At 44.1% G+C, this 144,179-nt stretch overlaps 1 protein-coding gene across 1 annotated transcript; it reads left to right on the forward strand.

Annotated features, from left to right (window-relative positions):
- Window positions 1-30,942: 30,942 nt before the first annotated feature.
- GPR132 (G protein-coupled receptor 132) lies at window positions 30,943-119,006 on the forward strand. The gene is made up of 2 exons (XM_082275279.1): window positions 30,943-31,040; window positions 117,711-119,006. Exon 2 carries the CDS (start codon window positions 117,720-117,722, stop codon window positions 118,827-118,829), a length of 1,110 nt encoding a protein of 369 aa, XP_082131405.1. The 5' UTR covers window positions 30,943-31,040; window positions 117,711-117,719; the 3' UTR covers window positions 118,830-119,006.
- Window positions 119,007-144,179: the final 25,173 nt, after the last annotated feature.

A 144,179-nucleotide genomic window follows, 5' to 3' on the forward strand; every position in this document is an offset into this window, starting at 1 on the left:
ACGGCCTTCTTTTAAATGTTATTACTTTTTGGCACGCCCACATTGCTACATAAAGCCATGCTTGCATCCCATGTGGTTGGCTTGACAAAAGAGCGCGAATGCCGCTACATCTGCAGCGCACATGCTCAGAAACGTGTTGCACCTTGTCTAGTGACATTACCACACCTCACACCGGGCTCCATGAGCTCCTCAGCCCTCGTTCTGGGATCTTCTCCACAGTTTGGTTGGCTTCCTGAAATTGAGAGATGGTCTGTATTGGCTCTAGATGGCGTTCGATGACTGCTGGCAGCCTCCCCATGATACCTTTCAGACATGCCTTCTTTATACTAGCAAAATGTGAGTTGCCAACTATTTGACTTAATACATTTATTTGAATGTCTGCACTTAGAGGCGCCTCCCTTTTCTCCTCTCCATAGGTCATATTGCAACCCACTTCAGGTCCCACACCGAGGCTGCCACTCCTGAAAGACTTTCTTCATGCCTTGGAAAGACTTTTTGTTTTGTATATTCCACAGCTAATTGCTTGTTTCTTTTATGAACTTTTATGAACTTTGCATACATATTTTTGAGCGTTTGCTCTCCACTATAGTCTCTAAATAACATTTGACTATTCAGGTGTTTGCTTATAGATCACTAGCTCTGCACTTTTTCCTTTGTTAGCAAAAGAATAGAAACACTTAACAATATGTTCATATTACAGCTGATCTCCAAACTCCCTTGCCCCAAAATAACCGCTGGCATTACAAAAAATTCTAATATTTACCCAGAGATGAGCTTAAAGATTTAATAAAGAACTAGGGCCACCATTTGACTTAAGAACAGTTTCAGTCATACTTAAACTTAAAATTTTTATATGAATGTAGGAGTTGATAGCTACAGCTGCAGAATATTCTTAAATATGGCTTTTTAGCCAATTTTTTTGTCTTGGCTATATTGATAGAAAGAATTTCTCAAGTAACACCTAGACGATACGTAACATGTGCACATACTCCTATTAATTCTCGAATGACAACTAGACATGACCTTACGCATGCGCATTAGTGTAAGCGTATGTGAATACTGGGCACTCACTTGCCTATTTAAAGTGGCTCCAGAGTCCAGAGGATTGCTGAGCTGTCATCATCTTCTATCATTTGTGACCTGATCCTGTACTTTTCGGCTTGTCTTGACCCTGCTTGTTCCTGATACCCCGTTGCTGATTGTGGCTTGGGACCTGACCCTGCCTTCTGCCTGCTGTCTTGGTACCTGCTCTGCTTGCCCAACATTAATCGTGGCCTGGCTCTGACTCTGCTTTGGTTCCTGTTTGTGCACCTATGCTGCCCGGCTGATACTGACTCTTGCCTGCCTGACCACTTAAAATCCTGCACCTGCCTGCTTGCTTCCTGCTGTTCTGTATTTGCTACAGTGCCTCAGCATCTGCCAGAGTATCCTACGTTGGCCTGCTGGCAAGCCTGCTTGCTGCCCGCGGTTGTGCACCTGCTGCTGTGTCTTTGCATGGACCAGCTAATCAATTCGCCTGCTGCTCAGCACCTGCTTCAAGGTTCTTCCAGCCAGGATCTCCTACAAGACACCTGTACCACTCCATTCCCTGTTTTATCCTGTCATCACCTCCTGGAGAAACAGGACAGAAGGTGTAAGAGAAAGCCCTCTTGTCAGCTCATCCTCGACCAGGTACATGACAGATGTCCTCTATTTCCAGTTGAGTCTACAGGATAGGAAGAAAAGAAGACATTTCCCTAATGAGACGCAAATATGAAAGAAAAAACTGACAGTGGGTCTAACCCTCCCTGACTCTTTCCAAAATGAAAAAAAAAAAGTTTTGGCTTTAGGCATACTGTAACAGATACAGAGGGTAATGCATTCAGAGTTTTACTTTAATCAGAGATGTATAGTAACTAAGTAGAACTACTTCACTACTGTACTTAAGTACCGAAAGGCGGTATCTGTACTTTCCTGGAGTAGAATTTTTTTCTCCTACTTCCACTTTTACTTCACTACATTTTTTCGATGATTTCAATACTTCTACTCCGATATTTTTTTTTGTGCTGCATAGTTACTCGTTACAATTATAAAATTTACCACTGCCAGAACAGTAGATGGCAGGTTTCATGAAGCTCAAAAAAAATGTGTATATGTCATGTGTAAATCAGCACATACAAAAATAAATGCTACTGTATGTATAAATAAAAGCTGCTATGCCAAATCTTTCCACTAAAAAGAAAATATGAAACAAACAAATTGTGATTGTCCTTTAGGTTACTCATTTGAAATAATAAAAAACAATATGATGTTAAAACTTTTGACTTAACTTTTGACTTTATAACTACATAACACAGTACTTGTACTTTTACTTTCAGTACTTGAGTAGCATTTTTTCTTTTAAAAACTACTGGTACTTTTACTTTAAGTACTTGAATAGCAAAATTTAAAAATAAACTACTTGCAATACTTAAGTACAAAAAATGTTGAATACTTTAGTACTTCTACTCAAGTCACTTTTTGATAGAGCACTTCCACTTCTACTCAAGTCCCTTTTTGATCGAGCACGTGTACTTTTACTCAAGTATGGGTTTCGAGTACTTTATACAACTCTGACTTTAATATATAAAACAAACTACCATTTATTTTGTCAAGTATCAAGATAAAAGTAGTACTAATGATAAACATAATCACGTCTAGTGGATATAAGTTCAGATCCCTCCACCTCACCCTACAGCTTAAAGCAGAGTTCCACCCTGGGACATTTTTTTTTTATAAAAATACCCCCGGAACAGTCAGGGCTAGTGCATTCCACAATGGCTAGCCTCTGATCTGTCCTGGGTTTCACTTACCTGCAAGAAGAAATACTTACCTTGAAAATGTATTGTCCAGCGCTGCCATCTCAGGTGTGGGCAGCTTGAAGCCAGCGCGATCCTCTTCTGTGTCCTCTTCCGTCTTCTTCGGTCCCACGATGCACTGCACCGGCCCCGCCGTCACTTCCAGTGCGGCAGCGTCATCCCTGCACAGCTTCTGGGCATGCCCAGAAGCTGTTTAGCAAGGTATGACGGCGCCTGCACCGGAACTGACGTCGGGGCCTGTGCAGGCGAATTGATTCCTGGGAGCGATGACGTTCAGCTCCCAGGAATCATTGCAAAGCCAGGAAGCGACAAATCGCCGTGGCCGCCGAGGGGAGGAAGAGGAAGTAAGGTAAGTATATTTTCTTCTAAACGAGGTAAGTAAAAAAATAAAAAAAAAATTGCGATTATCCATTTGTTTTTCAGGTGACCCGGAGCGAGAAGATGGAGGTAAGTTTAATTTTAGGGCGGAACTCCGCTTTAATATGCTAAAATAAGTCCTGACTCCTGAAATACCTTCCCTAAACAAACCCGTACGCTGCAATCCCATAGCTTCTGGTCTACTGAAGAGGTGAATCACATTCCAGATTAGTCTATGCTTTAATTGCTTGCTTTATTCCCTTAGCAGTTGATCATATGAATGGCCACTGTAGAATCAAGGGGCAATGGTTTTATCGAATACAGGCATTTCAGGGTTATTTCATGGTATTTGTTTCTGATATTTAATTTACTAGCCAGGTTTAAGGAAAGACAGAGAATTCCATTAAGTTCAACCACAAAAATGAATAAAGTAGAAAGCCACCATGTACAGAACTCTATACCTACAGTTGATCCAGAGCAAGGAGAAAAAACAAAACCTATAAAGCACAGTCTAATTTGCTACAGCGGAGGAAAAAAATTCCTTCCTAGTCCCCTGAAAGCAATTGGATATTCTCTGGATCGACAATCTCTGGTGTTCTTACTTATATATGTTAATATTTAGTTATATTTTGTACATTTAGGAATGCATGCAGCTCTTTAACACAATTAACTGAGCTGGCCAATAGTTCCTGAGTTAGTCTACTTCACATGTTCACAGCTCTTTGTGAAATATCTGGAAGTTAAACTTTTTTCCTCCAGACATAAATATTACCTTTGCACCATGTTGACTATATGGATTACAACATATTTTAAGACAATGGAAATTTGCCATAACTATAACTAAAGGTGTAAGTTTTGAAATTTGTCATAATTGCAAATTCTCACTTGCTTGAAGGAAATAAACATACAATGTGTGAAGGGTACAAGTGTGATTTAAACAGGAAAAAGAAACCTCAGACTTCAAACATTTAGCATTTTTCCCTTATGTGTGGTAAAAGGTGGGGTATGGCAGACTGGTAAGATTGCATCTGTGAGATAGCATCATCTTTTCACTTTTAAGCTGATTCTGCCTACCAACGTCATTATCTTTTTTTCAGATAGCTTATTGCATTGTCCAGGATGCCTTTCCGGAAACCAATGAACTCTCTGCACTATAAAAGGTTTTCATTTGACAGATGACACAACATGTGACCATAAATTTCCCAATTTTCCACTCTCGCTACTCTTACACAATTTCACAGAAAATATGGTCTTCTCATGTAGCCATAGTTGGTTGCACTGCCTTACTCTCAGGTACTTTTTATTAAAAGGACAAAAGCAGAGGCGTAACTAGAACCTTCAGGGCCTCAAGAAACCATTAACCCCTTGGAGCCTAAGCCTTTTTCTGACATATGTTGCTTAAAAGTTAAAATCAGTATTTTTTCCTGGAAAATTACTTAGAACCCCCAAACATTATATCTATAAATATATATATATTTATTATTTAGCAGCGACCCTAGAGAATAAAATGGCGATCATTGCAATATTTTATGTCACACGGTATTTGTGCAGTGGTCTTTCAAATGCAATAAATACGCTTTCATGAATTAAAATGAAACAACACAGTAAGGTTAGCCCAATTTATTTGTATATTGTGAAAGATGATGTTACGCTGAGTAAATAGACACCTAACATGTCATGCTTTAAAATTGGGCACACTCGTGGAATGGCAACAAACTTCGGTACTTAAAAATCTCCATAGGCGATGCTTTAAAAAATTTTAACAGTTACCTGTTTAGAGTTAAAGGGGGGTATTGTGCTAGAATTATTACTCTCACTCTAATGATTGCGGCGATACCTCACATGTGTGATTTGAACACCATTTACATATGCAGGCGTGACTTGCGTAAGCGCTCGCTTCTGCAGAAGGAACGGAGCGCTTTAAATGGTTTTTTTCATAATTCTTTTATTGAATTTTTTTTTTTATTTTTTTTACACTATCCATTTAAAAAAAAAAAAAAACAATCCCTTGTGACAGTTATAGGCAGTGACAGGTACTGTTTATTGAGGATCTCCAAATCCCTCCTTTGCACTTAAAAGCATTCAAAAGTTTGGCTGTTTTGAATGCTTTACTTTTTTTTAAATCTGGCGCCTTTAAGGCTTCAGTACCCTGAAGTGATGTCATGACATTTTACATCAGAGACCCGATCAAAGTCGAATCCGACTTTGTTCAGGTCATTGGTGGGACGGGAGACCCGGGCAAGCCACGGAAGGCAGCGGGAGGGGGGTTGTCCCCTCCCGCTCCTTGTAATGGCAGCCGAGCAGCTGCTCAGCCACATTGGTTGTCAATACAAGAAAGCCAACCTTCGGCTCTAAGCAATGGTACCAGGGTGATGCCTCTAGCTGCAAGCATCACCCCGCTACAACCCCCTAAAGCCGAGGCCGCATATTTGTGTTCCGTCAGCGTGAAGGGGTTAAGGCCCCCCTGACCCCAGACTGGGCCCTACCCTCTGATACTGGGGCTCTTTACTGGCTCATGGGACCCTGTATTGCAGTCCCATAGCGGGCCACCTTCCTGCCATCTTGGGATCCCCCCACAGAATACCAGAGCCCAGTCGCAAGTGTGACCTTTGAAACCCTGGTAGTTCTGTCACTGGTGTCAGTAGTTTTTTATTTTTGTTGTTTTATTTTTTAATTTTCTTTTTACCATTTTATTTTTTATTCTTTTTTTTATATATATTTTTTAGGACCCCCGTTGGGGTCTTTGTGGAAATATCAGGGTCTGAACAGAGCCCTGATATCTCACTTTTGAGACAGGGAAAGGGACTGAGGACAGATTCATCAGTCCCTTTCTCTGCAGCCTCAGCTGCACAGAATGAATGAACGGTAATAGCTCTGTACAGAGCTTCCTGTTCATTCAAAAACTGAGGCATAGTAAACACATTTACCGGCTCCTTCCCCGCTCTCCATCCTGACAGATCCCCCGCAGCAGCCGACGGGAGGAGGGAGGGGGAAACCTGGCAGCACTGTGGGTGTTCGAGGAGGGGCCAGGGAAGCAGAGGGAGCAGCATGTAGAGGAACCAATGTCCTTAATTTCCCTCCTGCAGCAGCTGAATGTCTGCAGAAGGGAGAGAAGGAGAAACCGGCATTCAGAGGCTAAATGGAGAGATTGGTTCCTCTACATGCCACCACCCACCCTCCTATGCAGGCGTACAGAGGGGCTGGGTAACAATGGCCACCCCTGTGATCCATGTATGTACGCCCTGGACAAAAGAGTAAAATGTAAACCCAGCTCCACGGGCTGAACAAGGAAAACCACTTGATTCTCCCAGCCACATTATGATGGATGGGGGTAGGGAAGTCAAGAGCCCATGCGACTGAATAAGATAAACAGAGTAGGTGGAGGAATCTCTCCTATTGGCTGTTGTATTTAGACAGCTGGTAACTGCCACTCTCTGAATACCCCAACATTAACTGCATCTTATTAAATTTCACTGTTGAGCCAACAATTTTCCACCTGGCTTCTTCAATTTTGTAATCATAGTTTGTTGAGCCACATGATGCCAACAGGACAACCTACAGCTCAAATTCCAGCTCCTTCAGCAAGAAATGGCCAACATTTGAGCCATGTATGGTTAGTTTGGTTAACAATAGTGTTAAGTAAGCAGTTACTGTAAGTCAGCATTAAGTCTAACCTTAAATTATGAATTTAAGATTAGGGTTAAGTTTTAGGAGGCTGATGTTTAGGTTTTATGGTGTTAAGTCCTAGGTTTATTAATGTTTATGCTCCACCGACTCCTGGTTTCCCAAATCTGAATGTCCATGTAGGTGTGGCACATCAAGCTCTTAAAAAAGATGACCCAATTGAATTGAATAACTATAAAGAGCTGCATTTCTACTGCTGAGGGCCATACTTGAACAAAACCACATATACTCTCAAATGCCAGGAGTATCAAAAAGGGCCATGGGAGCAGGTGAACAGGGCGCTATCTAAATGCCGGATCAGTTTCGCTGGGTAAACCGGCTGCTTCAGAGGCTATTGCCTTTTTTGATACTACTGGCATATGAGAAACATTGGAAAATTGGATGGCAATCGCTGAAGCAATGACCACAAGCGGCGACACCGAGAAGATAAGTACCAGATGATTTGATGGAGTTTTGCCAACACATTAATGCTTGTCAGAAGTAGAGGAAATGTTTTTTTCATGAAAAGAGGACTGGTATGTGGATTGAGACTGTACATATCCCAGTCTAAAGCTGTTTATTAGCCCATGAAAGGCCAGAGGAGTATGAGAAGCATATGAAATTGCTGACCAGTGTTCCTATGTAAAGGGTGTCTCCATTTCCCTATAAGGGCACATTCCTATACACACAGGGGTGATTTCTTTGCAGACTAAGGATATCTTTATATGAATGGGACTGTTCAATGTACATCCGTGTGAGGGGGGTGAAGGGTTTGACTACCATCAATTTGGAGAGGACATGTGTCATGTTATGAGTAAACCTCCTCTAGACCACGAATGTTAATACATTTAATACGGTGCTATATAGCCTGCTTTCTCTGGATTTAAAGAGACAAAGTCATAAATTCTGTTGAAAACATCATGGTCTTCCCAAAAACTTCCTCACTCCTTTCAATAAATGACTGGGAAGTTCAATTTGTGAATTCACTGTATGAATATCAATTCCTAAATTAGTAAGAGGATCTGTATATATATACACATTAGGAATGGACTTGTAAGAAAGTACACAGATCCATTGAGGACCTGTTATAAATCTCATTAAGCGCTATATGGGTGTTTGCCCATTCACTACATGTTATAAACACCTATTGGGTTAGACATGTGGTTGGGGCATACTACACATATGTAACAGAAGTATATATTTTGAGCATCCTTCATATATATATATATACAGTGTATATATATTATATATATATATATATATATATATATATATATATATACATATATATACACACACACATATACACACTAAGTATATAAACAACTTTTTTTTTTTTTTAGGCAATTCTTTTATTATAAATAATAATATCAAGATTGTCAAATTCATATCCTTTTCCTGGATGCTAGGTGGGTGCAAAATTGTTTGAAATTATAAATTTAAGCCTTTCGATTAAACCAAATGCCCAACCTGTAGTTCTGTTTCAGAGTATTTTAACATTTCTGCAGTTTAATAGCAATTGGGGTCCCACAATTCAAGCTGCGACAGCTACTATTACCTTTCCAATCAGAGTATCTAGCTGTAGAAATAAAGACCCTATTAATAAGCGCCAGGTATACTTCTCTAAGTATATAAAACACACAGGGCGCACCGACCTAGTGCATTATCCCGAGACAAATAATTTATTAGATAAAAGAACAGTAAGTAATGTATTCACAAAGACAGCAAGAAATTGCGCATCACAGATCACTGTACATTCCATCCAATGTATCAATATATATGGGTGTAACAGTCACTGGAGACCCCAAGGGCTGACGTATTTCGAGGAATTCCTCTTCTTCAGAGCCACGCGTCAGCCCACGGGGTCTTCAGTGACTGTTACACCCATACGTATTGATACATTGGATGGAATGTACAGTGATCTGTGATGCGCAATTTCTTGCTGGCTTTGTGAGTATATTACTTACAGTGCACTGGGTCGGTGCGCCCTCTGTGTGTTTTATATAGTTATAGTGTTAGACTCCCCCAAGTCTTTGAGGGCAGCAAGACCGTGGTTACCCATTTTCTTCATTACTCTTAGAAAATAAATAAAAATATAAAAAGTCTTCTTTAGGTCTTTTTCGGCCAGATGGCTTTTTCCCAAGTTCCAACATTCCATGGACTACGTTCCAAGTGAACTGAGAAACCACTCTTTTCAGAAGATTAAAGAGAGAGAATATGAAAAGGAATTCAATCTGATTCTTCCCCTTCGGCCTACTTAGGATCAGTTTGGTCTTTTCAAGGGGAATGACCACTTGGTGTCCCAAGTGGGTTTAGGGGGAGTTTCATGGCATTGGCAGGGGTTAGTCCTTCCAACAGTCAAGATGGTTCAGTTTGACTAGCTCCCTGCGGCTTCCTCTGTCTTCAGAATTTACGGCACATTGCACAAAACTAGGGCAGTCCCTTAAGCATATAGGCCAGGGGGTTGGCAGAAGTAGAGTGTAAGCATTGGGCTATGCTGGTAAACACTTTCATTCACCACTAAAGAATGGGCCTGACCTTGCTGCCTTCTGAGGAATATCTTCATATGATTTTCTGCGGCTGTCTCGCGTGTAAATACGTTAAGACAGCAGATTGAGTTATTTTGTAGTCTTTATTCCCTCCCTTCCTGAAATATTGCTTGGTACGTCCCATAGTAGGCTGACATGAGGAGGTCCAGGAATAAGAAACATTGTTTTCATACTTACTGTAATTTTCCTTTCCTGGATCCTCCTCATGTCAGCCAAGGATTTCCCACCCAGGTCTCCGTCGCCAGGCTTGTAAGGGAACAGTTTCCTAGGGGAGACAGCCGCACTTTAAAGGCTAGTTAGAGGTTGTCCTAAAGGGGTCAGAGGGGTAGAGCTGACCCATAGTAGGCTGACATGAGGAGGATCTAGGAAAGAAAAATTACAGTAAGTATGAAAACAATTTTCCTTATTTCTGCAGAGCAACAAAAGGTAGGACTCTGCAACAAAGATTGTTAAAATCGTTGCAATGTACCTACAGCATATCACCCAGAAATAATTGTTTTTTTTTTTTTTTCTTAACAAAAGTTGAGTTACTCTTTAGGGCTAATTATTAAATCGTATTTGCCTCAAATAGGACGTTTTTTCCCTAATTAGCAATAATAATATTTAACTTTAAGCTTTTCCAAGACAACTTAGTTTTCCCTGCATTACATTGTAATCAAATCCATATAGTCTATTGGACTATATGGTCTATAGGAGTCTATAGGAGGGCAAACCTGGTCTTGACCAGCAGTGGAGTGATGCAAATCTATTTATACAGTAGCAGATGGCACCTAAAAAACCAGAAGGAGAGAATGGTTATTCTTACTACTCCTACAAGGTGTCCTCTTAAGCTGGCCATACACTGATCTAAATTCGGTCAGTTTATAAGTCATTGGCTAATGGCTAGCTTGTTCCAAAAAAAAGGAATGTAAAATGTGTTGCACTACTTTATGTTAATAAATAGTATAGCTAAAGTATTTGTAAACCCCCTAGATCCAACTGTTGGATACAGTATACCTATTGTAGCTGTGCATGGTTGCCGTGTTTCTTTTTTAATTTTTTTGTTTTAATTTCAGCTGCTGTGTCTGATAACCTCTAATTCATGAACTCACAGTGATGTGTGTTCTTTTTCAAATGCCGCTTTATGCATTGGCATACCTCCATAGACCCTGTCTTTCCAGACAATATAGTCACCTGGTGACTTGGCACTATCCACAGACAGCTTACCTCCTCAATAAGTTCAGTTTAACACAATTTTGCTCAAAAGTCCTTTGTGAGATCACTGTGTAGCTCACTATATTTAGATATGATCAATGAAGGTGACTTTGTAGGATGGATGTAGAGTCTTGTTTAATGGGGCTAGATGTAAGGGCAACGTGTGCCTGTCATCACATTCCAAGCACATATCTGTAGCCTTGCAGTCTCTAGCAAAATGCTCAGTAGGAGCACAGCATTTGAAGCAGATGTCATGGTTCCTTAGAAACTCCTTGCATTCTTTAAGGAGCTTTCCCTTGAAAGCATTACACTTTCTGAAAGGATGTGGTTTGTCTTAAATGAAACAGTAGGAGTTTGGGTTATTTTGTTTTTATTTGCTGCTGGCACTGAAAGTATCAGCTGGCTTTCTAACAGATACAATGTTTCTAGAATTATTGTACTTAATAAGAAAGGAAACTTAGGCCCCGTTCACACTGGGGCGACGCTACTTCCTGGGGCGACCCTGGGAGCGGTCGGCACGGACTTCATAACATTGAAGTCTATGCAGGTCGCCCCAAAGAAGCTCCGGACCCTTTTTCCAAGTCGGAGCGACTTGTGTCGCTCCTATTAGAATGGGTCCACAGCTTCTCTATGCCAGGCGACCTACGGCGACCTGTCAGGCGACCAGGTCGCCTGATAGGTCACCCCAGTGTGAACGGGGGCTCAGTAGAAAGGAAACTTGATGTTCGGTCTTCTATTGGCACTTTTCCACTGCAAGTACCGGCTCAGGGTCTACTCGGCCCTGCTTGGCCCTGCTTGGCCCTATTTGGTTTTCCACTGCATGGTACCGCATGGTACGGTGTTGGAACGGTTCGGTGCGGTACCGGCAGTGGAATACTCCATCCATTGGGCAATGCATGTTTTTGCTTATATGTTTTTTACTCATTAAAATCTACTTTTATGCATCAGCGACTCATGCATCCACTTCATTTAAAGTCCCATCTGGGCCATTTTTCTCTTTCTTTGCTTGATTTAGGGATGGAAGTGGATGTAATAGACAACATCAGACAATTTCCCAGTTTCTACATATGTATAGGGTGGAAGACACCCACAAAAAGTGCCCATTTATGGTCTAATGCTGCCTGAGTCCTACCAATGCACTACAATATCGTTGGTTTAATTAGTCTTACAAGACAATATACAAATTATTTATTTATATCCAATTTTGTCAACATTTGTGCTTTTGCAATTCACTGCTGGAATTGCTCCCTCTGGTGGTGGTGCATTGCCTACACCGGGAGCTGCGATATATTATGGGGAAGGTTTTCTTCCCCTGCTGTCCCTACCCTCCCTCCCTAGGGTGGGGCCACCTATATATCGACGCCATGTTCCTGCTATTTATGTGCACTCACCACACCTGTGGCGTCCACATTTATATGCAGAGATTACTATCCTTGGTTGTGATTGCTGGCTAAATCCTGGCTGCTTCCACTGGATGTGCACATGCTGTCGGCGTGTGCTTGCCCAAACCATTACATGGCGTTAGGAACAAGGACCCACATGCAGTGGATGCGGGTTCCCAGGTGAGGAATGGCTTGGACACAATACATTCATATTTCAGCATAGCACTCACTCCTTAATGCCACTTTTGGGCTTCATTTTATCACACAGTCTGCCAATAGTTTACTTATTGATCACTACATTTTGTTCATTCATTAATCTGAGACCTCAGACACCTCTTTCCTTTTCCTTTTTCTCCCCCTCCTTTTCTCATGGTCACAACACCCCAATCCTGGGATTTCCCACCATTCATTTAATTTTCTGGGTTCTCATACTTGCACCACCTGGACATACTTTGATACACATTATCCTCTGATTATGTCATTACTCTTGCTACTAGCACATACAATTTTATACTCTGACATATTGGTTATATAGTTCTTAGTTGCAATGGTAGAACCCAGTGAAATACATTTCCTTCCCCTACCTTTTCATCTTCCATACATTGTTGTTGCCCCTCTTTCATTATTCCATCCCATTAAGACAAGCACATTTTGTCACCTTTTTTCTAGGTTTGGACTGGCTATTACTAATTGATACATTGTATCCCCCACACTCTGATACTCGTTTACCTTTCTATTTTCCACACTTTGCTGTCATCCCTCTTAAATCACTCTGATCACATTCAGTTAAGCGCACTCTGCGATTTTAGTTTACATTTTTTTTTTCTTTTTTTGGGTTTGGCTTGGTCTTTATACTAACCTTGTGCTATACATTCATATCTTCTCTGTTTACTAGCCTTGTGCTATACATTCATATCCTAAGTGATACATTGTACTTCTTATACTCTGATACAAAATATCTACATCTTTCTATTCAGTGCTGCGTTATCCTACATGCTCAGACATTGTTTACCACAAGTGTCCTCCCCTGGCTTCCCGTCTCGCTGCCATGGACTCATGTTGCTTCAGCTCCCGGGTCAGACAATTTGCGCTTCCACCATATGGCAATGTCGCTTTCACCAGTGAAATATGGCTCCATGTAAGTATGGTTTCCCCACTTGGGTCAGACAATTGTTGAAAATCCATACTTGCTGATATCTCCAACATCTATTGGTTTTTGACATTACATACAAGTCTTTCATTCCTTTGACAGGTTTACCTGTACATACTCCTGATGAGTGGGCTAAAGACCCACGAAACGCGTCGAGTTTTCTACTATGTTGTACATTATATTTAAGACAATTTTGTGTGTATCCTGCTCACTCCATGTTATATGATTTTTTATATCAATATTGCTGTTGACATCTTGCCATGCCATATTTTGTACTCCATCCATTGGGCAATGCATGTTTTTGCTTATATGTTTTTTACTCATTAAAATCTACTTTTATGCATCAGCGACTCATGCATCCACTTCATTTAAAGTCCCATCTGGGCCATTTTTCTCTTTCTTTACCAGCAGTGGAAAAGCCCCGTAAGTTGAACCCATTATTGCCCATTTTTTTGGATAATATAAGTTAATTTTGCTATACATGGGTTAACATCCAACGCAGTGTTTACAAAGTTAAGATCTGGTAGATTTGGGTCTTCCTGGCAATTTTCAGCTCAAGAAGAAGATCACTCAGTTCCTGAATCATCTGGTTGCCTGTGTTTAACAATCTAGGAAAATCCTGTAATTTTTTTAATAAGGCTCGTTATTTTATAATAGGGCTGCTTTAAGTCAGCCCCAATCCTGTTCATGATTAAGGCCTTTGTCTGGTTCATGGACATGAACGGTTTTACGTCTCTTAACATGATGGCTGAAGATCTAACCATCTGATCAGCAGGTTAAGCTCTTGTATAGGTGGAATGCTGAGGCCCCAGACTACTGAATTGAATGCGGACCTTCAACTCCTCAAGTTCTTCGGCGATCGTCAAACTTCATGAGACCAGTGTTAATTAGTTGTCTGTGAGTTATATATCTTGCAAGGTCTGGTGTATCTGTTCTTATAGGGCTTTTTCTTGACAAGTGCTCCTTCACCATTGCTGGAGGTTTTGGTATCTGATACCTGATATGAAGGTGTAGGGGGAAGGGAATGAAGTAGCAGATTCAGGTTCAGCCCAGATAATGGTTTTTCATCTGAGGTCTCATGGTGTGAGTCTCGAGAACTGTTTAACCAGTCTCAGAAGGATTTGAGGGCATTTGGTGAGCTGAACTTGAGAGGGTCTACAATGGTACATGAATCACCACAGGGGATGTTAGTAACTTAGTAGACAGAGAAGTGTCCAACGTGTCAGGGTGACCTGTGTGGTTATCTGATGCAGCTTCTTCTGCTGGCAAATGCAATTATGGCTGGTGTACTGGATTTAAAGCATCCTGTGCAACTGTGAGGACATTGTTCTGGTTTGGGACAAATTGCAAGATTCCTCTTGCAGGGTCAAAGATTGTTAAAACGGAACGGTGGACTTCTTCTTCCTCCAGAGCTTGTTTCAAAATTCTGAGCTTAGCCAGGACTTTGACTTTTAGTTGTCCTTTTACCTGCACTTGTGCCTGAGTGTCATGCTCTTCTGCCTGGACAGCTTGTGCCTTTGCCTGCACAGTGCCTTGGCAGCTTGCACCTCTGCCTCCTCCTGTGCCTGGGCAGATTGAGCCCCTGCCTGCACAGTCCTGGACAACTTGCACCTCTGCCTCCTCCTGTGCCTGGGCAGCTTGAGTCCCTGCCTGTTCAAGTGTCTGAGCAGCATGCTTCTCTGTCTGCACACAAACCTTGGGAGCTTGAGTCTCTGACTGTGCAAGTGTTCTGGAAGCTTGTGCTTCAGCTTGAGAAGCTTGTGTTTCAATGTCAGCTTGCCTCTCAATGCAATAAACGTTTGCCCTTGTTGCTTCTGCTTTAGAGCAGGCTGCTATGAGTTGACTACTTAAGCAGACCATAGATGATTCAAACATTGGCCAGCTTAGCAGGAACCAGTGGAAAATCTAACCATCTATGACCAGGGGGAATGTACCCTAATCGATCCATCGATCAACTTAGGTACAACCAGTATGCAGGATTTTCAGCATGTGACTATTGCCAGTGGCTATAGCTGCTAGCAATAATTACTGTGTGCTCCCAGCAGGGATGGCTCCCTGCCCCCCCCCCCTTCCCACCAAGAGAACTCAATACAGCTCTGTGGAAGGGATTCCCCCATAAACACAGTCAGTGTTGATGGGGGAATGGAGTGATTTTCTTTTATCTATGGGTTGTAGGAAAGAAAAGGCCACCATCTATGACCTGCCTTAGTGATGACCATTAGGAGTAAGATCTGGTGTGATCATCACTGTGAGTGAGGCCTCATACATATACATGTACAAGGTTACATATACAGTATCTGCTTCAAAATGATGCTTGCCCCTTCCTCCTACCCTGCTGTATATTGCTGCTAAAAAAAAATAAAAAAACAAAAAGATGTGTGCAAATACATGTTCCAGTGTGGTCATGTGATGCAGAAGCTCAGACTCCCCTGTGTCATGTCATTCAACAACAAGGCTGAATTGCTAGAGCAGTGACATCACCAGCCAGCCTTCATTACCCATCTATATTCTGCGCTCCCTCCTCTTCCCTGCAGCAGCTTTTCCATGGCACAGGGGAAATGGAGGTTTTACAGCACAGGAGGACACTAGAGTGAGTTTTAAAAAGGTATTCACACGTGTTTTTTTTTTTACAAGCAGATTACGGCATAGGTAAGAGGAAAGGGAAGCCGTGTTATGTAAGCAGACATAATTGTCGTCTTTACTTCCACTTTAATTGCTTTACATCATTGCATGTTCCATCAGCAACAGTTATGCATTGCACAGTCCTATTGCACTAACCACACAGATTTTCAGACATTTGTTTCCTAATTCTCTTTAAGCTTCAAGGAAGGCTTAACTGTATGTTTGGTTCTAACAGAAATCTATCTCTATGTGTGTGCAGTCACTAATTATGCAGAAAGCAGGTTTTGTGCAGAGCAGAAAATGAAATATAGTCTAGCATAGCACAGCACAGCAATTCCAGAAGAGATCATTCTCGAAACAGTTCTTCTATTTCCACAAGTTCAATGCACAGAAAATTCTAATGCACATGTCTCCACCGCATTTCCAACTTGGTGGCATAACTAGTTGCAAACTTTGGGTGTGTTGCAAACATCCAAAAAAGCTTTATCATTGTACACAGGACATGTGTAGTACATCCAGTCTGCCCTGCTTCTGGACCCCCCTCCAACTATACGGTAATTGTCGAACTTGATTCATCAAATTTGGCATTACTGTATACTCAGGGAAGGTGTCGGCAGGAGCAGCTGTCAAAAAAAGCAGTCCAAATCAGTGTCTATAAACAACACTGCTCCAGAGTGATTGTACAAAGATACAAAGTAACATATTGTTACATTTAAATCATTGTGTTCATTCATCTGCAGATCAAAAGGGATTATTATTATTATTCAGGATTTATATTGCACCAACAGTTTGCAATGAATTTAGATCTGCAAATTATGTCAGCTAAAGCAACCTGGGAAGTAAAAAAATTCATGCCCTGAGTTAATCAGCCCTGATTAACTCCTTATTCTCCTTCTCTCTAACTATTATTTTCCTGCAGATTTTTAGTTTTTTTTTCTATTCTATTAACTATTATTTAAACTTTTTTTTGTTTTGTTTGTTAATATTTTTACACATTTAACATATATTTACACATTTCTCATTTACCCGCTCCCGGACTAACCGCAGTACATTTACCACGTGGGTAGGCTGGATCACATACAGTACATGTCTGTGATGTTCTGGGTTAGGGGCATGCTGCACGCCGCTCCTGGGACTGCTGTATCCACCGGACACAGAGGATCACAATTGCAGATAACTGTGTACCAGGTATCATGTGATCGCTATGATTGGTCACAGCGATCACATGATAACAATGTAAACAAACTGTCATGAATAAATTTACATTCATTAACAGCTTGCTCACAGTTGTGATCTGTGATTAGCCCACTGCAATCACATGGTACCTGGCTACCTGTCCCATGTGATTAGCTGTAGCCAATCACAGATCACAAGCATAAGCAAGCTGTTGATGAAAGGTAACCCATTTATGACAGCTAAAACCATTGCTTACATCTGATCATCAATGTATAAGCAATAACAGAGTAACCCCCCCCCAGGAGTACCAGACTACTCTGATGATGGGATGCACAAAAAAAATAGTGAAAAAATAAAACAAATTTATAGAAAGAAAAAAAAAATTTTAAAACATTAAATACAAAATTATTAATATTTCTTTTTTTAATTATCTTTTATCTTTTTTTTCAGAATTTTCAATCTTTTTTTCATTTATATAATAAAAAATAAAATACCTCCAAATGAAAGCTCTATTTGTGTGAAAAAATGATATAAATTTAATGTGTATACTGTGTAATTTCCAGTTAAAGAAGCACAGTGCCAAATAGCAAAAAATGACTTGGTCACGAAGGTGGTAAAGCCTTCCGGAGGTCAAGTGGTTAAAAAAGCCCAAAATTAAAACGAAAAAACACCTTATTTCATTTGTAAATCACTTTTCAATGCTTTTTATCATAATCATAATTTTAGTTTCATTTTAAACAGAACAAATTACAGAAAAAAATATGCTAATTTTATGTGCGGTAACTATTTATTCCTAAAGTCATTTTTGATTTTTTTTTTTTATAAAGATAACAAACATGTTATACTTACCTGCTCTGTGCAGTTGGTTTTGAACAGAGCAGCCCAGATTTTCCTATTTTCGGGTCCCTCTTTGGCACTCCTGGCCCCTCCCTCTTGTTGAGTGCCCCCACAGCAAGCTGCTTGCAATGGGGGTACCTGAGCCAAGCTGCAGCTCCCTGTTTCCATTCAGGCCCAGCCCCCTCTCTTCTCAGTGGCTCACTGATTTGATTAACAGTAGCGGGAGCCAATGGTGCTTCGCTGCTGTCTCAGCCAATGAGGAGGGAGAGTCCCAGACAGCCGAGTCTCTTGTGCACAAAGCTGGATCTAGATGGGGCTCGGGTAATTATTAGGGGTGCTGAGGGGGGCTGCTGCACACAAAAGGTTTTTTTATCTTAATGCAAAGAATGCATTAAGATAAAAGAAAACCTTCTGCCTTTACAACCACTTTAAAGCGGAGTTCCACTCAAAAGTGAAACTTCCGCTTTAAGGCCTCCTGACCCCCTGACATGCCACATTTTTTGGGGAGCGGGTACCTAGATTTGATTTTTCCTCCCCCTCCCTTTCTGAAATCTTCTCGGACACGTCAGAGGTCCCAGAATATTGGCAAGCCATTTACGACACGCAGAGCGACTCTTGAAGGTGCAGTGCGCACCCGGCTGTGAAGCTGCAAGCTGTCACAGCCGGGTGCCCACACTAGTGATGCCAGTGCTGCAGAGAGGAGGGGGAGAGAAACGAGGCTTCAGGCGGCCGCATCAGTGGATTGTGGGACAGGGGAGTTTGCATTTTTTAACCACTTAAGCCCCGGAAGATTTTACCCCTTTCCTGATCAGGCCCTATTTTGCAATTCGGCACTGCGTGAATTTAACGGACAATTGCGCGGTCGTGCAACGCTGTACCTAAACGAAATTGACATCCTTTTTTTTCCCACAAACAGAGCTTTCTTTTGGTGGTATTTGATCACATGTGCGATTTTTTACTTTTTGCGCTATAAACAAAAAAAGAGCGTAATTTTTGCAAAAATAACAATATTTTTCACATTTTTTTTATATGAAATTCCCCCAAAAAATGTAAAAATCAAAATTTCCTGTCTGTCTCCATGGCAGCCTACGTGTGGGGTTAACCCCGCCTCCACTCCAAGGGTATAGGACCCCCCTCCCATAAATTTCAGCTCTCAGGTACAGCAGGTGTTCATTTTTTGTCCTCCTCCAAGGACCTACACTTCTGATGTCTTACTACGTCCAGCTTACCTTAGGATACTTTGGATGGTGTCTGCATGTCCAGAGCCCAGCCACGGGCGGGTGAGTGACATTTAAAATCCCCTGCTCTCTGCGGTTGACTGAAGCTTGATTGGCTCTCAACTATTCAAAGGGCAGTACTGCCGGGAGATTGGCTCGCCTCGATAGATTTAAAGGATGCGTATTTTCATGTACCTGTGGCAACCGACTTCCACAAATATCTTCGCTTCTGTGTTCGGAATCAGCATCTGCAATTCATTTGCCTACCCTTCGGCCTGTCTACCTCACCCAGAGTATTCACCAAAGTTCTTCTAGCAGTGGTAGCCTTCATAAGATTGTAAGGTATACGTCTACATCATTACTTAGACGATCTTCTGCTTCTGTCTCAAGAAAAGGATCAGTTATTGGCACACAGAGATCAGGTCATATCGACCCTCAAAGAGTTTGGCTGGCTGCTAAACCTACAAAAGAGTCAGCTGGAGCCTACTCAGCGCCTAGTCTATCTTGGGGCGCAATTCGACACCGTCGAGAATTCAATCTCTCTCCCATTAGAGAAGATACCGGTAGTGAGGGAGAGAATCCTTCCGGCTCTTTCCTCTCCTCGGCTGAAAGCCTCTCAGTGCCTCAAAATCATTGGCACCATGGTGTCCACGGCTCCAATGGTCAAATGGGCTCTCTGGCATATGAGGCCCTTCCAAAAAGGGTTCCTACAACAATGGAACACAGAAGAGAAAGATCAGTACATTCATATCTCCTCCAGCATGAGATACAGTCTTCTTTGGTGGCTGCAACGCAGGAATCTGCTCAACTGTCATTCTCTGGTTCCAGTCTCATGGACTATAATCACAACAGACGCCAGCAACTCAGGTTGGGGGGCTCATTGTCTGACAGAGATGACACAGGGGAGATGGTCTTTTCAGAGACACACTCCAGTCTCCAATATACTGGAACTCCGAGCAGCCTACCAGGGTCTTCGATCTTTCCAACACCTGCTAGAGGGGAAATCTGTAATGATTCGGATGGACAACACCACGGCAGTGTCTTATGTGAAGAGACAAGGTGGGACACGGAGTCTCTCTCTGCTACGAGAATTAGACCCGATCATGTCCTGGGCCCAGACTCACCTAGTAAACATCTCGGCAGTTTACATCCCAGGTTCACAGAATGTTCAAGCGGATTTTCTGTCCAGGGTCCAGTTGAACCACAACGAATGGTCGCTCCATGTGGAGTCGTTCAAATGGATTCTGTCGTTGGGAGTATCTCCCGAAGTCGATCTGTTCGCCTCCCCTTGCAACCACAAGTTGGAGAAGTATGTCACGAGGGGCAAGTGTCCTCAAGCTTACGGGACAGATGCACTAACCGACAGGTGGGAGTTCAGCAGGGCTTATGCCTTCCCTCCAGTACCCATCATTCTCAAATTCCTGCAAAGACTTCAAGCGGAAGGTGTGGAGATAGTGATGGTGGCGCCTTTCTGGCCGAACAGGCCATGGTTTCCGCTACTCCTACAACTGAGCTACCGGGACCCGGTCCCTCTTCCCCTCAGACCAGACTTGCTTCTTCAGGGAACATCAGTGCACCCCTGTCCTGCAATTCTCCGGTTGACGGTCTGGTTCTTGCCCATCTACAGCCATTTCCACCTTGATGAATGCTAGACGACCAAGTACTAATAAAGTATACTGTAGAATCTGGGCAAGATTCATGGAGTCTGCATATCCTGAAGGTATGTCTTCCTCAGTCCCTGGGATTCAAGAAATACTAAGTTTTCTTCAGGCTGGTCTGGATATGCCCCTTTCAGTGGCAACTCTTAGAGTTCAAGTTTCGGCCTTATCGGCCTTCTCCGGGGTCATGTGGGCCCAACACCCACTAATCCAACAATTTTTCAAAGGAGCAATCAGGCTCAATCCTCAGAGAAGACCTAGGTTCCCGAAATGGGATCTACCTCTTGTCCTAAATGCCCTCTCCAAATCGGGCATAGATTCCTCTTCTTCTATCAAGGACCTGACCATCCGAACTGTCTTCCTGGTAGCCATTACTTCGGCTAAAAGGGTCTCTGAATTAAGTTCTCTCGGATGTAAAGAACCATTCTTGACTTTTTTTCCGGATCGGGTAGTACTGATACCCAGGCTGAATTCAAATCCGAAAGTCACCTCAGTGTTTCACCAGAATCAGGAGATTGTCCTGCCTACTTTCCGTTCATCTAATGAGTCCAATCCTCATCCGTTGGATGTAGGAGAATCCTTAAAAGCCTATCTTCAAGCAACTGCACCATTCAGGCAGTCTGACAACCTCTTTGTCCTGTTCTGGGGAAAGAACAGAGGTAAACCTGCTTCATCTAGGACTATCGCTTCATGGATAGTGGCAGCTATCCAACAGGCCTATAGAGCTGAGGGGCTGGCTCCTCCGGAGGCGGTGACGGCGCACTCTACAAGGAGTATCTCTACTTCCTGGGCGGCTTCGCGGCACGTGGCTCCAGATGTGATTTGCAGAGCGGCTTCGTGGTCATCAGTCAATACTTTTATGACCCACTATTGTGTAGAGCCTGCTTCTCTGTCCTCAGTTAATTTTGGTTTGACTGTTTTGTCTGCAAATAGCATGAATTAAAATTTTCTTTGCTAAAGCATTCCCACCCGTGTGGAGTGAGCTAGTTATTTCCCACACGTAGGCTGCCATGGAGACAGACAGGAAAACGGAAAATTCCTATCATACTTACCGTAATTTTCCTTTCCTGATAGTCTCCATGGCAGCCGGAGTACCCACCCTCTCGTCTTGGATTCGGCTAAGATATGGAACACCTGCTGTACCTGAGAGCTGAAATTTATGGGAGGGGGGTCCTATACCCTTGGAGTGGAGGCGGGGTTAACCCCACACGTAGGCTGCCATGGAGACTATCAGGAAAGGAAAATTACGGTAAGTATGATAGGAATTTTCCGTTATTTTAACATTTTAGGCCAATTTGTTTTCTGCTACATATGTTTGGTAAAAAAAAAAAAATCGCAAAAAGCGTATTTTGATTGGTTTGCGCAAAAGTTATTGCGTTTACTAACTAAGGGAAAGACTTTTGTCATTTTTGTTGTTTTTTTTTTTTTTAACTAGTAATGGCGGCGATCTGCAATTTTTTTTGCAGGACTGCGACATTGCGGCGGACAGATTGGACCCTTGACTGACATTTTTGACACTTTTGGGGTTACCAGTGACATTACTACAGTAATCAGTGCTATACATATGCACTGTTACTGTAAAAATGGCACTGGCAGGGAAGGGGTTAACTTTATTGGAGAAGGAGGGGTTAAGTGTGTCCCTAGGGGCGTGCTTCTAACTGTGAAGGGATGTGGCTTGTTATGTAACAACAGAGATATACGATCCTACATAGCAGGACCGTATGATCTCTGTTCTTACACAGGGGAGAATGACAGGCGGACACTAGCGCGGGGGGGGTCCGTGAACGAGCAGGGGCGGGAGCGCACCTCCGGTGGCACGCGCTCGCCCCCTAGAGCCTCACAGGCTAGCGACGTAGCCCTACAGTAAATATACTGTGGGCAGTCGGCAAGTGGTTAAAAGACAGCAGCTACACTTTTTGTAGCTGCTGTCTTTTAATAAACACAAAAATGGCTGGAACTCCGCTTTAACCAACACTGTAACAAAAAAAAAAAAAAAAAAAAGCGTGTTTGTCATCACAAGAAAGCCGACTGTCTGCTCTAAAAAACGGTACCGGGGTGATGCTTGCAGCTGCAGGCATCACCCCGATACAACCCCTTGAAGCCGAAGGAGACAAATTTGCGTTATGTCGGCATTAACCACTTGCCGTCTGCTCACTAGAGCTCTACTGCGGTAAAGTGGTTTGTTATCGTCTGGCGACGTAGACCTACGCCGCCAGACACTCCCCTTTCTCGGCGGCGCACACGCCGCCGGAGGCTCGCTCCCGCTGTATTCAGTCACAGCGGGAGTTGGGCCAGGGGAGGAGCAGCGCCGATCGCTGCTGCTCTTGCCCGATCGTCGGGGAATCGAGTCTGGAGATCCGCCCGCTTGTGTAAACAGAGGGTCAGGTTGCAGGGTTCAGCATAGCTGAACCTGCGATCTGTCCTTGTGTCACATAGTCACCTCCCCCACACACGTCAGTAAGCACCAGGCATACATTAACCCCTCCCTCTCCAATAAAATTAACCCCTTCCCTGCCAGTGTCATTTTTACAGTAACAGTGCATATGTATAGCACTGATTACTGTAGTAATGTCACTGGTACCCCCAAAAGTGTCAAAAATGTCAGTCAATGGTCCGATCTGTCCGCCGCAATGTCGCAGTCCCGCAAAAAAAAAAAAAAAAAAAAAAAAAAAAACGCAGATCGCCGCCATTACTTGTTAAAAAAAAAAAAACACTAAAAATGACAGAAATCTTTACCTTAGTTAGTAAACGCAATAACTTTTGCGCAAACCAATCAAAATACGCTTATTGTGATTTTTTTTACCAAACATAGGTAGTAGAAAACAAATTGGCCAAAAATTTTAAAAAATTTAGATTTTTACATTTTTTTTTGGGGGGGGGGGAATTTCATTGTTATTTTTTCAAAATTTACGCTCTTTTTTTGTTTACAGCGCAAAAAGTAAAAATCGCACAGGTGATCAAATACCACCAAAAGAAAGCTCTGTTTGTGGGAAAAAAAGGACGTAAATTTCGTTTGGGTATGGCGTTGCATGACCGCGCAATTGTCAGGTAAAGTCACACAGTTCCGAATCGCAAAAAGTGGCCCAGACGTAAAACAGCAAAATCCTCCAGAGGTAAAGGGGTTAAGGGGTTAAAGCAGAACTATAGGCAAACTTTCCTGGTGCCTCCATGGCAGCATACTAGTGATAGAGCTCCGCCTCGACTCCACCTTCAGGATCAGTAAATAGCATAAATTAAAAGGTATAGCCCCCCCCCCCCCCCCATCATTCTCCTTTTTTTCCCTCATACCTCTTGAACAGTGAAGATGCAGCAGTATGTCCCTACCTCTGCCTGTGAAAATGGGCAGCTTCCATCGGGTTCAGCCTCTCCCGTGTGCAGTCCCTGTTCTTGGGCCGCTAAACGCGCTAATAAGACTTGGAACCCCTTCTGTGGATCTTCTGGGGTCTGTGAGTAACGGCGTTTCCTAATGTGGAACAAATCTGCCTTTTGTTTGTTTATATATATATATATATATATATATATATATATACAGTCAGATCCATAAATATTGGGACATCAACACAAATCTAATCTTTTTGGCTCTATACACCACCACAATGGATTTGAAATGAAACAAACAAGATGTGCTCTAACTGCAGACTTTCAGCTTTAATTTGAGGGCATTTATATCCATATCAGGTGAATGGTGTAGGAATTACAACAGTTTGTATATGTGCCTCCCACTTTTTAAGGGACCATAAGTAATGGGACAATTGGCTGCTCAAGCTGTCCCATGGCCAGCTGTGTGTTATTCCCTCATTATCCCATTTACAAGGAGCAGATAAAGGTCCAGAGTTCATTTCAAGTGTGCTATTTGAGATAGCAAAAACATTAGGTGTGGCCAAATCAACTGTTTGGAACATCCTTAAAAAGAAAGAACGCACCGGTGAGCTTAGCAACACCAAAAGACCCAGAAGACCATGGAAAACAACTGTGGTGGGTGACCGAAGAATTCTTTCCCTGATGAAGAAAACACCCTTCACAACAGTTGGCCAGATGAAGAACACTCTCCAGGAGGTAGGTGTATGTGTGTCAAAGTCAACAATCAAGAGAAGACTTCACCAGAGTGAATACAGAGGGTTCACCACAAGATGTAAACCATTGGTGAGCCTCAAAAACAGGATGGCCAGATTAGAGTTTGCCAAACATCATCTAAAAAAGCCTTCACAGTTCTGGAACAACATCCTATGGACAAATGCGACCAATATCAACTTGTACCAGAGTGATGGGAAGAGAGGAGTATGGAGAAGGAAAGGAACTGCTCATGATCCAAAGCATACCACCTCATCAGTGAAGCATGGTGGTGGTAGTGTCATGGCGTGGGCATGTATGGCTGCCAATGGAACTGGTTCTCTTGTATTTATTGATGATGTGACTGCTGACAAAAGCAGCAGGATGAATTCTGAAGTCTTTTGGGCAATATTATCTGCTCATATTCAGCCAAATGCTTCAGAACTCATTGGACGGCGCTTCACGGTGCAGAAGGACAATCAGACTTGTATAAAGTACTCGAAATTTCTACTTGAGTAAAAGTACAAGTGCTCGATCAAAAAGTGACTTGAGTAGAAGTGGAAGTGCTCGCAGAAAAAGTTATTTAAGTAGAAGTACTAAAGTATTCAACATTTTTTTTACTTAAGTATTGCAAGTAGTTTTTTCAAAAAAATTGCTACTTAAGTACTAAAAGTAAAAAGTACCAGTGGTTTTGAAAAAAAAATTCTACTCAAGTACTGAAAGTAGAAGTAGAAGTACTGTGTTATGTAGTTATTAAAGAAAGAAGTCAAAAGTTTGAACATCATATTGTTTTTTATTATTTCAAATGATTTATTCAAATGATTAACCTGTGTTTGTTAGTAGTTTCTTGATGCACTTTAAGCACTGTAGCACCATTTATTTGTTTGTTTCATATTTTCTTTTTATTGGAAAGATTTGGTATAGCAGCTTTTATTATACACAGCCTTTATTTTCGTATGCGCTGATTTACAAATGACATTATACACATTTTTTTTAGCTTTATGCAACCTGCCATCTACTGTTCTGGCAGTGGTAATTTTTTTAAAAGTAACGAGTAACTATGCAGCACAAAAAAAAAATACTTGAGTAGAAGTATCGAAATCATCGAAAAAATGTAGTGAAGTAAAAGTAGAAGTAGGAGAAAAAAATTCTACTCTAGGAAAGTACAGATACCGCATTTCGGTACTTAAGTACAGTACTTAAGTAGTTCTACTTCGTTACTATACATCTCTGAGGACAATGACCCGAAGCATACTGCGAAAGCAACCAAAGAGTTTAAGGGAAAGAAGTGGAATGTTATGCAATGGCCAAGTCAATCACCTGACCTGAATCCGATTGAGCATGCATTTCACTTGCTGAAGACAAAACTGAAGGGAAAATGCCCCAAGAACAAGCAGGAACTGAAGACAGTTGCAGTAGAGGCCTGGCAAAGCATCACCAGGGATGAAACCCAGCATCTGGTGATGTCTATGCGTTCCAGACTTCAGACTGTAATTGACTGCAAAGGATTTGCAACCAAGTATTAAAAAGTGAAAGTTTGATTTATGATTCTTAATCTGTCCCATTACTTTTGGTCCCTTAAAAAGTGAGAGGCACATATACAGTGTTGTAATTCCTACACCATTCACCTAATTTGGATATAAATACCCTCAAATTAAAACTCAAAGTCTGCAGTTGAGGAATATCTTGTTTGTTTCATTTCAAATCCATTGTGGAGGTGTATAGAACCAAAAAGATTAGAATTGCGTCGATGTCCCAATATTTATGGACCTGACTGTATATAAATAAATATGTGAATGAATATACTGTATACATTGTACTGTGGGGATTAATGGCTGCAGGGGGATCAGCATTCTTTATATTGACTTTCTGTTTTCTCCTCAAAATATCATGTATTCTTGGTACTGCCTTTATTTTTTAACATTCCGGTTTTTTGTCTTTCCCCTATTGTTGGTCTTTAATCATTACGGGGTACCTGTTGTTGGCAGCTATGCTACAGCATTCAGCGAGATGCTCCCGCAGGTTCCCGGTGGGCGTGGCGTGCTCGTTTTCCCCTAGTAGCGTCGGGTCGCTCAGTGATGACGTGGACTCCAAACAAAAAAAAAAAAAAAAAGAATACATCCCTGTAAATTCTCTGCCCAGTGGCATATCATCCATGGGTGCAGGGTGCTCACTGCACACAGGCCCCGAGGGGGGGCCCACTGTGACCCACACTGCACCCGTGGATGATCCATCCTTGGCTGACAGTTGGGGATGATTGGTATGGCGGTGGGGGTAATTACAAGCACCGATTTCCCTGTATAGCTTTCAATGAAGCTGCTGCAGCCACTTCTCCTCCTCTCCCTCCTGCAGCTGTCAGTTGCTAAATTGAAAGCCATACTGGGAGATCGGTGCTTGTAACTGCTCTCACCGCCTTACCAATCATCTCTGACTGTCCCCCGTGTGCTCTTCTAGCCCCCCTTTATCCTCCCCTGGCCCTCCCCTGTCCACCTTCGGCCCTCTTGTGTCCTCCTTCGGCCCTCCCCTGGCCCCCCTGTGTCCTCTTCTGGCCCCCATGTGTTCTCTTTTTGCCCCCCAATGTCCTCTCCTGGCCCTCCTGTGTCCTCCTCTGGCCTCCCAGTGTCCTCCTCCCGCCCCCCCCCCCCCCCAGAGCTGCTGGCTTCCCCCCTCTCCTCTCCCACTGGCTGTCTGTTTAGACCCCTAATATTTCACCAAAGTCCCCAAGAGGGCTGAAAAAAAAATTGCATTGTGGAAAAAAAATTGTAAAAAAAGAAATTGTAAAAAATTATAAAAAATTAAAAAAAAGTTATATAAAAATAGAAAACTACTGACACAATCCTGCACATGCTATAGACCGCCGTATACTCTGCACTTCTCACCTGCACATACTACCCACCGTCATACACTTCACATATACTACCCACCACTGGACACTCTGCACTCCGCTCCTGTGCACACTGCCCACCGCCATACTCTCTGCACTCCCCTCCTGTACATACTACCTGCCGCCATACACTCCACACTCCTCTCCTGCACTTACTACCCGCTGTCGTAGACTCCGCACTCCTCAACTGCACATACTACCCACCGCCGTACACTTCACACTCCTCTCCTGCACATACTACCCACCGCCATACACTCTGCACTTCTCTCCCTGCACATACTACCTGCTGCCATACACTGCGCACTCCTCTCCTGCACATACTACCCACCGCCATACACTCTGCACTGCTCTCCCTGCATATACTACCTGCTGCCCTACACTCTGCACTCCTCACCTGCACATACTAACCGCCGTCATACGCTCCACACTTCTCTCCTGAACATACTACCCTCCGTCATACACTCCACACCCTTCTCCCTGCACATGCTCCCTACTGCCATACACTTCGCACCCCTTTCATGCACATACTATCCACTGTCATACAATCTGCACTCCTCTCCCTGCACATAATACCCACCGCCATACACTCCATACCCATCTCCTGCACATACTACCCACCGCAGTAAACTTTGCACTGTACTTTCCCTATTAAACAATACCATATTCTGCACTATGTAAGTCATCTCAGACTCTAACCACGCCCCCTTTAAGCCACACCCAATATTTTAAGCAATTTAAACCACATCTACTTTGGGGTTTATCGATGCTTAGGGCCCACATTTGATCTTGCGCCCACTGATTTCATAATATGGCCCTGATTCAGATAAAGTGTAGCATGGGAAATGTTCTTCCTCCCAGTCTCCTCCTCCTGTTCTGTCATGAAGCACGTCAGAACATAGGAGGAACTTAGGGGAAGCTCTGAAGTCTGTGACAGGAAGCCATCTAGAGAGATTCCAGCTGCTGCAGTGGCGGGGGATCAAGATGTGGGGAACATACCCTGGATGCTCATTGCCCAGGGCTTAAAAAGATTCTCACTTCATTGGAAAATGTAAAACCAAAAACAAAAAGTCTAGCGCTTTATGGACCAAGACCAACAATCCATCCATGATGAGAAGCAGGGTCAAGTCGGTGACCATAAAGCAGCTGTGTGGAAAAACTGCACCAGAAGCAGTGCTGAAAAGTCAACGAAAACACCAAAAATCCCACAAAAAAGCGTTAAATGGACCCACTGCTGTAAAATATGAGAGGCAGCTCTATGCAGAGTAATCAGTATGTATGACACCAGCGTGAATGATAAAACAAGGAAAGGTTTATTGGGAGCAACCCATGAGTAAACAATTATCTGTATTTAAAAATGTAGAGCTCCCCCTCAACCACACTGCTAAACCAAAATAAGTCAAGGACTCGCAGGATGGATATCTCTGGCTTGCTGTCTGTAACGCTCCTGCGTTTCATGTATGGTGTGGATTTTCAGCTGCAGAAATATTCCACTTCAGTAGTCATGTAAGAGAGATGCTGAGATACCATTCCCAACCTCAATGACTCATCATGTGTGGAAGGTCTTAATTCAGCTAGTAGATACACACACTCAACAAGCTGGTTCCTAGAGTGGCTTTATGTATGTAGTAACACAGTGATGAAGATTTAAGAGACAGGTTGAGTGGAGGTGGTAGGTGACAGACACTTGAAGGTAAGACAGTAGCAGATGGATGCAGGTAGGTTTATCAATCATGTATGGTAGCAGATGACAGAGTAGCAGGTGGACATACAAGAGAGATCAACCCAGTGCAGGAATAAGTAGCAGTAGTCTTAAGAGCTAGCAATCTAGATATGCAGATGTGATAAATAGTCTTTACTATGCAGAGCTAGATAGTGTAAGCTTAGTATAAGTTTATAGAGGGTTCCCCTGCGGGTTACTTAGCACTAATAGCAATACAGCCGAAGGTTGGTTCAGGAGGAGCGGATGATCCGGAAGCGGGATACAGGGATCAGCGCAGCGAGGTTCCGTCAGCGAGGTATGCTTGCAAGCATGAAAGCTTCAAGCCAAGTTAGCATCCAGGTAAGGGTGTTTGAACGAACACATGTGAGTGAGAACCGGCGATTTAAATAGCCATCTAGTCCGGCGCTGAGTGATGACAGCTTCAGTCTTAAGGTGTATGCGCACCTTTCCAAAAGAGAATGGTGGGGCGCATACACTTGTAAAAAGAGTAATTTAGGGTACCAAAGGTACCGGAACATTACACTGTCATCTGTAACTAAACCAACCAGGACAGTGCTGTGGTGAAGACTGTTGTTGTAATCTTCAGCATGTAGTGATGGCTAGAGGGAGAGAGCCCCGATGGATCAGAAGGGGAGAGAGCCACCATTCACTGGAAACCACATCCACTTCCTGGATAGAGTGACAATGTGGACCAAACTCTTTCCTTACATAGTGGTGGCTGTTTCTTCTGCTTTCCCATCCAGGACTCCCCTGTGATACAGCACGTGATAAATAAGATATGATAAGATAAGACAAGATTTATTGCCATTGCAAAAAATAAATTTACATTCAAATTTCCAAAGTAACTCCTCACAAGGACACAAACAATGCTTAACGCTCAACTCCATAGAACATTGTAAAAGGTAGATAAACTTCACTAAAATATCAAAACACTAACCTAATTTCCTATCTTAACTAATTTCACACTTGCAGCCTTCTATAGTATGTCAGCGCCTCGTGAGAATCTTGTGCCTAAAAATAGACATAGGCTTCTCAAAAATGGCAACTGGGAGCCCACTAAAGAGGACAAGTCAGCCCTTTCCAGGCTTGCCTTTAGTGCACAGAGCACCACAGCAATTATGTCATTGTGTGTGCTAAGAGTGCTTCTTGGGACACAGTCCCATGCCACCTCCCTTGGCAGAGATGGGCTGTGGTGGGAAGTGCCACAACCAACGCTCCCCACAAATACCGTTACAGGTAAAAAAAAAAAATCATTAAAAAAAAATACTTTTTTCTTTTTCAATGATAATGAGAGTTTAGAGAGTTAGGGACTTTCACTTACACCACACTAAAATATTTTTCCATTTTTTTACATCTATGAAAAATTCCTTTAGTCAAACCAAGAACACAAGTTTCCTACACATTTCAATTTGAAAAAAAAAAAAAAGAAAATTCAAGTTGGCAGCAAATCTGCCTTGGGTTTGCTTTCAGTGTTACAACTTCAAGACAAATACACAGAGCGGTGGAAAGTTAACTAGTAGAGTTCAGAGAAAATCAGACTTAAGAGTTCCACAGATGACAAAGTGGAAAGTACTATTCATCCTCTTTTTGTAGTGTGATCCTCACTTCAGTTCAATACGTCTGGTTCATTCTGAAACTTCCTGTTATGTTAACGGATTCGAGAAGAGTAAGAGCAGTTCTGAAGAACTCTGCTTAAAGAATTTAGAAAGAAAGAAGGCTGGAAATGCTCCATGCTCCAAAATAGGTACGTCTCCTACAAAACATTCATTTTTATTTCATATAGTCGCTATTGATGGATGTAGAATGCATTTCATCCGCAGCTCTTTTATTACTCTTTGATGTGCACTTGACGCCCCAGAGAACTCTATACACAGACCACATGGGATTCAACATACACTGCCTAATAATGTGCTGCCCAGTATACAGGAGTACAGCTGTGTACAAACACATTTATGTAACAATGATTTATTTCAATAATTGACTGAATTAAATGATTTAACTATTGATAATGTGTAAAGTACAGCAAGCTACAATAAACAGATTTTATATTCAATCTGTTTAGAGCAGATAAAAGATGATATCCGATTGGTTGCTTTTACGGTTTTAACTTTACATTGCACAGGTTTATATTAATTATACTAAAATATATTTGTGCATTTGTATTCGCATATTTTTTTTTTCTAAAAGCAGCAAAAAGAGCGCTGACAGTACCACAACTTGTATCAACCAATTCGATTTTAGTTTACTCTACTCGGAGCAGTGAAACGTTAACCCTTACTGGCTGTTGTGGGCACTTTATGGTTCTTTGAAATATTAGATATTTTTTCACCTGCACCACAATGTCTTACTTTATTCTTTTGCATATAATTCAGAAATGTTATTAGTTTACAATATTATTCGTATTAAAATAGTAAAAATAGCAGCAGAAATAATGCTGATTGCAACGATTGTTATATTTGTACTGTGTTAGTAGTATTATGATTGCTGTTTTTGTTAATAACACAATTGATATTATTACTACAAAAAAAAAAAAAAAAACATTAGCAGGCTAACAGTTGCAAAAGTGGTGCAATAATGCTGATTGCTACTATTGTTATATTTGTACTGTGTAGTAGTACTATGATTGCTGTTTTTATTAACCACTTAAGCCCCGGAAGATTTTACCCCCTTCCTGACCAGGGGGTTTTTTGCGATTTTTTACTGCGTGAATTTAACGGACAATTGCGCGGTCGTGCAACGCTGTACCTAAACAAATTTGACGTCCTTTTTTCCCCACAAACAGAGCTTTCTTTTGGTGGTATTTGATCACCTGTGCGATTTTTTGATCATGCGCTATAAACAAAAAAAGAGTGTAAATTTTGCAAAAATAACAATATTTCACATTTTTTTTATATGAAATTCCCAAAAAAAAAATGCAAAAATCTAAATTTTTTAACATTTTCGGCCAATTTGTTTTATGCTACATATGTTTAGTAAAAAAAAAAAAAAAAAAAAAGCGTATTTTGATTGGTTTGCGCAAAAGTTATCGCGTTTACTAACAAAGGGAAAGATTTTTGTCATTTTTGGTGTTTTTTTTTTTTTAACGAGTAATGGCGGCGATCTGCGATTGTTTTTGCGGGACTGCGACATTGCGGCGGACAGATCGGACCCTTGACTGACATTTTTTATACTTTTGGGGTTACCAGTGACATTACTGCAGTAATCAGTGCTATACATATGCACTGTTACTGTAAAAATGACACTGGCAGGGAAGGGGTTAACTGTATTGCAGAGGGAGGGGTTAAGTGTGTCCTAGGGGCGTGTTTCTAACTGTGATGGGACATGTCTACTATTGTAAAAACAGAGATCAACGGTTCTACATAGAACCGTCTGATCTCCATTTTTACACAGGGGAGAATGACAGGCGGCTTGTTTACATTAGCCGCCTGCCTTTCTCCCGCTCTACCGACGATCGGCGAGTGACCGGCGGACATCGGGTCCGCCGGTCACACACACTGACTGCTTCGTGAACGAGCCGCGGCGGGCGTGCGCCTCAGCGGGCGCGCGCTCGCCTGCTATTGGCTCACAAGCCGGTGACAGGCTAGTGACGTATATATACGTCACTTTGCCTGGCCAGGGCTGACCTCCGCAGTATATCTACTTGCGGCGGTCGGAAAGTGGTTAATAACACAATTGATATTATAACTACCAAATAAAAAAAAAAACAGCAAAAACATTATTAGGCTAACAGTTGCAAAAGTGGTACATTGTTAGCTTAGTGAATCATTAAAGTTTCTATTCACTTTTTGGTATTTTGCTTTGTATTTTACCTTCAGATGTCTTCCTAGAGTATGCAAGTCATGGCTGGGGATTTCTTGCTATTCTATCGTAACAGACAGACCAGTGAAGCTCAGAAAAAATGTGTCACATGTGTCTAAATTCCTCCACATATGTGAAAACAATTTTCTACTCTCCCCTGAGAACATTTGATTTCTCATGTGTTTAAAAATATATTGTTCTGTTTTTCTTCGTGTTGCTGTTGCAATTCTTTTTTTAAACATTAATTGTGTTATTGAGTTATGTATCATATTCGCACAGTCATTTTACTAGAACTGCCTTAGGTTTTATGTATTATAGCTATTAGATAGGAACTTTTAGGATACCTAGTCAGCCTTTTTTAAACATTTAAAGGCAAATATGTTGATCAAAGAAATGCTGTCACCTTGTCATGCCCGTCTCTACTAAGGTCCCCCTCCGGCCCCTTATACTCAACTTATTTACACTCCCTTTGCTGCTTTTTCCTCTATTGGAGCAGGTGACATTAAACTGCATTATGGGGGAAGATGTGACCTGCTACCCTGTGATAGTGCTTAGGCCTAGCAGCTAGTATGAGACCCCGTTCACACTGGGGCGACCTGTCAGGCGACCTGGTCACCTGACAGGTCGCCGTAAGTCGCCTGCCATAGAGAAGCTGTGGACCCGTTCTAATAGGAGCGACACAAGTCGCTCCGACTTAGAAAAAGGGACCGGAGTTTCTTTGGGACGACCTGCATTTACTTCAATGATATGAAGTCCGTGCCGGCCGCTCCGAGGTCGCGTTGCGAGCTGCACACCGCGACCTGTGAGGTCGCCCCGGCAAGTAGCGTCGCCCCAGTGTGAACGGGGTCTTAGGCCTGAGCTCCGTCACCTAACCAAAGGATTGATTCCACTGCTCCTCCAAGTCATTGACATCACTGATTTTAACGCCAGCTGTGACATAAGAGGGAGTGGTAACGGAGCGCAGGCAAAGTGAAGTTGGAGGGGGGGTCCCTTTGCGGAGACATTATCATTTTGTGCCGCACTGGCAAGGTAACAGTGTCTCTTGAATATGCCTATTGCTTTTATTGGCCAGCAAATCCCTCCTCTTTGTGCGTCTCTGAAAATATTTTCACTTATTAGGGGCCTTACCACAACACTAAACACTGCCAACTGCCATTGTCCTGTCTGACAAGGGGGGCTTAAAGGGATTGTAAAGGCAGAAGGTTTTTTTTTTATCGTAATGCATTCTATGCATTAACATAAAAAAGCCTTCTGTGTACAGCAGTCCCCCCTCAGCCCCCCAATAGTTACCTGAACCCATCTTTATCCAGGGATGTTGCAGGAGTTTCTCAGCTGCCCAAGATTCCCCTCCTCATTGGCTGAGACAGCAGCAGAACGCAATCGGTTCCCACTGCTGTCAATCAAAGTCAGTCAGCCAATCAGGGGAGAGGGGGAAGGGCCAGGTCACAGCTCTGTGTCTGAATGGATACAGGGAGCTGTGACTTGGCTCAGGTGCTTGCTGTGGGGACATTTAACAGGAACAACACCCCCTAACACTTACGTGTGCCCCCTCTCTGTCCAGCGATGTCCACAAGTCTCTCGGCCGTCCTGAGACTTTCCCTCCTGATTGGCAGTGGCCTATGTAATGTAACTCTATGGATAGGCAGCAACTGGACAGACACAGCAGCTCTAACTAATGGGAAGTTGTCAAGAAGAAATTGTGAATATTCTCAAGCAAATATGTGTGATGATTTCCCCTCACTTCACCCAATGCCCCTTAGATATATCCTGCCATTCAAGAGAGCGCCTACCCAATATCATTCTACATGTGTCCCGGGCCAACTTGTTATACAGCAGCTTGGATATGTGATGTGGAAAGAAAATATCTTTCTTAACCGCTTGCCGACTGCTCACAGTATATTTACTGCGGCAGTCAGCCCCTCACAGGCAGAGCGACGTAGGTCTACGTCGCTAGCCTGTGAGGCTCTGGGGAGCGAGCGCGCGCCCGCGGAGGCGCGCTCCCGCACGGTCACGGACCCCCCCCGCGCGTGTGACCGGCGGACCCGATGTCCGCCGGTCACTCGGCGATCGTCGGGGGAGAGGGAGAAAGTCAGGCGGCTTGTGTAAACAAGCCACCTGTCATTCTCCTCGGTGTAAAAACACTGATCACACGGTTCTACTATGTAGAACCGTTGATCAGTGTCCTTACAGCTCAAGCCACAGCCAATCACAGTAAGAATCACGCCCCCAGGGGCACACACAGCCCCTCCCTCTCAAATAAAGTTAACCCCTTCACTGCCAGTGTATTTTTACAGTAACAGTGCATATGTATAGCACTGATTACTGTAGAAATGTCACTGGTAACCCCAAAAGTGTCAAAAATGTCAGTCAAGGGTCCGATCTGTCCGCCCCAATGTTGCAGTACCGCAAAAAAAAAAAAAAAAAAAAAATCGCAGATCGCCGCCATTACACGTTAAAAAAAAAACCAACAAAAATGACAAAAATCTTTCCCTTTGTTAGTAAATGCGATAACTTTTGCGCAAACCAATAAAAATACGCTTTTTGCGATTTTTTTTACCAAACATATGTAGCATAAAACAAATTGGCCGAAAATGTTAAAAAATTTTAGATTTTTACATTTTTTTGGGGGGGAATTTCATATAAAAAAATGTGGAAAATATTGTTATTTTTGCAAAATTTACGCTCTTTTTTTGTTTATAGCGCAAAAAGTAAAAAGCGCACAGGTGATCAAATACCACCAAAAGAAAGCTCTGTATTTGGGGGAAAAAAGGACGTCAAATTCGTTTAGGTACAGCGTCGCACGACCGCGCAATTGTCCGTTAAAGTCACGCAGTGCCGAATCGCAAAATACCCCCTGGTCGTTTAGCAGCCAAATCCTCCGGGGCTTAAGTGGTTAATGGAAGGTTCGTTTTCTTGACAAATTTTGAGTTTACTGTTGTTGGTTTGATGTCCCTGGGAACAAAAAGCCAACAATTTTAATTTCACCTTTTCTTTGGAACATTGAATTCCTGATAAGCTGTACATTTGTTAACATTTCAGATCTGCAATATCTTGGGATTATAGCTGTCTTAAAGTAAGCAGGTGATTGACAAATAAGGATGAATCAGGTTTTGAAGAGTTTTTGGAATTCTTCAGGACTATTGGTTCCAAAGCTTGCTGGGAGTAAACCCTTTTCTTGCCAAAATTACTTCCTCATTAGAGTGACAAACTAAACTAAACCCAACTCTAAAAAAATATATTCAAGTATGTATTCTTAATTTCAAAATGTACCTTCTATTACTCTCAGTCTCCTCCAAATTCCATTGTTTTTGCTGTTGTAATCTGACTTCCTGTTAGAGGGGGCTGCGTTGTTTTTCCATGGTCCTACCATATGTAGGAACATAGCCACCCTCTCTTGCTTGCTCCTGAGAATGACTAGGGTCCATTGATCAAAGTTCCATCTTAACAATTCAAACTTGTTAATTGTGTGTCCTCATAGGGGAAACAGAGTAGCACATTGGCTTAGTAGTTAGCCAGAGGCTCTAATAGGGCGATGCAAAGGGTGGGCTCGGGGCGCAGAGCAGTGCGTCCCGAGCCCACCCATTGTGTGACAATAGCAAATGAAAATTCTCTATTGCCACACCGATCCTCCTCCTGGCCAATCAGGAAGCGCGTCCGATACGTAAGTAAGTAAGTGCATTGGTCTTGGGGGGGGGGGGGAGCCCACACTGCATTGAAGGGGGCACGCACGCTGTTCTCTGCATTGATGGGGGCATGCTGTGGCGCTCTGCATTGATTGGGGGGCACGCTGTGGCACTCTGCATTGATTGGGGGGCACGCTGTGGCACTCTGCATTGATTGGGGGGGCACGCTGTGGCATTCTGCATTGATGGGGGCACGCTGTGGCATTCTGCAATTATGGTGGCATGCTGTGGCACTCTGCATTGATTGGGGGGCCCGCTGTGGCACTCTGCATTGATTTGGGGCCCGCTGTGGCATTCTGCATTGATTGGGGGGGGATGATGTGACGCTCTGCATTGATTAGGGGCACGCTGTGGCGCTCTGCATTGATTGGGGGCACACTGTGGCACTCTGCATTGATTGGGGGCACGCTGGTCACTCATTTTTCTGTTTGCGCCCCCCCAAAAATTTTGAGCACCAGCCGCCACTGGTCTTTGTACTAACAGTGACACTGAGTTGACAATGCTTTAAAGCTAACTTTCAGACAAAAATGTAGAGCAACGTTATTCTCATATAAAATGCTTGCATTTATTTTTACATACATCTGACGGTCTTTCTTGAAATAACCTCCTGTAATTCCACAGCAACACTCGGACTGGGAGTGAAAGCAGCAGTACTGGTAACCAGTGGCGGCTGGTGCTCAAAATTTTTAGGGGGGCGCAAAAATAAAAATGTAATAGGTATTGCTTCGCGGCAAAAAACGCGGTAAAAAATTGTGTGACTTTGAGGTCATGGTACAGGCATGGCACAGGTGATGGTACAGGCAGGGCACAGACATGGCACAGATGATGGTATAGGCATGGCACAGGTGATGGTATAGGCATGGCACAGGTGATGGTATAGGCATGGCACAGGTGATGGTATAGGCATGGCACAGGTCATGGTACAGGAGATGGTATAGGCATGGCACAGGTCATGGCACAGGCATGGCACATGTCATGGTACAGGCATGGCACATGTCATGGTACAGGCATGGCACATGTCATGGTACAGGCATGGCACAGGTCATGGTAAGGGCATGGCACAGGTGATAAGATAAGCATGTTACAGGTCATGGTAAGGGCATGGCACAAGTCATGTTACATGCATGTCACAGGTCATGGTATAGGCATGTCACAGGTCATGGTAAGGGCATGTCACAGGTCATGGCACAGGTCATGGCACAGGTCATATGAATAATGGCATAAAAACACATCATTAGGAACATGGATGCTTTAACCAAAAGATGTCACCGCCACTCTCTCCTAAAGGACCTCTCACTCCAAAAACCTCAGAACATCCTTCATAGTGTATCTGAGGGAGGGAAGACAAGGGATATTTCCATTGCATAAAAACATCTAAAATTATTATTAAAAAGCATAAACAATTGCACTTACAGCATAAAGTTTGACCTTTGGCACTGGAATCACAAAAAAAAAATGTAAATGCCGGGTTGGCTGCAGCTGCAAGCGCATGTGCAGATAAACGCTGTTCCACAGAGGCAATCGGTGTTTACACTCACTTCTACGCCCCACCTGTGGCACCTTGTGCGCAAGAAAATGGAAGGAATTTTATGCTTGGCACATTTTATGTCTGCAATCATCTGTGTGAGAGACCTTACAAAGAAAGCAGGGTCACCCTGCAGTGGTGTGTGCATCACACAAGTGGTTGGACAGAATTCCAGATCATCTGGCAGAGAAGACGGTTTACATATTTATATTTCATCTGTGTATTCAGCGGTTTGCCTGGAGTTCAGATTTAACCGCTGCAGCTGAAGGCTTGCAAGGTCCTTCAATTATTGTTATAGCTGGTAAAAAGAATATAGTCTTTTTTTTTTGGGTTACTCACAGATTTTGATTGTAGATTCTGACCACGTCTGACCAGATGTTATGACACCACATTTTGACAATGCTTGTATCATCTCACAACAGGTTTTTCACCATCACTAGACTGTGAGGATGCAGTTTAACCACTTTAATACCGCTCACGGTAATACTACTGCGGCAGAGCGGCACGATACCGCTCAGCCACGTAGTATTAACGTGATGCGCGATCACGGCTCCAGAGCGCGCTCCCGCGCGCCGCGGGTCCCGATCCCGATGTCATTCGGTAGGGAACCGATCAGTCATCAGATACTGACCAATGATTTTTGGTCAGTGTCTGTAGATCGGTCCCCACCAATGGCAATCTGTCCCCTGTCTGTGTAATGTAAACACAGACAGGGGAAGTGATGTCACTGTCCTTCCTGGAGTCCTTTCGGTTCCAGGAGAGAGACAGAGACACACCAAAAACGTGAGTTCCACCAACACTACACTGACACACCTCACATAGGTACATTTAACCCCTTCATCACCTCTGATCACCCCCTGATCACCCCCAAAACCCCTCACAGTGAACACTATATACAGTGGTATACAGATATTTTACTGATCACTGTATAAGTGTCACTTGTGAGCGTAGTTTGCGCCTGCGTTAGGCCCAGATAGGGTTAGGGTACCCGCCACCTATCCCCTAATAAAGTTTTTACCCCTTGATCAGCCCCAGTTAACCCCTTCACTACCTATTACTCTGTGCACTAAATACAGTATATAGGTAAATACTGATCACTGTATTTAGTGTCACTAGTGACCCTAATTTGCGCTTGCGCTAAGCCCATATAGGGTTAGGGCACCCGCCACCTATTCCCTAATAAACTTTTAACCGCTTGATCTTCCCCAGTTAACCCCTTCACTCCATATAAATCAGTGCACTAATATATACAGTATATCAGATAACTACTGATCACTGTATTTAGTGTCACTGGTGACCCTAATTTGCGCTTGCGCTAGGCCCGAATAGGTTTAGGCCACCCGCCATCTATCCTCTATAAAGGTTTAACCCCTTGATCTCCCCCAGTTTAACCCCTTCACTTCCCTGTCACAGTGTTCACTATATACAGTGATTACCGATCACTGTATTAGCGTCACGGGTGACACAACTTAGGCTAGCTAGTTAGCGTCAGGGTCCCACTACACCACCGTTACTTAGCGTCAGTTAGAGTCAAGTACACTAACACACACACACCACCGTTACTAGTATAGTGTTTGAACAGATCAATATCTGATCTGATCAGAACTATACTAGCGTCCTCATAATTTAGTGTTCCCCAAACGCAGTGTTTGCACAATCAGCACTGATTCCTGCTAGCACCTGCGTTTAGCCCCCCTGCCCAGCCCACCTTACCCAGGCAAGTGTAGTAATCAATAGATTACTGACACTTCCAAAAAACACAAATCACACAAAACCGCTGCGTTAGCAGAGTCAGGCCTGATCTCTGTTAGCACTAGCAGTTTTTCTTTGTAGCGACCAAATAGTCCTCGACAACCAGGTGCTTTTATTACCTAGTAGTCGCATCACTGTACGAGTAAATTTAGCTACCAAAATGACAAAACGTTCGTTCAGTGATGATGCTATATACAGTATAATGGCCATGTCAAGTGAGAGCGATGGGGAAGCCTCACTGTCAGAATCAGGGTCAATATACGAACCAGATGACAGCAGCGGCTCCCTGACAGATAGCTCCGACAGAGGGGTCCCTGCTAGGGTCAGGCGTACCCGACCCCATTCTGGAGTTGTTGACTTGCAAGAACTGGAGGTTTCTGGTATGCAGCAGAGTGCCAGTACTAGTGCCGCTCACACTTCTCGTGAACTGGCAAGCACGAGCGGCCTAGTACACCCTGGACCTTCAACCAGCACTGCAGTATCACCTGGTGACGTGGCGAGTCACCTGAGTGCAGTTGAAGCTGGTGCGGTGGCTAGCACGAGTAGTGGCCCGCAGCCACCGCGTATCCGAAGACAGGCCCGTAGAGCCCATAGTGTCCTCCCTGAAGCGCTGGCATATCCTAATTGGCAGCCCACAGATTCCACAGCGCCAGTACTTCCCCCATTCACCGCCCAACCCGGAATCCAAGTGGAAACAGCTGGTTTTAATCCCATAAACTTTTTTGAGCTGTTTTTCACTGAAGATCTTTTCAGATCTATTGTGGACCAATCAAATTTGTACGCTCAACAATTCATCGCCGCCAACCCAAATTCACCCCTTGCCAGACCATTCGCCTGGAATCCTATTACGATTCAGGAGTTTAAAACCTTTCTGGGCCTTTCCTTCAACACGGGCATTACAAGAAAGAATGAATTGCGGTTATATTGGTCCACTGACCCAATTCATCAAATGTACGTGTTCTCTGCTGCTATGTCCAGGGCTCGATACCAACAAATATTTCGGTTCATGCATTTCAACGACAATGAACTCTGTCGTCCTCGGGGAGACCCTGAATATGATCGGCTCCACAAAATTCGGCCCCTCATAGACCACTTCAATCAGCGGTTCGCAGCCTTGTTTACCCCCCAACAAGATGTCTGCGTTGACGAGTCCCTGATTAAGTTTACTGGTCGCCTTGCTATCAAACAGTACCTCCCCAGCAAGCGTGCCAGATACGGGGTCAAGTTGTATAAGCTTTGTGACAGGGCCACAGGCTATACAGTTAATTTCCGTGTCTATGAGGGAAAAGATAGCACTGTGGAGCCCCCCGACTGCCCAGGCTACATAGGGAGCAGCGGCAAGATAGTTTGGGACTTGGTGTCACCCTTATTCGGAAAGGGGTACCACTTGTACGTGGACAATTTCTATTCAAGCGTGCCACTTTTTAGACACCTCTATCAATTGCAAATTGGCGCTTGTGGCACCGTGCGATCTAATCGCCGGGGCTTCCCCCAACGGCTAGTGAATGCCCCACTGAGCTCGGGGGAGAGAGCCTGCTTGAGGTGCGAGGAATTGCTTGCAGTGAAGTGGAGGGACAAACGAAACGTTTACGTGCTGTCCTCCATTCACCCAGACACGGCAGTCCAAATTACTACGGTCACCGGTGTTGTTGTTGAGAAACCCCTCTGTGTCCACGACTATAACCGTAAAATGGGAGGGGTGGACTTCAACGACCAGATGATGGGACCGTACTTAATTGCCCGTAAGGCCAGACGCTGGTACAAAAAAGTGTCTGTATACCTATTTCAATTGGCTGTTTACAACGCTTTTGTCTTATACAAAGCTTCTGCTGGAACATTATCCTTCTTTCAATTCCAAGAAGAGATAATCAGAGCCCTTGTGTATTCAGCTGGTGCTCCTGCCCAACTTCCCCAACCAGATGCAGTGAGGCGGCTGCATGAGAGGCATTTTCCGCAATACCTCCCGAGTACCGATACCAAACGATACCCCCAAAAAAGATGCCGTGTCTGCAGCAAGCGCGGATTTAGGCGTGACACCCGGAATTATTGTCCCGACTGTCCTGACCGACCTGGTCTTTGCCACGGTGACTGTTTCCGTCGCTACCACACACTAGTGGATTATTAGCATAGGGTACAGCACGGCACAGTTTAGGGCACATTTACACAGGGTCTCAAAAGATGTTCGATGGCTATCGTCATTTTGAGAGACCCGAACCTGGAACCTGGAACTCGACGTTTGAAGAAAAAAAAAAAAATACATAAAAGCCAAAAATAGTTGTCGTCTCAGTCATTTTTTATGTTCTTCTACACTTCCTATGTACTTTTAATGTACTTTGTTTGTTTTTCATTCTTTTGTGACCTGTTTCTCTTGCAGGTACTCGTCGGCTACCACGCATTGATTTCATATATTCTGACACAAACAGTGTTTGCGCTCAGCATACATGGATACCTTTGCTGATAGCAGCTGTGGTGATTTTCTGATTTCAGCACTGCAGTTAAAATCCTATTTTGGTATACGTGGATAGCGCCGTGTATACCCATCATTAAATTCAGTGGGTGGTTGTTTGGGCGGTTAATGATGAGAATCCAAAAACTTTTGTTGTGTCAGTCATTTTATATGTCCTACTCTTCCTAATGTACTTTTTTTTAATGTACTTTGTTTGTTTTTTCATTCTTTTGTGACCTGTTTCTCTTGCAGGTACTCGTCGGCTACCATGCATTGATTTTATATATTCTGACACAAACAGCGTTTGCGCTCAGCATATATGGATACCTTTGCTGATAGCAGCTGTGGTGATTTTCTGATTTCAGCACTGCAGTTAAAATCCTATTTTGGTATACGTGGATAGTGTCGTGTATACCCATCATTAAATTCAGTGGGTGGTTGTTTGGGCGGTTAATGATGAGTAATACTACGCATTATTCCTGTGCTGATTTCTGATAGGTTCTCTTTTTTTTCGTTCAGCCCACAGGCTGCATGAAAAAAAAAAAACCTATATGCCAAACAAAGACCAGCAATGTACTGGTACGTTGCTGGACTTTGAGTGGTTATACCAGGATGATGCCTGCAGATTTAGGCATCATCTTGGTATCGTTTTTTACAGCAAGCGGTCGGCTTACATGTAAAAGCAATCCTAGCGGATAATTGGCCGCTAGACTGCTTTTACATGCAGTGGGAGGGGACTCCCCCCCCCCCTCCTGCCGCCTTCCGCTGCCTTCCACGGTTTTTCTCGGGCTCTCCTGTCCCACCGGTGAACCCGAGAGTGCAGCCGGTGGTTCAATTATCTAACCATAGAGCTGATTGGAGATGAGAATGGCTCGAATCATCTCTATGGCCTAAGATGCCGGAGGCTACGAGCATTTCATAACTTCTGTTTCGCCAGAAATAAACAGCGCCATTGGGAAATTGGGAAAGTATTTTATCACACCAATTTTGGTATGGTCATATGCGTTAAGGTCAGAGGAAAGATCTAGAGTATAAAAGACCCCAATTTTTTTTAAAAAGAGTACCTGTCACTACAGATTGCTATCATAGAGGAAATTTAAATTCACCGTGATAACAATAAAAATGATTAAAGAAAAAAAAATGAAAGAAAAGGTGTCAAAATAACATAAGAAAGCAAATTAAAAAAAAAAAAAAACAAAAAAAAAAATCAAGCCCCCCTGTCCCCCCGTGCTTGCGCGCAAATGCGCGCACAAGCGTTGGTCTAGTGTCATATGTAAACCGCAATTTCAGCATGCATGTGAGGTATCGCCGTGAACGCCAGGTCGAGGGCAGTAATTGTTGTCGTAGACCTCCTCTGTAAGTCCAAAGTGGTAACCTGTAAAGACTTTTAAAGGCTTTTAAAACCGTACGTAGTTTGTTGCCGCGGCACGGGCGTGCGCAATTTTTAAAGCGTGTCATGTTAGGTGTCTATGAACTCGGCATAAGATCATCTTTTAAATTTTACCAAACAATTTGGAATTATATAGTGTATTTCTGCATTAAAAATAAAAAAAGTGTTTTTTTACGCAAAAATTGCGTTTGGAAAATGTGTGCGCAAATACCGTGTAACAAAAAAAATTGCAACATCCACCATTTTGTTCTGTAGGGCCTCTGCTTTAAAAAAATATATAATGTTTGGGGGTTCAAAGTAATTTTCTTGTGAAAAAAAAATATTTTTTCATGTAAACAAAAACTCACAGAAAAGGCTTGGTTTTCAAGTGGTTAGAAGAGTGGGTGATGTGTTGCTAAAATTGAGCATAAAATGCCAGGACTGTTCAAACACCCCCCAAATTACCCCTTTTTGGAAAGTAGACACCCAAAGCTATTTGCTGAGAGGCATATTGAGTCCATGGAGTATTTTATATTTTGCCCTAAGTTTCAGGAAAATGACAATTTGTTTTTTTTTTTGTTTTTTTTTTACACAAAGTTGTCACTAAATAATATATTGCTCACGCATGCCATGGGTATATGTGAAATGACACCCCAAAATACATTCTGCTGCTTCTCCGGAGTACAGGGATACCCCATGTGTGAGACTTTTTGTCAGTCTAGCCGCATACAGGACCCGGAAAACCAATCCGCACCTTCTGGCTTTCTAAGGGCGTAAATTGTTGATCTCACTCCTTACTACCTATCACACTTTTGAAGGCCATGAAATGCCAAAATGGCACAAAACCCCCCCAAATGACCCCATTTTGCAAAGTAGACACTCCAAGCTATTAGATGAGAGGCATGATGAGTCCATGGAATATGTTATATTTTGCCACAAGTTTCAGGAAAATTATTATTTTTTTTTTTTTTTTTTTTTTTTACACAAAGTTGTCAGTAAATGATATAATGCTCACACAAGCCATGGGTATATGTGAAATGACACCCCAAAATACATTCTGCTGCTTCTCCTGAGTACAAGGATACCCCATGTGTGAGACTTTTTTGCAGTCTAGCCGCGTACAGGACCCGGAAAACCACTCCCCACCTTCAGGCTTTCTAAGGGCGTAAATTGTTGATCTCACTCCTTACTACCTATCACACTTTTGAAGGCCATGAAACGCCAAGATGGCACAAAACCCCCCAAAATGACCTCATTTTGCAAAGTAGACACTCTAATCTATTTGCTGAGAGGCATGGTGAGTATTTTGCATCTCTCATTTTTTTTGGAAAATGAAGAAAAAACAGGAAAATGCATTTTTTTTCCTCTTTTTTCAAATTCCAAAACTTTGTGACAAAAAGTGAGATCTGCAAAACACCCAACATGCCTCTCTGCAAATAGCTTAGGGTGTCTACTTTCCGAAAAGGGGTCATTTGGAGGGGGGTTGTGCTGTCTTGGCATTTCATGGCCTCCGAAACTGTGATAGGTAGTCAGGAGTGAAATCAACAATTTACGCCCTTGGAAAGCCTGAAAGTGGGGGTTGGCTTTCGAGGACCTGTACTCGGCTAGACTGCAAAAAAGTCTCACACATGTGGTATCCCTGTACTCAGGAGAAGCAGCAGAATGTATTTTGGGGTGTCATTTCACATATACCCATGGCATGTGTGAGCAATATATCATTTAGTGACAACTTTGTGTAAAAAAACAAAAAAAAAAATAATAATAATATATTTCCCGGAACTTGTGGCAAAATATAAAATATTCCATGGACTCACCATGCCTCTCAGCAAATAGCTTGGGGTGTCTACTTTGCAAAATGGGGTCATTTGGGGGGGTTTTGTGCTATGTTGAAATTTCAGGGCCTCCGAAACTGTGATGGGTAGTCAGGAGTGAAAACAACAATTTACGCCATTAGAAAACCGAAAGATGGAGATTCATTTTCGGGGTCCCGTACACAGCTAGGCTCCCAAAAAGTCTCACATATGGGGTATCCCCATACTGAGGAGAAGCGGCAGAATGTATTTTGGGGTGTCATTCCACATATACCCATGTCATGTGTGAGAAATTTATCTTTTAGTGACAACTTTGTGTTAAAAAAAAAAAAAAAAAATTGTAATTTTCCCAAAACTTGTGGCAAAATATAAAATATTCCATGGACTCACCATGCCTCTCAGCAAATAGCTTGGGGTGTCTACTTTGCAAAATGGGGTCATTTGGGGGGTTTTGTGCTATCTTGAAATTTCAGGGCCTCCGAAACTGTGATGGGTAGTGAGGAGTAAAATCAGCAATTTACGCCATTAGAAAACCTAAAGATGGAGATTGATTTTCGGGGTCCCGTACACAGCTAGGCTCCCAAAAAGTCTCACATATGTGGTATCCCTGTACTCAGGAGAAGCAGCAGAATATATTTTGGGGTGTAATTACACATATACCCATGGCATGTGTGAGAAATTTATCTTTTAGTGACAACTTTGTGTTAAAAAAAAAATTTTTTTTTTTTTTATTCATTTTTCAAACACCTGTGACAAAAAAATTAAATATTCAATGAGCTCAACATGCATCTCAGAACATTCCTTAGGATGTCTACTTTCCAAAAAGTGGTAATTTGGGGGGGTCTTGTACTGCCCTGCCATTTTAGCACTTCATGAATTGAGATAGGCAGTCAGAAATTAAAGCTGCGTAAAATTTCAGTATTTACACCATAGTTTGTAGACGCTATAACTTTTGCGCAAACCAATAAAAATACGCTCATTGAATTTTTTTTTGTCAAAGACATGTAGCTAAATATATTTTGGCCAAAAAATATGACATAAATTGAGTATATTGGATATTTTTTAAAAGACAAAGTTGAAAATTTCATTTTTTTGCAAAATTTTCGCTCTTTTTTTATTAATATCGCAAAAAATAAAAAGCGCAGAGGTGATCAAATACCACCAAAAGAAAGCTCTGTTTGTGGGAAAAAAAGGACGTAAATTTTGTTTGGGTACCACATTGCATGACCGCACAATTGTCAGTTAAAGTCGCACAGTGCCGAAGCACAAAAAGTGGTCTGGACGTAAGACAGCAAAATCCTCCGGTTGTAAAGTGGTTAACCACTTGCTGATATACTGCGGCAGTCTGGCTCGGCTGTGCGAACCGTCGTACCTGTACGGCGGTTCGTAGGAGCGCTCCTGGGGGGTGAGCGGGGGCGTGCACCCACCCCCATTAGGCAGCGGCGATACCGATCCCCGGGATCGGTGGCTCTGAAGAAGAGGAATTACTCGAAATGCGTCAGCCCACGGGGTCTTCGGTGACTGTTACACCCATACGTATTGATACATTGGATGGAATGTACAGTGATCTGTGATGCGCAATTTCTTGCTGTCTTTGTGAGTACAATACTTATCATGCTTTTATCTAATAAATTATTTTTCTCGGGATAATGTCCCGGTCGGTGCGCCCCTGTGTAAAGAGAAAGAAATTGGCAGCACTCCAGGTTGAGTCAAAATCCAGATTTATTGACTGGACATCCAAATATGACAATCGTGACAAGGTAGACGCGTTTCACACACTGACTGTGTGCTTAACACACGGGGTGCGCCCCTGTGTGTTTTATATAACGGCGGCACCGATTGCCACCGGGCACCCGCGATCGCTCCCCACTGAGAGAGAACGACGGTCTGCTGTTGTAAACACAGCAGACCGTTGTTCTCTCTGAAATGATCACAGAGCGCCTGTGATCCTCCTATATCTCTGTGTTCATTTCACAACTCCCTCCACCATACAGTTATAAAACACCCCCTAGGCTCACATTTAACCCTTGGATTGCCCCTGGGTTAACCCCTTCCCTGCCAGTGTCTTTATTACAGTAACAGTGCAGATATTTAGCACTGATTACTGTAGTAATGTCACTGTTCCTCCCCAAAAGTGTCAAGAATGTCAGTTAGGGGTCCGATCTGTCCCCTGCAATGTCGCAGTCCCGCAAAATATCGCAGATCGCCGCCATTACTAGTAAATAAAAAAATAAATAAATAAAAATGACATAAATCTTTCCCCTAGTTTGTAGACGTGATAACGTTTGCGCAAACCAATTAAAATACGCTTATTGGGATTTTTTTGTACCAAAAATATGTAGCAGAAAACAAATTGGCCTAGAAGGATGAAAAAATTAGATTTTTACATTTTTTGGGGGGTGGGAATATTATATAGCAGAAAGTGAAAAATATTGTTTTTTTTTTGTTTTTTAGAAATGTTGCTTTTTTTGTTTATAGCGCAAAACAAATAAAAATTGCACAGGTGATCAAATACCACCAAAAGAAAGCTCTATTTGTGGCGAAAATTTTTTATTTGGGTACAGCGTCGCATGACCGCGCAATTGTCCGTTAAAGTAACGCAGTGCTGAATCACAAAAAATGGCCTGGTCATTAAGGGGGCAAATCAAGAAGTGGTTAACATGGGCATGAGAGTACACCTGAGTTGTGGTTTGAATATAACTCCTTTAATGAAGACTTTACTGAAAACGGGTATTAACAGCTTACACATAAATTAGATATTATCCAAAAGCTGAACTCCAGGCAAACAGCTAAATACACAGGAAAAAAGAAAAAAGAAAAAACATATATGGGAACTGTTTAATGTGCCAAAAGATTTGCATTCTGCTCATCCAATCCTGAGATTTACACTGCTCTCTCACATAGCACCTGATCTTTCTGTGCTGCAGTGTCACTTTCATTTACAGATCTCCTGCCACCTCCCCCCCCGTGACTGTACAGTGAAAGGAGAAGCAGCAGATTGTTGAGCTCATCTCTGTCGCTCTGCTCTGTCCAGCTATGAGCATGCACCTTGCACCGCATCACACCTTATTGGCTCCTAAAGATGCATCTTACTTACAGTATCTAGTCAAAGCATTTACTATACAGTATACTGCAAGAAGTTGATGCCAGGTCAAATTCGGGTAATTACACTCCATGAATTATAAAAAGAAAATACATTTAGCTATGTAATAATGATTATAGAGCTGTCTTTTTATCTGCCTTAAAGTGTTACTAAACCCATAACAGTAAAATCAGTCTGTATATGCAATAAAGCATGCTTGTTATACTTACTGTGGAACCTAAGGGGTTATTCCTCCACATTGTGTAAAAAGGATGTTTGATCCTGTCTTCCCTAATCCTCCCCTTCTTCCACAGTCCTCAATCTATCTGCTGATAGTACAGAATCTTGGAGTCACTATGCACATGCTCAGTTTGATGTGTATTGCTAGAGAGTTTTTTTTTTCTTGGGAGTGTGCATGTGATCAGCACAGAGCCAATCAATCTTGTCCAGACATAGGGGCAGGGGTCCTTCTGCCTCACAGGACAGTCAGAGGAGAATGAAAACTTCTCCTAAAAGCTTTAACCAGACCCTGATAGAAGTTACAAAACTGCTATATACTGCTGATGAGAAAAGGTATTTAGCAGTTTGTATTTCCTAAAATATTTGCATTTTCATGCTCTGTGTACTGTGGGAGACCACATATACAGTAATGCGTGCAGGGTCCTCGGTTAGGTAACAATTTTGCCTCTTCATAGTTCTGTAACATCATGGCTTATAACTTGTTCCTCTTAAGGACAATGCCACACACAACAACACAACAAAAAATATTTCTTCACCACGTTACTCATTAGTAGTAGTTGTTTTCCAAATTGTACAAGACTGATAAAAAAAATTGGGTTTTAGATACATTTTGGTTCTAGTTATTTCTGCTACATTTCTAAATGATATAAAGAGTAGGCATGATCGAACTTTTGAAAAGTTTGGTTCGACCAGAACACCCGAATTTCCCGAAAGTTCCGTTCGGATTCCAGAACCCCATTGAAGTCAATGGGACCCTGAACTTCGGGAATCAAAAAACACAATTTTGAAGCCCTAAAACCCAATAAATGCCCCTAAAAAGTGCCTAGGGTTCTGGGTCATGCCCCAGGGACTATGAATCAGGCAAAAAAAAAGTTCTTAAAAATTGTCATTTTTGATAGAGAGCCAATTATTGAAAAAAAAAAAAAAGAGAGATTTCTTTGGATTTAGTGTCTAAGGGGTCTAAAAGGTGTACCTGTGAAGTTTCAGCTCTGTAGCATGTCTAGAACCAGAAAAAAAAACATTATTTTTCTTAGAATTTCAGTAGCGCAGGGAGGGTGTTACCTTCCTTTTACACCTGGGCGTTTTTGAGTCAGGCGTTTTTTGGGCGTTTTTTGAAGGCGTTTGGAGGCAGGCATGACATCTGAACTTCTGTATAGGGGTATATATATATATATATATATATATATATATATATATATATATATATCCCTAACCCAAAATCTGCATAGTGGGGTCACCCTGGCATGGCAGAGTCAGCTAAACTACACTACGGTCACCCTGACATGGCAGAGTTCGGCCACCCTGGTATGGCAGAGTCAGCTAAACTACACTACGGTCACCCTGACATGGCAGAGTTTGGTCACCCTGGTATGGCAGAGTCAGCTAAACTACACTACGGTCACCCTGACATGGCAGAGATCGGTCACCCAGGCATGGCAGAGTTAGGTCACCCTAAACTCCGGTCACCCTGACACTTAAAAGTAGCCCTACAGAAACTAGATTATTGAATCTAACTATTGCGGTATAGTGTACCCTAACTACACTGCATATCCCTTTCCTCACACTAAAAGAACAGCTCCATACAGCAGGAGAAACACACATGCTTCCACTCTCTTCAAAAGCCTCTGTATTACAGTGCTAGAGGTTAGGCAGGGCTATATTATATACTGGGGGGCTTATTCACTCCTGATTGGCCTCTGGACCCCGTAGTCACTCCAATCACGTTCCTAGCAGACTCCTGCCCTGTTCATTGGCTTTTACTGACGTTTCTGGGCCAATCACGGGCTTTTAAAGCCTACTTCCTGACCCATTGCATTTTGGGTGGTTCTGGTGACCGAATTCCGAACTTTTACCACAAAAAGTTCGGAATTCGGCCGAATTTCGAACACCCAATGTTCGGGTCGAACCGATGGTCGACCCGAACCATTCGATCATCCCTAATAAAGAGGACCTAAACTGTGGAACCCGTGTTTAACCACTTCAGCTCCTGAAGGTTTTACCCCCTTAATGACCAGGCCATTTTTTGCGATTCGGTACTGCGTTACTTTAACTAAAAATTGCACAGTTGTGCGATGCTGTACCCAAATAAAATTGATGTCCTTTTTTTTCCCACAAATAGAGCTTTCTTTTGGTGGTATTTGATCACCTCTGGTTTTTAGATTTTGCGCTATAAACAAAAAAATAGTGACAATTTTGAAAAAAAACACCAATTTTTTTACTTTCTGCTATAAAACATTTCCAATAAAAAAAATTTTAAAAATCAAATTTTTTTAACAGTTTAGGTCCATTTGTATTCTGCTACATATTTTTGGTAAAAAAAAAAATCCCAAAAAGCCTATTTTAATTGGTTTGCGCAAAAGTTATAGCGTTTACAAACTTCCGGCCAAATTTTGGGAATTTTTATTTATTTTTTTGTTTTTATTAATAATGGCGGCGATCAGCGTTTTTTAGTTGTACTGCGACATTGCGGCGGACAGATCGGGCCCCTAACTGACATTTTTTACACTTTTTGGGGACCAGTGACATTAATACAGTAATCAGTGCTAAATATTAAGCACTGTTACTGTATAAATGACACTGGCAGGGAAGGGGTTAACACTGGGGGTGATCAAAGGGGCTAATATGTACCTAAATATGCTTGCTCACTGTGATGGGGGGGGGGGGGTTCTGTGACAAGCACAGAGAGATCGGTGTTCCAGCTTAGCTGAAACTTCTGATCTCTCCCTGCCTTTCTGACAGAAGACTCGCCTGCTTTGTTTACATAAGCAGGTGGGTCTTCTGTCAGTTTTTCTGATGATTGCAGGAGGCAGCGTGATTTTGCTCAGCCGTGCCTCCCTGCCGCGGTAGTACTACGGTGGGCGGTCGGCAAGAGGTTAAAAAAGGCAGAGGACAAATGACTAGTCGCCAGTACTGCCTGTAGGCTCCAGGCAGCTGATCCTTTCCCCATTATTGAATTACTCCGCCTTTTACTGCACTGTCTCTCTCTGTGGAGTTGGCCATCTTGGTAAAGGAAGGCTATTCCACTGACAACTAGTTGTCTAATAATGAACGGGGTAATGACCAAGGAGCAGCAAAGGGGGAACAGAAAGTACAGATCCATAGATTTTATGAAGCAAAAGCAGGGAGACCCTTGCACTGCATGATCTCAGGTACAGCTTCCACAACTTCCCCTCAAACAAGGAGAACAATGAGCAGCACAGTAGTGACTTCACCAAATATAAATCTTTATCTCATGAAAGCGGAGTTCCAGTCCCCCAAATACTTTTTTTTTTTAAATTAAACACTCCTCCGTACTTGTTTAAACATATATAGCATTATTTAGAACATGTCCTTCGTGTAGTCCCTGTAGTTTGTGTTATATTTGAAGACTCGGAAGTAGGTAGGCTCCATGTCATCTGTGGGCGTCTGAAGCCCTCTTCTCTTGATTTGCAGGATTCGGTGCAGCTGGCTACCCTGCATGCACCTCCCGATCTCACGCCTGCGCACTCAGTGGCTCCCTCTTTTCCCGACAGGTTGCCATAACAATGGCAGTGGCGGCGGAAGCTTCCACCCCATTGCTATAGGAACCTGACAATCATGACATCCCGGTCCTTCTATTCGCGTCATTTCTGGTCTTGAAATATTACGAAATTTCATCACTAGGCGATTCGCAAGGACTCCTGGAAGACATGATGCCGCTATCCCAGCAGCCCTTGCAAATCGCATAGTGACACATTTATCACAGCATTCAGGATGGGCATGAGAGTAATTGGACCTTAAAAAATGGGTAAAAAGCGACATTAACTAGCATTCATAGGAAAGAGTGCCTTAGATCTCATCCTGCAGATATACAGCTATGCAGTTACACAACACGAATACTTAGGCCCAATCACATGTTAGGAAGTGCACTGCAAATTTCAAGGAGGAATTCAAGTCAAATGTAGTTTGCCCAGGACTGTTGCTTTCATCTATGCACATTTTTAACAGACTTATAATTTATATATTTTTTTCACATAAGTTTTTTCACTCTATTTATGTGGTTTGTATTGCTATTAGTGTGGCAGAATTTTGTTTATTTAGGTAGTTGCTTAAAGTGGTTCTAAAGGCAGAAGGTTTTTTTTTTTACCTTAAAAAACCTTCTGGATGCATATAATTACCTGAGCCCAATCTCGATCCAGTTATTTGCAATAGAGCAGTGGCTCTCCCGGGTCTCTCACCCCTCACTGGCTCACACAGCAGTGGGAGCCATTGGCTCCTGCTGCTGTCAATCACAGCCAGTAAGCCAATGAGGAGAGAGTGGGGGCATGGCCGAGTGTGAATGGACAATGTCTATTCACAGGAGCGCAGCTCGGGAGTGAGCCTGCACAAGTGCCCCCATTGCAAGAGGCTTGCTATTGGGGGTACTTGGCAGGGGGGAGGAGCCAGGACCACCTGCGGGGGACCCAAAAAGAAATGTAAAACTAGTATAACATGTTTGTTTTTTTAAATGTTCCTTTAGAATCAGATTCACTAGATCACTAGATTTACAAGAACAAATAATATTTCGAGATGTCCCCTAAAAGAAAGCAGATCTTCAGTTTTTGAGTTCTTATGTAATTTTGGTAGATAAGATGTTAGGTATCACTGGGTATCATTAGGCGGGCTTGTCTTCAGTGGGAACACGGGGGAACGCATTTCCAGCACCTCCAGCATTGAATGTATGTAATGGCAAGGAGTGATGGGGGGCCTATTGATGCTGGCTGCTGGGGATCTATTGTCACTGGTGGGGATCTATTTTTGCATGGGGGTCTGGGGGGGTCTTATGTTGCTGGGAAGGTCAATTGTTGACGGGAGGGATCTAATGTTGAGGGAGAGGTCTATTGTTGCTGGCTACTGGAGAGTCTATAGATTCTGGCTGCTGGGAGATCTGTTTTTGCTGCTGGGGGTCTTTTGATGCTGGGGTGGTATTTTTTTGTTTTCGGGGTCCATTGTTGCTGGGGGGTTGGGTGCTTGAGAGTCTTGTTTTCGTTGGGGGATTTGTTGTTGCTGGGGAGTCTACAGTTGAGGTGGGGTCTATTTTTGATCACTGCATAGGATCTATTTTACCGTCTTATCAACAAATTCCATACAAATTATTTAGTAGCAAAAAATTCTTGGTTCTGTATTCCCTAAAAGGGGTGGTACTGGGAGGTGGGTAGGGGGTGTAACCAAGGGTTACAGAGGTGTTTAGGGGGCAGAGACGAAAGGTGACTCAGAAGGGGGGAGTTCCTGCACCTATTCTCTAAGAAAAAAAGCCCTGTCATTAGGTATGTATCATTGGGTATTTCTCTTGTTCCGTTATATAAAAAAAGGCAGAGAGCACAGGCTCATGGTGCAATATTGTTTATTTGATTAAAAAAGGGAAGTTTAAATCAATGCAACTACAAACGTCAAGTAAAATTATGCGCCCATATCCTGCAGTAGGACTCCCTGGATGGTAACCATCTCTTGTTCCATTATGTCTGTACAGGCTTCCTATATATTCATTGTGTTTAGCAGAAAATGCTCAAAGTTTGCTTGTTGCCACTCGGATTGCTAGACACGTGGAATGTTATGTCTATGAGGACATTCCACTGTCTACTGTTGATAAGCTGAACACAGACACAATGGCTACCAACAAAAAAGCAGAGAGATTATCCCTATCAAAGGAAGGGTCAGTCTATTTAAAACTGCTGTTCAGGTTTAAAGCGGAGTTCCGGCCACAAACAAAAAAATTCAATGAACATACCCCCAGGACAGTCAGGGCTAGTACATTCCACAATGGCTAGCCTCTGATCTGTCCCGGTTCGCACTTACCTGCTAGAAGAAATACTCAAAGAAATACTCACTTTTAAAATTTCTTCTCCAGCGTTGCCATCTCTGTTGTGGGCAGCTGAAGCCAGCGCGATCCTCTTCTGCGTCCTCTTCCGTGTCTTCTTCTCCCAGAGTGCGCCGGCACCGGCCCCTCTCGTCATTTCCGGTGCGGCGCCGCATTCCTCCACAGCTTCTGGGCATGCCCAGAAGCTGTTTAGCAGGGAATGCGGCGTCACACCGGAAGTGATGAGCGGGGCCGGTGCCGTCGCATTGATTCCTGGGAGCGATGACGTTCAGCTCCCAGGAATCATTGCAAACCGGAAGTGACGGCGCGGGCCGCGGCCGCCGAGGGAGGAAGTGGAAGAAAGGTGAGTATTTCTTTCTACAATAACAAGGTAAGTAAAAAAAAAAAAAAAAACTCCTAACTATCCATTTCCTCAGTCCCTCAAACGTCCCTGGGTTGGTTGGGTGCAACACTCTGCTTATAGCTCACACTCCAGGGGTGTGGCGCTACTGGTGGCCAAATCGGTACAATTCCAGCTCCTAGGATCTCAGGTCGACCCAATGGGTAGATATGTTTTTCTCAAAACGTCAGTCTATGGGGAACTGATGTTACTGATGGCTTTCTATGTGCCCCCCCCTTACTCTGCTGTGATTATTATGGAGGGACTGGCGTTTATGGCACAGAGCCCAGGGGCCCCGGTGATCTGGCTGGGTGACTTTAACAATGTGATGGACTCGGGTCTGGATAGGTCCGGTGGCGCCTCCCAGGTGCCGCCGGGGTCGTCCCCGACCAGGTTCTCCCGATTGTTGGAGAGCTTTGGTCTGGCCGACTCTTGGCGCAGCAAATACCCCGCGCAGCGCGCGTACTCCTGTTTTTCGGCTGCACACCACTCTATGTCACGCATTGATCTGATATTGCTGTCTCGAACCCTGCTCCCCAGGTTACTGACGGCAGGCTTCGCCCCACGGACTCTGTCTGACCACTGCCCTTATTGGATACTGTTGTCCTTGCCCTGCAATAGACCTCCCCCGGCCTGGCGCCTGAATCCTGCCTGGCTCCCCTTGGTGTCGGATGGGAACGACATTGAGGGGACCTGGACACAATTCTTCTCTGACAATGAGGGCACTGCCTCCCCGGCTGCGGTGTGGGAGGCGTTTAAACTGTTCGCCAGATCCACTATGATTTCCAAAATCAAGGCTGTTAGAGCGCGGGCTGCTGAGGAGATCTCCAGGGCAACGACAAATCTAATTGAAGCTGAACAGGCCTTTCTGGGGGACCCGACTCCGGCACATGAATCTCAGTATAAATTGACCTCTAAAGTCCTTTCCCAACTTGACTACGAGAGGGCGAAATCTAAGATGTTTTTTCAGAAGCAGAATCTGTTTGCACATGGTGAGCGGGCGGGGAAACTTCTCGCATATTTAGTCCATTGTGAGGATAGGCCCCCGGTAGTTATTACTTTGAAGGATGACCTGGGTAATGAGATCGCTGATCCTGCTGCGGTGACACAGTGTTTCCGCTCATTTTTTAGTACTCTTTACACCTCTAGGGCTCCCGCTGACTGCACTGACATGCATGACTTTTTGGACTCTATTGACTTTCCCACTTTGACACCCGACCAGTTGGCGACCCTCGAGGCACCCATCTCTGTGGAAGAGATTGCAGCAGCCGTGTCCAAGTTCCCTAGGTCTAAGGCCCCCGGCCTGGACGGCCTCCCGATTGAATTTTTCTCCCAATATTCGGAACTCCTCTCTCCTAAATTATTGGCTTTGTTTCAATCTCTATTCAAAGATGCAACCCTACCCCCTTCTATGCGGGAGGCGCTAATTGTGCTCATTCCCAAGCCGGGCAAGGATGTACACGCCCCAGCATCTTACCGTCCCATCTCTTTGCTCCCAGTAGACACTAAAATCCTTGCGAAAATTTTATCCCTTCGCCTTAACAAGGTGATCCTTTCACTCATACACTCGGACCAGGCCGGGTTCATGCCTGGGAGGAACACCTCATTTAATCTTCGCCGGTTATTTATGAATCTCCAGGCACGGCACGACGGAATGGGTGGCAGGGTGGTGGTCTCTTTGGACACGGCTAAAGCATTTGACTCGGTAGAGTGGCCGTTTCTGTGGACCTGTCTGGACCGGTACGGCTTTGGACCTAATTTTATTAAGTGGGTCAAACTTTTATATAGCGCCCCGGTAGCTAGGGTCCTGGCAAATGGCTGGCAGTCGACCGCCTTCCCTTTATCCCGTGGCACTCGACAGGGGTGCCCCCTCTCCCCCCTGCTGTATGCCCTGGCCGCGGAACCTCTGGCGATGGCCATTAGAGCACATCCCGGGATTCGAGGCCTACGTAAGGGACCGTTGGAGGAGAAGATCAGCATGTATGCAGATGACACTTTGTTATATTTGGAGGACTCTCGGGAATCCCTACTCACGGCCCTTTCTTTAATTGAACGGTATGGACGATTCTCCGGTTTTCAGATAAACTGGGATAAGTCACAAATTCTCCCGCTTGACGAGAGCCCACAGGCAATCACCCCCGCAAGCCCAGCCCTACAATGTGTATCCCGCATTAAATACTTAGGGATTCAAGTGACAGCTAACTCAGCAGATTATGTCCCGGATAACATTCAACCCCTGTTCCCTCTGCTTAAGGCTAAAATTCAAGTATGGTCCAAATTACCTCTGGGAGTGATGGGTAGAGTCAATTTAATTAAAATGATTCTCCTTCCCAAAATACTTTATGTTGTATGGCACTCTCCTATTTACCTGCCACTCAAGCTGTTTAAGCAGATGGAATCACTCCTCAAGACCTTTGTTTGGGGTGCTGACCGGCACAAGATCTCCTGGCGCAAACTCAAGAATCCTACAAACCTAGGGGGATTGGCCCTGCCGGATTTTAATCTGTACTATCTGGCAGCTCAGTTGTCCCAGTTCTTTCATATAGATAAAACGGATAGAGAACGTTTTTTGACCCTGCTCTGCCCTGGGTGGGCTCATCCCCTCGGGGACCCCCTCCTAGTTATCCTTAGGGGTGTCAGGGGCTCACCGGAGCCCTTGTGCCCCAGATCTCTTCTATACCACTATTGTCGGATCTGGGAGGTGGTAGCGTCCAGGCTTCGGTGCCCTCCATTTCACACATTCACCCCTCTGTGGCATAACAGCGCACTACACGAGTTCCTTTCCATCCCTGACCTGTCGATATGGAGCGGGAGGGGCATCCTTCTCCTTAGCCATATCTCCACGACCACTGGTCTGCGGTCTTACGAGGCCTTGCAGGATCAGTTTGCGATCCAGGGCCCCATGCACTACAGATATTTACAGCTCTCCCATGCCTATAGATCTCAATTCCCTGATGGCCCTCCTGAGCTAGAATCGGTTACCACCCTTGAGATTGTTAAAAGTACAGCACCCAGTCACCTTATTTCCATGTTCTACTCTGAACTTCACACACCTTCCTCGACCACCTTGGCTTTTGCACTTAAGACCCGCTGGGAGCGCAGTGTGGGGGCCATGGAGGATGAGGAATGGGAGGATGCCCTGGAGACGTGCCGCAGAGTGTCGCCAAAACTGTCGGATCGCCTAACTCAGACCTTTATAATACACCAGGCTTATCTCACCCCACTTAGACTGTCCAAATATCACCCTGACTTGGTCCCTTCTTGTCCTATGTGTGGAGACCCTGACGCCTCCTTCTTTCATCTCTTGTGGAGCTGTCCCCAATTACAGACTCTATGGCAACAAGTAGTCACATTCCTCCATGACAAGATGGGGTCTCCTCTGCAACTCTCCCCTAAGGAGTGTCTCCTGGGGGTTTACCCAGATGGAGAGATGCCCAAATCCACTGTCATATTTCTTCAGGAAACTTTGTTTATAGTACGTAAACTGATAGCCAGGAGGTGGATGAGACCTACTCCTCCTACTCTAGGTTTGTGGATTAAGGAGGTTAATGGTGTCATCCCATTTCATAAACTTTTGTATAAACATAGGGGGTGCCCTCAGAAGTTCAACAAGGTTTGGGACAAATGGGTGCAGTGCCCTGATACGGCTCGGTAATGCAGTGGGTAACTATTCTATGTTGGCCGCCCCTGGTAATTCAATATTTTCTGTTCGAGGGTTGGTTCGACGGAGAGCCCCTGACTACTGTTTTGTTTTTTTACTATGCCTGTTCTGTCTCTCGGTGCTGATTATTTTGTATATTTGTATTTTTTGTACCCCAATGTGTTATGAACCTGATTGCAGTTTCAATGCACGGTTTATTTTTGTATTGTACCAAAAATTTCAATAAACCTCACTGTTTTGAAAAAAAAAACTATCCATTTCCTTTTCAGGTGAAGAAAAGCAAGCGGATGGCCACAAAATCGTTTGTCGATTTTGTGGCCGGAACTCCGCTTTAAGTAGATGCTGGAGAGTTAAATGGGTTGTAAAAGTTCAGATTTTTTTAAATAAAAATGACAAACATGTTACACTTACCTGCTCTGTGCCATTGTTTTGCACAGAGCAGCCCCTCTCTCCTCTTCTGAGGTGCCCCCGCGGCGCTCCTGGGTCCTCCTCTTCATCCCGTGCCCCCACGGAGAGCCCTGTCCCCTGCTCCCGTGTCACTGGATTTGATTGACAGCAGCGGGAGCCAATTGGTCCCAGTTGCTATCAATCTGTCCCGTGAGATGAGAGCAAGTGTCTGGAGCCCCTGGGCTCGTGCACAGCGCTGGATAATTGGGCGCAGGTAAGAAAAAAGGGGAGGGGGTCTGGGGGGGCGCTGCAGCAAATAAGGTTTTTCACCCTAATGCATAGAATGCATTAAGGTGAAAAACTTTGAGACTTTACAATCCCTTTAAAGTGGTTGTACTTTAATGAATTGCCTGCATTAAGGTAAAAAAATGTTTCAGTATGTGTATGTGCCTCGCCCCTCACCCCCATTATACTTGCTGGAGCCAAATCTCAATCCAGTCCTGGGCCTGTCTGTAGCAGCTCTCTCCTCTTCTCTCCACTCTCACAGCCTTTGATGAGAGCAGTGGGAGCCATTGGCTCCTGCTGCTGTCAGTCAAATCCTGTGACGAGGGATCAGAGGGAGGGGCTGAGTGTCGCTGTCTGCGTCTATGAATGCAGGCAGTGCGGCTTAGAATCAATTCTGCAGGTGTGCCACAATAGGAGGTGGCTTCCTATGTGGCACAACGAGAAGAGGAGGAGCCAAGAGTGCAGGCAGGGGACCCCAGAAAAAGAGAATTGGACCTTCTCTGTGCAATACCATTACACAGAGCAGGTAAGTATAACATGTTTTTATTTTAAAATGAAAAAAGAAAACTTTACTTTGCAAGCGCTATAAATCACTAGTTAGTTTCTTATACACTGCCTGGCCAAGAAAAAGTCGCCACCTGGAATTATCTAAGCAACTAACTAAACTAAGCATCCTATTGGATAGTTACTGCATGTCCCCAGAGAATGAGGTCAGCTGACTACCTGAATATACTGAATGGCCAGGTTATTCCATCAATTAATTTTTTCTTCCCTGATGGCATGGGCATATTCCAAGATGTCAATGCCAGGATTCATTGGGCTCAAATTGTGAAAGAGTGGTTCAAGAAGCATGAGACATCATTTTCACACATGGATTGGCTACCACAGAGCCCAGAACTTAACCCCATTGAGAATATTTGGGATGAGCTGGAGAAGGCTTTGCGCAGTGGTCCAACTCTCCCATCATTTGGTGACAAATGAATGCAACACTGGATGGAAATAAATCTTGTGACATTGCAGAAGCTTATCGAAACAATGCCACAGCGAATGTGTGCCGTAATCAAAGCCAACTAAATATTAGAGTGTGTGACCATTTTTTTTGGCCAGGCAGTGTATCTAGGGAATAGAGAGCAAGAGAAAAAATATTTGCCCACCATCTGCTTAATAATTAGTATAGGCAACACATAGCCCAGGGAAAGTTCTTATACATTTGCTTTGTGTGAATGGGGGTAAAAACAAATGTTATTAGGCCATGTCCTGTTCTGGATGATAGTTTTTCTTTGATTAAAAAACAGAACATATTTATTTGCCTACTACATGGTGTTAAGTATCATAGGATCATAGTACCATCTAGGGGCCAAATGAGGAATTTTCCATTTTATTTCAATGAAAACATTTGGCCAGCACAGGAAATAGCCTATTTACATTTGTTTTTCATCGCATTCCCCCAGAATGAACATGCATGCCCTTCTCTAGGCAATTTGCTATGCATTTTTTTTTTTTTTTTAAATACGCCCCTAAGAGCCTAGTTTTGCTAGTTTTTTTCGTATTTTAGTTTGTTCCTGTTAGCACTCAAATTGTTATTTTAGTGCTGTTCGGGACCAAGCTAAGGCAATCCATAAAAAATGTCAGTTTTTATACTCTGTTGATAAGATCTCTGCATTTGAGTTCCTTGGTCTGCAATTCTGCTATGACCATTATAAGGAGATTCCCATTTACCTGTTGAATTTGTTATTCATTTTTTATTTAAAGCAGGGGTGGGGAACCTTTTTTCTGCCGAGGGCCATTTGGGTATTTATAAAATCATTCGGGGGCCGTACAAAATTATCAACTTAAAAATGAGCCTGTTATATTTGGTTAAAACATTTAATTAACTCATCCCTAATGTGATGGCTGCAACTGCTTCTCTTTGGTGAGGTGTGTGATGTTAGCTGGTATTGGTGATGTTGCTACTCGCAACTGGTTTTCCAGGTTTGCTTCGGTCAGTCTGGAGACTCTTTGTGATGGTAAGTTTTGAAAAGAACTGCTGGCTGGTACTGCTGGTGGGTACAGCTGGCTGGTACTGCTGGTGGGTACAGTTGGCTGGTACTGCTGTGGGTACAGCTGGCTGGTACAGCTGGCTTAGGCTGGTACTGCTGGCTTGTACTGTGCTGTGGGTACTGCTGGCTGGTACTGCTGTGGGTACTGCTGGCTCAGGCTGGTACTGTTGTGGGTACTGCTGACTCAGGCTGGTGCTGTGCTGTAGGTACTGCTGGCTGGTACTGCTGGCTCAGGCTGGTACTGCTGTGGGTACTGCTGACTCAGGCTGGTACTGTGCTGTAGGTACTGCTGGCTGGTACTGCTGTGGGTACTGCTGGCTCAGGCTGGTACTGTGCTGTGGGTACTGTTGGCTGGTACTGCTGGTTATGGCTGGTACTGCAGGCTCTTGCTGGTACTGCTGGCTCTTGCTGGTTCTGGCTGGTACTGCTGGCTCTGGCTGGTACTGCTGGCTCTGGCTGGTACTGCTGGCTCTGGCTGGTACTGCTGTGTGTGCTACTGGCGCGAAATGCTGGTTAGCAGCAGCACCGCGCTGGAGGAAGAGGCAATGTTTCCTGTATTGGTCTCAGGCGGAGTGCATTTGATATCACTCCGCCTGTGACTCACTCAGACTGTCAGAATGGAGCCGGTACTATACAGGAAGCATCGGCTCCGTTCTGACAGATCAGCTGAGAGACACAGACTCAGCTGCACGGGGGGCCGGACCAAATGACTTCAAGGGCCGCATACGGCCCCCGGGGCATAGGTTCCCCACCCCTGATTTAAAGCATAAAAAAGGGAATACTGCAACATACAGAGGTGGCTGGAATCACCCAAAATCCTAGGTAAACAGGAATAGTCAAGAATTAAATCAGGGGGTCTCACTGTTAAGGAGGTTCTTCAGTCAATTTTTAAAAAATAAAAGTCTGTGAAGTTTTATGCCAACCTTATTTCTCTGCATAAACCCGTTATGGGCTTTACTTATAAACCCTGCATTTCCCCTGGACCTCTTTACCCATTGGGCATACCAGGAATGGGCCACTAAAAACCTCACACAGGTAAGATATCTCCTTTTTTAAAAAAAAAAAAAAAAAAAAAAGAGGGGTGAAACCTTTTGCACAATTACAACAAGAAAAAGAGCTGCCACATAGTGATATATCATACTTGCCAACTGTCCCTTTTTTCCTGGGACAGTCCCTGCAAATAGGAGCCTGTCCCAGGCAATTTATATTGTCCCTGGAAGTGCCTATTAATCAGGCTGCCCATAAATGTTTCGTAGAAGTAGTGCAGCTTAATGGGAGACTTATTCCAACTCTGCTACTGTGGCCTTAATTTTGAAATTCCCTTTTTAATTTCCTGTAATTCTCTTTATATTGGAGTAGACCCTATAATCTGATAAGTAGGCGAGATTATTTATGTAGAGTGGCCGGAGATTCAGGAAAGTGGGTGTGGTAATTGGTAGCTGTGCGGCAAAGTGTCCCTGGAAATTTTTTTTAAATGTTGGCAACTATGATATAGTGGTATACCTACAGATAAACAGATAATACCTACAGAAAACTTCTTGCAAACCAGTATACGATACCCAGAGGGGGCTAGGGTGCTCACATCTTTTGAATCCAAATGTGCTTCAGATCCACATGTCCCTGGTCTGATCTCCTTTCTCTACTCACAAAGCATTGAAGTTGGAACCCTCATCACAACATCCTTGCACTTACACTTAAAACATTCATCAGATCTAGGAATTGAGTTAGATGCTTCTGATTGGGTTTAAATTTGGGAAACCACTAAATCCTGCTCTACTAAAAGTTTTGAAAGTGGAGACGAAGTTCTAACTAGATGATATCCTGATCCTTTTTTAATGGCTTGCTTCAATCTAGGAGGCCCACCACAATGCTTTTTGCAACTGTGGACAAGTCAGCATATGTTTTCTCATCTGGTGGACATGCTCTGCAGTAAACTGCTTCTGGTCCCCCGTATATCAGATAATTTGGGGGTGCCGGGACAAGGACGCCCCTATTCTTTTTGCTTTTTGCTGCTCAACATGCACTCTTAAAATATCAAGTCCCCGGCATAAACAAATATGCCTTCAAATTGCTACTGTATGCTTTTACAGCAGCAAAACAAACAATTGCAAAAACATGGCAATCCCCTACACTATCGCAGATTGAAAATAAATCTAGGATCAAACACGTCCTCCTACACATAAAAGTTCAAGCATAACTCACTGATGGAGTCAAGAAGTTTCAGGGGGTTTGGAGGCCATGGACTTCCCACTACCTTCCTGCAGGGTTTGACCAGGACCTTTTGACTCTTTAACAGAGCTATCCACAAAATTCCCCCCCCCCCCTCTTTTTTTTCCCTACCTTTATTCCCTATCTTTTTCTTAATTAAGACCGAAGTTGAACTACTTGTTACAACCACTAAATGTCTTCTGCTTGGTTAACGCGGATTGTTTATCTCTTGCCTGATGAATTTACGGTTTGCTTTTTCCAAAATACAAATGTAGCACTGGCAATCTTCCTGATTTTTTCAATGTGCTGTGGTATGCGATATTTTGACAGTATGACAAATACTGTAGCTGCTGACTTTTTATAAAAAGACACTTACCAGTCCAGGGATCCATCACTGTCCTCACCCAGGCCAGTTCTTCAATGGTCTTCAAGTCCCCAGTGCTGCCAAGTTTTCTGTGGAAAGCTGGCTGTGACTCCCTGATGCGTCACAACCAGCTCCCCGGTGGGCATGCTGCACTCTGTGAAAGGTTCCACAGCCTCTTGTTAGCTTTCAAGTGTCCCAGCAGGTTGCAGGCAGGGAGGGAGGGGGGAGAACTTCCGCGAAGATCGCCTATGCGATTCCAGTGGAACTGGGAGCAGGTACCTGCCAGAAATAGATATCATGTCCCCCCAAAAAAATGTTTTCATTATTGGCAGAGGGAGGGTAGGGAGGGGAAAGAGAAGAACTTCAGTTTTTCAGTGACGTCTCGCTTTAAATAATCCAAGACTTACAATATGCCAGGGTTTATCACCTATATCTAGAATATTCATTTTTGACCTGAAGTACCTGTATGTAGAAATTCAATATTAATGTGCAATTATACCATTTTTAGACCCCAGATCCCTCCATAAAGAGTACCTGTCACTGCCTATTACTGTCACAAGGGATGTTTACATTTCTTGTGACAATAATAAAAGTGATCAGATTTATAAAAAAAAAAAAAAAAAAAACAGTGCTAAAAATAAAAAATTTATTAAAATAAATAGGGAAAATAAAATTTAAAGTGCCCCCAAGAGCGAGAGCAATAATTTTTTAAAAAAGACCTATGCTGTAACTCTAAACTGGTAACTGGTAAGAATTTTAAAGCGTCGCCTATGGAGATTGTTAAGTACTGTAGTTTGTCGCCATTACACGAGTGTGCAAAATTTTAAACCGTAACATGTTAGGTATCTATTTACTCGGTGTGACATCATCTTTCACAATAAACAAAAAATATTGGGCTAACTTTACTGTTTAGTGTTTTTTAAATGCAGTGAAATTTATTTTGTCCAAAAAAAATTGTGTTTGAAAGACCGCTACGCAAATACCACATGACAAAAACTATTGCAGTGACTGCCATTTTATTCTCCAGAGTCTTTGCTTAAAAAAAAAAAAAATATATATATATATATATATATATATATATATATATATATATATATATGTTTGGGGGTTCTAAGTAATTTTCTAGCTACAAATACTGATTTTAACTTGCAAACAACATGTGCAAGAAATAGGCCTGGTTCTTAAGAGGTTAAACAAAATTGAACAAAAGGTATTTTTATTAAAAAAAAAAGTATAAAAAACATTTACAAAACCATGAACTGAGTGCTAAATTTAGACAGTGCAGGCCATATTATCAAAGCTGCTTTTATTAACTATATATTACTAGAGGTCGACGCATTTCACAAACACTGCTTCCTCAGGAACTCATTATCTTGGCAGCAAAAAACATTGTCCTATATGCATTCTCCTAGAACCCAATTAAATATGGCGATGTGCTGCATGGCGCAAGATAGCGGTGTGCTGCAGGATATAGGGCAGCTATCAAACAATGTGCTTCAAATAGCCTAATTAGTACTTCCTAGGAAAAGTCAACACAAGGAGGAAATCAGGTATCATACAGTAAAATGGATATAAGTCTCACCAGAGATAGCACAAGCTGTAATTAATTGCTGATAGCAAAAAAATAACCTGATAGATAATATCTGTTTCTCCCAGATACTGATCATACAAATATGTATAGATCCACAATGTGGTTGACCGACAAAGGCAGTAATCAGCAAATATGCACCAAATATTTGCAAGATAGTACATCGAAAAGACAGAACTTGCCAGCAGTAGCAAGCCTGCAGCAGCTGCTTCTCACCATCTGCAAGGATACATAGCAGTACATAGCAGTGTTGGCAAGCTGGCACATTTCGGGGATGCACCCCTTCCTCGAGGGGTCAGCTTGCCGACAATGCTGAGTACTAGTCAAGTCACTCAATGCCTGTTAGGTACCTGTTAAGTAAAGTCCGAAGTGGAGTTTGAGTGCTGAGGATTCAGGCGAAAACGTAGTCAGGGATCAGGCCGGCAACAGATCAGGCAAAGCGGTATCCAAACGTAATCCAAAGAATGGTCAGGCAGGCAGAAGTCATACACAAGCTGGCGGTGAAGTACAGATTCGGCAGGCTGAAGAGGGGTCAAGAATACAGGCAAAAGTTCATACACGAAAGTCTATCAAAGAGCAAGCAGCACACCTGGGAACAGGAAGATATTCCAAACAAACGGGCATTTAGGAACAGGAAGCGCTGCTTTTTGAAAGCTGAGTAAATTGTACATTGATCACAGCTGGTTAAATTGTACATTGTTTGCAGCTGGCAGCAGGTGGAGCTAGTGAGTCCAAAAGTAAAGCATCAGGCTGGAAAATCACTGCACAAACTCCAGAGCTTCTTTGTGGCACAACAGATAAGGCTGCAAGCTATGGAACCAGGGAAGCTCCCGGTTCAAGGACACCCAGGTACATGACAATGCCACACTGGTTGATAAATTGACTTATTGTTATTCTTGTTACTTCTGTCATCTGAGTATCCATTTGGCTTTTTGGTTTCTTGCACAAATAAATCTTAGGTAACGCACTGGTCATTTGTGCCCTCCTGTGTATGATTTTTGTGGTTCCAATTTGGATTCCCCCATCTAAAGAGGGCTGCATCATTGAAGTATTACACTGAAAGAAGCATAGACCCCACAGAATTTCAAAACTTGATCTGGTAACTGTCTTTTGAGCATTGGAGTGGTTGTTTGTTAACTCTCAGAGCAGAGCCTAGGTAAACATAAATGTTTTTTTCCTAACCCCATACTTCTCTTTTATCAACCAGTGATGTCACCGGCCACATTCACTTACATGGCTGGGAATTTTGGGGGAATACTTATTTTTAAAGGACTTGCCAGACCCTTGGGAGTCTTTATTTCTAGGTAATCACCTTTTTTTTTTTTTTGTGAATCACTAAGTGTACTATGTACCTCATACTATTTTGTGCAGGGAATGGCTGGTATCTGGGTGCCCCCCCTATTGTAAAAAAGGGGTTCCAGATTTAACAAAAAAGAAGAATGCCCAAGGGACTTTGTTAGACACAAACCACAAGGTATAAAATGTACAAAATGTATTAAATTTTAAACACTTTGGTACATACAATTGAAATAATTTTAATAGACATACATACATAGATATATGCAATGGTTTCCATAGTTACATAAATCAGAGCATGACTGACAATCCAAGGTGTAAATGTATACATGATAAAAATTCTCTACGCGTTTCGTGACACAATGCTCGCTTCCTCGGGAGATACATATATAAATGCAATTGTGTATAATAGTCCTAACGAACTTCCAAACCAGGGTAAACAGTCAAGTAGATTCATGGTTCCCATAGGACTCCCCATTGGAGATGAAGATGAAGAAAAACAGAAAGAGATCCCTAACCAGTCCACATAATTCTCCCCGGGGGCTGGGGAGGGGAGGGGGCCAGCCAAACAGGCAGGAAGGTGACAGGTTGTCACAGTGGTCAGGGATGTACAATTACTTCCCTGAATATTCCAAAAAGTATGCACACCAGAAACCAAACAAGCTCACACCTGATAGACTGTAGGCTTCCGGATTTAGATGAGCACCCCACAACCACTGGGCAAAGGTTGGGGAGAAGAGGCCCTTGTCCTTACCAACATAGGGACAAAGTACTTTGTTAGGGGGTCCTCCTGTCCCCATGGCAAGGCACACCCCCCCCCCCCCCATGTTGAGGGCTTGTGGCCTGGTATGGCTCAGAAGAGGGGGCTGCATGCAGATTTTTAGGGGGGCCCCACACACAATGTTTTGTGTGGAGTTCCCCTTAAAGTCCATACCAGACGCAAGGTCTCTGGTATGCATTTGGGGGGTGACTCCACACATTTTTTTTTTCATTCTTGCTGTAGGATGTGCTACAGAAAAAATGACATTTACAAAGAAAAATATATGAAACAGTTTCAATTGCCAGCAAATGACATTCATTGTCCGCTTATTTAACCACTTCCCGCCCGCCCTATAACAGATTGACGATGGGAATTTGGTTGTATTATCCTGACCGGACGTCATATGACGGCAGCAGGATAATACAGCTCTGCGCGCCCCCCAGAGCGGCGATCGGTGATGCGAGGTGTCAGCCTGACACCCTGCATCTCCGATCTCGGTAAAGAGCCTCTGACGTAGGCTCTTTACCATGTGATCAGCCGTGTCCAATCACGGCTGGTCACATAGTAAACAGGAACAGCCGTTGATCGGCTTTCCTTAGTTCGTGCCTGACAGGCACGAGTAAAGGAGCGCCGATCGGCGGCTCCCCTGACAGGGGGGGGGGGTCGGCACTGGTAATCAGATCATTGATTACCAGCGCAGACCCTCGGGGGGGATGCCACTAGAACCACCAGGGATGCCCACCCATGACCCCAGGGATGCACACCTATGACCCCAGGGATACCCACTATGGCCACCAGGGATGGCAATCAGGGCTCAGGGAGCCCCCCATTGCCCTCCCCATCAGTGCTGCCCGTCAGTGACCTCCCTATCAGTGCTGCCCACAAGTGCCCATCATTGCCAGATTTCAGTGTCGCCCACCAGTGCCCATTATTGCCCACCAGTGCCGCCTATCAGTGCCCATTAGTGCCCATCAGTGCTGCCCGTCAGTGCCAATCAGTGCCGTCCATCAGTGCCCATCAGTGCCCACCAGTGCCGCCTATCAGTGCCCATTAGTGCCCATCAGTGCCACCTATCAGTGTCCGTCAGTGCCACCTATCAGTGCCCATCAATGCCGCCTATCAGTGCCTAGCAGTGCCGCCTATCAGTGCACACCAATGCTGCATATCTGTGCTACCTATCAGTGCCACATATCAGTGCCGCCTATCAGTGCCGCCTATCAGTGCCTCCTTATCTGTGCTACCTATCAGTTCCACATATCAGTGCCTATCAGTGCCGCCTATCAGTGCCACCCCATCAGTGCCTCCTCCCCATTGCCCTCCCCATCAGTGCTGCCCGCCAGTGCCCTCCCTATCAGTGCTGCCCACAAGTGCCCATCATTGCCAGATTTCAGTGTCGCCCACCAGAGCCCATTATTGCCCACCAGTGCTGCCTATCAGTGCCCATTAGTGCCCATCAGTGCCGCCCGTCAGTGCCGTCCATCAGTGCCCATCAGTGCCCACCAGTGCCGCCTATCAGTGCCCATTAGTGCCCATCAGTGCCACCTATCAGTGTCCGTCAGTGCCACCTATCAGTGCCCATCAATGCCGCCTATCAGTGCCTAGCAGTGCCGCCTATCAGTGCACACCAATGCTGCATATCTGTGCTACCTATCAGTGCCACATATCAGTGCCTATCAGTGCCGCCTATCAGTGCCGCCTATCAGTGCCGCCTATCAGTGCCACCCCATCAGTGCCTCCTCATCAGTGCCTGTCAGTGCAGTCTCATCAGTGCTCATCAGTGCAGGAAAAAACTTATTTATTTACAAAATTGTATAACATAAACAAAAAAACATTTTTTTTTTTTTTTTTAACTTTTCGGTATTTTTTCATTTGTTTAGCAAAAAGGAAAAAACTCAAGGTGATCAAATACCACCAAAAGAAAGCTCTATTTGTGGGGGGAAATGACACAAATTTGGTTTAGGTGCAGTGTTGCATGACCGCGCAATTGTCATTCAAAATGCAACAGCGCTAAAAGGGGAAAATTGGCCTGGGCAGGAAGGGAGGAAAGTGCCCGGTATTGAAGTGGTTAAAAAAAAAAAAAAAAAAAAAGCTGTCAATAACAGCTTTCAAAGTAATTTGCCAACATTTTTAAAACTTTTCTTCCTTTGTAAATGTCAGTGCTAAAAAAAATCACTGCTCCAGGCTAAATATATTTTTTAATGTTTTTTTATTGCATTGGTACATCTTCCCCAGGGCAGTGCCCACATGGAATTGAAAACTGCTATAGGGAAAACATAGTAAAAGGCGCCATACATACTGCATAGGGAGAAATTAGGGTCAGTTAGGAAACTGTTCTGTAATTGTGATTGCCAACACCTTTCCTGTCTTTTTTTTTTTCTTTAGTTTCTATTTTTGGAGGCATTTTTATCTTTCATTTTATTTCGTGGTAGGCTTGAAGTGGTCGCTTTTAGCTGCTGTCCAATCCAACTTAGTAAATTATATTACCCTCTCCATGCTAAAAGTGTACACCACACCCGAAAATGAAATGTAAACAAAATCAAAATGTGCTTATTGTACAAATAAATTATGTCGCCAAGCAGCTGTGTTAAAATTCCCCACAGAATAATTATAGCAATTAGTATAATCCTCATACACAGCGCTTAGTACCAAAACATATAAAATATCCAATTTAGGAAATGCATCCATTCCAAATTTAAACAATGTATCAAATAGATAAAAACAAAAGTCCACCACAGTGTAAACCATCTTCATAGAGTCTATACTAGTAGTCTTCCACAACACAATGAAGTGTTCCAAGAATCGCTGATAAAATCCCCCATTGCAGCCCAACACCGCTGACTGGATCTACGTAACTTTCTCAAGTAAGGCAATTAGGCAATCAAAACTCTCCCACGGGTAAACCACAGCTCTTAAATGTCAGTTCCTCCCTACAGAGCTCCCATTAATATCACATGGATGGAGATAGATAAAGTTCCACAAAGTGGAATAAATATGGGGTGGTTTTTGAATTCCCCCTAATTAAATTATAAATATGTATTATCTTGTCTGTTCCTATAATAATTCGCTAATCTATCAAAGCTCTGATAATATTAACCGCTTGTCGAGCATATACTGCACACAGTACACAGCACATGGAAATGCAATCATTTTATTAAATATAAACTGCTAAATACCTTTTCTCATCAGCAGTATCTATCAGTCTTGTGACTTCTATCAGTGCATGATTAAAGCTTGTAGGAGGAGTTTTCATACTGCTCTGGACCCCTGACCCTCTGCCTGGACAGTGCTGATCGGCCCTGTGCTGATCACATGTACCCTCCCAAGAAAAAAAAAGACTCTCTAGCAATACACACCAAACTGAGCATGTGCAGCCTGGCTCCAGTAACTTGTTATGGAGACAATGTAAGACGAGTAGGATCTGTGCATACAGGAAAATTTAGATTTTTACATTTTTTTGGGGGAGAATTTCATATAAAAAAATGTGAAAAATATTGTTATTTTTGCAAAATTGACGCTCTTTTTTTGTTTATAGCGCATGATCAAAAAATCGCACAAGTGATCAAATACCACCAAAAGAAAGCTCTGTTTGTGGGAAAAAAAGGACACCAAATTCGTTTAGGTACAGCGTCGCACGACCGCGCAATTGTCCATTAAAGTCAGGCAGTGCCGAATCGCGAAATAGGCCCTGGTCAGGAAGGGGGTAAAATCTTCCGGGGCTTAAGTGGTTAAGTGGTGTGCAGCCAACTTTTTAAATGTTATTATGTGAGGGTGGTGATCCAGGGTGAGCACCCACCACGGAGATCTCTGCATATGGATTGCGGTCCCGCCTAAAGCGGTGTTACTTTCCTTTGAGAAGAGATGATACGTTACATAAGTCCCTCCTCAGTGTTCTGTATGTTGGCTGGGCTCCAGGAGAAAGATGGGGCCTTCATTGTTGGGCCTTTTAAAGCACACACAGACACATCCCACACAAACACCCCCTGCCCACACTGTGTAGTCCTCTGTCCAATGAGCAACCATCCGTAAATTATAAGGGGCCATCGTTTCTAATCACCAGGAAGTAACGTGTTACCCTGGATCCCCCAGGAAGTATGTTGCTGTCTCTACCAGGTGGCAAAGCTATATTACCATCAAACTCCTTGACCCAGGTTAGCATTCCAGTCCAAATCTGGACACCTTTGATGTTGTTGCAAGTCCAACAATCAGTCATTTTAAATTTCACCACACCAGGAAGTCTGAGATGATGCTCCTCCAAACCCCATACATCACATCAGGAGGCCTATGCGAGAACATCCTCAATGAGATGAATTGCGATTTGTGACCCCCTTGTTATAAACACCCTTCTGTGTAAACTGATTTGCCTGGTGCTCCGAAATGACCTCCAGCAGGCCAAATGGCCCTGTGATAGCCAGAGAGTAAAATTCATAAATGTTTGCTATTAACCATGTTGCGCCTTCCAACACATAGTGTAATCCCATAAAACAAAAACAATGTCAGTTTTCTGGGGTAGTGAGCCCTTGCAGAACCCAGGATGCCACAGGGCACAGAGTTTAAGCCCCAGTCTGCTTCTTCACCTTGGCCCTTGATGGTGGGCCAAGGTGAAGAAGCAGGCTTGGAACCAAGTGCAGCAACCTGGAACCAAGTCGTGGCCTCCAGGTACTCCCAGCTGACAATATGGAGATTACTCACATATGCAGAGTACAGATGGCAAGAGACAGAAGAGGACCTGGGAAACAAGCCAAAGTCAGGGCAAGTGGCAGACAGACACAAACAGAAGACAAACCTGGGTTGGTACATGGGAAGTCAGAAATTAAAGCGGAGTTCCGGGCACAGAAATGATTTTTTGATGAACATACCCCCGGGACAGTCAGGGCTAGCACATTCCACAATGGCTAGCCTCTGATCTGTCCCGGTTCGCACTTACCTTTTAGAAGAAATACTTACTTAGAAAATTTCTTCCACAGCGTTTCCATCTCTGTTGTGGGCAGCTGAAGCCGGCGCGGTCCTCTTCTCTGTCTTCTTCCGCGTCTTCGTGTCCCAGAATGCACTGCACCGGCCCCTCTCGTCACTTCCGGTGCGGCGCCGCATTCCTAAACAGCTTCTGGGCATGCCCAGAAGCTGTTTAGCAGGGGAATGCGGCGTCGCCCGGAAATGACGAGCGGGCCGGTGCCGTCGCATTGATTCCTGGGAGCTATGACGTTTAGCTCCCAGGAATCATCGCGAGGCAGGAAGTGACGGGGTGAGCCTCGACGCTGGAGGAGGAAGCAGTCATAGGTGAGTATTTACGATCTTCAATAAAAAGGTGAGTAAACAAAAAAAAAAAATAACTATCCAATTCCTTTTCAGGTGAGCTCTACCTAGCGGAGGGGCACAAAAAAAAAAAAAACGTTTTTGTGCCCGGAACTCCGCTTTAATACACTAACACTAGAAAAACGGAAGCCCAGAGAACTAGGAAGTTACCAGGGGCTGCACTGAGCATGTCTTATATAGGAAAGCAAATTAGGAGGTGGGCCACAAGGTGATTGAGGGGAAGGAAATTAAAATCCACAGAATAGCAGGCAACACACATAGATGAAAACAAAAGCCAAACAACACGAGAAAAGAATCAGAGGTCTATCAGAACCACTGCAGCAAGGAAGTAAGAATACACAGACTGGAAACTACAAGCTAAACTGTAACAAATACTTTATTTTAAAAGCTGACGCATTTCACTGTTAACCCAACTCCTCCAAGAAGTGCATTCTTCTTGCCACAGCTTGTCTCGGGAATGTGCTCTAAGCCAAGACAAGCTAAAGTTACAATGGATCATTTTCAAGCCACAAAGAGAGGGGGGCAGGTCGAACTTCACAACTAGACTTAGGAAGCACCTAGCTACATAGGACCAAGTGCCCATGGGGGAATTTCGGGCTGTTGGAGAAGGAGTAGGTATGGTGACTTTGTTGTTCCTTGATTCTATTGAACAAACATCATTTTTGTAATGTATTATTTTGCCCATAGTCCCACTTTAAGCAGTGTAGACAGAATGATTACCCGTACACAGATCACCCAAGAATGGTGGCTGAAGTTTGGCTCCTTGTGCTATTAGAGACTAAATGTGGAAGGAGGAAAGCACCAAAAGCAAAACATAAAAGCTCTACATAATTTTATCTTGCATCTTAAAAAGCCAATGCGTTTTAGGGTTTCAAACGGTCCTCCGTCATCAGGGCTTGGTACTATCGAAAGAATGAAACATGTACTGGACTGATAAAACTGGAGGGACCCTGGGAGTTAAATAATATGATCACTCCAGATGCCAGTTAACCCTAAATCTGCCATGCCAGGTTTCCCCAAACCCTTGAAACAGGTTGCAATGTTATGATACAAAAGTTAGAATAAAACTATATCTGGATCCCATGCATTCTGCTTTTAATGCTTTGCTCGTTTCACACCCAGCCCAACAGGGGCACGATCTGCAATACAAACATGAAGGAGGGTCTCCTCTGTTCTCACTCTATCCTAAGGGGATCATTAGATGGCTGATGGTGATATTTTATAGAAAGTTGATCACAGTGTCTTAATAAGGTTAAATTTGTTAAAAAGCCAGCCTATACTTGAACACACAGTTTCACTATGAGGCAGGGGCGGACTGACCATTCGGGGATTAGGGCACTGCCCGAGGGCCCAGGGTCAGTAGGGGGCCCCATGAGAGGCTACATACTACAGAAAGAAGCCAGGACCTTCCATGCAGACTATGCTGTGGTAGATATTTAAATGCCCACTCTGTGGCTGAGCTGCAATTTGTAGGTGGGGCTTTGTGTGGCTTGAGTGTGGACACAGGGGGCCCCATGATCTCTGATTGCCCGGGGGCCCCATGAGTTGTCAGTCCACCCCTGCTATGAGGTTAATACAATAAACAGTCAACGTGCAGCTCTCATCTCTAACTGAATTTATTGTTCTTTCTTTGTAAGTTTCATTATTACCACTTGGCTTACTTAAATCGTAATAACAGCATTAGCAACGGTGATTACCTGGAAGCAACTGATATTACATGTTTGGTTTCATGTCCTCCCACCCAACAGAATATGAAAAGATGGATCTTTAATCTAATTTTAGTTTTAATTTTTCTGACATTCAAAGGTTAAGAATGCAGATGGGTTGGCTGTCATATTGTAATGATGTAATGATGACATTTTGTATTGGCTCAGAAATTTTAAAGTGGAACTAAGGTCAAAATTAACTTTGGTTGTGCTGGTCTCCCCGAGGCTGCCAGTAATTAAAGGATCTGATTTTTACCACCGCTTTTAGCAGCGTCAGACTTTTTTTTTTTTTACAGCCTAAAAACGCCTCTCTGTGTTATTCTATGTGTCCATGCACACATAGGCTTTTAGGAGGTTTTAGAGGGATAGGCGTTTAGAAGCTGTTTTGTTTTTTCATGCGGAGGCCGCCGGCATCCTTAACAACCAGTGATTAGCTGGTTGTTAAGGAGTGGCTGCGTCCTTAACATCGAATGAGTCATTAGCTGTCAGTGGGCCTCCACACTGACAGCTGTATAAAAACAAAAACCCATTGAAAAAAACAGCATGCCCCCCCCCCCCCCAATCCATACGAGGCCCTTTAAGTAAAAATTTAAAGGAAAAACGGCGGACCCAGACCCTAATCCGAGCGAGCGCCCCCTCCCCTCTCTTGAACCCTACCAAGCCACATGCCCTCAACATGAGACAGGGTAATCTTAAGAGCATTATAGGCCCTCAGGCAATGTAGTGCACTGGGGCCCTGCCTACACAATCACCCACGAGAATAAAAATGCAGATTGTCGAGAAGGCGATATTTATTGGTACAGCAGTGCCAGGCTAATGACAGCTTCCAAGTTCCGCAGCTGGGTCCGGTGAACACACACACGGACGGGAGTCAGACTCACCTGTCCTGTGTGTGCCTGTTTCCGTGGAGGCGGACAGGCATTTCTGCAGTTGTGGGCTCCCCCTCCACGGCCCAAGTGGCCTGACAGCAGCGTAGGGCCGACAGGCACTTGCCATCTGCTAAGTTCAGCGGCGGGATGCATATGGGAGTTGGGACTAATGCTTGGCTGGGGCTGGGTCGCTAGGCAGGTGGGGCCCCCGGGCAACTGCCCAGCATGCCCATATGGTAAGACAGCCCTGACATGAAGGGGATGCTTTGGTTCGGTTCCCCCACCCCAATGTTGATGGGGACAAGGGCCTCTTCCCTACAACCCCGGGCTATGGTTGTGGGGGTCTGTGGGCAGGGGGCTTATCGGAATCTGGAAGCCCCCTTTAACAAGGGGGCCCCCAGATCCCGCCCCTCCCCTATGTAAATGAGTATGGGGTACATTGTACCCCATACTCATTTACCAAAAAAAGTGTCAAAAAGAAAAAAAAACACACACCGTTTTTGACAATTGCTTTATTAAAAATAAAAAAAAAAAAACAATATCCCCAGATGTAGATTCATAGTCAATCACACCGTCCGCCATCACTGCCAGACCTGAAAAAATAAAAAAACAAAGCCCTGTCCGCGACGAAGGTTATCGCCGACTGCCTGCCAAGCCATGTGACAGTTCCTTAAATAGGTAAGAGGCGGAGCCATCTGAAGACATCACCCGGTGGCACCGCCCCCTTTGATGTCACCGACCGGTGGGTTGTTGGGTTGGTGAGATCACAACGGGCGTTGCCAACAGGTGACATCGCCAGGTGGCCCAGTCAATTACCTATTTAAGAACTGTCACATGGCAGTTGGTACATAGCCTTCATTGCGGACGGAGCATTGTTTTTCCTTTTTTCAGTTTCGGCAGTGGCAGTGTCCGGCGTGATTGACGAAAGATCTACAATTTTTTTTTTTTAAAGAAATTGTCAAAAACTGTCAGTGTGTTTTTTTCTTTTTGACACTTTTTTGGTAAATGAGTAAGAGTACAATGTACCACATTCTCATTCACATTGAGGGGGGCCGGATCTGGGGGGTCCCTTGTTTAAGGGGGCCTCCAGATTCCGATAAACCCCCTGCCCGCAGACCCCCACAATCACAGCCCAGGGTTGTGGGGAAGAGGCCCTTGTCCCCATCAACAGAGCCCCCCCATGTTAAGGGCATGTGGCCTTGGACCGCTCCCCCCCCCCACCTTTAATTGCTTGCCAGGCTGCATGCTTGAATAAGGGTCTGGTATGGATCTTGGGGTGACCCCATGCCATTTTTTTTTTTATTTTGGCATGGGCCTGGATGGGGGAAGGATGAGGGGAGAAGCGCCACTGGAGTGCAGTATAAAAGGGTTTTATTAGTTAAGAACAAGCAGGGTTGGTAAACTCACATCTGGGGTCGATTAAAGCAAACACTGTGGTGCCCTCCGTGGGATGGTCAGGTGGCTGGTCGCCTTCTCTGTGTCCTGGTGCCGTCCGATCGTCCGGGAGGAGTCCGAGGTAAGTCTCAGGCGGCTTCCGAGTCGGGACAGCTGAGGAGATGCAGAGAGCTGTGGTGGCGGCGGCCGGCAGCGTCTGACGTCACGGGCAGTCCGGGCTTAGTGGGCGTATCCGGTCTTCTGGATGGGAGAGGGAAGCCCACACCAATGTTTTTTTCTTTTTACATTCAGTTGTCAACTCGACAGCTGATGGCTCATCTGTTGTTAAGGATGTAGCGGGCCAGCATTTTCCTGGTTGCTAAGGACGCCGGGTCCTTAACGCTGCAGCTACTAAACGTAGCTTACACACTAGGCTAAACACTGCTAAATGCCAGCAAAAAATGCTAAAACATTAGCTATTGTGTCCAGATTCTTTACAGCAGTTTTAAGCTTTCTAGTGTGCATGAGGCCTAAAGATCAATGGGGTATAAGCAACCACTGCCTACCTTCTTGCTCTCTCTGTTAGCTGCTACCCAGGTCCCTGACTTTTACTACAGCAGAAATGTAGCTTTGTCAATGGCACACCCTGAGCTTGCTGTTCGATGAGTTATCACTCTGTTCTCTCCTCCTATCAGCAAGTTTACCTTCCTCACATATGCACTGCAACAGAAGCTGACAGGCCTATAGTATTGCCCGTTGGTCTGGGTACTGGCATAAAAGGATAAAAAAAGTGATATCAATCATATGAAGATTCCTTATGTTATTGCATTTAAAATAAAAGTCATAGATGATAGGAGTTTGGCTTATAAAGTTTAGTTTATATGGTATAATTGTTAAACAAAAATGAACACATTTTTATACATAGTAAATAATAAACTATGCAACCCTTCTATACAAAAGCCTAAATATTTAAATACAATTAATAACTGATTTGATAACTTAAAAGGTAACTCCACTTTCATGGGGAAAAAAATAGTAAATAAAGAAAACACAATATAGTGTATATAATTGCGACACAAATCATATTGTAATTAAATGTTTTTTAAAAATGTATTTTCCTTTTCAATCTGCAGCTGTTGTAATTTTCTGAAAATGCAATGCAATATGGCTACCTGGAGCTGTTCTGTACACAGAATGTGTACTGACCACACCCAGAAACATAATTTCCTGCTTGTGTGATTGGCTCACTGATTTTCCCAGAAGTCTGAACTAAGATACAAGTCAGTTTTCTGGCATCCCCTGCAACAAAAATGTCATTTTTGGTGAGATACTCCCAATAGGAACACGTCTAAAGGGATGCAGGCCCAGCAGCTTCCCTCATTAGAGCCCTGCAGCTGCACAGCTGATAGATAATTATGAAACCACTCCCATTAGACTCACTCAGAACAGAGGCACAGAGCAACAAACAGGGATTTCTTCAGAATAACAAAAGGTAGGAATCTGCAACAAAGTTTTTTTTAAATCCTTGCAATGTACAGAGATCACCCAGAGGGGAATGTTTTTTTTCTCAACAAAAGTGGAGTTACGCTTTAAAGAGTATCTCCACTTTTGTTGGAAAAAAAATATTCCCCTCTCAGTGATTTATGTACATTTCAGGGATTTTAACAAACTTTGTTGCAGATTCCTACCTTTCGTTATCCTGAAGAAATAGCTGTTTGTTTATCTGTGTCCATGTGCGGGAGTCTGTATGGGAGTAGTTTTATAACTATCAATCAGCTGCTGCACCTACAGGGTTCTAATAAGGAAAGTGGCATGGTCTGCTTCCCTTTAGACGCGATTACCCTTTGGTGTATCTTGCTAAAAATTGACATTTTTGTTGCAGAGGATGCCCAAAACATGACTTGTATCTTAGTGCAGACTTCTGGGAAAATCAGTGAGCCAATCACACAAGCAGGAAATGACATTTCTGGGGAGCATTCTGGACACCATCTGTGTACGGAACGCCCCCAGGTAATGATATTGCATTGCATTTTACAGAAAATTCCGACTGAAAAGGAAAGGTAATTTTTAATAACATTCAACTACAATATGACTTGTGTCGCCAATGTATATGCTAAATTATTTTTTTTTGTTTGTAAATTTTTTTCCCCCCAAGGGTGGAGGAACTCTTTAACCACTTGCCGACCGTCGCACGACTATTTACTGCGGCGGTCAGCCCCTACTGGGCAAAGCGACGTAGTACTACGTCGCTCGCCCACGAGCCTCTAGGGGGCGAGCGCGCGCCACTGGAGGTGCGCTCCCGCCCCCGCTCTTTCAGTAACATCCCCGCGCGAGTGACCGGCGGCTCCGATGTCCGCCGGTCACTTGCGAACTCCCGCTGGAGAGGGAGAAAGGCAGACGGCTGATGTAAACAAAGCCGCCTGTCATTCTCCCTGAAGTAACTGCAGAGACTGTACAATCCTACTATGTAGGATCGTATGTCTCTGTGGTTACATCACTAGCCACGCCCCCCCCCCCCCCACAATTAGAAACACACCCCTAGGGATACATTTAACCCCTTGATCACCAATAAAGTTAACCACTTCCCTGCCAGTGTCATTTTTACAGTAACAGTGCATATGTATAGCACTGATTACTGTAGTAATGTCACTGGTACCCCCAAAAGTGTCAAAAATGTCAGTCAAGGGTCCGATCTGTCCGCCCCAATGTCGCAGTCCCGCAAAAAAAAACACAGATTGCCGCCATTACTAATTAAAAAAAAAAAAACAATAAAAATGACATAAATCTTTCCCGTAGTTAGTAAACGCAATAACTTTTGCGCAAACCAATCAAAATACGCTTATTGCGATTTTTTTCATCAAAAATATGTAGCAGAAAACAAATTGGCCTAAAATGTTAAAAAATTTTGATTTTTACATTTTTTTTTGGGAATTTCATATAAAAAAATTTAAAAAATATTGTTATTTTTTTAAAATTGTCGCTCTTTTTTTGTTAATGGCGCAAAAAGTAAAAATCGCACAGGTGATCAAATACCACCAAAAGAAAGCTCTGTTTGTGGGGAAAAAAGGATGTCAATTTCATTTGGGTACAGCGTCGCATGACTGCGCAATTATCAGTTAAAGTCACGCAGTGCCGAATCGCAAAATAGGCCCTGGTCTTTGAGCAGCCAAATCCTCTGGGGCTTAAGTGGTTAAATTAGGGAAGCAAAAAAAAATGGTCAGGCAAAAAAAAGAAAAAAAAAGAAAGGGAAATTATAGTCAGCTCTTGGAGAAAAGTAACAGCCAAAGTAATACCACATAAAAGAAACAATATTCCAAAAAATAGCTGAGGACGTGAAAATCTTTAAAATCCTATATAGTAACAGTAATATGTATATACAGTATATATACAGTGGGTACAGAAAGTATTCAGACCCCCTTAAATTTTTCACTCTTTGTTATATTGTAGCCATTTGCTAAAATCATTTAGGTTCATTCTTCTTCCTCATGAATGTACACATAGCACCCCATACTGACAGAAAAACACAGAATTGTTGACATTGTTGCAGATTTATTAAAAAAGAAAAACTGAAATATCACATGGTCCTAAGTATTCAGACCCTTTGCTCAGTATTTAGTAAAAGCCCCCTTTTGATCTAATACAGTCAGGAGTCTTTTTGGGAAAGATGCAACAAGTCTTTCACACCTGGATTTGGGGATCCTCTGCCATTCCTCCTTGCAGATCCTCTCCAGTTCTGTCAGGTTGGATGGTAAACGTTGGTGGACAGCCATTTTTAGGTCTCTCCAGAGATGCTCAATTGGGTTTAAGTCAGGGCTCTGGCTGGGTCATTCAAGAACAGTCACGTAGTTGTTGTGAAGCCACTCCTTCGTTATTTTAGCTGTGTGCTTAGGGTCATTGTCTTGTTGGAAGGTAAACCTTCGGCCCAGTCTGAGGTCCAGAGCACTCTGGAGAAGGTTTTTGTCCAGGATATCCCTGTACTTGGCCGCATTCATCTTTCCCTCGATTGCAACCAGTCGTCCTGTCCCTGCAGCTGAAAAACACCCCCACAGCATGATGCTGCCACCACCATGCTTCACTGTTGGGACTGTATTGGACAGGTGATGAGCAGTGCCTGGTTTTCTCCACACATACCGCTTAGAATTAAGGCCAAAAAGTTCTATTTTGGTCTCATCAGACCAGAGAATCTTATTTCTCACCATCTTGGAGTCCTTCAGGTGTTTTTTTTAGCAAACTCCATGCGGGCTTTCATGTGTCTTACACTGAGGAGATGCTTCCGTCGGGCCACTCTGCCATAAAGCCCCAACTGGTGGAGGGCTGCAGTGATGGTTGACTTTCTACAACTTTCTCCCATCTACTGACTGCATCTCTGGAGCTCAGCCACAGTGATCTTTGGGTTCTTCTTTACCTCTCTCACCAAGGCTCTTCTCCCCCGATAGCTCAGTTTGGCCGGACGGCCAGCTCTAGGAAGGGTTCTGGTCGTCCCAAACGTCTTCCATTTGAGGATTATGGAGGCCACTGTGCTCTTAGGAACCTTAACCACTTCCTTACCGAGTCATGTAAAATGACGTCGGCAAGGTGGTTGTCTAGATCCGGGCCGCCGTCATATGACGTCGGCCCGTTCTAGCTGCTACTGCGCGCCCCCGGCGGCGCGCAGCGGCGCGATCAGGGATGAGGCTCGTCCCTCGGACATAGCCCATCACTGATCAAGGTAAACAGCCAATAGAAATTGGCTGTTTACCACGTGATCGGCTGTGTCAATCACAGCCGATCACATGAGCGGCTCCAGCACGAGCCGCTCGTTCTCTCTGCAATGCGCGCCCCCGGGGGCGCGCAGAGCAGCGATCGGGGACGAGGCTCGTCCCTCGGACAGAGTCGATCCCCGATCTAGGTAAAGAGCCAATGAAATTGGCTCTTTACCACGTGACCGGCTGTGTCCAATCACAGCCGGTCACAAATGTCAACAGAGAACACGGTAACTAGCTGTCACCGTGTTCTCCTCCTCACACACTGATCCTGTGTGAGGAGGAGATTGTGGTAACAGCTAGTTACCAACTACAGTGCACCCCAACCACACTGATTGCCCCCCCCCCAATAAAGAGCACCTGTCACTAGCCCATCAAAGTACCCGAGTACCTGTCATCAGGTACTCAGATGACAGGTACTCGGGTACTCTGATGGGCTGGTGACAGGTATTCGGGTACTCTGATGACAGGTACTCGGATACTCTGATGACAGGTACTCGGGTACTCTGACGGGTACTCGGGTACTCTGATGACGGGTACTCGGGTACTCTGATGACGGGTACTCGGGTACTCTGATGACAGGTACTCGGGTACTCTGATGACGGGTACTCGGGTACTCTGATGACAGGTACTCGGGTACTCTGATGACAGGTACTCGAGTACTCTGATGACGGGTACTCGGGTACTCTGATGACGGGTACTCGGGTACTCTGACAGGTACTCGGGTACTCTGATGACAGGTACTCGGGTACTCTGATGACGGGTACTCGGGTACTCTGATGACAGGTACTCGGGTACTCTGATGACAGGTACTCGGGTACTTTGAGTACCTGTCAACGGAGTACCCGTCATCAGAGTACCTGAGTACCTGTCACCTACCCATCAGAGTACCCGAGTACCTTCCACCTGCTCATCAGAGTACCTGACGCCTGAAGTACCCAAGTACTTGCCGCCTGCTCATCAGTACCCATCACTACTCATCAGTACTCATCAGTACCTATCACGTATCAGTACTGATCATCAGTACCCATCAGTACAGTATCACCTATCACCTATCAGTCAGTGAGTACTACTCATCAGTACCTATCACCTGCCTGTCACCTGCCCATCAGAGTACCCGAGTACCTGTCACCTGCTCATCAGTACCAGAGTACCTGTCACCTGCCCAACAAAGTACCCGAGTACCTGTCACCCTTCATACAGCCACCATGTCCAAGTCCAAAAAGGTTTATATACGTCGTCCGTTTAAACCTAAATACCGGTGTTATGGTGGCAGATAGCTGCCATAACCCTGGTATTTTTTTAAACGGTGGACGGTTGGCTTTCCGATAAGGGTGGTCCCAGCGGCGGATTCGCCGTGGGATCACCCTTCCGGGATGGCGGAAGAGGCGCCCCCCCCCCTCCCGACGCGTTCCGGTCCTTTTCCCCGCTTACCGGACCCGCCGGCAGCAGGGAAAACGATCCGGTCCCGAATCCTCACAGACAGGATGTCGAGTGAGGGCAAGCTTGCCCTCACTTGACTCTATGGTCTTGGAGGACCGGAGCTACGGAAAATGTTGTTGCCTAGCAACCAGTTTAAAGGTCCTTTTTTTTTTTTTTTTCATTTTATATTATAATTATTATTTTTTTTTTTTTTTTTCTATCTTTTAGTGTACTTGTGAGATCTGAGGACTTTTTGACCCCAGATCTCACAAAAAAGAGGTCCTGTCGTGCCTATTTCTATTACGAGGAATATTTACATTTCTTTTAATAGAAATAAAAATGATCAATTTTTTTTTTTTTTTTAAACGGTGTAAAAATAAAAAATAATAAATAAAATAAATAGTAAAAAAAAAAAAAAAAAAAAATTAAAGCGCCCTGTCCCCGTTAGCTCGCGCGCAGAAGCGAATGCATACAGAAACCCCGCCCACATATGTAAACGGTGTTCAAACCACACATGTGAGGTATCGCCGCGATCGTTAGAGCAAGGGGAATAATTTGAGCCCTAGACCTCCTCTGTAACTCAAAGATGGCAACCTGTAGAAATTTTTAAATTGTCGCCTATGGGGATTTTTAAGTACCAAAGTTTGTCACCATTCCGTGAGCGTGCGCAATTTTGAAACATGACATGTTGGGTATCTATTTACTCGGCGTAACATTATCTTTCACATTATGGAAAAAAATTGGGCTAACTTTACTGGTTTCTTATTTTTTAATTAAAAAAAGTGAATTTTTTCCAAAAAAACTGCGTTTGGAAGACCGCTACGCAAATACGGTGTGATAAAAAATAGTGCAATAATCTCCATTTTATTCTCTAGGGTCTCTGCTAAAAAAAAATATATAATGTTTGGGGGTTCTAAGCAGTTTTCTAGCAAAACAACTGATTTTAGCTTGTAAACACCAAATGTCAAAAATAGGCCTAGGCAAGTGGCTAGGATGCATGATGATGCTCCTTGGATGTTCGGCCCCTCTATATGGCTAGGCTGTGAAAAAGTCTCACACATGTGGTATTGCCATACTCAGGAGGAGTGGCAGAATGTATTTTGGGGTGTCATTTTTGCTGTGTACATGCTATGTGTTAGGAATATCCTATAAATTGACAACTTTGTGTAAAAAAAAAAAGTTTTCATTTTTTTCCCACATTTTCCAAAAACCTGTGGAAAAAAATGATATGTTCAAACGACCCATAATGCCTCATAGAATATACGTTGGAGTGTTTGCTTTCCAAAATGGGGTCATTTTGTGGACTTTTCCATTGTATTGGTGCTCTAGGGCCTTGAAAAGTGTGATAGGTAGTAAGAAAGTTTTATGTGTATTTATGCTCCTAGAACGCCTGAATGTGCTTCTTGGACGTGGAGTCTCTTTTTGTGGCCAGGCTGTGTAAAAGTCTCACACATGTGGTATCGCCATACTCGGAAGGAGTAGCAGAATGTATTTTTGGGTGTAATTTTTGCTGTGTACATGCTATGTGTTAGAAATAGCTTATAAATTGACAACTTTGTGGGAAAAAAAAGAAAAAAAATTTTTTTCTTCATTTTCCCAAGAATTGTGGGAAAAAATTACAACTTCAAAAAACTCACCATGCCTCTTACTAAATACCTTGGACTGTCTACTTTACAAAAAGGGGTCATTTGGTCGGTATTTGTACTGTCCTGACATTTCAGGGCCTCAAGAAAGGAGATAGGCAGTCAGTACATCTGGTGTGATCAATTTTCAGTAATTGGTACCATAGCTTCTAGACTCAATAACTTTCACACAGACTAAATAATATACACTAATTTGGGTTAATTTTACCAGAGACATGTAGCAGTATACATTTTGGCCCAAATGTATGAAGAAAAATTTATTTTTTGCAAAATTTCATAATTGAAACTAAAAAAAAGTGTTTTTTTTTCAAAATTTTTGCTCTTTTTTTGCATATATCACGAAAAAAAAAAACCCCAGTTGTGATCAAATACCACCAAAAGAAAGCTCTATTTGTGTGAAAAAAATGATAAAAATTTTGTTTGGTTATAGTGTAGCATGACTGAGCAATTGTCATTCAAAGTGTGAGAGTGCTGAAAGCTGAAAATTGGTCTGGGCAGGAAGGGTGTCTAACTGCTCTGTATGGAAGCGGTTAAGGGCAGCAGAAATCTTTTTGTAACCTTGGCCAGATCTGTGCCTTGCCACAATTCTGTCTCTGAGCACTTCAGGCAGTTCCTTTGACCTCATGATTCTCATTTGCTCTGACATGCATTGTGATCTGGAAGGTCTTATATAGACAGGTGTGTGGCTTTCCTAATCAAGTCCAATCAGTATAATCAAACACAGCTGGACTCAAATGAAGGTGTAGAACCATCTCAAGGATGATCAGAAGAAACGGAAAGCACCTGAGTTAAATATATGAGTGTCACAGCAAAGGGTCTGAATACTTAGGACCATGTGATATTTCAGTTTTTCTTTTTTAATAAATCTGCAACAATGTCAACAATTCTGTGTTTTTCTGTCAGTTTGGGGTGCTATGTGTACATTCATGAGGAAGAAGAATTAACTTAAATGATTTTAGCAAATGGCTGCAATATAAAAAAGAGTGAAAAATTTAAGGGGGTCTGAATACTTTCCGTACCCACTGTATGTATATATATATATTTTTTTTTTTTTTTTTCTTAAAGGTATTAACTGTTAGAAACCATGTTGGTTTTAGGAAGGTTTTTGCAGCTTGCCTATACAGTGGAGGTGAAAATTGTTTAATTTGGTTGGTGTATCACACAACCACTAAAGTTTTGCTTAAACATGTGAAAAACAAAGATGTGAGCCGCTATGACTGCACAAGCTTGAAAAATTGCCAAAACCAACATTCTTCCGCTTTTACAGATAAAACAATGATAGCAGTAGTCAGTTACAACTTTCTGTTCTCACAGTTGAAAAAAAAAAGAGAGCAATATACAAAAGATAAAAAAATATGACAGAAAAAATACAATATATTGTTAAAAGTATTGGGACACCACTTTACTCGCACCTGAACTTTAATGGCATCCCAGTGTTGAGTTGGCCCACCTTTTGCAGCTATAACAGCTTTAACTCTTCTGGAAAGGCTGACCACAAGGTTTAGGAGTGTGTCTATGGGAATGTTTGACCATTCTTACAGAAGTGTATTTGTGAGGTCAGGTGCTGATGTTGGACGAGAAGGCCTGGCCCGCAGTCTCCGCTCTAATTTATTCCAAAGGTGTCAGGACTCTGTGCAGGTCAGTTAAAGTGGTGTTCCAGCTGTTGAAAAAAGATTAAAAGTCAGCAGCTACAAATACTGTGGCTGCTGACTTTAAAATATAGACACTTACCTGTCCAGGGATCCCGCAATGTCAGCACCCCAGCCGATTTTCAGATTGGCTGCCGGATCCCATCGCCGCCATTCGTTCTAAGGGAAACCGGCAGTGAACCTATCTGCTTCATAACCAATTCCCTGCTGCGCATGCGCAAAGCGTGCTGCGCATTCTAATTGGCTCAGCAGCAGGGGAAGGTGGAGGGGCCGAACGTCTGAGGGACAGCACTGTGGCGCTGTCTTCTGGAAGTGGGGAGTGATACCTGTAAAAAACAGGTACCTGTTCCTCCCCTCCCCCTGAATGGTGCCAGATGAGGCACCGGAGGGGGGGGGAGTAGATGAGCGGAAGTTCCACTTTTGGGTGGAGCTCTGCTTTAAGTTCCTCCACCCCAAACTCGCTCATCCATGTATTTATAGACCTTGCTTTGTGCAATGGTGTGCAGTCATGTTGGAACAGGAAGGGACCATCCACAAACTATTCCCACAAAGTTGGGAGCATGAAATTGTCCAAAATGTCTTGTATGTTGAGACCTTAAGAGTTCCCTTCACTGGAACTAAGGGGCCAAGCCCAACCCCTGAAAAACAACCCCACACCATAATCCCCCCTCCACCAAATGAATTAGATCAGTGCACAAAGCAAGGTTCATAAAGACATGGATGAGCGAGTTTGGGGTGGAGGAACTTGACTGGTCTGCACAGAGTCCTGACCTCAACCTGATAGAATACCTTTGGGATGAATTAGAGAGTAGACTGTGAGCCAGGCCTTCTTGACCAACATCAGTGCCTTACCTCATAAATGCACTTCTGGAAGAACGGTCAAACATTCCCATAGACACACTCCTAAACCTTGTGGACAGCCTTCCCAGAAGAGTTGAAGCTGTTATAGCTGCAAAGGGTGGGCCAACCCAATATTGAACCCTACAGACTAAAGCCTCGTACACACGCAACGATTATCGGCCGACCGATCGGCCGACTTTTGTCCAGTGTTGTTGTGTTGGTTGAAATGTGCTCTAGACTGTACACGAATTTTCTCGGCCAACAAAAATCTACTTCAGAAGTGATGTCATGTGCTGGTTTACTTTCCGTGTGTTTTTTCTTCTCTGAGTATGCCTAGTCTTGCTCATCAGATTTTTGTCTGCCGAAATCTGTACTGACTGACGGAAAATCGTCCGTCGTGGTGACGGCCAACAAAAATTTTATAGCCTGCACACCAGATTTTTTTCGGCCGAAAAGTCAGAGTCGGTTGTCGGAAGCATCATACTAACAAGCCAAAAATCGGCCGATCGGACGTTGGCCGAAAATTCACGGCTGTCTATCGACGCGTGTGTACGAGGCATTAGACTGGGATGCCATTAAAGTTCCTGTCCCAATACTTTTGACAATATAGCGTATATTATCCTTCCTGAATCTTCTCTGCCTTGGAGTGTATAACAAAAGACCCAAAAAAAAACTGATTTATTTAATGAATTAAATAAACTTAGCTCCCAAATGTATCAATTTTAACAGGACTGATCCTTTTTTAGGGTACCTAATAGGGTGCCAAATATGTTTTTATTTTTGTTTCTTACTCCCTAGGGTACTTGCACACAGTCCTGGTGTATATAAATTAGACATTCCTGGCAGAAAAAAAAAACAAGGAGATGGGCTGTGTAGCCCTTGCGCATATTTGCATATATGTGTACACAATCGGAAAAATTCTCGTAGCTTTTTTTTAATCAAGGGAGTGTGGTATATGCACGTATTTGCGCATGTACATACTGAAAAATACTGACCAGCAGCGTTCATCTATACACTTTTGGTGGGCCTGTACATACAATTTTTGCGCCTGTGTGTACAGGTCCATTAAAAGCAATGGGCTTCATTTAGAACAGTAAATAATAATGTCTGAATGCCTAAAAATGTGCAAGAAGTCATATTTTCAGCAAGCACAAAAAAACCTTTGCTATACAGTAAATGTCAAATCCTTTTTACTTACTGTGAGCTGAATAGAAAGCAAAAAAAAAACATCTTGATCCTTCTTGGATTAACTCCTTCTGGATATATTGGGGCAGGGCGACCCTCCTGCGCGAAATCATGTACCTGTACGTGATGTCGTGCACTGGGTCTGGGGCCCGCGCCCTGCTGTGATTGGATGGAGCGGGAGCCAGTCAACGGGATTAGCGGACCAGATGTTCGCCGGCACCCGGCGATCATTTTCAGGAGAGGCAGAACCGCGGTCTGCCTATGTAAACAAGGCAGACTGCTGTTCTGTGAGAGGGGAAGATGGAGATCTTGTGTTTCTGCTAAGCAGCAACACTGATCTCTGACTTCCCACAGTCAAAGCATCCCCCAACACAGTTAGAAAGCACTCCCTAGAAACACATTTAACCCTTTGATCGCCCCTGATGTTAACCCCTTCCCTGCCAATGTCATTTGTACAGTGACAGTGCATATTTCTTTTAGCACCGATCACTGTATTGGTGTCACTGGTCCCCAAAAAAATGTCACTTAGTGTCCAATTTGTCTGCCGCAAAATCGCAGTCCCGCTATATGATGATTGACGCCATTACTAACAAAAGTAAATAAATAAAAATTCCATAAATATATCCCATAGTTTGTAGATGCTATAACTTTTGCGGAAACCAATCAATATACGTTTACTGGAATTTTTTTTATCAAAAACATGTAGCAGAATACATATTGGCCTAAACTGATGAAGAAATTCGATTTTTTACATTTTTTTTATTGGATATGTTTTATGGCAAAAAGTAAATATATTGTTTTCTTTTTTTTTTTTATCTGACAGCCTCTTTTAGTTTATAACGCAAAAAATAAAATTGGCACAGGTGATCAAATACCACCAAAAGAAAGCTCTATTTCTGGGGGGGGGGACATCAATTTTATTTGGTTACAGCATAGTTGTTGTTGTTCAGTCATTTAGTCATGTCCGACTCTTTGTGACCTCATAAACCATAGTGTGCCAGATTTTTCTGTCCTCCACTGCCTCCTGGAGCTTGCTTAACTTCATGTTCATTGTTTCGATGATACCATCTATCCATCTTGTTTTCTCAAGTCCTCTTCTCTTTTATTCTAACATGTTTCCCAGCATCAGGGTCTTTTCCAATGAGTCCTTACTTTGCATTAGGTGGCCAAAGTATTTGAGTTTTAGCTTCAGGGTCTGTCCTTCCAGTGAATTTTCAGGATTGATTTACTTCAGAATTGACTGGTTTGATCTTCTTGCCATCCAAGGGACTTTCAAGAGTCTTCTCCCACACCATTGTTCCAAAGCATAAATTCTTTGGCGTTCAGCCTTCCTTATGGTCCAACTTATACAGCCATAGGTTACTACTAGGAATACCAAAGCTTTGATTATACGTCACTTTGTCAGGAGGGTGATGTCTCTGCTTTTTATAATGTTGTCTAGGTTTGCCAATGCTTTCCTACCAAGAAGCAACAGTCTCTTAATTTCATGGCTTCAGTCACCGTCTGTCGTGATCTTGGAGCCTAGAAAGATGAAATCTGTCACTGTTTCCATTGCTTCTCCTTCTGTTTGCCAAGTAGTGATGGGACCGATTGTCATGCAGTAGCGACCGGTGTATTGAGGGCGCCGCCCCCCCATCCATGCATCTGGCCCCCTAATCTGCATGCAGGGGCGCCAGACGCATGGAGCTTAATGGGTTCTTTTTTTTTAAATCACCTGATTAGAGGCAGAGGCTCTAATAGGGTAATGCAAAGGGTGGAGCCGGGGCGCAGAGCAGTGTGCCCCGAGCCCACTCATTGTGTGATAATGTCGAATGAAAATTCGCTATTGTCACACCGATCCTCCTCCTGGCCAATCAGGAAGCGCGTCCGATACGCACTTCCTGATTGGCCGCAAGGCAAACCCCATGCCATTGGCCGAGGAGGAGGCGGGAGCGGGAGGACTGGAGGAGACGCACCGCCGGGACTGATGAGAAGCCGACGCCGGGGGACTGATGAGAAGCCGCCCTCCGCCGCTGCTGCTCCAGGTATGTAAGGGGGCATGCACGCTGATCTCTGCATTGGGGGGATTTATGCTGGTCACTGCATTGAAGGGGGCACGCACACTGATCTCTGCATTGGGGAAATGTACGCTGGTCACTGCATTGAAGGGGGCACGCACGCTGATCTCTGCATTTGGGGAATGTATGCTGGTCACTGCATTGAAGGGGGCACGCACGCTGATCTCTGCTTTGGGGGCATGTATGCTGGTCACTGCATTGAAAGGGGGCATGCACGCTGGTTACTGCATTGAAAGGGGGCACGCGCTGATCTCTGCATTGGGGGCATGTATGCTGGTCACTGCATTGAAAGGGGGCACGCACGCTGGTTACTTCATTGAAAGAGGGCACGCATGCTGATCTCTGCATTGGGGGAATGTATGCTGGTCACTGCATTGAAGGGGGCATGCATGCTGATCTCTGCATTGGGGGAATGTATGCTGGTCACTGCATTGAAGGGGGCACGCACACTGATCTCTGCATTAGGGGAATGTATACTGGTCAATGCATTGAAGGGGGCATGTATGCTGGTCTCTGCATTGGGGGAATGTATGCTGGTCACTGCATTGAAGGGCGCATGTACACTGGTCACTGCATTGAAGGGGGCATGTACACTGGTCTCTGCATTGAAGGGGGCACGCACGCTGGTCACTGCATTGAAGGGGGCATGTACGCTGGTCACTACATTGAAGGGGGCATGTACGCTGGTTACTGCATTGAAGGGGACATGTATGCTGGTCTCTGCATTGAAGGGGGCATGTACGCTGGTCACTGCATTGAAGGGGGCATGTATTCTGGTCTCTGCATTGAAGGGGGCATGTACGCTGGTCGCTGCATTGAAAAGGGGCATGTACCCTGGTCACTGCATTGAAGGGGGCATGTATGCTGGTCTCTGCATTGAAGGGGGCATATACGCTGGTCACTGCATTGAAGGCGGCATGTATGCTGGTCACTGCATTGAAGGGGGCACACTGGTCACTGTGCATTGAAAGGGGGCACGCTGATCTCTCTGCATTGAAAGGGGGCACGCTGGTCTCTCTGCATTGAAAGGGGGCACGCTGGTCTCTCTGCATTGAAAGGGGGAACACTGGTCCCTCTGCATTGAAAGGGGGCACGCTGGTCTCTCTGCATTGAAAGGGGGCACGCTGGTCTCTCTGCATTGAAAGGGGGCACACTGGTCCCTCTGCATTGAAAGGGGGCACACTATACCTTACTGAAGGCCCCTTTCACACTTTTGCGACCTCAAAGCCACGCAATTTTTTACAGCGTTTTTTTGCCGCAAAGCAATGCTTATTACATTTTTCTGTTTGCGCCCCCCCCCCCCCCCCAAAAAAATTTTGAGCACCAGCCGCCACTGTTGTCATGATAGTTTTCCTATTGTTCAGTTTCAGGCCAGCTTTTACCTTCATTAAGAGACTCTTATAGCTCTTCTTCAACCATTAATGTGGTATCGTTTATATATCTCTGGTTGTTATTTCTCCCTGCAATCTTAATTCCGGCTTGTGCTTGTGGTCGATCCTTATATGCATAATCTGCAAGTTAAATAAGTAGGTTGACAATATACATCCTTGCCACACTTCCTTCTCAATTTTGAACCAGTCAGTTGTTCCATGTCCTGTAATAACTGTTGCTTCTTGACTTACATACAGGTTTTTCAGAAGACAGGTGAGGTGGTCTGGTATTCCCATTTCTTTCAGTATTTGCCACATCTTGTTGTGATCCACACAATGGAAGGCTTTACTGTAGTCAATAAAGCAGAAGTAGTAGTAGTAGTACACAGGGCAATTGTCAGTTAATGTAACGCAGTGCCGTATTACAAAAAATGGCCTGGTCATAAAAGGGGGTAAATCTCCTGGAGGTCAAGTGGTTATATGTACATTTGTGGTGCAAACACATCATATAATGTTTTTATTTAAAAAAAAAAAAAAAAGTCAGAAGCAATTTTAAACTAAAGGCCCGTACACACGTAGCGATTGTCGGCCGTAAATATTCGGCCACCGTCCGATCGGCCGATTGTCGGCTTGTTAGTATGATGCTTCCGACAACTGACTGCGACTTTTCGGCCGAACAAAATCTGATGTGCATGCCATTTTTGTTGGCCGTCACCAGAACGGCCGATTGTTCCTCAGTCAGTACAGAATTCGGCCGACAAACAGCAGATGAGCAAGACTGGGCATGCTCAGAGAAGAAAAAACACACGGAAAGTAAACCATCACATGACATCACTTCTGCAGTCGGTTGTTGTTGGCCGACAAAATTCGTGTGCAGTCTTTAGCACTTTTCAACCAACACAACAACACCGGACAGAAGACGGCCGATCGTTCGGCCGACAATCTGTGCGTGTGTACGGGCCTTTACTCACAAGTATTTCAAATGCAAGCTGAATGCACTTGCAAGATTCCTACATTTGCCTTGTAGAAGAATGTTTTTCGGAGCAGGTTGTAATTGTGATAATGGTGTTATGTGGACAACAGTTTCAAGCAAAGTGCTTTTTTTTATATATCCTTCAAGGTTTATTATAGTAGAAATAAAAACATCTTGGGAGGTCTATAATCATTTATTTATTTATTTATTTATTTTTTACACTTGAATTGCAACCAAGTTGCTGCCATGATCATCTAGTTAAAACAAACAAGGATGTCATCTTAATGTTAGTGTTGGCTCTTGTTAATATAAAAATAACATTGTGATAATGTAATTCTGATGTGAATATACAAAACACCAGTATATGGAAAGCGCTGCGTAAATTGTCCACGCTATAAAAAAAATAAAAAACCCTGTAATAAATAGAATAATGAATAAATAAATTCATAGTCCTTCCTGCCACTGAAAAACCAGGACAAATTTGGCTCTGCTACTAAAGGCTGCTACTGTCTATCTTTTTAAAGAGGAAGTAAACCCTCCTCTGACACTTTCAGGTCCGGTTCACACTTATGCGAGTGCGGGAAGGCTGCGAATCCGCAGCCTGTTCCCGCATCGCACACGCACCCCCGGCAGTTCACACTGCCATATGCGATACGCTGGGGGTGTCAATGTAATCTTATCGACACCCCCAGTTTGATCGCATATCGCAGTGCGATCGTGCAGTTCGCACAGGATCGGATCGCACAAGTGTGAACCGCTGTGCGATCCGATCCTGATGCGGCTTCCAAAAAGGGTCCCTGTGCGTGTTTGGTGCGGCTGCGGTGCGAATTTAGCCATACAAACTGTATGGCTAAACTCGCACCGCACAGCCGATCGCATGTAATGTTGGAGCAGTGCGCTCCGACATTACATGCGAACCCCGCACACGCACAAGTGTGAACCGGGGCTTACCTATAGGTAAACCTATGATAAGGCTTACCTATAGGTACTGTAAATATCTCCTAAACATGTACCGTTTAGGAGATATTTACTTTACATGCAGTCAGTGACGTCACTGGCGCATGCGCTCTGAAGGAACGGCCGCTCGTGCCGTTTCTTCAGAGCCCCGTGCCGTGACTGTCGGCTCCTGTGCGCGGGAGTGACGTCACCGCGGCTCCGGCCAATCAGATAGCCGGATGCCGCGATCCCGGAAGACGGGCGACTGGACATGTAGCCCGTCATAGAGGTGAGCGGACGGCACGACGGGGGCTCATTCTAAGGTAAGTATTTCATAATGAGCTAGTATGCGATGCATACTAGCTCATTATGTGTTTATCTTTCAACTTGTAAAAAAAATAATAATAATTTAACAGAGTTTACAACCTCTTTAAAGAGGAGTGACAGGCTGAATTTACAGTTTAAAACGTCAATCTTATTTCTTTACTTTTGGATAGAGGGAGGAGGATGATAGGCGTCCCTATTGAGGAGAGTTTTGCTCACTTTCTGTCCCTGTCAAATACAGTATGTGAAGGGTGGGGGAGGGTGCAGTTGTCTCTGGTACAGCAGGACAGAAAATCACAGACAGCAAAAAAAAAAAAAAAAGATGTTTTGTCTGAAACCCCTTGGAGCCATTTCTTATCACTTCCTATTCAGACAGGAAGTAAAGGCAAGACACAGATGACAGTAAGAACCCCACCACTCTCTTACCATTCTCCACCTTATCTAAGCATTGTTTGGAGTTGGACTTTAACTTGCCCACTGCAATACCTATATACTCTATACCAGTGTTTTTCAACCTTTTTTCAACCAAGGCACCCTTTACAATCTGGCAGAATCTCGAGGCACACCTACATTTTTGGTGTATTTTTTGAAAGCACCCCAAAAATAAGGGACATAATAGAAGTCTATAAGAAACCGCAGGTAACGAACATGAAAATGTAGAAGATCCTCCTTCCCGGTTTTTCTCCTCTTGCACCAGCCAGCGTTTCCCGGCTCTAACGTCCAGCAAGCCCTTGCTTGTGCGCCCGATCCGCCCATAGCAACTGATGATGTCATTGGTTGGCAGAAAGCGGGTTGGGAGGCCCGCACAGCTTCTCGAGTGCCTGTCGAAGTGGGATTTGAGTATTAGACAGCGGACTGGCACCAGACCGACACCGCTGTAACAATTGATCAGCCAGCAGACCAGCAAGCAATCATTAAAGAGCAGATTACTTATTAATGCATAGGTTGGGGGTCATTTTGTCGTGGCACACCTGGGGACCCGTCACGGCACACCAGTGTGCCACGGCACACTGGTTGAGAAACCGTGCTCTATACCAGTGATGGGGAACCTTGGCACCCCAGATGTTTTGGAACTACATTTCCCATGATGCTCATGCACTCTGCAGTGTAGTTGAGCATCATGGGAAATGTAGTTCCAAAACATCTGGGGTGCCAAGGTTCGCCATCACTGCTCTATACGTTGCAGTTTGCAAGTGGTTTACCGGAATTATGGCTAAAGATATCAGCCATAACCCCGGTATCTTTTTTTTTTTTTTTTCCAGGGGCTGGCTGTCTCTTGAAAGCAGTCCGAGAGGCTCATTAACCACTGAATCACTTTCCAAAGCTTGCCGGTGTTTCTTGGGCTTATCGTTTCCACCGACTCACCCAAGAAACGATCCGATGGTGCGTGAGAGACTAGATTTTCTCTGTCCGCCTCTATGGGCTTGGAGGACCAGAATGACGTCATGACATCACTTCCAGTCCATGGTGGAAGTAAACAATTTTTTTTTTTTTTTTTAAAGCAAAAGATCAAACCTTTTTTTTTTGCTCCTTTACTTTTGACCACTTGCCAACTGCCGCACGACTATATACTGCGGCAGTCAGCCTCTCCTGGGAAAAGTGACGTAGGGGTAGGTCGCTCACCCACGAGCCTGTAGGGGGCAAGCGCGCGCCGCCTGTGGCGCGCTCCCGCTCCCGCTCGTTGCAGTGTCATTTTTACAGAAACAGTGCATATTTATAGCACTGATTACTGTAGTAATGTCACTGGTACCCCCAAAAGTGTTAAAAATGTCAGTCAAGGGTCCGATCTGTCCGCCGCAATGTCGCAGTCCCGCAAAAAAAATCACAGATCGCCGCCATTACTAGTTAAAAAAAAAAACAATAAAAATGACTTAAATCTTTCCCGTAGTTAGTAAACGCAATAACTTTTGCGCAAACCAATCAAAATACGCTTATTGCAATTTTTTTTACCAAAAATATGTAGCAGAAAACAAATTGGCCTAAAATATTAAAAAATGTTAATTTTAACTTTTTTTATTTTGAGAATTTCATATAAAAAAATGTGAAAAATATTGTTATTTTTTCAAAATTGTCACTCTTTTTTTGTTTATAGCGCAAAAAGGAAAAATCGCAGAGGTGATCAAATACCACCAAAAGAAAGCTCTGTTTGTGGGGAAAAAAAGGACATCAATTTCAAATCGCAAAAAAGGGCCTGGTCTTTGAGCAGCCAAATCCTCCGGGGCTTAAGTGGTTAAAGGTAAAGGAGAGCCTTGGGTTCTTTTTTGACCCCAGATCTCTCCATAAAAAAAGGCCTGTCATCCTTATTTCTATTACAAGGCATGTTAACATTTCTTGTAATAGAAATAAAAGTGATAAAAAAATAAAAAACAATTATAGGGACAGTGTAAAAATAAAAAAATAAAATTAATCTTTAATTTAAATTATTTTTTTTTTTATATTGTGTTTGAAAAACCGTTGTGCAAATACCGTGTGACATAAAGAATTGCAACGATCGCCATTTTCTTCTCTAGGGTCTCTTCTAAAAAATATATATATATATAATGTTTGGGTGTTTTCTAGCAAAAAAAATAGTGATTTAAAATTGTAAACAAAAAGTGCCAGAGAAGGCTGGGTCTTCAAGGTTGTAAACTCAACCCTTTTAAAGTCCAGCTTGGACAACCAATGAACAAAGTTAGCCAGGCGGCTACGGCTTTAATCCACCTATCTCTGACCTTGTCCCATTCAGAATCACCCACTCCAGCATTGTTCCCCTTGCAGATTGAATGAGGCCCAGCACCATTCAACTTGCTTCCTATGAGTCCAGGGTGTAGAGGGCAGCAAGGTCCACCCCACCACCACCTTGGACTCACAACAAAATTCAGGATCTGTCAACCACCTTAGAAAGAAGATGGTGAAGAAAACTGACAGGGCTGGAGGCACATGGAAAAAAGGTATGTATACTTATTTTTTTAAAAGACTGCTGTGGGTAGGAGGTTTAATTAGGGGTGATCATGGAGTTGGGCTTTAGTCACTTGCCAACTGCCTTCTGCATATTTACAATGGCAGGTCGGCTCTATTGTGTGAAATCACGTACCTGTACATCATTTCGTGTAATAGCCACTGGGTTGCGTGCGCCACCGAAGGCACGATCGCACACTGATTGGACACAGGGGATGCCAATCAGTGGGTCCTGCGGAACCAATGTCCGCCGGCCTCCTGCGATCATGCCCCAGAGCGGCAGAACGGCGATATGCCTAGGTAAACAAGGCAGATCGCTGTTCTGACAGGGAAAGAAGAAGGAGATCTTGTGTTCCTGTTAAGCAAGAACACGGATCTCTGTCTTCCCGCAGACAGAGCAACCCCCCCCCCCCACAGTTAGCAAGCACCCCTAGGGACACACTTAATCCTTTGATCGCCCCTGATGTTCACCCCTTCCCTGGCAGTGTCATTAGTACAGTGATAGTGCATATTTTAAGCACTGATCACTGTATTGGTGTCATTGGTCCCCAAAAAAAGTGTCAAAAGTGTCAGTTTTGTGTTCGATTTGTCCGCAGTAATGTCGCAGTCCCACCAAAAAACGCTGATTGCCGCCATTACTAGTGAAAAAATAAATAAATAAAAATTCCATTAAACTATCTAATCGTTTGTAGATGTAATAACTTTTGCGCAAACCAATCAATATACCCTCATTGGGATTTCTTTAACGAAAAAATATAATTCGATTTTTTCCATTTTCTTATTGGATGTGTTGTATAGCATAACATAAAAAAATATATATTTTTTTTTTCCTCAAAATTGTCACTCTTTCTTTGTTTAAATAAAAACTGCAGAGGTGATCAAATACCACAAAAAGAAAGGTCTATTTCCTGACAGACTCCATGGCAGCCTACGTGTGGGTTAGTCCCGCCTCCTCCTACCTCATAGGACCCTACTCCCATAAATTTCACTCTGCCCCAGAGACCATGTTCCTTTTTTGTCCTCCTGTTGGATGGATATCAAGTCTTACCTCATGAAGATTTTCGGTCTATTTCCTGGTGATTTACACGATCGATTCCAGGCTGAATTCCCGAAGAGTCCAGTACGCCCTAGCTACTAGCGGGGTAGGACACGGGTGTGCAATCCCATGCATTGGAGAAGCATAAAGCCTGGCCACTGGCGGGCAAGCTGAATACGGCCAGTCGTCCTAGCTACTAGCGGGAGGCCCATTAATACACCCCGAATCGATGCACTGGAGGTTTTCGTGTCCTAGGTCAGACCGTGGTTCGGAGCGTGCTTGGTAACGTATGGCAGCAATTTTTTGTATATGTATTTTGTCTTGCTGTGTTTTGGAACGCAGGTGCGTTTCATCTTGCGGCCCCGGCTCTTCCTGTGTCCCAGCGCAGCTTCCGGGTCACCGCTGGGTGTCTGGGGGCGGTGCTGGCGCAGTGGAGGGGCTGTTCGTGCTCACACATGCGCACGGATGCTGTCTGTCACAGGGGGGCGGTGACGTCATCATCTGGCGGCAGATTTAAAACTGCTGTCACAGTGGATCACATTGGGATTGTACTGCGGGCATATGCGGCGGCTTCCCTGTGTTTGATCGTTCTCTGCTAGTGGTAAGCTTAATCCTGTTGGATGTCTGTGTGCAGTCTGTGTATGCAGCACTTCCTTATTCCTGTGTTTATTAGTCTTCCTGTTAAGAGCAGTATGGATACTTCACCGCCCCCCAGTGGCCAACCCTTACTCTACAGGTAAGAGTGGTATTATTTTTACCTATCCCTGTACGGTTCGGATTTAGGGCAGTAGGGGTAATTTTTCCCTTTTCTCTTAGCCCTTCTAGGTCTGATAAACAAACTAAAGCACGCAAAGATAAGGACCTTACTAGGTCACAACGTCATCACACTTCTCCTGGCACTAGTCGCCACAAGTCTTCTACCAAACATCACAAGGAAGGCTCCACTGTTGCATCAGCACAAAGACACCCTGATAGAAGATCTTGCTGGGGTTGTGCAGCACGTGTTTCTGATGGCAAATCAATATGCGATGCATGTTTTGCCCATGCCTCTAGAGAAAGGGGGAATGATAACCAGCAGGTGGAATCCCTGGTTAGACGGGTGGTCCAAGAATCCCTACAAAACCTGGAGGTTGACAGCACCTGTAGCTCCTCGGCTGGTATGGCAGACATCCCTGTTAGGGATAGCCTCAGTACTCCCGGCCCTTCTCAGCAGAGCATTTCCGGCTTCAACTCCTCGGATAGTGAGGACGAATCGGATACTCCTGGCACAGGCTTTGATTTTGCCTTGGTCCCTACCCTGGTTAAGGCAGTAAAGGGAGCCCTAAAGTGGGAGGAGCCAGTAGAGTCACCATCTAAACAAAGAAGGTACTTCAAGCACCTAAAGAAAGAGCGCCATATCTTTCCCTTTTTAGGTGAACTTGGTGAAATTATCTCGGATGAGTAGGGATGTGCAGAGAGGAAAAATTCTCTGGTATCCAAAGTTTCCAGGATGTACCCATTCAAGAGTGAGTATGTGAAGCACCTGGAGTCAGCGCCCCTAGTGGACGCCGCCCTCATGAGATTAGCGAGGCACGTCACTCTTCCACTCAAAGACACAGTGTCTTTTAAAGATGGGCTGGAAAGAAGAATCGACACTGACCTTAAGAAGATTTATGTGTCTGCTGGAATGGCTTGTAAGCCAGCCCTAGCCATTGCGGCTTTATCCAAGGCCATGGAGGCCTGGACAATAGAGGTGGATTTGGATCTAAGGCCTGTATCAGAAGAAGTAGCCAGAGCTTCAGCAGTGAATGAGCTCAGAGTGGCGGCTTCTTTTCTGGGGGAGGCTTCCCCAGATATTATTCGTCTGGTGGCCCGAGGCAATGCTCTCTTCAGTGACAGCTAAACGGGCTCTATGGCTGCGCCCCTGGCTGGCTGATCCTTTCTCCAAGCAGGCTTGGTGCCGTATTCCATTCGAAGGGTCTTCCTTGTTCGGGAACAAGCTGGAGAGCGCTATTTCACGGGCCACGGGCCGTAAGTCGGGGTTCCTCCCGCAGGATCGTCGTCTGCTGGGTCATAGAAGGACACAGTCCAGACAATCTTCGGATAGAGCGAAGGATGCTCGAAGTTACAGACCTGATCGTGAATTCCGGAAAACATGGAGGAAAAATCCATCTTCAAACCAAAAGGCTTCCAAAGGAGCCTCTTCTAGTAGCCGGGAAGCGGCTAAGTCCTTTTGATGTTGGGCCTGTCCAGACGGTTCAGGTCGGTGCTCGCCTTCTCTGGTTTCGACACGTCTGGGCAGCCTCAATAAAATATTTTTGGGTCATCAGGACAATCTCTACAGGACACACTTGGTCGTTCTGCAGTCCACCTATCCTCAAGTTCCTTCCCACAGCTCTTCCACGGTCGGAAGAAGAAAGGCAAATCCTTTCGGCATACGTAGATGCGCTGCTGCTTCAAGGCGCAGTAGTTCCAGTACCAGCCAAAGAGAGGTTTCTAGGCCTCTATTCTCCACTCTTCTTAGTAATGAAGAAGAACGGCTCCTGGAGACCGGTCATAGACCTCACACATCTAAACTCCTTTATAAAAAAGGGAAAATTCAAAATGGAGACACTATTGACAATCCGCCAGGCGGTTCAGCCAGGAGATTGGCTTGTGTCAATAGACTTGAAGGATGCATATTTCCATGTGCCTATAGCAACAGAGTTCCAGAAATACCTGCGGTTTGCTGTGGATCAACACCATCTTCAGTTTACATGTCTCCCATTCGGGCTCACAACATCTCCTCAAGTATTTTCAAAACTCTTTTTGGCTGTGGTAGCCCTGATCAGAATCAAGGGAGTGCGTCTTCACCATTATTTAGACAACTTACTACTTCTGTCGCAAGATCGAGAGCAACTCCTGGTTCACAGAGATCTAGTCACGGAGACTCTTCTCGAGTTCGGCTGGTTGCTAAACTTGGAAAAGAGCCATCTGGAGCCCACACAGGAACTAATTTTTCTCGGGGCTCAATTCAATACAGTCAAGGGCACCATCTCCTTGCCTCTAGAGAAAATCCTGATTATCAGAGATAGAGTACAGCTGGCCATGTCTCACAGTGCCTCAAAATAATAGGTACTATGGTGGCCACGACACCTATGGTGAAATGGGCTCAATGGAGGATGCGTCCTTTTCAAACAGGATTTCTTCGCCAATGGTGCCCAGGCGACATGGATCATCTGATTTGGATTTCCCCAGTAATGCGGCACAGTCTCCTGTGGTGGTTGCAGAAGAGGAATCTACTCAATTGCCATTCTATCCTTCCCATCTCTTGGGTCACGATAACCACGGACGCAAGCAACACAGGTTGGGGCGCTCACTGCCTATCAGAGATAGCCCAGGGCAAATGGAATCCTCGGTTACACAGGGAAGTTTCGAACATTCTGGAGCTTCGAGCAGCGTTTCGAGCTCTCCAAGCATTTCATCACCTTACAGTAGGAACATCTGTCCTCCTGAGGCTGGACAATACGACGGCAGTGTCGTATATAAAGCGTCAAGGGGGAACTCGCAGTCACTCTTTATTGAGAGAAGTCGAGCCAATAATGGTCTGGGCTCAGAAATACTTATCCAACCTCACTGCGGTTTTTCTGCCAGGGACACAGAACATCCAGGCGGATTTTCTATCACGAGTCTCCATGGACAACGAGTGGAGTCTTCATGCCGATGTGTTTCAGTGGCTAAAATTCCTAGGGTTCCTTCCGGAAGTGGATCTGTTTCGCTTCCCCGTGCAACTTCAAGTTGGAGAAGTACTACACGAGATTCAAATGCCCACAAGCTTTCGGGGTGGATGCCCTAACAGAGCAGTGGAGGTTTCACAAGGCTTACGCCTTCCCACCAGTTCCAGTCCTCCTTCGATTCCTGATGAGACTCAGGTCGGAAGAAGTGGAGGCTCTTGTGATAGCCCCATATTGGCCGAACAGGCCCTGGTTTCCGATGCTGCTACAGCTGAGCTTTCGCGAGCCAGTCCCACTACCTTCCAGGCAGGATCTCCTTTCTCAGGGAACGGTGCTACACCCTTGCCCGGCCCATCTGCACCTGATGGCCTGGTTTTTGAAAGGGAAAGGCTGGAGGCATTAGGGTGTCCAAGTGGAGCTATCTCCACACTGTTGAATGCGAGAAGAGCTGGAACAAATAGTCTACAAAAGGATATGGAAGAAGTTCATGTCTCATATCTCCGGAAATATGGATGTGCAAGGCACTCCAAAGGTTCAACACATTTTGAGTTTTCTACCATCTGGCCTGGATCTGCCTTTATCAGTCAGTTCTCTTCAAGTTCAAGTGTCGGCTATCTCGGCTTTCACAGGAACATCCTGGGCAAAGCATCCTCTAGTGAGGCAATTTTCCAGAGGAGCTTCTAGGCTCAGACCACAAAGGAAGCCCATATTCCCTAAGTGGGATCTTCCACTTGTTCTGGATTTCTTTGCAGACCTCAGAAGAGATAACCTGGTTCAACTCTCCATCAAAGAATTGTCTCTTATAGTAGCGTTACTGGTGGCAGTCGCCTCATTAAAAAGGGTCTCTGAGCTAGGAGCTTTGGGATGCAAAGAACCCTTTTTGTCGTTTTTCCCAGATTGGGTGGTTCTGATTCCCATGTTGGATTCGCATCCAAAAGTATCCTCTATTTTTCATGAAAATCAGGAAATTGTCTTGCCAACATTCAAATCCTCTGACTCTGCGACTCATCCACTGGATGTAGGGCAAATTCTGAAACTATATCTGGAAGCCACATCTCATTTCCGCCATTCGGATTATTTGTTTGTCCTGTTCTATGGGAAGAATAAAGGCTTGCGTGCTTCGTCTAGAACGATCGCAAACTTGGATTGTCCAGTCCATTCAATGGGCCTATAGAGCTAAAGGTTGGCTCCCCCGGAGGCGGTGACAGCGCATTCTACAAGAGGAATGTCGACTTCTTGGGCAGCGTTTCGTCATGTGGCTCCTGAAGTTGTATGCAAAGCGGCCTCATGGTCCTCAATTCACACTTTCATGGCTCATTATTGTGTCGAGCCAGCTTCTTTATCATCTGTTGATTTTGTTTTGCGGATACTATCAGTTGATGGTGCAAATTAAATTTCTTTTGAACAGCAGATTGCCCACCCTGGTGTGTTTGGCTAGTTATTTCCCACACGTAGGCTGCCATGGAGTCTGTCAGGAAAACGGAAAATTTATATCAAATACTTACCGTAATTTTCCTTTCCTGATGGACTCCATGGCAGCCGGAGTCCCCACCCATCTGCCGGAGGAGACTATTTTATGGAACATGGTCTCTGGGGCAGAGTGAAATTTATGGGAGTAGGGTCCTATGAGGTAGGAGGAGGCGGGACTAACCCACACGTAGGCTGCCATGGAGTCCATCAGGAAAGGAAAATTACGGTAAGTATTTGATATAAATTTTCCGTTTTATGGGGGGGAAAAAAATACATCAATTTGATTTGAGTACAGTGCCACACGACCGCGCAATTGTCAGTTAAAATAACGCAGTGCCGTATTGCAAAAAAATGGCTTGGTCATGAAGGGGGTAAAACCATCTGGGGCTGAAGTGGTTATAGAGCACCTGTAGTTTTGTATTAAAAATAATTTAGTAAAGGAAGAAGGCAGACAATTCAGTTGGTAATGTAGGTACAGATGAAGGTTTAAAAAAAATGGGCCTACAGTAAACCCCCGTTATATCGCGGGTCAGTTTTTTGCGGTCCCGGTATTTTGCTTTTTTTTTTCTGTAAGGTCTATTAATATTGTTTTATTAATTAAATCATTGTTAATTAAATATTTGTGTGTTTCCCATTGCTCTTGCTCTGTCTCTCAGTATCTTTTATGTGTTTACATGTGTTTATTTTGTTTAAAAAGTGTGTTTAAAGACCTTAAAATGCTTTAAAAAGTACAGTGAAAGTTCTAAAAACATGCCTAGGGTGTATTTATCCACTTCCCACCTGCCCTATAGGCAAATGACGGCGGGAAGGTGGTTGCATTATCCTGACTGGACGTCATATGATTGTGGCAGGATAATGCGCTCATTACCATGTGACCAGCTGTGTCCAATCACAGCTGGTCACATAGTACACAGGAAGAGCCGTTGATCGAGTAGAGGAGTTGACCGAGTAGAGGAGACCCGATCTGCGGGGGGGGGGGTCTGCACTGATAATCAGAACATTGATTACCAGTGCAGACCCTTGGGGGGGTGCCACTAGAACCACCAGGGATACCCACCCATGACCCCAGGGATGCCCACCCATGACCCCAGGGATGGCAATCATGGCTCAGGGAGCCCGGCAGTGCCCTCCCCATCAGTGCTGCCCACCATTGCCCTCCCCATCAGTGCTGCCCACCAGTGCCCATCATGCCATCTATCAGTGCTGCCCACCAGTGCCCATTATTGCCCATCAGTGCCGCCTGTTAGTGCCCATCAGTGTCGCCCATCAGTGCTGATTAGTGCCGCCCATCAGTGCCGAGCAGTGCCGCCTAGCAGTGCCCATCAGTGCCACCTATCAGTGCCCATCAATGCCATCTATCAGTGCCCATCAATGCTGCCTATTAGTGCCCAGCAGTGCCACTTATCAGTGCCCACCAATGCTTCATATTTTTCAAACTTTTGGTCTTTTTTTATTTGTTTAGCAAAAAAGAAAAAACCTTGCAGTGATCAAATACCCCCAAAAGAAAGCTCTATTTGTGGGGGGAAAATGATATAAATTTGGTTTAGGTTCAGTGTTGCATGACCACGCAATTGTCATTCAAATTGCAACAGCGCTAAAAGCTAAAAATTGGCCTGGGCAGGAAGGGGGTGAAAGTGCCCGGTATTGAAGTGGTTAAATAGGGTATTTCTATTTTGCATATTTTCACTTATTGCGGGTGGGTCTGGAACACAACCCCAGGGATGGAGGGGGGTTTTCTGTATGACCTTTATGGGAAGATCTCTTCCACCTTCTGTTCTGTCTGATACCTTTCACCTAGAGAGGAGGTAAAGGGAATCTGGTTAGAAAACACCTTCATCAGCTGGATTTTTCTATTCTTCACTGGAAAATCCAGGTCACTATATCTATAATATGGCCCGTTTTACATATGCTGACCCAGTCATTTTTAAACACATTCAATTACCAGTAAATTGTTGTCAACTGTCCCCTATGCTTTTTGCTGTGCTGTTCTGCCATTCACATTTGCTGTATTTCAAGTTCCTTAGATAGTCATGATAGTCTGCTATGTCTCTATTAACCCCCAACCCCCCACCCACCCAATGCTGTGGTTGCTTCAGCACGTACTGTATATAACATGGCTTGAACAAATTAGTTTCAAAGCATGAAAATATACCAGTCGCGGTTTTGATTTTTTTTTTCCTTTCATGGTGTTTCTATTAACGATAAACACAAATGTCTGACACCAAAGTGTCTTACTTTAACTCTACTAAAATAGCCATGATAAATGAAGAATTTAAATACCTGTTTCAATCACTAATACAATAAAATTTAAATAAAACTGTGAGCAAAATAAAAAATAACATATATCTACTTTTGATTATATCAGTAACTACACCCCTTTAGCACCCAAATTTATCTCTATAGTTTATTCTAACTTAAAGCGGATGTAAACCCTCACATATACCCAGTGAAGTGAATAGCTCCAGATAATACACAGAGATGAAACAAATCTCCCTACATAAATGTTACTTGTATATCTGCTGTATTCAGATTGCTATACTCTTTAGAAAGTGCAAATCCTGTTAGAATGTGTTCTTCCTGTTTCAGCTGTGGGTGTGGAGTCTAGGCATACACTGTGTGACAGCTGATTGGAGGGAAGGCACACACCCCCACCCCCTCCACATAGGCAGAAGAACGAAGATACTTGCAGAGCTGAGCTGTGACTAGACCAGCTCTCTGCTAATTAATCTCTGTGCACCCACCCTGATACTAATTTTTAGCTGCTTTTATCTCCAGTGTCAGAGAACTTGTCAGTTATCATGCTGATAACAGAGGAACGTAGCAGCAGAAAATCACAGGACTTAGGGCTTTGGAGAGAGATAAGTAAACATTACAGATATATGTGCCCAGGTCAAATTTCATGAATGGGGTTTACATCCACTTAATCAACTACTATTACCTACAATGCACACTTACTGTATGTTACTAAATGGGAAGAAGACATAAAACATGCTAAAAAGTCTGAAGACTGTGAGACACCTGGATTACTATGGCTACTTGCACAATTAACATCACCACTCTTGAATCTGCGTTTAAGGTTTTGACAAGATGGTACTTACAGTATCTCACAAAAGTGAGTACACCCCTCACATTTTTGTAAATATTTTATTGTATCTTTTCATGTGACTACACTGAAGAAATGATACTTTGCTACAATGTAAAGTAGTGAGTGTACAGCTTGTATAACAGTGTAAATTTACTGTCCCCTCAAAATAACTCAACACACTTCCATAAATGTCTAAAACTCTGGCAACAAAAGTGAGTACACCCCTAAGTGGAAATGACCAAACTGGGCACAAAGTGTCAAAATTTTGTGTGGTCAATGTTATTTTCCAGCGCTACCTTTACCCTCTTGAGCATAGCGTTCACTAGAGCTTCACAGGTTGCCACTGGAGTCCCCTTCCACTCCTCAACAACGACATCATGGAGCTGTTGGATGTTAGAGACCTTGCACTCCTCCACCTTCCATTTGAGAATGCCCCACAGATGCATAGGGTTTAGGTCTGGAGACATGCTTGGCCAGTACAACACTTTTACCCTCTGCTTCTTTAGCAAAGCAATGGTCATCTTGGATGTATGTTTGCAGTCGTTATCATGTTGGAATACTGCCCTGCGGCCCAGTCTCCAAAGGGAGGGGATCATGCTCTGCTTTAGTATGTCACAGTACATGTTGGCATTCATGGTTCCCTCAATGAAGTGTGGTTTCTCAGTTCCGGCAGCACTTATGCAGCCACAGACCATGACACTCCCACCATCATGCTTGACTGTGGGCAAGAAAAACTTGTCTTTGTACTCCTCACCTGGTTGCCGCCACACACGCTTGACACCATCCGAACCAAATACGTTTATCTTGGTCTAATCAGACCACAGGACATGGTTCTAGTAATCCATGTCCTTAGTCTGCTTGTCTTCAGCAAACTGCTTGCAGGCTTTTTTATGCATCATCTTTAGAAGAGGCTTCCTTCTGGGACAGCAGACCAATTTAATGCAGTAAGCAGCGTATGGTCTGAGCACTGACAGGCTGACCCCCCACCCCTTCAAACCTCTGCAGCAATGCTGGCAGCACTCATACCTCTATTTCCCAAAGACAACCTCTGGATATGAAGCTGAGCCGGTGCTAGATTATTTTGCAGCCTAGGCAGGACCAGCTTCCCCGCGGCCAAATAAAAACTCTATACCTCTATTCAATATAGAAAGGACGCAAAATAGTCTCGCACCAGCTCTGTCTATATCCCCTGTGATGTTTGTTGCCCCTTCATTGAACTGCCAGACATAGCTAACTTAGTTTCCAACATTTAAAAAAAAAAAAAATCATTTTATGGACACTTTTTTCTGTGTGTCCAGAAGCTGCTGTAGGCGAGGCATTACCTTAATTAGAAGACTAGGCGACAGCAGAGGACTGGGTGACAGCAGGGCAGAGGACTGGGTGACAGCAGGGCAAAGGACTAGGTGACAGCAGGGCAGAGGACTGGGTAACAGCAGAGGACTGGGTGACAGCAGAGGATTGAGTGACAGCAGGGCAGAGGACTGGGTGACAGCAGGGGATTGAGTGACAGCAGGGCAGAGGACTGGGTGACAGCAGGACAGAGGACTGGGTGACAGCAGGGGATTGAGTGACAGCAGGGCAGAGGACTGGGTGACAGCAGGGCAGAGGACTGGGTGACAGCAGAAGATTGAGTGACAGCAGGGCAGAGGACTGAGTGAAAGCAGGGCAGAGGACTGGGTGAGAGCAGGGCAGAGGACTGGGTGAGAGCAGGGCAAAGGACTGGGTGAAAGCAGAGGATTGAGTGACAGCAGGGCAGAGGACTGGGTGACAGCAGGGCAGGGGACTGGGTGACAGCAGAGGATTGAGTGACAGCAGGGTAGATGACTGGGTGAGAGCAGGACAGAGGCAGGGCCGGACTGGGAATAAAAACCAGCCCTGGAAATCATTTCATACTAGCCCCATAGTATTATTATACCGGCCCAACAGCATAACGTCATTATTTTCTTGTTCATAAAAGGAATAAAACATGCATTTTAAAGCACATTTGAAAAGTGTATTATATATAGATAAAACAGATATGTTCTGGCAATATATGCTACAGCATAGCAACACCGGACAGATGGTCAGAGGCTGCATATTGGATGGAACAGGAGACGTCTTAGGCTGTGCGGACATGGTACAGGAGATGTCAATGGCTGTGCGGACATGGTACAGGAGATGTCAGAGGATGTGCGGACATGGTAAAGGAGATGTCAGAGGATGTGTGGACATGGTACAGGAGATGTCAGAGGATGTGTGGACATGGTACAGGAGATGTCATAGGATGTGTGGACATGGTACAGGAGATGTCAGGGGCTGTGCGGACATGGTACAGGAGATGTCAGGGGATGTGCGGACATGGTACAGCAGATGTCAATCGCTGTGCGGACATGGTACAGGAGATGTCAGAGGCTGTGAGGACATGGTACAGGAGATGTCAGAGGCTGTGCGGACATGGTACAGGAGATGTCAGGGGCTGTGCGGACATGGTACAGGAGATGTCAGGGGCTGTGCGGACATGGTACAGGAGATGTCAGAGGCTGTGCGGACATGGTACAGGAGATGTCAGGGGCTGTGCGGACATGGTACAGGAGATGTCAGGGGCTGTGTGGACATGGTACAGGAGATGTCAGGGGCTGTGCGGACATGGTACAGGAGATGTCAGAGGCTGTGCGGACATGGTACAGGAGATGTCAGGGGCTGTGCGGATATGGTACAGGAGATGTCAGAGGCTGTGCAGACATGGTACAGGAGATGTCAGAGGCTGCGCAGACATGGTACAGGAGATGTCAGAGGCTGCGCAGACATGGTACAGGAGATGTCAGAGGCTGCGCAGACATGGTACAGGAGATGTCATAGGCTGCGCAGACATGGCACAGGAGAGGTCAGGGGCCGTGCGGACATGGTACAGGAGATGTCAGAGGCTGCGCGGACATGGTACAGGAGATGTCAGAGTCTGCGCAGACATAGTACAGGAGAGGTCAGGGGCCGTGCGGACATGGTACAGGAGATGTCAGAGGCTGCGCGGACACTGTACAGGAGATGTCAGAGGCTGCGCAGACATGGTACAGGAGAGGTCAGGGGCTGTGCGGACATGGTACAGGAGATGTCAGAGGCTGCGCGGACATGGTAGAGGAGATGTCAGAGGCTGCGCAGACATGGTACAGGAGAGGTCAGGGGCCGTGCGGACATGGTACAGGAGATGTCAGAGGCTGCGCGGACACTGTACAGGAGATGTCAGAGGCTACGCAGACATGGTACAGGAGAGGTCAGGGGCTGTGCAGACATGGTACAGGAGATGTCAGAGGCTGCGCGGACATGGTACAGGAGATGTCAGAGGCTGTGCGAACATGGTACAAGAGATGTCAGGGGCTGTGTGGACATGGTACAGGAGATGTCAGGGGCTGTGCGGACATGGTACAGGAGATGTCAGAGGCTGTGCAGACATGGTACAGGAGATGTCAGGCACCTCCAGAGGATCTCCAGAAACCAGGAACCAGAATGTAGGTGGATACACTAGTACCATATGAAATCCCCTCTGTTAATCCACCAGTCATAGGGCGGCATGAACCAGAGATTTTACACCTGTGGTCTGCCCTTTCTGCTCAGTGGAAGGAAGATCAAACCGTATAGCACGAGCAGCCTTTTTGCTATCCAAATTGGCAAGAACATTAAACCTTTCAGCTCTTTTCTGAAGTCTATCACCATGAGGCATCCCACTTGTTATCTTCACCACTTTCGTCACTGTTTCTATTTCTCCTGGTTTGCTAGAAGGTTCCTCTTTCTTCTCAGGAACATCCACAAGTCTTTGCTCTTCTTCCTTGGTTTCATCACCTAGAACATCTTCTTCATTGGCCTCTTCTTCAGCGTGTTTCTCTAGATATGTTTGAAGCCTGCTGATCAGGTCACTCTTATTCCCCTTCACGTCCAAACCTCGGGCCAGGCATTCCTGTTTGAGCTCTGCCAGCAATCGCTACACTAGACGTAGATAAGATCTCTCCCCCCCCCCCAAAAGGGCTCCGCATGATCGCATCTTCCACAGATTGAAGTGTCCCCATGCACAGCACAGCCATCTTACCTGCACACACGGAGATCCGGCGATCCTCCTCATACTGCAGGCCCCCACCTATGAGACGAGGCATTGGGCCAGGAGGAGGCGGGGCAATCATGAGGCGTACCCACAACAACGTGACAGGAACTAGAGGCAGCCAGCCAGGCAGGTGGATGGGACTCGGAGCGCGGGCCGTATCAAGCGGCCGGACGGCCCCATCTTAAAGCGGCGATAGCGCCCAATTTCTTAAAGCGGCAGCGGCCTCATCTTAAAGCGGCCGTAGCGGCCCCATCTTAAAGCGGCCCACCAGGAAATTTCCCGGTATCCTGGTAGGCCAGTCCGGCCCTGGACAGAGGACTGAGTGAGAACAGGGCAGAGGACTGGATGACCGCAGAGGACTGGGGGAGAATAGGGCAGAGGACTGAGTGAGAGCAGGGCAGAGGACTGGGTTACCGCAGAGGATGGGGTGACAGCATGGCAGAGGACTGGGTGACTGCAGAGGACTGGGTGAGAGCAGGGCAGAGGACTGGGTAAGAGCAGGGCAGAGGACTGGGTGAAAGCAGGGCAGAGGACTGGGTGACTGCAGAGGACTGGGTGAGAGCAGGGCAGAGGACTGAGTGACAGCAGGGCAGAGGACTGGGTGACCGCAGAGGACTGGGTGAGAGCAGGGCAGGGGACTGAGTGAGAGCAGAAATACACAATGTTAACAGGCGCTTGATCACATATCGAACCAAAAGTCCATGGAGTTAAAAGTCATTAATGGCACAGGGGGAGAAAAAGTCCACCATGTAGGGCAGCCATCCAGAAACCAAAAGCCAGGGGTTCCACAGGGCTAAAACAAAGACAGACAGAGGCGCCTCTAAGTGTAGACTTTATGCAACAGGTTTAATAAATAAAATTTTGCACTCACGTTAGTAAGCATATATTCATGCCCATAAAACAAGGTTCCAGTGTGGAAGTGTACATCAAGGACGGATCTCCATGACCGGATAATGTACACTTGTCCACACTGGAACCTTGTTTTATGTGCATGAATATATGCTTATTAACGTGAGTGCATAATTTTATTTGTTAAACCTGTTGCATAAAGTCTACACTTAGAGGCGCCTCTGTCTGTCTCTGAGTGAGAGCAGGGCAGAGGACTGAGTGACAGCAGAGCAGAGGACTGGGTGACCGCAGAGGACTGAGTGAGAGCAGGGCAGAGGACTGGGTGACCGCAGAGGACTGGGTGAGAGCAGGGCAGAGGACTGAGTGAGAGCAGGGCAGAGGATTGGGTGACTTCAAAGGACTGAATGAGAGCAGGACAGAGGACTGAGTGACCGCAGAGGACTGGGTGAGAGCAGGGCAGAGGACAGTGAAAACTGCTCTGCCCAATTCCTCACAATCAGGGCAGTGTTTTATGAAAAACCAGATGCTGTCTTGATCTTTGTCAGCTAACAGCACTTTTTTACTTCTATTGAAAAGTCTAAAGATAGAAGTAAAAAAGCTGCCAAAGACCAAGATGATATCTGGTTTCTCATGTAGCACTGTCTTGACTGCGAGGAATTGGGCAGAGCAGATTTCTACCCAATTTCTCACAGTTTAGTGGCTGCATAAAAAAAAAAAAAAAACTGCAGTTTTAGAGACTTTTTTTTTTAATTTCCATGTCGCTCTCTGCCCCAGAAGAACCGCGCAACCATCCCTGAGGCCGGCCCCCGTCCCCGTCCCCCAGTGACAGGCGGGATCACCCCTTGGCTAGCCATGCCCCCTCACAAGTCCTGACCAGTGACAATGAAGGAAGAGGGCCAGCTCCTAGACATCAATCAGAGACTTAAACCGCTGAACAGCTCTGCAGCTGGGGGAGCCAGAGGAGGGATCTCTTAATGTACCGCATATGATAGTTGCCACCCCGCGCCCCTGTGCGGTCCTCCTCTCCTGGCCCTGGGTGTCACCCCTCTGGTGGGTGTCACCCGGGTGCTGTCTGCTACTCCCTAGTGATGCCAATGCCCCTGGACAGCAGCGTTAAGCACATCTCATGCCAGATAGCTTGGCTTATTATAGAAAGTCGAAAACCAGTGGATTTTTTGCTAAATTCACCGAGTAATATAGAATAATTTCATGGTTTAGTCTTGCTGCTGATGGCTGCTATGTATGCTGGACAGTCTTTGCAAAAACAGGCAAAAAACAAGGATGTGAACTAAAGTAGAAGGTCCAACAGCGTGCCTATTTCCCAAGGATCACTCAACTGCTACACCTTCTCTCTATATAAAGTGCATAAAGCAGCTATATAACAATTACCCAATCTCTCCTGAAAAGTATACAGTATTTACAGTCACTAGGACTCCCGATGGAGCCATATCCCCAGGATCTAAAGTCACATAGTTTGTGCTGAATTACCATAAATGTTTTCTCTAACTTAAAGTGTTGCGCTAATGAAATGACATATAATAAACGAATTATGCTCAATGATAAATAAAGTCCTAAATCTCAAAGCAAGTGATGTAAAATTCCAAATATAGTGAAAAATAAAAAGAGATGATGAAAAATAATGATGAAAAAATGTGAGTTGAAGAGTCCCGTAGCCAGTGGTCAGAGATTAAATAAATCACACCCCTCCATCGCAGAAGCCAACCACCACCAATCCAGATAAGATGTGTTCTTACCAGAAGAATAGGATCCCCTATCAAGAAGGTCAAATACACTGTGGGGTTATGTAGGTAGTGTGCATATTCCAGCAAGGCTCTTGGATACAGAAGGTGTCATTCCCCAATGCAACCACAAACTCCCACAACAGAATGCAAATAAATAAAACACTATATAGTGTAAAACCTTAGAAGCTGATATTTTATTAAAGAAGAGTAACACTCACAAAATCAGATGAGAGCCAACAAGGCCCAGGCCAAGGGCGGCACTTTGCAGGGGGGGGGGGGGGGGCCACAAAAAAGCCGCACCCGCATAAAAAAAACAGCCTTCTCCAGACTCCTGCACGAAAGGAGTCCCCGACACTTGCGCTACACTTTTAGTGAAGCCCCAGTCTTTTTTAGGACGGACTGGGCCGGGTGGCAGGGCCTAGGAGACAAAACGGTCTGGCACCCCATAAAGCGGCTGCACTGCTGCCAGTATGATAATACTGGCTGGCGGCTGATGACTGGCCTGATGTTTGGACAGACCAGCGGTCGCACTTAGTACAACTGGTGGCCGCCAATACTAGTAAGTGTGAAGCACCAGTCTTATTGGACGGACTGGGCCGGGTGGCAGGGCCTAGGAGACAAAACGGTCTGGCACCCCATAAAGCGGCTGCACTGCTGCCAGTATGATAATACTGGCTGGCGGCTGATGACTGGCCTGATGTTTTGACAGACCAGTGGCCGCACTTAGTACAACTGGTGGCCATCAATACTAGTAAGTGTGGCACTGGCAGCAGGTCTTAGCAGCCTAATCCTCAGCCTACCCTCCTCTGCGGCATACTGGGCTTTTGTAGTCTTCTGGATGAGAAGTAAAGCTGGAACATATACTTTTTTTGCTCATGGTTTTTGCAACCTGTTGATTTGTCTTAGGTTTTTCTCTATAGGAACATCTTAATGCCAGTTAATCCTGCTTTATTTATCAAAATGTATTGTAATTAAACATTCACAGGTAAAAGATATTTTAGTCTGTGTATTGACATATTTTGGGGAAATTTTTGGCGTGATTAAGTCCTAATGCTTTGACTATTAAACTGGTTTGTAAATGTCACATGACCACCTTCAAAAGGAACTGTAGTTGGGCAGGTCCCCATCCCCAGTGATAAGTGGCACTGACAGCCAAGAGCGGTACCTGTGTTATCTGATCAGCATTGTATGTCCAAAAATCCACAATCAGGATTTAGCCCAACCCTATCTGCTGGCCCAATGTGATATCATTTAGGGGTATTTTAGCAGGGGAATATGAGCACTTCCACCACTGGAAGTGCTTTTGTTATCACTTAGCACTGGCATTTGTTCTGACATCATTTTGAGATGTTTCAGTGATCATTCAGAATTCATTGACAGGTGCACTTGACCTCCTTCTGACCTGCATTTACCTGTACTTAATGCAGGTTTTGTATTTCAATAGTGCAAAAAGTGGTCACCGCCTCCACCTATAACTGGTCTTAGTGGTAAGGAGCACTGGAAGGGCAGACGCAGATCAAAAAAACGAAGAGATTTCCAGTCACAACTTACCAACCAGCCAGCGACCAACCGAATTGACCTGTCTAACAGTATGCGTTAAAAACAGGGGTTTGGTTGCACACATTTGCAAATACATGCGTAAGCTGCAGGCCCGACAAGGCATCCTGTGATCTGCAGTCCCTAATTTTTGAATTTAGAGTAGAATTTACAATTTTTAGAGTTCGGGACTGCAGATCACAGGGTGCCTTGTCGGGGCCTGCAGCTTACGCATGTATTTGCAAATGTGTGCAACCAAACCCCTGTTTTTAACGCATACTGTTAGACAGGTCAATTCGGTTGGTCGCTGGCTGGTTGGTAAGTTGTGACTGGAAATCTCTTCGTTTTTTTGATTTGTATTTCAATAGACTTGCATAGGTATGGAAAACCTACTTGAAGCAAGCAAAAGCCTCTCAACACAGATTAAGGTCCATTCACACCAGCCGCTGCGTTGGTGAAGCCTAAAGAGGAAGGGGTGTGGTTTGCAGATAAAGGGGGGTCTTAAACAGGAAAGGGTGTGGTCTTGATAGGAAGGGGTGGGACATATTTAAATTAGGGGGTGCAAGAGTTTAGTCAGGCCTAGGGCAGCAAAAAACCTAAATACACCACTGGGTAGCGCGATGACGTGGAAATGTAACTCGTAGGCCGGAGTTATTATTTTTTTTTTATGTTTTTTCTACTCTTGGTTGTGATAAATATCTAAGCTGTGTTTGAAGCTTATCATATTATGATGTTGACACAAGCACAGTAATATTTTTGTTTTTATTTTGTTCTCTCTAACTTGTTGCAGCTTTTATGTTTAGGGAATGATGTGCATTTATCCATTGCAACCAAACAGAGATCAGAACCAACTAAACAGTAAAAGTTGTTTTATACTTGGTTATTTATGGTAATTAAATTTAGTATAGCATTATCGTCCTTTTTGTATGAAGACCAAACAATCAAGGTGGATCTGTTATCACTGCAACTATGTAAAAGATGTGTCAGCAGATCTCTTCAGTTATGTTGTACAGCAGAAGTCTCCAAACTATGTAGGCAAAGTGCCAGTTTACTTTCCTTCAAACTTTAGGGGGGGCAGTGGGAGTAAACTATGTCCCATTATTGGTTTCAATGGGAGGAATTGTGCTCCATTGTTGGTATCAATGAGAGGAATAGTGTCCCATTGATGAAGTCATTGGAAGGAATGGTGCCCCATTATTGGTGTCAGTTGGAGGAGCAGTGTCCCATTGATGATGTCAGTTGGAGTAATAGTGCTCCATTGTCCCATTGATGGAGTCGGTGGAAGGAATGGTGCCCCATTATTGCTGTCAGTTGGAGGAGCAGTGTCCCATTGATGATGTCAGTTGGAGTAATAGTGCTCCATTGTCCCATTGATGGAGTCGGTGGAAGGAATGGTGCCCCATTATTGCTGTCAGTTGGAGGAGCAGTGTCCCATTGATGGTGTCAGCTGGAGAAATAGTGCTCCATGGTCCCATTGATGGTGTCAGTGGAAGGAATGGTGGCCCATCATCAGTGTCATATGGAGGAATAGTGCCCAGAGGATTCAGGCAAGCAAAGGGCCACATCTGGCCCCTTGGCCAAAGTTTGGGGACCACTATTGTAGAGAAACCCATAAGCCCCTAAACCCAAACCAAAAATGTGTTCATGGCCCCACTCCCTCCCGATTCCTGAGCCTCTCCAGTTGTCTATGAGGCTGACCTTCACACCAACAGAGAGGCATGGGGGTGGACAAGTTTTAGGTTCTTATTAGAACTCATTAATGGTATATTGGAGAATACCGGCTATAGGGGCTGTCTGTCTGACACTTTGTACCATCATTTATTTGTAAAGAAAGGTAAAATTTGACAAGGCAGTACAGCCTGAATTTGTGATAAGTAATGTGCACTAACCTATCATAATCAATCAGATGTTACTTTTTAGAGGCTGCTGTCTAAACAACAAACAAACTACTGACTGATACTGATACTGACTTCTATACTCAGTCTGTTGGTAGCAATTTGCTCTTCATAGTATTTGATTATTACCCAAGTTGAAACATTGGGCTCTATAATACGTGTACATGTTGCTAAATATTTCCTGAATATGTATTTTCTCTACTCTGGGCAATCTATCAGTTTTAATCTACTACACTAAATTTCAGCAGAAATAAAAGAAATATATTCTGTATTCCCGAAGCCTTCAAACCAGACTACCAGAAGATTCAGCTTTATAATAACAATATTTAATAAAACTTAGAGGTATACCAAAAATGATCAAAACTAAAATCTAACATGGCAGGCATCTCCTTATTTAGGCCCTGCAGCCTCTCTCAGCCTCTTTAGAGTTTGAGACTTCCGAGAGTGTTGGATGTCTGTGTCCTCCTCTGCACGCTATTGTTCTGTCCATCAACCCCTACATTATTGCATAACAGCCCTAGCTCTCTATTGCAGAGGGCCTTCATTTGGGAATTGTTAAGTAACTAACAGGGTCACTTTAATAAAATTCTAACCCTTTATGATTTTATGCTGCCATCTGGTGGTCTGGTTTAATTGATATTGGGAAACTACAATGTATATGTTTTAGTGTTAAAATATAGTGCAATACATTTAGTATCTATGCACACTGGGTAGTAGAAAAATACCAGAACTGCTGGCAGAATAAAGCAGCATAAAAATTGTGCCTATGTAGCGTATTGTACATGCGGTTACTAACATTTGCGTATAAAAGAGCTGTTCCCCAAAACACTTAACAACGCTTGATACACCTAAACACCATGCTTAGGTTCATCAAGCATTCTTTGTGTGCCTGAAAGCTCTTCTCAAAAATAGACCCATGATAGGGGGCTTTTTTTAGCCTGTAAATGCTACTCTACAAATATGCCTAAAAACGACCAAATGTGCATAGGCTAACATAGTGTTGCTTCTACATGCTGAACGAAAAAAATGCCAAATGTCTGTATAGGCAAAATTGTTTTGGCCCAACGTGCATAAGGCCTTAGGCTTTTGCATTAACCACACAGTTTAATATTTAGTACAGGGACATTTGGGGGTCTTCTTATGGCTTTAGCTCTAGTGGATTTGTAGAGACTTCAGATAGTGTAATATTAATTTCTGTTATGTTCTCTTTTCCAGTTGCTGAAAATGAATGTTTCTGGGAATCTAAACCTCACAATGGTGAACTCATCCAACATCTCAATCCCTGAGCCAAAGTGCCATCCACCATATGATGACAGCAAGTTCTTTGTGATAATCATGTACAGCATTGTCCTGGCTATTGGCCTACCAGCTAATATTTTGACCTTGTGGTTGACACTTCTTCAAATATATAGGAAGAATGTTCTGGCGGTTTACCTGTTCAGCTTATCCCTAAGCGAAATCATGTATCTTGGGACTCTACCACTTTGGATCCTCTATGTACAGAATGGTCATGAGTGGCAATGGGGCCCCTTGGCATGCAAGATAACAGGCTTTATATTCTTCAACAACATATACATAAGCATTCTCCTTTTGTGTTGTATCTCGGTGGATCGTTATATGGCTGTGGAATATGCCTTGGAGTCCAGAGGGGTTCGGCGCCAGAAAATTGCCATTGGCGTCACTGTCACTATCTGCAGTGTGGTGGCATTGACCCACTCCCCGGTTTTCAGGCTAAGTGACGGTGACCAAACAGGAAACCAAACCACCTGCTTTGAAACCTTGCCAGTACCATCACACATTGCTTACTTTTATGTTGCCAGGTTCATTATTGGCTTCTTGGTCCCTTTGTTGATCTTGATGTACACCAACTACATCATCAAACGAAGGATTGAGACAAGTGGCAGCTTTACCAGTCAGCAAAAAAACAAAGTAAAGTATTTAGCTATTGCCATTATCATCATTTTCATGATCTGTTTTGCTCCATACCATGTGGTGTTACTCATACGAGGAATCGCTTATTTCTTTTTAAAAGACATAAACCTCTGTGATTTCGAAGAGAAGATGTACACCATCTATTCTATATTCCTTTGTCTTGTGACTGTAAACAGTGTTGCTGATCCTTTTATTTACGTCTTGGTCAGTGAAAATGTCAGGAAGGACATCTGTAGAGCCATGAGGATTTGGAGAAGACAATTATCACTTAACACCAAAAGTGACAATAGTACTTACCCGCATAACCACAATTCTCGGGACCTGCCTTTGGATAAGGACTGCTCAACACACAGTGGGCTCGGTATCATAGACAAACGGAAGGACAGATATTATTCCCATTAACTGGGGGTAGAGGCAAAATGATAAATCAAAAGACTATATGTGTGATACTTAATATTTGTATGTGTATTTATATTTTATTTATTGTTTTCTTTTATGCGGGTTTTTGTAACAGACATTTTTGGTGCCTCAATAAATCTGCTACATTGTTTCAATTATATAATACTTTACAGATCATATTCCATTGGAAACCACTGTGTTCATCAAGAACTACTCAGTGGTGTTCCGGTGTCAGATTACCTCCTTTTAGTTTTAGATAAAGTGGGGAAGAGTTGGGACCTCTGTCCGGTTTTTAGTGCTTATTGTGTAGCCACTGCAGAGATTTTCCCTCACTTACTTCACTATCGTACCGCAAAGCTCCTTTCTCCAGCACTACCTGGTGATATGGGTACAGGGAAGCATGTGACCTTCCCGATGACAGTGTTTGGGCCTAGGGGCCAAGTACTGTCCAATAGCCAATAGAGTGATGTCACTCTTCTCCCTGGTCACTGAATTCAGTGGCAGCTGCGACCAATGAAGGTGTGGAGGAGTGCAGGTAAGTGTTTAAGGTAGGTATAGTGTACAACGTATGAGTACAAGAAGGTCAAAGGGAGGCTTTGTAGAGATGTAGCACTACTCCTGTAGGAGCCACAGGAATGCTGTCCAGGCCTTCTCCACAGGCTTTGCCCCACAGCCAGGCACACAGGCTCAGTCACACGATTCTTCAATGACCAGTCTAGGAGTGTTGATTTTGTTGTTTTAATTTTTTAAGAACTTGGATAGCGTTGAGGGAACTACTCCAAAAACAAGGACTCTGTACACTTGAGGACTTAAGTATTTCTTTTGAAGTAGAAGCTGAGCAGAGTCACTTTACGTAGGAGATTATCTGGACAAAGCCCTTCAGTATCCCCTTTAAATAGACCCACAGCTGACTTTCTTTAGATCCAGAGGGTTAGCAAAAAGCATAAAGGTCCCCGAGATTTTTTAAGCGTCTGTACTCACACAAGGCCCAAGGAACAACTGGTGGCCACCTCCCAACTTCCGAGCAACACCGTACTCTGGTGATACCAGAATGGATTTTCTGCAAACAGCCTCCCCTCAGTCAGCTTTCTTTAGCACCAGGGTCTCAGCATCCAGGCCCTCAGGTCGCCCACCTGAGGTCTAATGACAGCAGACATTGCAGACACTCTGCTTAGAAAGGGCAGTGTGTCCCTCCAGGCTGGGCCAATTCACTCTAGGAAAAGACCCTGAGCTCACAGAAAATATACAGTCTCCCAGCATGCCATCAGAGCCTGTCTCTCTGGGATAGGCTAGGGCTGTATCAATATTCATGATGCCATCTGCATAGCTTCACGCATATCATCCAGAAACTTCTCAGTTCCGTGGATACAGAGGAAGCCAAGCCATTACACCAGATTGGCAGCAACTGAGAAACCTAACTAATCAATCACAGCTTCACTGAGTACAGTGAGCTAACTATGCTTTTACCTAACAAACATTACACTGACTGCAGTGTGGCAACTAAATTTACCCATAAAATACACAGACTAAGTCTATCTATCTAATTCCTAGCACACTATCTAGGAGGGTGCTAGAGAGACACTATCATTTTGTCCTGCATGGGCATTGTCACAGTGTCTCTTTAAGGGCTCATTCACACCATACAGAAGTGTGTTGCAAAGTGCGCATTTTCATGTCCTTTCATCTTGAATGAGTTGTTAATGTACCTCAACTCACATAAAAATAGGTCTTGCACAATTTTATGGAGCATAATGCAATACACAGGGCAGAGCTATACACGCTATACATGACACGCTATAATGCAGATGTAAGTGGGGAACTATGGATGTACATTTGGATGCAATTACCATTGAATGGCAACATCTACACATCTACAGTGAGTGAACATGTGTTAGGGAAAACTATGGTATATTGCATGCTTTTGTGTAATTATGCCCTAAACCACGGGTCTCCAAACTATGACCCGCCAGTTGTTCAGGAACTACAATTTGCATCATCCCTGGTCATGTCTGTGTCAGTGTTCTGCGATGTCTCATGGGACTTGTAGTTCCGCAACAGGGCCGTAGTTTCGAGGTCCGTGCCCTAAACCATTCCTGAATGAATTCATGGGCTTTAAACAACATTTCAGAAAAAAAGTGTATTAGCACTTATTCCTCTGTCATTTTTAAATCTAGGTATGTTTTTAATCCAATTTTCAAGTTACTCATTACCCACTTAAGGACCACCCGCCGCAGTTATATTGCGGCAGGCTGGCCCTCCTGCGCAAACCGCCGTAGGTATACATCGGTTGCGCGCCTGCAGCTAGGGGGTGAGCGCGCCGCCAGGGGGTGAGCTGGGCAGCGGGGACTCCGATGCACGGGGCAGACGGCTTGACACCCGCAATCATTCCCCGCTGAGAGAGAAGAACGGGCAGCTGCTGTAAACACAGCTGACCGTTCTTCTCTCTGGAATGATTAGAGAGCTCTTGTGATCCTTCTATATAGGATCACAGGTCTCTGTGATCATTTCACAAGCCCTGCCCCCATACAGTTCGAAACATGCCCCTTCCCTGCCAATGGCACTATTACAGTAACAGTGCCTATTTTTAGCACCGATTACTGTAGTAATGTCACTGGTACCCCCAAAAGTGTCAAAAATGTCAGTTAGGGGTCCAATCTGTCCGCCGCAATGTCGCAGTCCCGCAAAAAAACACAGATCGCCGCCATTACTAGTAAAAAAAAAAAAAAAAAAACAATAAAAAGGACATAAATCTTTACCGTAGTTAGTAGACACGATAACTTTTGCGCAAACCAATCAAAATACGCTTATTGCGATTTTTGTTACCAAAAATAAATAGCAGACAACAAATTGGCCTAAAATGTTAAGAAAATTTAGATTTTTTAATTTTTTTGGGAATGTTGTATAGCAGAATGTGAAAAGTATTGTTTTTTTTTTTTTTTTCAGAATTGTCGCTCTATTTTTGTTTATAGAGCAAAAAATAAATATCACAGAGGTGATCAAATACCATCAAAAGAAAGCTCTAATTGTGGGGGAAAAAAGGGACATAAATTTTATTTCGATACAGTGTCGCACGACAACGCAATTGTCTGTTAAAGTAACACAGTGCCGAATCGCAAAATATGGCCTGGTCATTAAGGGGGAAAATCCTTCCGGTCCAGAAGTGGTTAAAGATATCAGTCTGTTTTCTAAACAAACAGCGGGTCCCTGCAATAAATGAGGCAGTAGACTCACCTCTCCAGCAGTGTTCATTTTGACGTCAAAGTGCGTTTTAATTTTTGTCATAGTCTTTTGAATAAAGCCTTGTACGCACAATGAGATTATCGGATGAATGATCGTCCTAATTTTTTTGTTTGGATGCTAGGCTCCATATCGAAAACCAATAGGTTACTAAAGTATGAAACTTCTCGTACGGCAGAATATAAAATTCAAAAGTGATGCAATGTGTTGTAGTGTGTTTATATTGTATTATCAGACAAAAACTGTACTGAATTAAACAAAAGTTGATTGATCTGGTATCGTACCAGAAATAAAATGTGAAAGTATCCACGCTAAGGAGTAAAATGTAAGTTAAAAATGATTGGTGTTGGGCTGCTGCTGATGACAAAGGTATGTCCCTTTAGATAATTTGCATATACAATTTTTCAATTGAGATCAATTTATTGTATATGCAAATTATCCTTACCTTTGATAGTTTGGTAATCACAGAATTAGGAAGGCACTATCTGCACTTAGCACTTTATTCACATATGTTATTAGTTTTACTGTGGAGCAGCGCTGATACCTAAGCCACTATCGTACCAGAAATATTTTCATGCTTGTCTATTTGGAAAATTTCGGACGATAGCTGTGTTCTAGTTTTCAATAAGTTATTATAATAGCTGTGTTCTAAAGATCCGATTATTGTACAATCAATTTGAAAGCATTATTTTTGTACAAATTTCTGATCGAGTGTACGGGGCTTAAGATGCCATTTTGACCTGAATTGTTTTAGTTGTATTTTAGTCGACTAATTTCCAGTGCGTTTTAGACAACTAAAATCGAATGGGTTTAGGTAAATTGTAATGCATTATTTAAGCATTTCTCTAGAATTGCCAAACTCATTATATACTTCTGGAGTAAAAATCTGATAACATGTTATTTATGATATTAAGGTTTGAACATGCACTACAGACACATATTTAGTTGTGATATAAAACATCTTTATAAATAAAAAAGTTTCATTATCAAACAAAAAAAAAGTGCTTTTTGACAAACAGAAATGCAACTTTTTATATAAATCTTTTTATTAAGCGTTTATCAAACACTCAAAATACAAACACAAAATATAATATCCAATCACATTGGTGTAAGCACACACATGGGCAACAGGAGTAAAGTAGCATACAGTCTGACCAAACTACACGTGGGGTTACACCTAAGAAACAAAGTGGGGATGCAGCTTCAACAAACATAGGTTTGTAGCTATGTATCAACACAAAAGGGTACATAACAGACAGGGGAGGGGAATGTCCCACGGTTAATGCCCACAGAGGACATTAAGGCTGGACAGCACACCCCATTGGGCGGTAATCTCTAAAGTGGTGGAGGGATCAGCCAGCCATTTGGACCAAACCCTATCTTACTTCCCAGGGTAACCTCTATCAGCATAAGTGTCTTTCTAAAGAGGTAAGTTGTTATTAACCATTTGTTTCTAAAATGATTAAGGGAGTGGAAGACTTTTTCCAGTGCAACGGTATATATATTTCCTGGCATAAAAGAGAAGAAGGCTGGACAGCAAATGTTCAGCCAAAGTGGGAATGATACACTATATTACCAAAAGTATTGGGACACCTGTCTTTTCATGCACATGAACTTTAATGGCATCCCAGTCTTAGTCAGTAGAGTTCAATATTGAGTTGGCCCACCCTTTGCAGCTATAACAACTTCAACCCTTCTGGGAAGGCTGTCCACAAGGTTTAGGAGTGTGTCTATGGGAATGTTTGACCATTCTTCCAGAAGCACATTTGTGAGGTCAGGCACTGATGTTAGAGAAAGGCCTGGCTCGCAGTCTGTGCTCTAATTCATCCCAAAGGTGTTCTGCTGGGTTGAGGTCAGGACTCTGTGTTGGCCAGTCAAGTTCCTTCACCCAAACTCGCTCATCCATGTCTTTATGGAGTTTGCTTTGTGCACTGATGCGCAGTCATGTTGAAACAGGAAGGGGCCATCCCCAAACTGTTCCCACAATGTTGGGAGCATGAAATTGTCCAAAATGTCTTGGTATGATGAAGAAATAAGAGTTCCCTTCACTGGAACGAAGGGGCCAAGCCCAACCCATGAAAACAACCCCACACCATAATCCCCCCTCCACAAAATGATTTGGACCAGTGCACAAAGCAAGGTCCATAAAGACATGGATGAGCAAGTTTGGGGTGGAGGAACTTGACTGGCCTGCACAGAGTTCTGACCTCAACCCGATAGAACACCTTTGGGATAAACTAGAGCAGAGACTGCAAGCCAGGCCTTCTCGTCCAACATCAGTGCCTGACCTCACAAATGCACTTCTGGAAGAATGGTCAAACATTCCCATAGCCACACTCCTAAACCTTGTGGACAGCCTTCCCAGAAGAGTTGGAGCTGTTATAGCTGCAAAGGGTGGGCCAACTTAATATTGAACCCTACGGGATTCCATTAAAGGTAATGTGCATATAAAGTCAGGCATCCCAATACTTTTGACAATATAGTATATGTGCAACTTAAAGTGGCAGAAACTTCAAAGTAGTTCATGTGCTATTTTGCTCCGATTTTCATGCAACTTGAGTGCCATAGACTTCAAATTTGTGTGTGTGTGTGTGTCTCTTTCCCTTGTGTGCTCCTCAGGCTAAAACTGCAGTGCAGAATTTCTTCCTGTCATTGATTCATACTATAACTAGGTATCTGAGACTGTGGAAACTGCTGGCAAAGTTTGTCAATTGAGGTGCTGGGTGCTGAGTCTTCTATAATTGCTGTTGTGTTAGCCTGTTAGGCCCTGACAGTTCACATGTAGCAATTTGGGATTGTGGGGAATCCCTGTCATTCCGCCCACCGACACACCATGATTCCAATCCAAATTGCATGGCAATGCTGGCAAAATGCAGCACGTGTGTTTGTGCTCTATATAAAATATGGTGTGGTTTTGCTGTGATTGTTGAGCAGTTTATCACACAAGGATCCAAAACAAAACCATGTTTTGGTGCCACTAAAAATGAATGGAACACAAACCCACGTGCTTCGTTTTGCCAGCATTGCAGTGTGATTTGGAGTTTTAGGCAGAATCACGGAGATACTGACAGCCCCTGATCCCAAATCACTACATGTGAACAGGGCCTTAATGACAATGACTAAGGCTGGGCTGAGTCTTACATTGCTGTTGTGAAACTGTTGTGTTTCCCGGGTGCACCGCATTCTAAGTATCTTCTCTTTTTCTGTATGTATGGACTCTGCGGTGTCTGCAAAGTACCACTTCTCTTGTCCTGTATCCCTGTTTAACACAAAATCAGTGTGTGCTTTACTGCTTCCTTCCACAAGATGGTGCCCTTTGCATCTGCCCAGTAAAGTTGGCTATTACTGTGCACCATCCTGTGGATGGCACTGGCAAGGCATTCCCTTTTTTTTCTAAAGGTTAACCATTTTAAGACTGCTGCAGCACAGTGGCAGCCCTGGGTCCAGCGACGTAGACCTGCTGTCTCGGCGGTGCGCACGTGCCGCCAGGGGCTCGCTCCTGCTATGTTTAGATGGGTCGGAGGAGGAGAGGTGGCGAGCACCGTCTCTCTTCCCCGATCATCTGGGAAAGTGTGAGAAGATCTGCCCGCTTGTGTAAACAAAGCAGACGGATCTTCTCTGTGACAGAAAGGGACAGATCACAGGATTCAGCATAGCTGAACCTACGATCTCTGTCTCTGTCACAGAACCCCCTCCCCCCACACATGTCAGTAAGCATGAGGCTCACATTTAACCCCTTGATCACCAACAGTGTTAACCCCCTCCCTGCCAGGGTCATTATTACAGTAACAGTGCATATTTTTAGCACTGATTACTGTAGTAATGTCACTGGTCCCCCAAAAAGGGTAAAAAATGTCAGTTAGGGGTTCGATCTGTCTGCCGCAATGTCACAGTCCCGCAAAAAATCGCAGATCGCCGCCATTCCTAGTAAAAAAAAAAACCAATAAAAATTTCAAATCTTTCCCGTAGTTAGTAAACGCAATAACTTTTGCGCAAACCAATCAAAATACGCTTATTGCGATTTTTTTTACCAAAAATATGCAGAAAACAAATTGGCCTAAAATGTTTTTTTTTTTAACGGTTAAATTTTTATTTTATTGTTACACATATAAACAAAACAAATATCCCAATACAATACATTACTCTGCACAAGGAATAATTTTATCCATACCTACTAACACACATACAAAAAAAAAAAAAAAAAAAAATTCTTAGGGAGAGGGAGGGAAGGGGAATATCAATAAACCAGTTTAGAAACAGGGAGAGAAGAAAAAAAAAAAAAAAAAAATTACTATTAATTATAATTATAAGAGCCTACTTATATCATTATGGAACAGGTGACCTTGGCTCACCTACAGCGTCGATCCAGGCTGACCAGACTTTATCAAATTTTTTTGGACAGTTCCTACTACCGTATGTAAAACGGTAGAATGGAAGTGTCTTAGTAACAGCAGCTATCCAGGATAATCGGGTGGGAGGTTCGGGTAACTTCCATTGTAAAAGGATTTCTCTCCTGGCATAAAACAGGGTATATGTGATGCACATTTTAGCATATTTGTCCCCAGCCAGTTCTGTAAGGTTACTCAATAAAGTTACCTTTGGGTCCAAGGGAATCATGATGTCAAAGATTTCGCCAATAGTGTCCGTCACTTCTTTCCAAAAGGTTGCCAGGTCAGGGCATGACCAAACAACATGTAAGAATGTACCTATTTCATGCCCACATCTAATGCACATAGGATCTTTCGTGGGGTATATCCTGGCAAGACGTTGCGGCGTATAATATGCTCTATGTAAGAATTTGAGTTGTATAAATCTGTCCCTAGCCGCTATCATTGAGGGGATATAATTATTAACCGAGTCCTCCCACTCTTCAATGGTCAGATCTGGAATGTCCTCCTTCCATTTATTATAGGTTTTCTCAGGGGACTGACTATGATCTGTTGAGAGTATGGAGTATATAGCAGAGAGAGATTTCCCTATTACCTTAAAAGTTAGCATTTTCTCCAAGGGGTCTGATTCCAGGACAACAGGGCCTTGGAACTGAGCCCGCATAGCATGACTGAGCTGGCGGTAACGAAACCCCATGGTGGGAGGTAATGAATGGGTGGACTGAAGAGCATTAAAGCCTTGAAGTCTTCCATCTTTAATAACATGTTTCATAGTCACAATCCCTCTAGCGGCCCATAACTGTGGATCAGGGAGATGATATAAATGTTTTAAATTAGGATTACCCCACAACGGAGTGTGGGGAGATATATGCAATGGTGTGTTATATATCACCCGCGCCCGAGTCCATATCCGCAGGACAGTCTTCATCAGGCTGGTTATTTGAGGATGTGCCTGTTCCCCCCGAAAAACAAGATTACTAAGGGCCGCATATGAACCCAGTAGTGCTGCTTCTAGTGTAACTGCAGAGTTAGTTTTGGGCTGGGAGAACCACCACCGGACCGTCACCAGGACAGCCGCCCAAAAATACAATTTAAAGTTAGGAAGCGCTAAACCTCCTCTTGCAAGAGGAAGATATAGCGTGCGTCTTGCGACTCGTGGAGTACGCCCGGCCCATACAAAAGTTGTTACAATACTTTCTAATCTCGAAAAAAAGGTTCTAGTCATATCAATGGGAGAGTTACGAAAAAGATACAGAAATTTCGGAAGATAGTTCATTTTTATTAAGTTAATTCTGCCAACGGGGGACAAGGGAAGCATGCGCCAAGACGCACACTTTTTATTTAATTGTAAAACTAAAGGGTCAATGTTATTTTCCTGATATACCTCCAATGTTGGACCCACTTTGATGCCTAAGTACACCATATCCTGTACCCACTTCAACGGTGTGTGAGTATCAATTAAAGATATCGATGGGTGTAATGGAAAGAGGACGGACTTAGACCAATTAATATTTATGCCTGAAAAACGGCCAAAGATGTCAAATAATTGTAGGGCCCTATGTAATGATGTGGAAGCATCCGCCAAATAGATCAAGGTGTCGTCTGCATATAAAGACAACTTCTCTTCAATGACCCCCACCTTAATGCCTCGGACCTGTGGGTCCGCTCGCAACATAATCGCTAGCGGCTCCAAAGCTAAGGCAAACAAGGCTGGGGATAACGGACATCCCTGTCGGGTACCCCTCAGTAGAGGGAATTTATCCGATAGAGATGTATTAGTACGGACTCTAGCCGTAGGGTTCTCATAGAGAAGCTTAATCCATGAGACGAAATTAGGGCCGAACCCGAAGCTAGATAGGATCCTCCAGAGAAATGGCCACTCAACAGAATCGAATGCTTTCTCTGCGTCGAGGGAGGCGACCACACCTGTTCCCCCCCCCCCGACGCCAAGGCCATATGTGTGAACAATCTCCGGATATTGATATCAGTACCCCGGTCAGGTATGAATCCGGTTTGGTCCGGATGGATCAATCCTGTAATGACACTATTAAGTCGATTGGCCAAGACTTTTGAAAGGATCTTCCCATCAACATTTAATAAAGAGATAGGTCTGTATGATGAACATAGTGATGGGTCCTTCCCTGGTTTAGGGATCACAACAATAACCGCTTCGCACATTGTTTTAGGGAGTTTCCCATCCTTTAGAGATCCTAGAAGAGTGGCTAATAAATACGGGCCCAAAAGGTCCATATGGGCCTTATAGAATTCAACAGGAATTCCATCCGGTCCTGGTGTTTTATCGGGTTTTAGGGAGGCCACCACTTCCTGGATCTCCAAAAGAGTAATAGGGGCGTCTAGTTTGGCCCTATCTCTATCAGTTAAGACTGGAAAGTCCACTGCCTGTAGATAATGATCAAGTTCATCTCCTGAATAATTAACCTTAGTATTATATAGGGCCCGGTAATAATCAGTGAAGTTGTGATTAATAGTTTCTGGATTAGAGTGAAGAGTACCTGATTGATCCTGAATATGTGCTATACTATACCCACTTGTCTGTTCCCTAGAAATTTGCGCCAGCATTTTACCGTTATACTCGCCATGTACGAAAATATGTTGGGCTTGAGAAAGCAGTTTTTTCTGTGTAAGGGCTGTTCGTATTCCCATTACCTCCCTAGTCAAGGATTGAAATTGTGTATAATGAGTGGGGTCTCTAGTTTGGACATATAGATTTTCCATATCTCTAGCTTCCTTTTCTTTTTGCAATAGATTTGTTCGCCTATATCGTTGGATCTTCCCAATAGCTGTCTGATAATACCCCCGGGTGCAAACCTTAAAAGCTTCCCAGACCATAGCCACTGATGACGTGCCCGGATTTATCTCCCAAAAGGCCGCTATCTGGGGTTCGACTAAAGGGTTTATGTCAGAATCAGCGATCCAATATCTGGATAAGCGCCATAATCTATGAGAGGGGTTACCAGATAATTCCATTTTTAAGAGAAGTGGGGCGTGGTCGGAGATCCCACGAGGAAGAACCCGAATCTCCCGCACCCGAGATAGTAATGACCCACTTGCAAACATTAAGTCAATTCGAGAAAAGGTTTTATAAGTGGCGGAATGGCAGGTATATTCCCTAGCGTGGGGATGGTACCAACGCCATAGGTCTGTCAACCCATAGATCTCAGCCCATTCAGGAAGATCCGATCTAGTGGAAGAATCTCCAGTCATTCTATCCATTTTCGGATCTGGAACCATATTAAAATCCCCCACCATGAGTATATTATCATTCTCATATTTTGCAATTTCTTTAGAAATTTTATATAACAGCCTGATTGAGGCTGGCGGAGGTATATATAACCCTACCAGCAATAAAGTAAAAGATGATATCTGCAGATTGAGCAAAACAAATCGTCCATCCGGGTCCAGGGAGAGACCCATTAGTCTGAACGGGAGAGACTTGTGGATAAGAACGCTGACTCCACGAGAATACGTAGAAAACGTAGAGTGGTAATGATGCCCAACCCACGGTTTCTTAAGAGCCAGCGTTCGAGTACCCAACAAGTGAGTCTCCTGCAAGACACATATGTGGGGCTTAAATGCTTTTAAATATTGAAACACTAAAGAGCGTTTCTGCGGGGAATTCAAACCTCTAGTGTTCCAAGAAATCACCCTTAAAGATTCCATATCCAGTCAAAAAACAGTGTATACAACATAATAACAGTATAAAAAAAAAAAAAAAAAAAAAAAAAAAAGGAAGGAAACTGATAAATACAGTAAATACAATAACAGAGTAATGATTCAAACATCCCCATCCCCCCCACCCCACCCATCTCCCCAAAATTGGAGAGGGTTTGTATCCCACCCACCGCGGACCTCATAGTCCACCCTAGGGGGTAAGTGTCAAAAAAAAGGCGCTATATTACCCCCCCCCCCCTTAAGAAAAAAAAAAAAAGAAGAGGGGGGGGAGAAGACTCCGGCGTTCAAAAGGAAAAAAAAAAAAGAGAAACTTGTATCTTGAATCACCCAGCTATCGTGTAAAGTTTGGGCAAGCAAACTATGACAGACCAAGAGGAAAAAAAAAAAAAAGGGTTCAGTTCAGTCTTTTTTATATGTCTCAAGCCAGGATAATACCTCTTTTGGGGAAGAAAAGAAACGCACATGTTCACCATCTTGTACCCGCAATTTAGCTGGGAACAGGGTACTATATTTCAACCCCCTTTCTCTTAACTTAGACCGGGCTTGATCAAATGACTTCCTCTGACGCTGTGTTTCAACCGAATAATCTGGAAAAATAAAAAGTTTACTACCCTCATATTTCACTTCACCCTGAAAGCGCGCTGCTCGTAACACACTGTCTCGGTCACCGTAATGAAGGAACCTCAGAATAAAGGTGCGTGGAGGAGAGCCAGGAGGTCCTCGCTTCCCTGGTATCCGATGTGCACGTATCACTGAAAAAAAAGCAGAAAATTTAGCTTCTGGAAGAATGGTCGGAAGTAAGTGTTCAATAAAGGTCACTGAGTTTGCACCCTCGGACCCCTCCGGAAGTCCTAAAATCCGTAAGTTATTCCTACGATTGCGGTTTTCTGCATCTTCTGCTCGTGTTTCCAGCTGCTTGACCCTGGCTTTGAGCAGCTGAAGATCCGAGTTATAATCTTTCTGATTGTCTTCTACTTCTGAAACTCGCATTTCCATCTCGGTGACTCTATCTCGAAAATTATCCATATCTTTACGGATAAGTCCTATATCTGTTTGTACACAATCAATTTTGGAGGTCAAGGCTGTCTTACAGTCTACTATGGCATGCATAAGTGTCTCTAAACTTGCGGGTGTTTCTACATCCCTGGTCACTGTTGTTTGGTCAGTCTGAGACGCCATGGTTACCATAGATTTAGACAGTGATGTCAGAACTGCACGGCGTGTCTGTACACCCCCTTTATTTTTGGGCATTCCTTCCCCCAGAGAAAAAAGGGATTCAGGAGGTTTAAGTCCATCCAGTCCTGGTTTCAGTCTGCTATGATAAATTTGTTAATTACAGAGAGTAAAAAATAGTAAAGAATAGTTGGTGTGGCAGGCTGGCAATATGCAATAAAGTGTGTGTTTCCCTTCAAGGAGTCTTCTCAGATGGGATCCAGCGTATCAGTTTCCTCAGGGGGGGGATAGGAAAATCAGCCAGTGTAAATAATTCAAATGACTCCTAACTAGCAAGCCTGCTCCTCTTTACCTGGTACAATTCAGTGGAGAAGGATCCTGCCAGCTGAGCCACAAGGGAGTTGTTCAGCACACCAGCACACCAGCACACCAACCTTCTGATTCAGTGGATGTACACTGCGGCAGCTCACACCGCTCCAGTCGGTCCCGCCACCCCTGTCTCAGTCGACACTGCAGCGATCCAGCTTCTGGCTTCCAGTTCCTCAGAGCGGCCACGAAGGAGAGAGGAGAGGGGGATGAAGGAGAAGCAGCATGGAGGGTCGAAGGAGCGGTCAAGCCGCACAGACCTCCAGGGCAGCCGGAAACAGCCTGCACACAGCCCGCGGCCGCTGACACAGCCGACAGAGCCGACAACCGGACGGTCCGGTGTCCAGCTATCCCTTTGCCGCCCACGCTCCGGAGATCAACACCGAAAAACCAGGGGGCTGAGGCGGGACCAAGCAGGGGAATCAACTTGGGTGAGTCACAATCATAGGATCAGACGCCGGAGTCGGGAGCTCAGTTAGAGCACGTCTGCTCCCGGCGCCATCTTAGAACACGCCCCCCGGCCTAAAATGTTAAAACATTTTGATTTTTACATTTTTTTTTTTTTTGAAATGTTATATAGCAGAATGTGAAAAATAGTTTTTTTTTTTTCAAAATTGTCGCTCTTTTTTCAAAAATTAAAAATTGCACAGGTGATCAAATACCACCAAAAGAAAGCTCTATTTGTGGGGAAAAAAGGATGTAAATTTCATTTAGGTACAGTGTTGCATGACCGCGTAATTGTCCGTTAAAGTAACGCAGTGCCTAATCTCAAAATATGGCCTGGTCAGGAAGGGGGTAATATCTTCTGGTCTTAAAGTGTATAAACATACGCAGATTGAACATTTTTTTGTCAAAGACATGTAGCTAAATACATTTTGGCCTAAATATATGACAAAAATTGAATATATTGGATATTTTTTACCTGTCAAAGTAGAAAATGTAAATTTTTTGCGAAATGTTCTTTTTTTTTTTATTAATATCGCAAAAAAATAAAAAGCGCAGAGGTGATCAAATACCACCAAAAGAAAGCTCTGGTCGTGGGTAAAAATGGACGTAAATTTTGCTTGGTTACAGCATCGCATGATCGGGCAATTGTCAGTTAAAATTACGCAGTGCCAAGTTGAAAAAAGTGGCCAGGTCATTAAGCAGCAAAATCCTCCGGTCTTAAAGTGGTTAAAAAAAATAAATAAAAAGTCAATAATTACACTGCCTAACACTAAGGCCCCGTTCACACAGGGGTGATCCAACTTGGGGGGGGCGACCTCCGAGGTCGCGGTGCGAGCAGCGCGCGGCGACCTCGGAGCGGCCGGCACGGACTTCATAACATTGAAGTCTATGACGGTCGCTCCGGGTCGCCCCAAAGAAGCTCCGGACCCTTTTTCTAAGTCGGAGCGACTTGTGTCGCTCCTATTAGAACGGGTCCGCAGCTTCCCTATGGAAGGCGACCTACGGCGACCTGTCAGGCGACCAGGTCACCTCACAGGTCGCCTTAGTGTGAACGGGGACAAAATGGTGCTCTGTCACCACAATAACCAACCCTACTGAGCCAGGTGCAAAGGGCACCATCTTGACCAAGGTAGGCAGAAGCACACTCACTCCCGTATCTGTTCAGTTTGAACATTTTAATTGGGTAATAGCCATCCTTACTGAGCAGGCGCTAAGGGCCCCATCTTATCGAATCTCATCTTATAGAATCTTATCAGGCCAGGCTAAATGGATTAGCCCTCCTATCAAGTTCACTGCTTGGAACCAATGACAGCCTTGGAAGTTTTTAGGATGATGAGCTCGCTAAGAAGAAAAGAGAAACTGGGCAAGTCATTGTAGTTTTGGTAGATATTTCTTTTAATGTCCTCATGCAGTGTATTTTCTGTTGCTGGACCACGTCATAAAAACTGGAGCAAAGTGTCATTTCTTCAGTGTTGTCACATGAAAAGATATAATAAAATATTTACAAAAATGTGAGGGGTGTACTCACTTTTGTGAGATACTGTATATATGTATATAATGTTTGGGGGTTCTAAGTCACTTTCTAGCAAAAAAAAAAATGTAGATTTTTACAGGTATGTGAGAAGTGTCAGAATTGGCTAATCATGAAAAAAATCAGTCCATGAGAATCAGTCAACTGACTGTGTCTAAACCTAAAATCTTAGGGAATGGATATTCTGTCTGCTGCATGTAGGAGGAAATATTGTCTCCCCCTCCACCTAGACATCATTCATGTTGCAATGTTCTCGGTTCGAGCTGAGGAAGTCTAGTTTGACATGACTCACTTTTACTAGCTATAGTTTACCACAACCTGGATAAATGAGAACTTTCACAGAAATGTTGTAACATCCTCATTTCCTGACAGCACAGAAGGGTAGTGGCACAAATAGGGGAACGGACAGGCTGTATGCACACTTAGGGCTCATTCACACAGGCAGCCATGGGTTGCTCACCTGACTGCCCACCTAAAAACATACAATGCATCCAGAGGAGATTGCTTTGATTCTCAGCCATGATAAATTTATCTTAGCATGCCAAGTTAGACAAGGGGCATCATCTGTCAAACTTGCCCATTGAATTCAATAGGGCCTTACTGCCAACGTGAGCCAATTTCTTGGTTGGCGGTTTTGGCGCAATGCTTCTATACAAAATCCCTGTTAGGCTGGAAAAAACATGCATTCTGAAGGCAGCAGGATCACCTCCTGATTGCCTAGATGCCATTGTTCTGCCACAGAGGCAGCTGGTCCACAAGGGGCGAAGGGGCCCGCACAATTGGGCAAGTCCTTTACCCGCTTCCCACCCACTCACAGTACATTTACTGAGGGCAGACGCCACAGGCTGGCTGGACCATGTACATGTCCATTATCAAGCCTGTTTAAGGTTAGGGGTGTGCAGCGTACCGCTCTTTTGTTCACAAGCTTGCCAAACATGATCCATTTATAATGGTTCTAAAACCTAAACTTTTTTTACCCTAATGCATTCCTTGTATAAAGTTAAAAAATGTTTAGGCAGCAGCACCCCCCGCCCCCCACACCACCCCCCTTATACTTACCTGAGCCCTCATTTGACTTGCTGTGCACATCTTCAGCTCTTCTCTCACCTCACTTTTGGATCACGCTGGCTTTGCTGGGGCACCGGGAGCTATGGGCTCCCATTCAGGGCCCACTCCCATTAAGCACTCTCAGAGTGTTCTGGCCGGGGGGGGCGCCCCCCTGTCAGAACACAACAGATCAGCAGGGGAGATGGCTGTACTATTGGTGTGTACTAGGCTTAAAGTTGGATAAGGTAGGAGCTGGCCGGACATACGGGGGCAAGGAGCTCTAGAGGATGGGAGAGGCTCTGGAGAAGTCCTGGAGGTGAGCATGGGAGGAGGTGACAAAGGAGCTAGAGAGCAGGAGGTCCTGGGAAGAGCATAGAGGACGATTTGGGCAATTTCTGCAGATAGGAAGATGGTTGGTGATGTAGCTGGGGGCAATGTTGTGGATGGCCTTGTATGTTGTGATTAGTATTTTGAATTTTATACGATTTGAAATTCATACAATGGAAAGATTGAGTTTTGAGGAAGTGGTGTGACATCCATCCTGATATATAAATGAAGGGATTGCTATATTCCGTAACTTTCCTTTCCTGGTGCCTATTCATGGCAGCATACACATGGTTGGTTGCTCTGCCCCCAATCAACCCACAGGACCACTTTAACCAGTAGCGGAACTATCAGGGTCGCAGCGGTCGCGCTTGCGACCGGGCCCTGGAGTTCCGCTACCTGAGGGGGGGCCCGCCAGCCCCCGTTCTCTTACTGCGGCCGCGGCGTGAGGGGGCCCGTCTGTCAGCCTGACTGTTCCGTGTCCGCTAGTGGCTGTCTGGCTGAGATTGAGAGACGATCGTTGTGCGGGCGGGCGGGCGGGCGGGGGGGGGGGAGAGGTGTCTAAAGCAGCCAGTTTTCTGTGTAAAGCTGCAATCTGCTGCTGTGCTGCCTGCACCGCCCCCAGCCCTGCCGATCCTCCAATCAGAGCTGATGCAGTGAGGCAGTGACACCAATAGAGTGCAGGGGGAGGAGGAGTTCTCCCCTCTGCGAGTGCGAAGATACTACATGCTGTGCCTGCTAGAAGTGTGCCTGCCTGGCTGGAGTTGCTGAGTGACTGAGGGGGAAGCTGACTGACTGCTAAGTGCTAATTGTAAGTGAACTAACTTGCCTTTTTGATCCCAAACTCCACCCTTGCTGGCTTGCTGGAATGCTGCCTCTTAATGATCCCAGACCCATGTCTGGCACAGAACAGATCTCATCCCTATCTACAACAGAGGTGTTGGGGGGTGTAGGGATGAGATCTGTGGTGGTGGGGGGATGGGATCAGTAAGACAGGGGTGGTGGTGGTGGGGGAGGATGACACCACATCCCACCCCTCCTCCACCCCCCCCCCCCACCATCACCCCCACTGATCCCTCTCCACCATCACCTCTTCACCACCGCCATTGATCCCACCCCCCTCCCAACCATCACCCCCCCTCACAACCATCACCCCCCCTCACCACCGCCATTGATCCCACCCCCTTCACCATTACCGCCACTAATCTCACCCCCCCTTCACCACCATCACCACTGATCACCCCCCCTCCCCACCACCGCCGCCACTGATCACACCCCCCTCCCCACCACCGTCACCACTGATCACACCCCCCTCCCCACCACCGTCACCACTGATCATCCCCCCTCCCCACCACCGCCGCCACTGATCACACCCCCCTCCCCACCACCGCCACCACTGATCAAACCCCCCTCCCCACCACGGCGCAACTGATCACCCCCCCTCCCCACCACCGCCACCACTGATCACACCCCCCTCCCCACCACCGCCGCCACTGATCACACCCCCCTCCCCACCACCGCCGCCACTGATCACACCCCCCTCCCCACCATTGCCGCCGTTGAACCCAGAAACAGAAATGTTTTACTTTGTTATACGTTGGAAAAAAAAAAATTGTCAAAAATATGCTTTTTCGGGGGGGGGGGGGTCCTTCATGATTTCTTGCACCGGGGCCCTGAGAAATCTAGTTACGCCCCTGACTTTAACTCTATAAAAGAAAGAGTCAGCCCCCCCCCCCCCCCCTACTTCATTCTTGTAACTAGTCTCAAACGCGAAGGATTATTAAAAGGGAGGGCATATGCTGCCATGGATAGGCACCAGGAAAGGAAATATACTTAATATATTTAATTTTCCATTTTCCTGGTGCCTCCATGGCAGCATACACATGCTAAATAACTTGCTCTCAGGGAGGGTTGCTGCAAAAAAATCCTATTTAATTTTGATTACAAAACTTCAATTATCCCGACATTGACTGGGTAGAGGGGACTACACACTCACAAAAGGCCTGTCTATTCACGGAAACCTTACAGGATAATTACATGTCACAGTTGGTGGACTCTCCGACTAGGGACAACGCAGTCCTGGATCTATTGATCACTAACGTCCCAGACCTAATCTTGGAGGTAGGAGTCCAGGACTACCTGGGCTCTAGCGATCACAGGATGATATAGCAAGGCAAGTGGGGAACATAAGAACCCTAAACTTCAGAAGGGCAAACTTTCCAAAATTGTACTCATTGATGGAAAGGGTAAACTGGGACCAAACCTTGGGATCACTGACCACAGAGGAAAAATGGGAATGCTTTAGGACCATATTAAGCAAAGGCATCTTGCAGTGCATTCCTATGGGAAATAAATTTAGAAGAGACAAAGCCAAACCTGGCTGACTAAACTGTAGCGTTAAAAAACTTATTAGGGAAAAAAAATTTGCCTTCAGGAAATCAGAGGGCACAGTATCGGCTTTTGACCAATACAAGGAGGCAAATAAAAAAAGTAAACACGAAATCAAGATGGCTAAAATAAACTTTGAGAGACAAATAGCCGAGGATAGTAAAAAAAAAAACCCAAAGAAATTCTTTAAATATATCAACAGCAAAAAAACTAGGGCAGAGCATATTGCACACATAATTAACGATGATGGGAGGATGGTTACAGAGGACACTGAAAAAGCAACCGTGCTGAATGCTTTTTTCTCGTCAGTAATTACACAGGAAAAGGAGGGGTACACTGACCATGACTGTATGGTTAGTAGTAATACACAGGACTTGCCACTATGGCTAACAGAGGGTGAAATCAGGGAAAGGCTGGATAAACTTAACACAAACAAATCACCAGGCCCGGATGGCTTACATCCGAGAGTACTCAAGGAACTCAGTAAGGTTATATCCAGACCACTGTTCCTGATCTTTGCTGACAGTATTAGGACAGGAGATGTACCAGGGGAGTGGAGGAAAGCAAACGTGATTCCGATATTCAAAAAGGGTCAGAGGCATATACCTGGAAATTATAGGCCTGTCAGTTTGACATCAGTAGTATGTAAACTTCTGGAGGGGATGATAAGGGACTATATCGTAGAGTTTGCTAAAGACAACAGCATCATCAGCGGTAACCAGCACGGGTTTACAAATGGGCGTTCTTGTCAAACCAATCTCTTAACATTCTACGAGGAGGTGAGCTGTGAGCTAGACAGGGGCAGACCAGTGGATGTGGTGTACTTAGATTTCGCTAAGGCGTTTGATACAGTTCCCCACAAGCGCTTAATTTATAAAATAAGGTCTGCAGGTATCGACAGCAGGGTTTGCTCTTGGATACGGAACTGGCTAAAAGGGCGTGTCCAAAGGGTGGTAATAAACAGCGCATACTCAGACTGGTCTGAGGTAGTAAGCGGGGTGCCTCAAGGCTCAGTCCTGGGACCAGGACTTATTCATAAACAGCATTTATTCATAAACAGCATTGAGGACGGGATCAGTAGTTCGTTATCAGTTTTTGCAGATGACACAAAATTGGCCAGGGCAATAACTGCACAGCATGAAGCAGATATCCTACAGAATGACCTGGACAAAATAACGGAGTGGGCAACGACATGGCAAATGAGGTTTAACATGGAGAAGTGTAAGGTTTTGCACTTGGGGACTAGAAACATAAAAGCACAATACACATTAGGAGGGGAACCCTTGGGGGAATCAAGAATGGAAAAAGATCTCGGAGTCTTGGTTGATGATAGATTAGGCAACAGCATGCAATGTCAAGCGGCAGCTGCCAAAGCCAGCAGAATATTAGCAGGCATAAAGAAAGGGATGTATTCCAGAGATAAGTCTATAATCCTACCACTTTATAAAACTCTGGTCCGACCGCATCTGGAGTATTCTGTCCAGTTCTGGTCGCCAGTCCTCAGGAGGGATGTGTTGGAGCTGGAGAGAGTCCAGAGAAGGGCAACTAAACTAATTAGGGGATTGGAGGACCTTAATTATGAAGAGCGTCTGCAAATGCTTGATTTATTCTCCCTGGAGAAGAGACGCCTGAGGGGGGACCAGTGTTAATTTCGTCGACTAAAACAGACTAAACCGTTTTCGTCGACTAACACAATTCAGATGACTAAAATACGACTAAAACTAAAATGGCATTTTAGTCTTAAGACTAAAATACGACTAAAACTAAAATGGCATTTTAGTCAAAAGACTATAACTAAAACTAAATCGAAATTTGCTGCCAAAAATTAACACTGGTGCATGCTCAAAGCATAAATAATAACATATTAGATTTTTCACTGCAGGACCAGCAGTAGTATATAATGAGTTTGGAAATTGTAGAGAAATGCTTAAATAATGCATTACAAATTACAATTGAACTACACCCATTAGATTATAGATGACTAAAATGAGTTTTAGTCGACTAAAATGTAGGGCGTTTTAGTCGACTAAAATATACTGGAGTTTTAGTCGACTAAATACGACTAAAACTACAACACTTGCAGAAGACTAAAATAGGACTAAAACTAAAATGCCATTTTAGTCCTAAGACTAAGACTAAAACTAAATTGAAATTTGCTGCCAAAATTAACACTGGGGGGGGACATGATAGCAATTTTTAAATATCTCAATGGGGATCTCAGCATAGAAAAAAGCTGTTCAGTCGAATGGATTGCATGAGGACTCGAGGGCATACAATGCGATTAGAGGAGAAGCGTTTTTACCTCAGGCAACGGGGGGGTTCTTTACTGTTAGGGTTACAAGATTGTGGAATTCTCTACCACAAGAGGTGGTTTCTGCGAGTAGTATGGTGGCTTTCAAAAGACTTTCAATAGATGTACATCTCAAGGATCAGAACATTCAGGGATATGTGAGATGATTACAGCCACACACACCTACACAGGTTGAACTGGATGGACTATTGTCTTTATTCAACCTCACCTACTATGTAACTATGTAAAAAACAGACAACTGTAGAGCTTTTTTCCCAAAGTTGTGGGAAGTAAGTGCGGCTGGATCTAGACTATAGTGTGAGTCCATATTGTTGCTACACAGTCTAGGAGATGTTCTCCCATCCACAGATGCCATGAAAATGAACCTAAAAGCTTCTTATATATAAAGGGCTTAATTGGTTGTACCAAGATGGTCACAGAGCGGCTTCACAAGGCCATTGCGCATGCACTGTTGATGTCACGCGCTTGCGACGCAGCTCTGCCCCTGAGACCAGAAAACCGGCCACAGAAGGCGGGCACGAACGCCGCCGACACGGAAGACAGGGGAAAGGTAGGAATGGGCAGGGACTGGCAATGAGGTACTCTCATGGCCGGAAAACACTGCCAAATACAATGTAAGAGGGGTAAGCCGCTCAGACTGAATACAGGCAGACATACTGCAGTCCATTCATGTAGGAGAAGGGGAAAAATAATAAGACCCCTGCAACTTTATGTCCCCAAAAAGACTCGCAGAAAAAGGGGCTCCCATTCTCATTGGCGCTTTTAGCAGCCTAAGTACTGGGACTCCACAGACAGGAGAGCATGAACCTGCAATGAGCACCATAAAATGGTGTGGTAAGGACTGTTGCGGATGATCCGTGATCCATGATCCTATAGGCTTGATGAGAGAAAAAGAATGACGTGAGGGGGGGCTGACTCTTTCTTTTATATAGTTAAAGTGGTCCTGTGGGTTGATTGGGGGTGGAGCAACCAACCATGTGTATGCTGCCATGGAGGCACCATGAAAAAGGTTTCAGCAGCTGTTCACATCGACACAATGTGTCCCCAAATGAAATAACTATTTTAAATTACTAGATGATGTGGCACTTTGCTTGTATTCAATAGTAGCAATAAACGTTGATGTGTAAAAATATCTCAATGCTAAATGTAACAATGTTCAAGTCAAGAAACATTTCACATTCAGCTAATATACATAAAAAAACTTCAATACAGTAATATAAAGTGCTCTCAGTGCTGTGTGATATATTCAAGCAGTGAAATAAATCATTTGCTTAAAAAAGTTATATACAGTATCCCACAAAAGTGAGTACACCCCTCACATTTTTGTAAATATTTTATTCTATCTTTTCATGTGACAACACTGAAGAAATTACACTTTGCTACAATGTAAAGTAGTGAGTGTACAGCTTGTATAACAGTGTACATTTGCTGTCCCCTCCAAATAACTCAACACACAGCCATTAACCACTCCTGGACCGGAAGGCCATATTTTGCGATTTGGCACTGCTTTCATTTAATGGACAATTGTGCGGTCGTGCGACCCTGTACCCAAATAAAATTGACGTCATTTTTTTCCCGCAAATAGAGCTTTCTTTTGGTGGTATTTGATCACCTGTGCGATTTTTTTTTTTTTGCGCTATAAACAAAAAACAGCGACAATTCTGAAAAAAAAAAACAATATTTTTCACTTTCTGCTATATAACATTCCCAAAAAAAATAAAAAATCTAAATTTTTTAACATTTTAGGCCAATTTGTTTTCTGTAGGAATATACTAGTGTATATGCCCCGCGCCACGTGTTAATTTTATAAATATGTGAATAAATAGTGATGAATTTAATAAATAAAGATTGTTTTTGTGAATAAAAAATTAATTTTGTGAATAAATTTTTTTTTTAAATGTGTGTATTTGTAGCAGCTGCTATAGAAATAAAAAAGTGTTTGCAGGTAAGTAGTCTGATTGACTACCTATAGCGCTTGTTTTAAAATAATTACAATATATATTAAAGTGAATATAATAAATTTCATAAAAATTGATATTAGTGACAAATATAATAAGTGCAGATAATAAATCCTATTTCATATAACATTGATAAATGTGAAAAGTCCAAAGTTAAAAAGTCCAATAAATATGCAGTATAAAGTGAGTCCTTTGTGCAAACAGTGCCAATTCCAAAGGAAAATTGCAAGTGCTCAGCGCAATGATTGCTCAATCCACTCAGTAATAATCCTTATAGTTATAATGCCACTGTGACAGAGGTAAGATTCAATCACTTACCAGATGTTGAGGGTCATGTATGCCTTATAGCACCACAATCAATCGAGCTTGAATAGCCGTCCAGGCTGAAATGGGCTCTCCTTATGGCTTACTCCAGGTGGATGAGATGGTGGGATCCCCCTCTGTCTCCTCTCCCCTCGTGCCAAAAAGGCTGATGATCTGGCAGTACGGGGTTTATTCCTTCTCCTGGACTCTGTGTGTTGTTCCCCCAACTTGGCTACCAACCTTCTGGTCCCATCCACAAGTATATATATTTTAGAGTTTAAGCCCTTTGGAATGAATTGTCGAATCTTCCTGACAATTCGTGAGGTCCTCCTTGCTGCTATTGCCTCCCTTCACATGTGGTGTTTGGCTTCTCTGTTCTCCTAGGATCCTCGTATTATCAGTATGTTGTTCGTCCCAAAAAAAAATGGTGAGCAGTAGACAGCGCATGAGCAGTAGACATAATTTCCCCTCACACGCTACAACGTGGTTACGCATACCAGAAGCTTTTGAATAATCGTCCGAGAAAATTTGTATCGTAAGTAACCTCTCCCATTTGCAAATATAATTGAGAGTTCCTAGCAACCAAACAAAAACGGACGGAACGTCGTCCGATTTTCGGATCGTGTGTACTGGGCATAAAGCATTGCTGTGTAATGTATATAGTCCCTGGGGGGGGGGGGGGGTAGGCTGTATAATGTAAACAGTTCATGGGGGGGGGGGGCTGTATATATAATCCAAAGGGTTCCATGGGGGGGGAAGGCTGTATAATGTAAATGGTTCATTGGGGGAGGGGTCTGTGTAATTTAAAGGGTTCCATGGGGGAAGGGAGGCTGTATAATGCAAATGGTTCATTGGGGGAGCTGTATATTTAATCTAAAGGGTTCCATTGGGGGGGGGAGGCTGTATAATGTAAATGGGTCATTGGGGGGGGGCTGTATAATCTAAAGGGTTCCATGGGGGAGGCTCTATAATGTGAATGGTTCATTGGGGAGGGGCCTGTATAATCTAAAGGGTTCCACCGGGGGGTGGGGGCTGCAAATTGTAAATGGTTCGTTGGGGGGAGCCTGTATATTCTAAAGGGTTCCATGGGGGGCTGTATATTGTAAAGGGTTCCCTGAGAGGGGGGCTGTATATTGTAAAGGGTTACCTGGGAGGGGGGCTGTATATTGTAAAGAGTTGCCTGGGAGGGGGGCTGTATATTGTAAAGAGTTCCATGGTGGGGGGGGCTGTATAATGTAAAGGGTTCCCGGGGGGGGCTGTATTAATGTAACGGGTTCCATGGGGGGGGCTGTATGAATGTAAAGGGGTCCATAGGGGGGCTGGATAATGTAAAGGGTTCCATGGGGGCTGTATAATGTAAAAGGGGTCCAGAGGTACGGTGGCTGTGTAATGTAAAGGGATCCAGAGGTACGGGGGCTGTGTATCGTAAAGGAGTCCAGAGGTACAGGGGCTGTGTAATGTAAAGGGGTCTTCCTACATTTGACCCATAGTTATAGCTGCAGTCCTATAGATTTCTATTAAATTGTGCATTTTTTTCTGCATTTTCTGAAAGCGCACCAAAAATCCTGCATGCTGCATCTTTGGCACACTTTCAGAAAACAGGAAAATCATTTTTTTGGGGGGAGTGACACCCTAGTTTACTGCACCAGGTGACACCAATCCTAGTGACGCCACTGGCAGTTACATGTATTTCTGTCTGGTGCCTCAAGTCAGTCTGCGTCGTTTTTGCAAAGGAGGAGGGAGGCCTGGCCCATGGGGGGAGCAGAGATTCTTTCAGGTTTTGGGCCAGTGTGGGTGAAGGCCCTACATGCGACGTCACTTGATGACACATCGATGTGTGGTGCATCGCCTGCCTGCCTGGGGGGTTGGAGGGGGGTGCCAGATAAAGGGTCCGCCCGGGGTGCCAAATACCGCTTTCGAAAAAAATGTTTCCAATAATCTGATCGTTAGTACAAAGTTTTCGAGTGCCAATCACGACAGTTCATCCAAAATTATCCAAAGGGACAAACATAAAGATTTTTCTCTTACATAGTTACATAATTAGTGAGGTTGAAAAAAGACACCAGTCCATCCAGTTCAACCAATGATGAGTGTGTGTATAAGTGTTTATGTCAATAGTACATTGTATACTCCTTTATATTGTGGTTGTTAAGGTGTCTATCTAATAGTTTTTCCAAACTATCGATG

This window comes from Pelophylax lessonae, assembly GCF_965119305.1.
Source record: "Pelophylax lessonae genome assembly, chromosome: 13".
Classification (NCBI taxonomy): Eukaryota; Metazoa; Chordata; class Amphibia; order Anura; family Ranidae; genus Pelophylax; species Pelophylax lessonae.

What these genes read in the sequence shown, in the direction of transcription:
- GPR132 (XM_082275279.1), top strand. Translation starts at nt 117,720, where the DNA reads ATGAATGTTTCTGGGAATCTAAACCTCACAATGGTGAACTCATCCAAC.